Genomic DNA, 144,179 nt, shown 5'->3' on the forward strand with positions numbered 1-144,179 from the left:
ATTTGAGAAACAAAAATTAGAATACCTTTGAGTGAGGTTAGGTTTTGATTTCAGCAGAGCTTTAGATCACCATAAGGTTCAATTTTGAATGAGGGAGAGCATGTATTTATAGCTGAGCTTGATGCCAAGTGATGCAATACTCGTGTGCATGATCATTGGGTCCTCCATGCATGGGCCTGTATAGGCGCATGTGAGGTCCAAACTTGAGTGGAAATGCAAGCTGATATCACAATAAGTTGAATTGGACGTGTAATTGGCGTGGTACTTGCTTGCATATGAAGATTCAAAGTGAATTGCATAATTGGACCTAAACATTCACCTCTTTGAAAGTCCCACATGGAAAATCTAAACATGGTCATGTGAGTAATGGTAGGAAAGGTATTGACATAAAGAACAAAATCTATGTTGGGCAAAAATCCATCTGGAGTTTGGAAATTTGTGAAAACTGAGTTTGAAGTTTGAGGTACAAAACATGTCTTTGGAAAATTTGCCAAAAATGATCAACTTCAAGCCCTTCTGTTTCAATTATGCAAGCCTCAAATGGAAACACCTCCAACATAAACGTTTTTATATCTTTTCAAGATGATCAATTTAGACTCAAATTTTGCATCATTTGGAATTTTAATGAGAAAGTTATGGGAACTTGAAGTTGGACATTTTTCACATTCAATGGTTTTGGTCCAAAGTGACCTATAATATTTTGTATTATCCCATGTGTTTATTTTAGGATTATGAAACTTTTTCCAACATAACATTTGAAGTAGACTTCTTAATATTTCCAATTAAATTGGTATCACCTCAAAATCATAAAAAATAAGGAAGTTAGGTCTTTGGGAAGTTGACCCAACATTAGGGTTTCAGTCAAAATGGCCTATAATGTTTTGAAATGAATGATGACCTTCCATGTTTTAAATGGATTTTTGATGAACATGACAGTTGTTCATATGGTTCTTAAGAACATTGTTTCTCTTGGGGTCATCTTCATTTGACAAACACATCAAAAGTTGGGTCTCAGGGATTCTCAGTTTAGTTAGATGACTTGACTAGTCAACTTTTCAAGGCCAAACTTCAAATCTTGATGAATGAATGATTAAGGATACTCACATAAGCTCATATATGAATAAAATAATGAATTAAAGAACTTACCTAGATTGAATTTGATCATAGGTTGAGTTTGCTTCATGATCAAGGCACAATTAATGCACAGTTGAATTAGGGTTTCCTTGGGAAACAATCCTTAAGCCCTTTGGTTTATCTTGATTAAATTGGAAAATTGAGACACTTGGGAGACATATATGATGATTGGGAGCTTTGTGGACCATTGTCGTGCTTGCTTTCATTTTCATCTAGCCACTTCATTGAGCTTAGGAGCCTCCTAGGAGCAGGGGATCTCATGGTTACTTGAGCTTCAAAACAAAAGAGGTTAGTGACATATTTTTGTGCTTTTGGTTAGTAAACAAAATAAGAAAAGAAATAATATACAATTCAAACATGCTTGGTGGTCTCAAACTAACTCACACAAGTCCCAACCCAAGGGTAAATGAGCCACACATGCTATGATCCTTGAGGCAATGTAATGAACAAATGATATGATGCTATGAGGGATCTTAGGGTCAAAATTAGGGTCTTATAGATGCCCCTATTTAAGGTCATTCTAGCTGGAGATATGAAGGTTAAAATCTTCGTCTCGACGGGGTATAATGGGCTTAAATAATAACAAAGAGACGAATTTTGGTCCCTAAGAGACCTCATGATGCAGATGTATGCATGCAAAAGTTAATACTTTGTGGGGAAATGTGACCACAAAGGAAAAAGAAATCAGAGAGAGACCGAAAATCCACAAGAGTAGCATACTCACTAGGGAGACAGGGATTCTGGGGAAAATAGGGCAAAAATGCGTGAGTAGGTCACGACTTGAAAACTTGCTGGGAGACACGAAGGGATTCCATGAAAATAAATCAATGGAAAGACTCGAGCTGACGCAAAGATGCATGTATTGGGGAATATGCCAATACAACAAACTATCCACAAAGGATACTTCGGATAAAAATCCGGACTCAGATGGGGAAATCCATAAAGGACTCAGCCGAGGAAGACAACGAGATATTACCGGTTATTGGGTAATAACTCAAAGAGAGACATGTTATCCAAAACACCGATATAAGGGTGAGAGAACAACACGCTCAGAGAGAAAGAATATCTAAGACCAATATAAGGGTGAGAGACATCAATCATCTGAAACGTCTGAGGATGACCTAAAAAGGCATATCTCAACTCAGGAAAATTTGACTCCACAGGGGACAAAAAGTCATAATAGGGAGTAGAAGGAATGAACACCAGGGATACTGGTTACTGGGCATATAATAGGTGACCAACCAGGCGTGAATTGGGAACATATCCAAGACACTCATCATCCGAAAGGAGGGCTGGAAAAGCAGACTCGATTCATAGGATGGGTATTCGATTCGACAAGGAAATACGAATCTTACTCGACTGGGGAAGAAAAAGACTTCGACTGAAGAGCGCATGCGATATATTATCTATTACCGTCAGAACGTAGATAACACACTCGCATGAAAGATTATCCACAACCGGTTACTGGGTTAATAAAGGATAAATCATCCAAAAAAGAAAGGACATCGGGATACCGGTTACTAGGTATAAAATGATGACCAATCAAAGGGAGAAACAATCATTACCAAACAAAGACGTAAATGAAAGATGACTCGCGGGGAATACATTGCTTAACAAGAGCAATCATCCAGGACATATATCACCGATTACTGGGTGAAATACTCAAAACGAAGGAATATCCATATCGAATATTGGATAAGGATAACCAACAAAGAGGGAATTACATCTACCGGTTACTGGGTACAAAATCACGGAAATAGGACTTACAACTACCAATTACTGGGTAGAAGGCCACAAAAATAGGACTTACAACTACCGGTTACTGGGTTGAAGGCCACGGAAATAGGACTTACAACTACCGGTTACTGGGTAGAAGGCCACGGAAATAGGACTTACAACTACCAGTTACTGGGTAGAAGGCCACATAAATAGGACTTACAACTACCGGATATTGGGTAGAAGGCCACGAAATCCACTGGGGATAAGATGGACAATTACTGGTTACTAAGCAATTGAACAACTAAACCACAAGGAACTGCTAGGGAAAAACAAGAAAGGAGTCAATCTAGGAACAAACTAGGGAGACACAATGAAACAGTACTCAACCCAATGAGGATATAACTCAGGGGAGTAATTCCATCCCAATACATAATTAGGGAGGAAACTGAAACAATAATCACCCACGAGGACATAACTCAGTGGGGGAATGATAAAGGAAAGATAGACACTTTATGCCTATGGGGGATGACTCTATATGGCGAGATCAGACACAAACATCTGCTTGGGGGGAGAATATTTCACCAATAGCAGTATATAACAAGAAAAGATATATGGAAAAGTATGCAATATGAATATCTGAATGCTATAATTATGCATGTATATGCATGATTTATGTATGATTAATGCTGACAGACAGACATATCTAACACAAACAGGTCCGAGAACCAATGGACGAACATCCGGTATAACATCTCAAAAGAGAAAAGCCAGGCCCATAGGAGAAACCAAATCTGGTGGGGAGCATCAAATACCAAGAGACACCAATTGCCGCTGGGGACAAAAACCACTGCTGGGGATAGGTAAAGTCTCATCCGGGGGAACATGTAGAGATATCAATAAGATCTATCATAGAAAAACTATATTGGGGATCTTATCAGGGGAAGATGTGAGACTACATGGGGAAGAATCAACAACCAGGTATGTGCTGTTGAACAGACAAAAGACCCATCGTAGAGGAAACTCTACTGAGGAGCTCAACCCGGATAAGATACGTTGTAGAAGAAACTCTACCGGGGAACCTATCAAGGAATGATATGAAATTCTGTGGGGAACAACCGCCAAACAGAAATTCCAACAATCAAAACACTTCCTCTCATCTGCTGGAGAGACATCTCTACTAAGGGGAGAGAGAACCAACTGCTCCGCTGGGGAAGGACACAACATCTTCACCACCAGCTCAACTTGGAGGAAACTTTCCAATAAGGAGGAGAAAACAAATTAACAGGCTCTGATCAGGCGATCTCCACTGGGGATAGACTGTAGGCGATCCAACTGGGGATAGTCTGCTGTGAGCAACCTTGCTAGGGATGAGTTGTAAGCCAACCTACTGGGGATAATCACTAGTACTTCCGGAGGAACCGTCATGGCTAAAGGGAAACAGAAATGAATCTTACATCAACCCGTGCCATGCTAGGGATGAAAAGGGGAACAAACCCTTCACCAACTTCTATAGGCAATTACCACGGAAGATATATCTGAAAGATAGCTTTGTAAGGAACACATGCTCACTTTTGCTGAGGACTTCTACTCATGCTGGGAATTCCTGCTCACTGGGGAAAGACAATCTTCCTCTTGAATAGATAGCATATCCATTTTTATCAATCTATAAGGGATTTTAGGCCAGTCTACACAAGGGATGACAGTCATATAATTGATAAAACACAAATGCCAGACTCAGACTCTCTGGGGATCTGAGGATGTTTAATTCTTTCTGCGCTCGCTGAGAGAGAACCTGAAAGATGATGAAGAGGATACAAACATGCCAAAATGTATGAACAAATGTCTTACCCTTTGGGAGATCGTACTATCCTTGGGAGAGCACTAAAGACATTCCATTTATCCTTTCAGTCATTGTGAATGCTCACTTTGTTAAAAAAAATAGTGTAAAAACTTTATTTGTGTAAAACAATGATATTTATCAATCAAAACATGCAAATATTTGTTAAGCAGAAACAAATAAGAGTGCAAAGAATTGTATAAAGGCTCAAATTTATTTGATGGAATGGTTGTCCGCAAAGGGCGAGACTCCATGGATCTTTACAAATTTGAAATTGGCAATATATATTGGAAAAAGGCTACATTGAATATAATGACCATTTCTCTACCAACTCTGAATCCAAGACATTTGAAGCTTCAGTTGACGATGACTGAGCGAGAATCTTTGACAGATGACACTTGAAGAACAAAGTCTTGTCAGGATACAGTTACTTGCCAAATCCCTAATTTTTGCCTAGATTTCTCCAGGGTGAGGTACTCAATCTAGCGGGATATATATTCATTTTTTCATGTCTCTAACTTTTTCCTGGACCGCCCTTTCGGGTTTTCAATCCACCGAGATGCTCATTTTTGCATAAGTCGCCCTTTCGGGTTTTCAACTTAGCGAGCTATTCTGTTTTTATTTTTAGGCGAAGTATTTCTTGACTGCATCTGAATTCACAGGACGAGTGAAATCCTCCCCATCCATAGTTGTAAGCAACAAAGCACCACCTGAAAAGGTTCTCTTAACAACATATGGACCTTCATAGTTTGGAGTCCACTTGCCCCTGGAATCGGGCGCGAAAGACAAAACTTTCTTGAGCACGAGGTCACCTTATCGAAACACGCGAGGTTTGACCTTATTATCAAAGGCTTTCTTCATCCTTTGCTGATATAACTGACCATGACACATGGCAGTTAATCTCTTCTCCTCTATCAGGTTCAACTGGTCATACCGACTCTAAACCCATTCAGCCTCAGTCAACTTGGCTTCCATCAATACTCTCATTGATGGGATCTCAACCTCCACGGGGAGCAAAACCTCCATGCCATTAACAAGAGAGAACGAGGTTTCTCCTGTTGAAGTGCGGACTGACGTACGATAACCATACAAAGCAAATGGCAACATCTTATGCCAGTCTTTGTATGTAACAACTATCTTCTGGATAATCTTTTTGATGTTCTTGTTAGAAACTTCAACAACCCCATTCATCTTGGGTCTATAGGGAGAATAATTATGATGTGTAATCTTGAACTCGCTACATAGCTCTTTCATCATCTTGTTGTTCAAGTTAGATCCATTATCAGTAATGATCTTGTCTAGCACACCATATCGGCATATGAGTTGATTCTTGATAAACTTCACAACCACCTGTCTGGTCACATTCGCATATGACGTTGCTTCAACCCACTTGGTGAAGTAATCAATTGCTACGAGAATAAAACGGTGACCGTTTGACGCCTTTGGCTCTATCATGCCAATCATGTCAATTCCCCATATGGAAAAAGGCCATGGTGAGGAAATAACATTCAGAAGTGTCGGGGGAATATGAATCTTATCCGCATAAATCTGACACTTGTGGCATTTCTTCACATATTTGTAGCAGTCAGACTCTATTGTCAGCCAATAGTAGCCTGCTCTCAACATCTTCTTTGCCATGGCATGTCCATTGGAATGAGTACCAAATGAACCCTCATGGACTTCAGTCATTAACAAGTCTGCTTCATGTCTATCCACACATCTGAGCAGAACCATGTCAAAATTCCTCTTATAAAGCACATCGCCATTGAGGTAGAAACTTCCAGATAATCTCCTCAAGGTCTTCTTATCTTTAACAGATGCCCCAGGCGGGTAAATCTGACTTTGGAGAAAACATTTGATATCATAATACCATGGCTTATCATCTTTCACTTCTTCAACTGCAAACACGTGAGTTGGTCTATCCAAGCGTATCATAGTGATATTGGGGACTTCATTCCAATATTTCACCACAATCATTGAAGCAAGCGTAGAAAGAGCATCTGCCATCCGATTCTCATCTCGAGGAATATGATGGAAGTCAACCTTAGTAAAGAAAGTTGAAATCCTCCTCGCAGAATCTCTATATGGGATGAGGCCAGGCTGATTCGTCTCCCATTCACCGCTAATCTGATTTACAACAAGGGCCGAATCACCATAAACATCAAGATGTTTGATCCTAAGATCAATACACTCTTCCAAACCCATAATACAGGCCTATACTCCGCCATATTATTCGTGCATTTGAAAGTTAACCTTGCTGTAAAAGGAAAATGTGTGCCCTGAGGAGTAATAATCACTGCCCCAATATCATTTCCATATTGATTAACAACACCATCGAATACCATACCCCATCGGGAACCAGGCTCTGGCCCTTCATCGAGCGTAGGCTCATCGCAATCTGGTATACTCGTTATGTTTTTGACAACTTTTTCAGTTGCATTTTGATCCGTCTAAGCATTTCAACCGATCAAAAATTATTTCAAAATTAAAAAAAACGCTGTATTTTTTCAATAAGTTTATTTCACACTGATCATTTTAGTGTGTCCGATTTAATTTTTCGGGAAAATTTGTGTCCTACTTTTATTCATTCTTAGTCGTTTTATTTTTCTTCTTTCGTTAAGTTAACCGGGATAATTAAATAGAAATTTTTGTGTTCTTATTTTATTTTTATCACATAAATTTTAAATTGTGAGTTTTATTTGATTTATTTGATTTAATTGATTTAACTTGTTTTAAATTTATTAAATCATTTAGAAGAGGCATTGTAGGTATTTTAAATTTAAGTATGCTTCTTTGATTTAAATATGAACCGTCCATTCAAATTTAATCAAAGGATCACATGCATTATCCGAATTTTATCTTATTAACCAAATATAAACTAACATTTTATTTTATTTAGTTAATTAATAAAATTAGAAAAAATAAAATATCTCCTTGGTCCAATTACTGAGCTCCATGTGGCACTCTTATCTCATTTTATATTTGGCTAAAATAAAAGGTTATTCCCAAATGCACACACCACACACGTCGCCCCCTTCCATTCCCAACGGTATTGTTGATGACAACTCACAATAGTACTCCCTCTCTCCAAGAGGACAGCTGGCGAAAAAAAAAGAGGAGAAAATAAATTGATTAATAGTTGGTGTGAAGGGAGGAGAAAGGGACCGCTCCCACCAATCAAAAAGGACACGCGTCCCCCACCTCCAAGAACTCTCTCTCAACGGTACAAAAAAAAGGAAGAAAAGAAACAAAAAAAACTGTCACTAAAGAATCCACCATCCTCTAATAACCTTTTTTCCTGGGTGGGACACTTGAGAGAGATTCTTTTGTCTTCACCCATTCCAACAACAACCTCTCGCATAGCATTAAAAAAAAAGAAAACAGAAATCTACCTATACTCATCATCTCCCTACTACACATGTTATCTCCTCGATTTTTGCCTTCATGTTACTGAGAAAACCCAATCCATTTTCTCTTCACCACCACATCATCACTTCCACCGACGCATAACCCCCTTCAACTCTTTCCGCGTCTCCATCACCTCTTCTTCTTCCGACCGCGACCCAAACAACCTCACTCCACCACCACATCTCCAATCGTCGCCCTACCACAAGCTCCGAATGACACAACCCCTCACACAAACTCGTTGCAACATTGACAAACCACCGGTGAGAAACTACCCATCCCTCATCAACACCGACAATAACAAAACAACTTCCGTCGTCTTCTGCCGTTCTTCCTCCTCAACAACAACGACCCACACGCCGACGAATCCAAATAGCAACCACCATGTGATTCACCGAAAAACACCTCACATTACCACATCAACTTCGTCGGCGAAGCCAAACCACCACCGCCGCTCACCATATCACCCTCCATCTTCAATCACGAATTCCACTTTGCCGCTAAACAAATGTTACCGCCTAACACCATACTTCTCCGATCTGTTTCAACAATCGCCACCAGATTTCGCCCTTCTCCGTGCTAAACTACTTCCAAGCCATAAGTTACCGACTAGACGCTTGTCTAATTAACTGAATGGCAAGGTGAAGTTTCCAAGGTTCGTGCAGTTATATTGATAAAAAGAACCAACAGTAAGAATAGGGTTGAAAAGCATGATCGAGAACAAGGTCTAGGTCTCCAATTCTGGGATTGATGTCGTCGGAAATAAAAAAGGGTGGCGACGTTTACAGGTTCTGAAGCAGGTTCACTAGCAATGAACGATTTCATCTGCGAGAAGCTTGCGCTATGTATTCCATTCACCATCATAATAAATTGGTATTGATTTTGGGATTTATTGAATATCTGTTATGTTGACTTGTTGTTTATTATTGCATAAAGTTAGTACAAATATGCTATTCTTCTGTTGAATATCTGTCAAAAAGAAAACATTTATTTGCTATGCTGAATTTAGAATGAGGAAAGTTTAATGTAAAATTGGTTTACACCTCATTGATTATTCTTATGTTTGTATGATATTTGTAAATAATATTGATTCAATTCTTCTGCTGATTTTATTATTATTATAAATAATGTATAAAATATTATAGATTGTATTGATGTTATAATTATTGTAAATAATGTCATTGAATATTTAATTGAATTCAATCTGCGGAATCGGCAATTTTATGCCATTATTCCACCAAAATACAATATATTAATAGAACACTTCACTGAGTTATGATTTTGCGAATGCCATTAACCATGTTGGCGTTTCGCACAAACCGATTTTGAACACACCGATTCAATTCGATTATTTTACCTTCAATATTGTCACTTATTTCCTTTTAAAATTAATTAATTAAAGTTTTGATTAAATTAAGATAATTTTGTTAACTAATTTTAATTATCTTAATTATTTGATTATATTAATTCTTAAACAATTAATTTTGATAATTGATTTTAATTACCCTAATTAGAAGACTTAATTGAATTTTAATCAATTAATTTTGTTAATTAAAAAACAGACCGATTTATTTCACCATCATCTTCCATTTCATAATACAAGCCTGATTCACTCCATTTTATCATTAATCCAAAACCATTTCAAATCACAAATAAATCGCATAATCCTCGATTCAATATCGAGTCCCCATTTTCCAAATTTGTGTAAGTCGATCGCTTTTAGCATCGCCATCAACCTCACATAGCTTACTCTTGGGCTTTCTTACAATGCTATTCGGTTATTAAATAATCGATTAGATGATTGATTCACTAAATATAATTTAATTCATCAACAAATACAAATTTAAAACCTCGATCCAATATCGAGTATTTTTATTCAAATTAATTAAAATACCTAATCACAGTTAAATACCATTTCATTTAGAAATGAAAAGGGGGATGGTTTTGAGCCTTTAACTCCTCTTTTCGATTATTTGAATATGAGTTCTCTTACTCAATTAGTCAAATAATTGTCATTTCTATCCGCATAAACATAATTAAAACGAATCATTTTTGTAAAAGAAATGAAAAGGGAGATGGTTTTGAGCCTTCAACTCCTCTCCTCGATTGTTAGACAATTGTCATTCCTTTATAAACTTCTAAACCCGATGAAATCAGTCATTCTCATAATAAATTATACGAAAAGGGAGATGGTTTTGAGCCTTTGATTCCTCTCCTCAAATGCTTGGGTATGAGTTGTCTTACTCAGCTATTCGAGTACTTGTCGTTTATCTAAAATACATCAACCATACATAAACCTATTTTCATAATCACTCAGATGAAAAAGAAAGTGGTCTAGAGTCTTCTATTCCCTTTCCGACTATTAGGATACAAGTTGTCTTACTCGAATATCTGAGTATTCATCATCCATTCAAAATACCTTGACTATTATCAAATCCTTCCACAATTAAGGATAAAAAGGGAGATGGTCTAGAGCCTTCGAATCCACTCCTCGACTATTAGGATATGAGTTTCCTTACTCGACTATCCGAGTAATCATCATCCGACAAAACATCTCAACACATCAAATATATCCCTTTCTTCGCCCTTGTGCGACTGAATCCAATCCAATAAAACATTCAACATATTAAATCCAACTTGTCACCCGCGTGTGACCAAAACTCTTTTCAGAAAGAACACTGCCGAGAGTAGACAAGCCAACATTTAGCCTTTAGAACGCGATCTAAACAGTTGTTCACTAAAAGACACCAACAATAGTAGTTCCCCGAACTACGAATGCTCTGATTTCCTTATTGCACCATAAGGATACGTAGGCAGGATATTGCTAGATCTTCGCGAGCACACTAATAAAAAACCTTCCTTTTCCCCATTATGAGGTTTCCATCCATCTCTATATTCAATCTTTATTCATTTAAAGAAAACAAATAACATTCAGCTAACATTTAAACCGCCAATTAAACTAAAAGGTTCTTGTTTAGTACAACGGACGTGAGGGGTGCTAATACCTTCCCCTTACGTAATTGATTCCCGAACCCGAATATGGTTGCGGCGACCATTATTTTAGTTTTTAAAGGTTTTATCGATATTTTCCTAATCCTTTATTGGGATAAATAAAGTTCGGTGGCGACTCTGTTCGAACTAAATGTTTTCCGCGACCATTACGGGGAATCGTATTTTTCGAGATGCGACAGATGGTGACTCTGCTGGGGACATATTATTCCAAGCAAGAGAGAGTCAAGCCTAACTTAGTTCAATATCCATTTGAATGTTAACCTTGGTTGTTTGTTATCTTTATTTTGTTATTATTGTTCTTTTGTAGTTACTATTTTATTGATTGATTCTTGTTTTGCTATTGAGCCTATCTGGTTATTGGTACTTTGTGAGATAAGCTCTTTACCCGAGTCTGAGAAAAACCATAGGATTAAGATGGTGGTTGTGTAGTGGAGGCCCACAAGGAGCCTTCCTTATTGAGACGATGCGAAGACCCCACCTAGAGTAGATTCTCTTGAGATATTATTGTCCGACGAGTCTTCGTCACGACGATGTTATTTTCAAGTTGGATCAATGACTCTAGGGACCTTTTAACCCACTCTATTTGAAGGTTATGTAGTATTAACCTACAAAGTTTCAGACTTATTGGATTAATACGAAAGCCCCAATCATATGAGATCCCTTAGGCGTATTACTATCTTACAATAATATTTCCAACCTCGATCTATGACTCTGAGAACCTTGTTAGAACCTTGGACTCGAGAGTTGTGTAGTAGAATCCCCAAGGAGCCTTACTTGTTGGGACAATACAAAGACCTCATCTAGACGAGATCATATGAGGTTACTACTGTCCGATGAGTCTTCGTCACGACAGTGACGTTCTTAAGAAGGATCCATGACTCTGGTAACCTATCAACTGTAAAGCCTACCCCCGGGGTTCCTTTAATAAGAGATACCATTTATCTACCGGTTATTCCTATTAACCTAAGAATACATTGAACCTGTGATCCTAAACATGTCACTACATTCATACACATATCATTGCATCCGCATTCATCATGCATTGCATATCTGTTTTCCACAAAAAAAATATATACAAAAAACTCATCCATCCTTCGTCCGTAACCTGCAGTTGATTTCTCGACACTCATATCGAACTTGAAGTAGCTCTTGAAAGACCATGGATCCATTGGAGCAAAGTCATGTTGCATTAAGAGGAGATATTGACTCGATGAAAAACCAGATAGACCAACTTGTTAAGGCTATGATAGCTTTAGCAAAGATTGAGGATAACATTCCGCAGAATGCAGTTGTTGAGAATGTTATTCCACCTCCAGTAAATGATCCTACCCAGCCCCCGCATATAAGAATCCTAGTTGATAACTCTGTAGTACAAGAGCGTCACATTGTTCGAGATGAGGTTTCCTCATATCATGATGGTGTTGAGTATCACAGCTTTGCATTCTCCATGCCAAATTCACAAGGGACAAGCCTGGTGGTTAATACTGAACAACCACAAGATGATGAGATTGCTAAAAGATGTCACGTGCTAGAGAAAAGACTTGAGGCTATAGAAGGACAAAATACTGTTGAATTGAGTGCCTTAGACATGTGTTTGGTACCTGGCCTAGTTATACCCACAGAATTCAAGGTACCCGAATTTGAGAAGTACAAAGGGGATAACTGTCCAAAGCACCCTTTGGTAATGTGTTGCCGAAAAATGACTTCTTATGCCCACAATGATAAGCTAATGATTCATTGTTTTCAAGATAGTTTGACTGGGGCATCATTGAGCTAGTACATGAAGTTAGAAAGGAATCACATTCAATCATGGTTGGACCTAACTAACGCCTTTTTGAAGCAGTACAAATATAATTTGGACATGGCTCCCGATCGCATGCAGTTGAGAGCCTTATCTCAGGAAAGCAACGAATCCTTCAGAGGGTATGCCTAAAGATGGAGAGAGTTAGCAGCTCACGTTGAACCACCACTCTTAGAGAAAGAGTTAATGGACTCACTCAAAGATACCTTACAAAGTCGTTACTTCAAAAGGATGATTAGTAGTGCAACATTATACTTCTCTCACTTGGTGTCAATTGGAGAACGCATCGAGCATGGCCTTAAAAGTGGAAAAATCCAATGCACCTCGAGTATCTAGAGCATTGAGAATGAATCTATTACCAATTCCCAAGAGGAAGAAGAGGATGAAGTTAATGCAGCATGGGAAGCTCCGCAAGCTCCATATCAGACACCATTCTCTCGAAAGGATTAGTATCATCCTATAAATCAAATATCTCGTCAACATCCATAGCAGATTACATGTCAACAATATTACCAGCGGCAGAACGCTCCACATCAGCAGCGTTATCACACCCGACTAAGGTCAAGAAAGCCGGAGAGGCACATTGATCCTCTTCCAATGCCATACAATCAAGTACTTCCATATTTGATCAAGAGAGGACTGATAATGCAAATGAGCTAAATCCAGTAAACCCTCCATATCCACCATGGGCATTCAACTGAAGACTGTAAGGTGCTCAAGAGTAAGGTACAAACCTTGCTTGATTCCAAGATGTTTTCCTTTGCGCCTCGAGGCCTTCACATCAACAATACTTCTCCGCCTAGCAATACGGGTCCATCAGTCCATGTTATGGAAGAGATTTCAGAGAATAGGTCTGAAGATGATTATTATACTAGTCTCGATGAGCAAAACGACCAACTCTAAAGAAAGTTGGCCCAACAGTGAACCATGCACGAAAGAGCTTCCTTTGCACTGGCAACCACTTGGATATTTCTAGCATTTCATTTGTACTCTTGTTTGCACGTTAAAGTACTTATTTGCTTTCCAGTATTGTTGATTTCCTTTAATGGCAATATTAATGAAATAATTATGCATGTTTTGAACGAATCCTTTCGTATTCACTCATATTTTCCATTTATATTGAAAAAAAACAAAAAATATTTCTCCCATTAACTTATCAAATTGTTATTTTAGCAAAGATTGAAGGGAGGATGACGAAAATGAAATACTCATAATTGCTAATAGTATGCTTTCGGATAAATCCTGCTGATGATGTACATGCATTATTTAAAATCCCCAAACACTGGAGAGATAAGGAGTTAATCCCTAGTCAACCACTTCGAGCCTAGAAGTAGAAGATTCTTTCGGATTTACAAACCCTTATGTTTAACCTAGGGCAGGGTAGTGTTCAGTTAATCTGACTACGCATTCAAATTACAAGATGAAATATCCCGTCTGTGGATCAACTACATGCCATTCTTCGCACACATCCTGAAGTGTCGAAGGAACCTTGAAAAGTTCAAAAGTTATGTTGGTTGTTCTTCAATGACCAATGACTTGGAAGTCACAAATTTCCAACAAAATCAATCAAAGAAAGAGCCCGCTAAGTCAAACACCCACAAAGGCGACTTAGGCAAAAATTAGGGGCAGTCCCGATGGACTAAAGCTTCAAAAAAGCGGTCCAGGCAAAAGTTAGGGACCAAAACAAAAATCAAAAGAGGTCATGAAAACCCTCAACAAAAGAAAAACGAGATTCGGTGACCACCATACCAAAATCAAAGGGGCACCGACATAAAAAAAATTAGGCGACTGCCATTTCAAGCGAATCTTGAATCCTCATCTTTACACCGTCCGACTCTTTTACGAGTGTGTGTTGAATTAACTAAACGTAGGATTGGATATCATCATGAAGAAGGAGTGGGTTAAAACAAAATTTGAGCCTTACATCTTTTGTTTCAATAACCATGAACCAAGGCACGTTACAAACCTCAAAATACCTAATTGAAGTAGGGTTTATTCTGAAAGCACACTACGTCAAGGTTGCGTAAACTGACTCCTAGATATTTGCTAACCTCCTGTATTGGCATCATATTCTTGTTGTATCATTCACACACTAGCTAAATCAGCATTGCGTTTGAACTAATGGTTCATTCGTCACACATTATCACATCATTTCAATAAATGATTTTTCAAAACCTGCATGAATATCGCATTAAAATTACCATTGATTAAATAAACAATTTTAACTGCGAGTCAGTACTTGACATCAAGGAAATTCCAACAATAAGGAACAATCAGAGGGACTTGAACATTCATTGGTGCTGACCCGAATCAAGACCACTTCCTAACCCTATGGATCAGGGGCATGGAATCCATTGACTATGATAACCTAAGAGCTGGCCAGGCTGAAACAAATCTCCAAGCATCAGTTGATCAAGGAGGCAAATAATTTCAAAATATTCAGTTCATCTGGGCAAGTCGTTCAAAAGCTCAACTTGGGGAAAACTATTGAAAGACTCATACATTGGGGAAAATTTGGTTCAGGCCATGGTATGATCGTTCACATGGGTTTCCTTTAAAAGGAGAATTCCTTCAAAGACCCTATAGGTCGGGGCTGGCAAGTTTCAAAGAGCCTTGGGGCAGAGCAAGAGCACAATCATCATGCATTGATTACGTCGCTACCTTCATTAAATCATTTGCAGTCCATTAGGACACATCAAGAAAAGAAGTTAAGTTTCTCTCAAGAACAAACATGCAGCTTATCAGCAAAGGATCAAACTTGGGGCACCAAGAGCATCCATATTTATCCTCCAATCATCACACCTTCAAAAGATTGAGTGTCGAGAAGTCGAAATCTTTTACCAACCAAAAGTCCAATCCGTATTGGCAATTACCAAAAAAACCAAAGTCCAATCCCTATTGGCATATAAAAAAAAACCAAAGCCCAATCCATATTGGCCACCAATGAAAGTCCACTTTGCTGGCATCTACATAAACCCAAATCCAATCAACATTGGTACCCAGAAAGTCTCACCTTCAAAAAGGAAGATCAATCCAAAAATAGACCTCTTGCATTACCACATGCACTGCATACAATAAACACACATGACTTTCCTGCCAAATCAGGAAGTTGCATATCAAAAAAAGCTCTCTCATAAGAACTAGAAATTCCCTTTAACATGCATCATATGCATACATAAAATATATAATTCCTTTTCCACCAACCCTTTGGTGATGCCACTCCATAGTGAAGTTTCTTTCTGTCAACCCTTTGACAATGATACTACATATATAATTCCTTTTCCACCAACCCTTTGGTGATGCCACTCCATAGTGAAGTTTCTTTTCGTTAACCCTTTGACGATGAGAAATTTATTTTCCACCAACCCTTTGGTGATGTCATTCCATAGTGAAGCCCTTTCCATCAACCCCCTGATGATGACAACCTTTCCGTCAACCCTTTGACGATGACAAAATTTCTTTCTGTCAACCCTTTGACGATGACAAATTCTTTTCCATCAACCCTCTGATGATGATAATCTTTTTCGTCAATCCTTTGACGATGACAATTACCTTTCCATCAACCCTTTGACGATGACATTTACCTTTCCATCAGCCCTCTGATGATGACATTTTACAACAAATTCTTTTCCATCAACCCTTTGATGATGACAATTACCTTTCCATCAGCCCTCTGATGATGACATTTTACAACAAATTCTTTTCCGTCAACCCCCTGATGATGACAATCTTTTTCATCAACCCTTTGACGATGAAATTTACCTGTCCATCAACTCTTTGATGTCGATATTCCCTATCTTCCATGAACCCTTTGATGATGATATTCCCCAACAATCTCATTGAAAAAATAAAACCCTACAAAAAAAATCCAAGTACCCAGTTGCATTCCCACATGCATCACATGCATCATTTCATGCATAATTTTCCTGCCTAAAGTAGGAAGATTCATCAAACATAATCCTATTAATCATCAATATACCCATGCATAGTACTCCCACAAAATGGGAATATCATCACAAAATAAAAAAAATCACTCACATTCCTACATGCACATCCTAAATATCTCCAGCAATTGCATACTTGTATACATCTCATGCATCATTACACACACATGTGCTTCCATCCAAAATGAAGCATCATACAGAAAAAAACATAACGTAATCCAAGATTCACGGTCAATCATATGTACCCCAGACTTTCCTCATTTAGTTCAATGGAGTTATTACCCTGCATGCGCTTGTGGAATTATTTCCCAGCAAGTCATTCCTCAAACTTTATGATTGATAATGATATTCCCCAAGATCTTTGTTATCATTACTCCCCAAGCAGAGGTTTCCCTAAAAAGTCTCTTATGAGCTTTTCCTCTGCAGAGCATTTTTAGTAAATCTCCTTCAAAAGGAGTCTGCTCTGAACTTTTCCCCCAACAGATGAACGTTTGAGATACTGCTTCATTTATCTAAAGAATCTCATTTATCTGTTTGAGATACTACTTCATTTATCTGAAGAATCTCATTTATCTGGTTGAGATACTGCTTCATTTATCTAAAGAATCTCATTTATCTGTTTGAGATACTACTTCATTTATCTGAAGAATCTCATTTATCTATTTGAGATACTGCCGCATTTATCTGAAGAATCTCATTTATCTGTTTGAGATACTACTTCATTTATCTGAAGAATCTCATTTATCTGTTTGAGATACTGCTTCATTTATCTGAAGAATCTCATTTATCTGTTTGAGATACTGCTTCATTTATCTGAAGAATCTCACTTATCTGTTTGAGATACTACTTCATTTATCTGAAGAATCTCCCTTCTCTGTTTGAGAAACTGCTTCATTTATCTGAAGAATCTCATTTATCCATTTGAGATGTTGCTTCACTAGTTTGAAAAGTCTCATTCGTTTTTAGAGATATTGCTCTAGTATCCTCAGAGAATCTCGTGCGTTTAAATCAAGACACTGCTTTGTTAATGCTCAGAAAATCTCAGGAACAGTTGAGGTATCATTCCATTGTTGGAATATCTCGATTGTGACATCCAAGATACTATTTTGATAATTCCCAAAGAGTCTTGATTGTTTCATTTTACCTTCTAATAAACTTCTCTTACCGTATTTCTCACTGCATTTTCTTTTTGCATTTCTTCCTTGCATTTCAAAGGACAAAATTTGGGTCTTTTCATATTTAATTATCTTCCACCACGAATGTACGAAGACTGCTGTCATTCTTACTTTCTGGTTCAAGGTAATTAAATATGGGCAATTGTCATACCCCAATTTTGTCCGGGCCATTTTAAATTTTTATAAATTCGATTTTAATTTCAATTTGCATCAGTTGTATAGCATAACATGCATTGCATCGTGAATAATACCTAAAATATTAGTTGAAATAAACTTTCGAAAATACAGACAAATCGGTTAAATCAATTTTCATGTACGTACAAAATCAACGGATAAAGAGTTTCGAAATCAAGCTTGCAGACATCAGTATTATTAATCTACGGTTCACGTAGTTTAATCTGGTATGCTCGTTATATTTTTGATGATTTTTTCAGTTGCATTTTGATCCGTCTGAGTGTTTCAATCGGGCAAAAAATATTTCAAAATTAAAAGAAACGCTGTATTCTTTCAATAAGTTTATTTCACACTGATCATTTTAGTGTGTCTGATTTAATTTTTTGGGCAAGTTTGTGTCCGACTTTTATTCATTCTTAGTCGTTTTATTTGTATTCTTTCATTAAATTAACCGGGATAATTAAATATAAATTTTTTGTTCTTATTTTATTTTTATCACATTCATTTTAAATTGTGAGTTTTATTTGATTTAATTGATTTAGCTTGTTTTAAATTCATTAAATCATTTAGAAGAGGAACTGTAGGAATTTTAAATTTAAGTATGCTTCTTTGATTTAAATCTGAATCATCGATTCAAATTTAATCAAAGGATCACATGCATTATCCTCATTTTCTCTTATTAACAAATTATAAACTAACATTTTATTTTATTTAGTTAATAAATAAAGTTAGAAAAAATAAACTGTCTCCTTGGTCAAATTACTGAGCTCCATGTGGCACTCTTATCTCATTTTATATTTGGCTAAAATAAAAGGTTATTCCCCAATGCACACATCACACACGTCGCCCCCTTCCATTCCCAACGGTATTGTTGATGACAACTCACAATAGTACTCCCTCTCTCCAAGAGGACAACTGGCAAAAAAACAAAAAAAGGAGAAAATAAATTGATTAACAGCTGGTGTGAAGGGAGGAGAAAGGGACCGCTCCCACCAATCTAAAAGGACACGCGTCCCCCACCTCCAAGAACTCTCTCTCAACGGTTCCAAAAAAAAAGTGTCACTGAAGAATCCACCATCCACTAATAACCTTTTTTCCTGGTTGGGACACTTGAGAGAGATTCTTTTGTCTTCACCCATTCCTACAACAACCTCTGGCATAACATAAAAAGAAAATAAAAAGGAAATCTACCTATACTCATCATCTCCCTACTACATATGTTATCTCCCTGATTTTTTCCTTCACGTTATAGAGAAAACCCAATCCATTTTCTCTTCACCACCACATCACCACTTCCACCGTCGCACAACCCCCTTCAACTTTGTCCGTGTCTCCATCACCTCTTCTTCTTCCGACCGTGGCCCAAACAACCTCACTCCACCACCACATCTCGAATCGCCTCCCTTCCACAAGCTCCGACTGACACAAGCTCTCACACAAACTCATCGCAACATCGCCGAACCACCGGTGAGAAACTACTCATCCCTCATCAACGCCGACAACAACAAAACAACTTCCGTCGTCTTCCGCCGTTCTTCCTCCTCAACAACAACGACCCACACGCCGGCGAATCCAAATAATAACCACCGTGTGATTCACCGAAAAACAACTCACATCACCACATCAAATTTGCCGGCGAAGCCAAACCATCACCGCCGCTCACCATATCACCCTCCATCTTCAATCACGAATTCCACTTTGCCGGTAAACAAACGATACCGCCTAACACCGTACTTCTCCGATCTGTTTCAACTATCGCCACCAGATTTCTCCCTTTGCCGCGCTAAACTACTTCCAAGCCATAAGTTACCGACTAGACGCTTATCTAATTAACCGAATGGCAAGGTGAAGTTTCCAAGGTTCGTGCGATTTTAGTGATAAAAAGAACCAACGGTAAGAATAGGGTTGAAAAGCATGATCGAGAACAAGGTCTAGGTCTCCAATTCTGGGATTGATGTCGTCGGAAATAAAAAAGGGTGGCGACGTTTACAGGTTCTGAAGCAGGTTCACTAGCAATGAACGATTTCATCTGCGAGAAGTTTGCGCTAAGTATTCCATTCACCATCATAATAAATTGGTATTGATTTTGGGATTATTGGAATATCTGTTATGCTGACTTGTTGTTTATTATTGTATAAAGTTAGTACAAATATGCTATTCTTCTGTTGAATTTGAATAAGCTCCATGTTATGTTTTCTTTTGATTTTCTTTTATCTTACCATCAGTGTACAACTTATTAGTGTATGTTGTTTGATTATATTGTTCATTTAAAAGTTATCACCAAATATTGAATAATTCTAAAAGGATTGCAGGGGGACGTTTGTGTATTAAGTTTGGTCTCCCTAAGTATCCATGGGTCATTGTTTCATAGAGAATTGGTAGATTTCAAAAAGAAAACATTTGTTTGCTATGCTGAATTTAGAATGATGGTGTATCATTTTTGGTTTTGATGTTCTGTTGAGGAAAGTTTAATGTAAAATTGGTTTACACCTCATTGATTATTCTTATGTTTGTACGATATTTGTAAAGAATATTAATTCAATTCTTCTGTTGATTTTATTATTATTATAAATAATGTATAAAATAATATAGATTATATTTTTGCTATAATTATTGTAAATAATGTCATTGTATTTTTAATTGAATTCAATCTGCGGAATCGGCAATTTTATGCCATTATTCCACCAAATACAATATATTAATTGAACACTTCACTGAGTTATGATTTTGCGAATGACATTAACCATGTTGTCATTTCGCACAAACCGATTTTGAACACACCGATTCAATTCGATTATTTTACCTTCAATATTGTCACTTATTTCCTTTTAAAATTAATTAATTAAAATATTTGATTAAATTAAGATAATTTTGTTAACTAATTTTAATTAACTTAATTATTTGATTATATTAATTCTTAATCAAATAATTTTGATAATTGATTTTAACTACCTTAATTAGATGACTTAATTGAATTTTAATCAATTAATTTTGTTAATTAAAAAATGGACAAATTTATTTCACCATCATCTTCCATTTCATAACACAAGCCTGCTTTCACTCCATTTTATCATTAATCCAAAACCACTTCAAATCACAAATAAATCGCATAATCCTCGATTCAACATCGAGTCGCCATTTTCCATATTTGTGTAAGTCGATCGCTTTTAGCATCGCCATCAACCTCACATAGCTTACTCTTGGGCTTTCTTACAATGAGACCTATTTGGTTATTAAATAATCAATTAGATGATTGATTCACTAAATATAATTTAATTCATCAACAAATACAAATTAAAAACCTCGATCCAATATCGAGTATTTTTATTCAAATTAATTAAAATACCTAATCACAGTTAAATACCATTTCATTTAGAAATGAAAAGGGGGATGGTTTTGAGCCTTCAACTCCTCTCCTCGATTATTTGAATACAAGTTTTCTTACTCGGTTAGTCAAATAATTTTCATTTCTATCCTCCTAAACATAATTAAAACAAATGATTTTTTTAATAAGAAATGAAAAGGGAGATGGTTTTGAGCCTTCAACTCCTCTCCTCGATTGTTTGAAACGAGTTTTCTTACTCGGTTAGTTAGACAATTGTCATTCCTTTATAAAATTCTAAACCCGATTAAATAAGTCATTCTCATAATAAACTATACGAAAAGGGAGATGGTCTTGAGCCTTCGATTCCTCTCCTCAAACACTTGGACATGAGTTGTCATACTCAGCCATTTGAGTACTTATCGTTTATCTAAAATACGTCAACCATACATAAACCTATTTTCATAATCACTCAGATGAAAAAGAAAGTGGTCTAGAGTCTTCTATTCCTTTTCTAACTATTAGGATATGAGTTATCTTACTCGAATATCCGAGTATTCGTCATCCATTCAAAACACCTTGACTATTATCAAATCCTTTTGCAATTAAGGATGGGAAGGGAGATGGTCTAGAGCCTTCGATTCCTCTCCTCGTCTATTAGGATATAAGTTTCCTTACTCGACTATCCGAGTAATCGTCATCCGACAAAACATCTCAACACATCAAATATATATCCCTTTCTTCGCGCTCGTGCGATTGAAACCAATCCAACAAAACATTCAACATATTAAATCTAACTTGTCACCCGCCTGTAACCAAAACTCTTTTCAGAAAGAACACTGTTTAATCCCTTATAACGTGCATAAAAAACTAGTGCTTAAGCCTCCGGCGAGAGTAGACAAGCCAACGTTTAGCCTTTAGAACTTGATCTAAACAGTTGTTCACTAAAAGACACCAACAAATCGTAGTTCCCCGAACTAAGAATGCTCTGATTTTCTTATTGCACCATAAGGATACATAGGCAGAAGATTGCTAGATCTTTGCGAGCACACTAATAAAAAACCTCCCTTTTCCCTCTTATGAGGTTTCCATCAATCTCTATTTTCAATCTTTATTCATTTGAAGAAAACAAATAACATTCAACTAATATTCAAACCGCAAATTAAACTAAAAGGTTCCCGTTGAGTACAACGGATGTGAGGGGTGCTAATACCTTCCCCTTGGGTAATCGACTCCCAAACCCGAATATGGTTGCGACGACCATTATTCTAGTTTTCAAAGGTTTTATCGATGTTTTACTATTCCTTTATTGGGATAAATAAAGTTCAGTGGTGACTTTGTTCGAACTAATTTTTTTCCGCGACCATCGTGAGAAATCGTATTTTTCGAGATGCAACACATAGCTATGTTCATATCTCACGTAACAGCCACATGCGAACCTATCTTTAAGCTCCTCCGAAAGGATCAAGCCATTGAGTAGAACGATAACTGTCAAAGAGACTTTGAGAGGATAAAACAGTATCTACAAGAACCATCTATCTTGGAGCCTCTAGTGCCAGGGAGACCTCTTATCGTGTACTTAACAGTTCTGAAATACTAGATGGGATTTGTACTTGGTCAGTATGACGAATCAGGTAGAAAAGAGCATGTCATCTACTACCTAAGCAAGAAGTTCACCAAATATGAAGCGAAGTACTCATTTCTAGAGAAGACTTATTGTGCCCTTGCCTAGGCTTCCATACGTTTGAGGCAGTACATGTTGACTCATACTATGTTGCTGATCTCCAAAATGGATCCGATCAAGTACATATTCGATAAGCCTTCTCACACCGGAAGAGTTGCCAGTTGGAAAATGGTTTTGACTAAATATGAAATTCAAAATGTCATCTAGAATTCCATCAAAGGCAGTGTGCTCTCTGACTATTTGGCACATCAACTTGTGGAAGATTACCAACCTATGAGGTTTGATTTTCCCAATGAAGATATTTTGTTCATAAGAGATTGCAATATTCCTAGCTCTGAGGAAGGACTTGAACCAGGATCGTGATGGATGCTCGTGTTCGACGGTGCTTCCAATGTACAAGGTCACGAAATAGGTGCAATAATCACTTCACCAACAAGCTTTCATCTTATGTTTACCGCAAGATTATGCTTCAAATGCACCAACAATATGAAAGAGTACGAATCATGCATCTTAGGTATAGAAGCAACTATTGATTTAAGGATTAAAATCCTTGAGGTATATGGGGACTCAGCTCTCGTCATCAGTCAAGTCAGAGGAGACTAGGAAACCTGTAAGCACAAGTTGATTCCTTACAAAGAACACATCATCAAATTGATTCCCTACTTTGATGAAATAACTTTTTATCACATCGCGAGCAAAGAGAATCAATTAGCACACACTCTTTCCACCTTAGCATCCATGTTCAAGGTCAAGTGGAAGAATGAAGCTCCTTCTATCCATATTGAGCACTTGGATGAGCCTGAATACTGCCTAGCAACTGAGGAAGAGTCAAATGGAAACCCTTGGTGTACAACCCTAAGATCCCTTATAATTTGTATCATTTTCATAACATCAAGGTCATCAAATACTTTTGGTATATCCTTATGCTTTGCTAACCCCACAAAAATACAAAAAAATATAAGCCTTGCTTTGCTTTGTTTGCAAGTTAGGGTTTTGGCATCAAGAAGTTCAAGGGATGGATGAATCAAGGCTTAGTGTGATCATAAATATCTTAAGATGATCAAAAGTCTCCCTCCATAAAAAATTAAAGTTTGTACTCACCTCAATTCAAGTTCATCAAGCCGCAATTCATCTGGTACTCCAAATTAAGGTTTTTGGTCAAAGTCAGCTTAATGATGACTCTTTGACCAAATCATGATACTATAGCTTAAGGAATGATCCAAGGTACCCATATGTGTCCTCTTAACTCACTCATATGATTCAAATGGCTCAAGAAGTAAGGTTCATGAACAAATGAAAGTTTAGAGTTCAATTGATGAAAAGTCAACATATGCCTAAAGTCAAAGCTTGAATTTTGAGATTTTTGGTCAACTAGGGGGTCTTCAAGTCAAGTATCGTGAAAATATGATCAATGAAGTCATTTGATCAAGTTTAATCAAGAAAATCAAGATTGTAGCGGGAAATTCATGATCATCAAGCTATTGACAAGCTAGAGATCAATTAACAAGAGTCGCCACCGCGCTTTTATTGTTTCCAAGGGAAAAGGGAAAAAGTACGAATAAAACCCAATTAGTAAGAAGTTTTCAAATAAAAACTAATAAAAATCAGAGATCACAGGTAAGGGGGTTGGTTACACAGAGGGAAGGTGTTAGCACCCAAAGTGTCCTAGGTACTCCTAGGAAGCCCTTTTTGTGTGCATATGTATTTTGTACAAAGTGATGTTTACAAACAATAGAATGGGGGGATGAGAAAAGAATTTATTAATTATATTTTTTGTGTTTTACAAGACCTTCGGTCTTGTTCCTACGTACCAACATTTAAATGAGGGATCAAAACCTCGTAGTTCGTGCTAGAAATTTCAAAATGAGTGTGTTGGTTTTAACAAAATTTAAGTTTGAAAGGCACAAAGGTCTGAAAATGGTTTGAATGAGTTTGTTCTTTTTGGCTTTTTGAAAGTTTAAGTCAATTATAGTTAAGTTTATTTACAAGTTTGATTTAAGAAAATAAGTTTGAAAATGCAATGGCATAAGTCCAAAGTTTCTATCTTTTGCAAAAGTGGTCTAAGTTTAGAACAAAAGTAGTTCACACAAAGAAGGTTTTGAAAATGGAGGGAGAGATTTTGAAATTAAATAAATGGGGAGAAGATGAAGAGACTACCCATATGCACAAAAATTTAAAAGTTTAAAGTTGAAAAGATCTGACCAAATGGGAGCAATCCAATAGACCAGTATGTCAATAGAAACCCAGAATTCCCTTGGACTTTTAGAATCAAGCAACACACAAATGTACAATTATATCAATCTTGAAGAGCAAAGGCATCAAATAAATATGGCCTCATCCAAGCTTATCCACTTCATGATCTTCTTCAAGATAGCCTATGTAGCAGATGAATTCCACAAGTCACAGTTTCAACATAACAGCTTAACAATGATCAATGTAGCAGATAAACTAGAGAGATCTTGAATGATGTATCAGATGAATTCAAATTGCAAGTACTTGGTTCTTCAACAAATTGGAATTGGCCAAGTCCATTAGCAAAGGGATGTGGCCTAAATTCTAGGTTCAATTTTAGGGTTTTTTGTTATTATTAAGTGTATTCATGGTCAAGGACCAAATAAGCAAACAAGGTATACACAAACAAAATAATATCACACAATATGGTCCAAATGGACAAAGGGAAAATTACATTAACATAAACAATTAGAATGATATGTATAATGGCAAATGATATAAAGTGCTAAAAGTAAATTGCATTAAAAGTAAAGACTTGAAATTAAAAGTTAATGGTTAGTGAGTTAGTAGTTCGTTTTGTTTTGCTTTTTGATTTCAAGACATTCTTTGGAGAACACTCAACCCACTTGCCACAAGCATGGATTCTTGAACCAAAACATCTTCCAAAGGAAGGAAAGAAGGCCAAGTTTCCACACAATATCATGGAAGGGGGGAGACTTACAATCTCACTAACTAGAATGCTTATGCCTTTTGTGTCACAAATTTAGAACTATGTTAAGCAATCATAATTGGACTTATGTAGAAGTAACAACTATTTGAGACCGGACAATAGACTTTTGGTGTTAATGCATGTTGGACACGTAGTATTATGAACTATGCTCATTAAACATACCACACATAAAAATATGCAAAGGTGTGGCTTAATCTCATCCATACTCATGTTAATCTTTCAATCAACAAGCATTAGGACTTTGAGATATCATTGGCCAATTGAAATGAATGGATGAAGAAGGGGAATTAGATGAAGAGGGAAAGGGATGAATGAGATCACAAATTGGTCAAAGGAGGACTTTTACCAAATTAATATTATTCATTCATTTTGGGAGATGGAATGTACATTCCATAAATCCCCTAAATCCAATAATATTAACTTGACAAAGTCAAATCAACCTTGACCAAGGCCCAACAACAAATGAAAAACTCAATTAAGTCAATCCAAATGGTCAACACAATTAAAATGACATTTATTCAATTAAAAATAATAAAATAATGCATTAAATTCAAATATGTTTTGTCTAAATCCTAAAATATCATCAAAACACCAAATAATGGCCATGAGATTTATCATAGGTCAAACAAGGTCAAAGGACCTTGGAGAAAAAATTTCATAACTTTTGGACACTTAAAAATATTTTTAAACAATTAAAAACAAATGAAAAATCAATTAATTCATGAAAAATCAATTAATTCATGAAAAATCAATTAATTCGTGAAAAATATTAATAATGATCCAAAAAATAATTTTAATTCAGAATATGAAAGAGAAAAATGTTTGAAATTTTTTGGTGAAAGTCCCATATTTTTTGGATCAATATTAAATTTAATAGGAATTATTGACGAAAATGGAATTAAAATGAAATTTCAGAAATTCAAAAATACGTAGACCATCAGATCTCCCTCATTAATTGAGGTGGCAGATCTGATGATCCAAAATGTGCGTTCCATGTGTTCCCTAGTCAACAGCGCTGTAACATGAGTAATCACAAGACGCGGCTAAGATTAAAACGTGGAACATGGATCACACGGTTCAGACTCAAGACACATCATCACCGGAGCCAGAGCTCCGGTTGTCTTCTCCGGTGAGCTTCACCGGACTGGTCAACATGAACCATCACCAAAATTCAAAACAGGGACATGATTTTAAAGAGAAAACATGACTGAGCACTAATATCACCTCCAATTCATCCAATTCCAACTATATTGAGAGATATGTGGAATTTAAAAATGAGGTTCATGATCTGAGTTGCTTGGATTTGGCCTCAAAGCAACTCAATCTTCTTGCCTACATTGGTAGGACTTCAGACAACTCAAGAATCAATGGAATTGAACAAGAATTAGGAGAATCAAAGAGTTTAAAATTTATGCAAATTACCTTCGATGGAGGTCTGAGCTTGCTAGATCTTGATCTGAATCGTGCTTGGCTTCATTTCAATTGCCTACAGAAGAGGAATGGAAAGGCTTAGAATCAATGGACTCCTGGAGATTTGAATTCCAAAACAGTGGAGATTCAACCTCAAATTCAAATGAATTTATCAGGGTTATCCTCTTAGAATGAAGGGTTTTCAATGGGGAATCAAAGCTGGTGCAATGTGTCTGTGATTTCTGAGCAAATGCAGCTGTATATATAGCCAAATCCATGTGATATTTGCACACTCTTTTCAATTTCCAATTTTGGCAAAATGGTGAAAGCATGGTGCATGGGCGCGCATAGGCCCATGGAATGATGGTTTGAAAGTCCAAATAAATTATCCGGTGCATTTTCACTTGAAGATTGATCCATGCCAAATGATATCAGCCTGTTTAAGCCATGCGATGCCTATGCATTTCTCATCCAAAATGCATGAATATTAGCTCTATGGAAACGTGAGATCAAGAGGAACAAGTTTGACGTTGAACAGTTTTTCATTTGGAGCTTGGAACATGGAGATATTTGAGTTGGAAGTTTGGAAAAATTTGACATATAATTTTTTTTCTAAGTGTCAAGCCATATGTCTCATTATTCCACCTTGCTTAACTTTTTATAGGAGCTTCAAATGAGAAAGGTGTCTTCATCAAAGTTTCAGCTATCTCAAATACCTTCAAAATGGTCACCAATTTCATGTCATTTGGATTTGAAATGATAGAGTTATGCATTTTTGAAGTTTGGAAAAATCACTTGATCAATGGTATAGGTCCAAAGTGACCTATAATGTAGCCTCATATCACATGTTCAAAGAAGTTGAATTAGATCCCACTCCAAACATAAAAGTTGAAGTAGGCACATTGAATTTGATTGTGCAACTTGGAAATCTTTCATCTCATAAAAATTGAGAAAGTTATGGCCTTGGGAAGTTGACTTTCAAATTAGGGTTTAGACAAAATGACCTATAATGTTTCAACATAGAAAATGATTTTCCAAGCAAAACTAGCTCTAGGTCCCAACATGAAAGTTGTTTGGAATGTCGTTTAGAGTATGTTTTTTGCTGGAAATCTTTTCATATGGTGAAAATGGTAGGAGATAGGGTCTAGGGAGACCCAGTTTTGATCAGATGAATTCATCTGGCCAACCACCATCAACCAACTTGCTAACTTCCAATTCTCTTGACTTTCTTGGCTCATGGTAGATCATATATGCATAATATGATGAACTTTGAAGTATCCCTTGAGAAATTTGATCAATTGGTGAGATAGCTTGTTGGAGAAGTTACTCAAGATACCCAGTCAAACTAGGGTTTCCAAGGCAAATCACCCTCAAACTCTTGAAGCAAACTTGATCAATATAACATGTAGTGAACATTGGGACTTATATATGATGCTCATAACCATTATTGGATTAATTCTTGGTTGTGCTCTTTGTTCTTGAGGGTCTCAAACCCTATATGTGATCAATGAATCAAGGAGATCATTCCCCTACCTACAAAAGAGTTAGATAGATACAAAGACATATTTTTGGTATTTTGGTTAGTGGAATGATAATGTACAAGTATGATATAATCACAAAGTGCTTGGTGATCTCTCCTAAAACAAACCTAATGAAAGAGGGGTAAGGAGGATGCCAAGGTATGATCCCAATGCTAATGCTTATGATGAAGTTGCATGAAGGATCTTAGGGTCAAAATTAGGGTCTTACAACTGCCCCTATTTAAGGACATTCTAATTGAGGAGGTGAAGGTTAAAATCTTCGGCTCGACTCAGTAGAATGGGCTTAAGTAACAACATAAAGAAACAAATTTTGGTCCCTAAGAGACCTCATGATGCAAATGATATGAATCCAAAAGTAAATGCTCTGTGGGGAAATATTGCGACAAAGGAAAAGAAATCAGAGAGACCGAAAGTCCGCAGGAGCGTAATGCATTCTATAAGGAAAAAACTCACTGGGGAGAAAAAGACTCTAGGGGATAAAGGAGTTATGCGCAGGCCAGGCTACGACTTAAAACTACTAGGGGACTTGAGGAAATCCATACAAAATGGAAAGACTCATCCAGGGAAACAAACAACATCTGTAGGGGATATGAATAAGTCAGGATAAAACTGAAATACTAGAATCGTACAGGGAAAAGCGATTTCACTAAGGAAATGCGCACTCAGCTCAACTGGGGATGAAATAAACTTCAACACAGAAGGAGCAAAAATCTATTACCTACTACCTGTAACTGGGTAAGGAGATAATAAAGATCTGACAGAGAGAACATCCGTCACCGGTTAAGATGAACATATCAAGGATGACTCGCTAAGGAAAAGCCAGGAGGAATATTCATTACCGGTTACTGGGTAAGAATAGCCTTGCTTGGAAAAACTGCAGAAAATAGGATTTACAACTACCAGTTACTGGGAAGAAGACCAAAGGGTGAGAGTATCTGTCATGGGTTAAGATGAACATATCAAGGATAATCTCGACAGGGAAGAAAATCCGTCATCAGTTAAGATGATCATATCAAGGATAGACTTGCCTGGGGCTGTCAAGAAGGATACCCGTCATCGGTTAGGATGAACATATCAAGGATATACCAACTGAACAAAAAAAAAGGGAATTAGATCTATCAAAAACTGGATAGAAAACCGTCGAAGATAAAAATCCGTCACCGGTTAGGATGAACATATCAAGGATTAACTCTACGAGGGGACAAAGTAGGATTTACAACTATCGGTTACTGGGTAGAAGACCAAATAAAAGAGAAAATCCGTCACTGGTTAAAGTGAACATATCAAGGATAGACTCTGAAAAGGGGAATAAAAATAAGGATTACATCTATCAGTTACTGGATAGAATACCAACAAAGAGAAAATCCATCACTAGTTAAAATGAACATATCAAGGATTGACTCTGCACAGGAAAAAGTAGGATTTACGACTACCAGTTAATGGGTAGAAAACCAACATAGAGAAGAAAACCCGTCATCAATTAAGATTAACATATCAAGGATTAACTCTATGAAGAAACAAAAATAGGAATTACTACTACCTTTTTACTGGGTAGAATACCAAAGAAGAGAATATCCATCACCGGTTAAAGTGAACATATCAAGGATAGACTCCACGGGGGAAGAAAAGATATTCGTCATCGGTTAGGATGAGCATATCAAGGATATACTTTTCAAAGAAAGATCCCTTAGGGATACTGCTGAGGAGAAAAAGGGTACTTTTGCTGGGTATTGGGCAAGAAGTAACAAACCACAAACTAAGAAGAATATTAACAGTTACTGGGTAATAGACTCTTAGGGAACCAAAGTATCTATCTAGGTAAGAGCTAGAAAGAACAATCAATCAAGACTCAACCCAATGAGGACATAACTCAAGGGGAGTAATTCCATCCAGAAAATTTGCCGGAGAGGAAACTGAAATAACAATCGTCCACGAGGAAACAAACTCAGTGGGGAAACAAAGAAAGGTTAAAGTCTTTTCTGCTTAGGGGCTGACACTCTACAATTGAAGGAGGACAGATGCCAAATCTGGTATGGGGATAAAGTACCGCCGTAACAGAGAATAAAAATCTCAAACAAATCAAATATGAAGATGCAGGATATGCAGATCATGAATTTATATGAACGTATATGTATATTTATATATGATGATTATGCTGACAAAACGATCACAAAGGATACATAGGTGTCACAAAGAAATTGAACCACCGGTTCAATCCTCGGTCAATCCATAAAATCATGGAGACAAAATGCTGGAGAACAGAGAGATCAACATCCCAAAGGCCCGAACCTGGCCGGGGAAAGAGATCTTCTAAGGAAAAAACATCCAAACCGTAGGGAATTTTAGGTCAACACCATAAAATGGGAGACAAACCTACTGGGGAAGAATAAAAAAGATGCTCAAAAACCAGGAGGAAACTCTTACTGGGAGCAAAGATGTGAAGATTGGTGGAGACACCAAAGCGATCTACCGGGGAGAGATCAAACATCTTCTGGTGACGATCTACCTGCTGAGGAAAAACGAACTCCGCTGGGAAGGCCGAAACTCTGTTGGAGATGGAGAACGAAACTCCACTGGGATGTACAAACATCTTGGCGACTTCACTGGAAAACAATACGCCACAGAGTATATGAATCAACCAAAGTCAGCTGGGGAAAAAGAAAAAAGCTCCACTGGGGGATCAAACACTCCATCGGGGAATTGAATCCGCTAGCTGGGGACAACAACACTCTACTGAGGAAATATGTCAACGCTGATGACTAGAGATATCCTAAGAGTTACTTCTTGGGGGAACCTTAGATGCTTCGCACTTAAGAACTTGCTTCTTATTGAAATGCTGTTGATATTCTTTTTACTTGCTTTGGAAAAGTTCTTGCTTTTATATATTTAAGAAAACTCGATTTTGATTTTAAAAATTTAATTTCAAAATGATCATAATAAAATTTAAAACTATTGGCTGAAGTAAATAAGAATAGAAAGAATTGGTTAAAAGCTCAACTTTATTTAATGGAATGGTAGTCTGTAAATGACAAGACTCCATAGATTTTTACAAAGTTGAAAATGGTAATTTATATTGGAAAAGGGTTACATTGAATACAAATGATCCTTAATCCTTCTACCAAATCTTGATATCCACTGTGCTTTTGACCGCTGCTGAAGATGAACCAACGTCAACCCTTGTGCTCAAACAAGTCTTCAAAATCACTGAAGATCAGCAGGATGCAATTACTTGCCATAATCCCTAATTTTTGCATAAGTTGCCCCAAGGTGGGGTACTCAACTTATCGGGAAATTCTTTTCTGTTTTTATGTCTCTAATTTTTTCCTGGATCGCCCTTTCGGGTTTTCAATTCACCGAGACGCTCATTTTTGCCTAAGCCGCCCTTTCAGGTTTTCAACTTAGCGAGCTGTTCTTTTTTTTAGGCGAAGTATTTCTTGACTGCATCTGCATTCAAAGGACGAGTGAACTCTTCACCATCCATAGTTGTAAGAATTAATGCACCACCCGAAAAGGCTCTCTTGACAACATATGGGCCTTCATAATTGGGAGTCCATTTTTCTCTGGAATCTTGCTTGAACGATAAAATCTTCTTGAGCACAAGGTCACCTTCTCTGAACACATGAGGTTTGAACTTCTTATCAAAAGCTTTCTTCATTCTCTGCTAATATAACTGACCATGACACATGGCAGTTAATCTCTTTTCTTCAATTAAATTTAACTGGTCAAAACTGGTCTGAACCATTCAGCTTCAGTCAACTTGGCTTCCATGAGCACACGCAACGAAGAAATCTTGACCTCTACGGGGAGCACTACTTCCATACCATAAACAAGAGAGAAAGGGGTTGCCCCTGTTAAAGTGCGGACGGATGTACGATACCCATGCAAAGCAAATGGGAGCATCTCATGCCAATCCTTATAAGTGACAACCATCTTCTGGATAATCTTCTTGATGTTCTTGTTCGCAGCTTCAACAGCCCCATTCATCTTGGGTCTATAGGGAGAAGAATTATGATGTGCAATCTTGATGTCTTTGCAAAGAGCTTCCACCATATTGTTATTCAAGTTCGATCCATTATCAGTAATGATCTTACTTGGCACACCATAACGACATATGATCTGATTCTTGATAAACCTTACAACAACTTTCTTGGTCACATTTGCATATGATGCCGCTTCAACCCATTTTGTGATGTAGTCAATTGCCACTAAAATGAAACGATGTCCATTCGAAGCTTTGGGCTCAATCATCCCAATCATATCAATTCCCCAATTCGGAGGAACATGAATCTTATAAGCATAAATTTGACACTTGGGGCATTTCTTCACAAATTTGCAACAGTCAGATTCCATCGTCAGCCAATAGTAACCTGCTCGCAACATCTTCTTCGCCATTGCATGTCCATTGGAATGAGTACCAAAGGAACCTTCATGCACTTCGGTCATCAACAAGTCTACTTCGTGTCTATCCACGCATCTAAGCAAAACCATGTCGAAGTTTCTCTTGTACAGTATATCACCATTCAAGTAGAAATTACCGGCTAATCTTCTCAAAGTCTTCTTATCTTTCAAAGATGCCCCGTGCGGGTAGATATGACTTTGGAGGAAATATTTGATGTCGTAATACCACGGCTTCTCGTCTTTAATCTCTTCAACAACAAACACATGAGCTGCTCTATCAAGACGTATCACCGATAAATTGGGAACTTCATTCCAATATTTCACTACAATCATTGATGCCAACGTTGCAAGAGCATTTGCCATCCGATTCTCATCTCGAGGGATATGATGAAATTCAACCTTTGTAAAGAAAGTTGAAATCCTCCTCGCATAATCTCTATATGGTACTAAACTGGATTGATTTGTCTCCCCTTCTCCTTTGATTTGATTCTGAGATTCATGGCCTCTTCAAGCCCCATAATGCAAGCTTCATATTCTGCCATGTTGTTTGTACACTTGAAAGTCAATCTAGCTGTAAATGGTAGATGCGTGCCTTGAGGAGTGATGATCACTGCCCCAATGCCATTTCCATATTGATTAACAACTCCATCAAACACCATGTCCCAACAGGAACCAGGTTCTGGCCCTTCTTCAAGCAATGGTTCATCACAATCTTTCATTTCAAGTATAAAATCTCTTCATCTGGAAAATCATACTTGGTGCCGCTCTCAAGTGGTACATGAACTTATATAGTGATCATATCCGTACATTCAATGATTTAGGTGAAGCTTTCATCAGGAAGTACAATGTCGACATGGCGCCAAACAGAGATCAACTTCGAGCTATGTCCCAAAGAGACAAGGAAACTTTCAAGGGATATGCAAAAAGATGGCGCGAGTTTGCCACCCAGTTTTGTGCTCCTCTCGAAGAAAGCGAAATAACTAAGATCTAATTGAAGACTCTAAGTTCTTTCTACTATGAATAAATTATACTGAAGGCAGCAAGTGACTTCACTAACATGGTGAATATGGGGATGCGTCTCGAAGAAGGTGCCCGTGAGGGACGATTGGTTAAAGAAGGTGGTTCATCTAGCGGCGTCAGAAAGTTCGGAGTTGGGTTCCCTAAGAATAAAGATCAAGATGTCAGTGTGGTGGTACACAGAAGACCAAGGCAGAGATATCAACAAAAAAATATTGCAGCAGTAGCTCCAACCTACACCCCACATTTCTTACAGCCATCTCAATCGCAAGTCCAATAACGACAACAACAACCACAATTTACATAACAACAACCTCAATACATCCAACAAAATACCCCACAACCACAACAACGACCTTAGAAACATGCCCGTTCATAATACCATAATAATCAAGTTCAAAGAAGGCCGCAATTTGATCTGATACCTATGACTTACACATAATTATCCGCATCTTTGGTCTACAATAAACAAATTCAAACTAGACCTCCTTCCCCTGTTCCAGAGAAACTTCTGTAGTGTTACAAAGCTGACCAGTTTTACGCTTACCACCAAGGGGCAATCAAAGACAATCTAGAAGACTGTTATAGATTGAGTCTAACATCCAGAGGTTGATCAAAAGTGGAATTCTGTCTTTCAGACATGTTAATCCAAATGTATAAGTCAATCCACTACCTCAACATGGAGAAGCTTATATCAACATGGTGGAAGGTTGTTCTGGTACTTTTAGAGTTGGATGATCTGATTGAGATGCACCTTAAGTTGGGTGAGCTCATCTATATGACGCCACACAACTATGCGGCTTGCGGACTTTGTCGTACAACTCTTCGTAATTGTCGCGTTGTAAGGGAGGATTTACAAAGAGAAATAGACAACGAGTTTATCCGAGTCGATAGAATCCGGAACCTCAATCAAGTCAATATGGTTGAGGGATGTCAGGGTAATTACAAAATTTACGATGTGAGATTTATGATAGGATCTTTGGTTGAGATGCACAAAATTTTATTTCGGCTCGCTTTGGTTCCATCACATGATTATACCACCTGTGGGGTTTGTTCAATAAACCCACATGCATGTTCCCTTGTACGATAGGATATCCAAGGAATGTTGGACGCAAGAATTATCACTGTTGTCCATCCCATAAATCTCGAGAACAATGTCAATGTTATAAGCCCTCAATTCAACGTTCACGAACCCTTGGAGATCATGTTCGATGGTCGCAACTCTGCAAAGTCACCTTTGGTTATCTACTTACCAGGCCAAATTTCGTACCAATCCAACAAAAAGCCGTACCCTACAAGTACCAGGCTACCATGATCAGAGATGGAAAGGAGGTTCCTTTACCCTTTATGCCTTCCGTCGTTAACATTTCCGATGTAAGTGGGGTCACAAGAAGCGGGCGTGTGTTCACTTTGGTACCTCCAATAAATGTTGAAGCTTCAGTTGGGAAGAAAAAGAAAGTTGAGGCGTTGACTGTGAGCAATAAACCTGATGTTGTATAAGAGTCCAGTAGAGCTAATATCAATTCAGAATTCAATGGGGTTTTGAGATTGATCAAGAAGAGATAATACAAAATTATGGATCAGCTCCTACAAACCCCTTCCAAAATATCTGTTTTATCACTGCTGATGAGTTCTGAGGCTCATAGGGAGGCTCTACAAAAGGTGCTCGAGCAAGCTTATGTCGACCATGATGTAACGATTGACCAATTTGATAGCGCCGTCACCAACATAACTTCTTGCAACAATTTGAGTTCCAGTCATGAAGAACTCCCAGTAGAAGGCAAAGATCACAACATGACTTTGCATATTTCCATGCATTGCCTTTCTGATTCTCTATCCGGTGTATTGGTGGACACAGGTTCTTCACTCAATGTCATGCCAAAATTAACTTTGTCTAGATTGAATTTTCAAGGAGCTCCTATGAGATCTAGTGGAGTTATTGTCAAAGCTTTTGACGGCTCCATAAAGACTATCATCGGTGAAGTGGACCTCTCCATGACCATTGGCCCACATACCTTTCAAATCACCTTTCAAGTGATGGATATCCATGCTTATTAGAGTTGTTTCTTGGGTCGCCCTTGGATCCATGAGGCAATGACTGTCACTTCAACTCTTCACCAGAGGCTCAAGTTTGTAAGAAAGGGGAAGCTAGTCACAGTATGCGGGGAAGAAGTTTAAGTGGTGAGTCACCTATCGTATTTTTCTTTCATAGATGTCGAGGAAGGGGTTGAAACCCAGTTTCAAACTCTATCTAATTGTTCCTTCAATGATGCACGACAGTTAGTCAAAGATGGTTCAATGAGTGGATGAGGACAAGTTGTGAGTCTCCCCCCCAAAAAAATCGTGAAGTCCTTGGCTTCTCACCTACATCTTTAAAGTTTGCTCAACAAGATGCGGGTCTCCTTCCTATTCAAGAAACTTTCTGAAGTGGAGGATTCATTAACCCTACTCTACCTGAAATAAATGTCGTCATTGAAGAAGACCCCGAAGAGGATGCACAAAGCTTCATGACACGTTGGATGGTCTGCTAAAATTGGATAGTTGTTGATGTTTCTACAATTATTCATGTTTCTAAGTAATGTTTTATTGTTATTTCAAAAATTCCTTTCGGCTTTCCCAAGACGAAAGGGTATTTTGTTGGGCTTTGTTTCAAGTTTCCATTATCATTAATAAAATTGTTCATTTTGTCTTCCATTTTGTTTCACTTTTTGCCTTTCGAAAAATGGTAACCTAAACCAAACAAACAAAAATCTCTTTCAATATCTGCATGCAAATTCCGTTATTTTTATCCTAAAAAAGCAAGCATAAATCATGTGTGCAGATTAATCAATGTCACACCCATTGAGAGCAATGACCATATGCCCTCTCCCAACTTTGATTTCCCTGTATTTGAGGTTGAAGAAGAAAGTGGTAAACAGATTCCAGATGAGATCTCCCGGCTACTTGAGCAAGAAGAAAAGACCATTCATCCTGACAAAGAGCCAATGAAGTGATTAACTTGGGTTCCGAAGAAGATAGAAAGGAGGTCAAGATTGGGGCATCGCTTGTCCCGGATGTCAAGGAGATAATGATAGATCTTATCAAAGAATATACATATGTGTTTGCTTGGTCTTATCAGGACATGCCAGGTCTTGATACTGATATTGTGGGGCATCATTTGCTGTTTAAATCAAAATGTCTGCCGGTCAAACAGAAATTAAGAAGAACACACCCATACATGGCTCTCAAGATCAAAGAAGAGGTTCAAAAGAAGATTGATGCCGATTTTGTTATTACATATGAGTATCCTTAATGGTTGGCCAACATAGTGCCTATTCCAAAGAAAGATGGTAAAGTTCGAATCTGTGTTGACTATAGAGATTTGAATAAGGCCAGTCCATAGGATGATTTCCTTTTACCTCTAAATTCAAAGTCTTTTCTTTCATAGATGGATTCTCTAGTTATTATCAAATTAGAATGGTCCTTAAAGATAGGGAGAAAACATCATTTATTACACCTTGGGGAATATTTTGCTATAGAGTGATGCTTTTCGGTTTAAAGAATGCTGGTGCAACCTATCAACGATCCATGACAATGCTCTTTCATGACATGATGCACAAAGAAACTGAGGTGTATGTGGGCGACATGATTGCTAAGTCCAAGACTGAAGAAGAGCATGTTGAGTATTTATAAAGCTGTTTCAACGTCTGAGAAAGTACAAACTCCGTTTGAACCCAAACAAATGTACTTTCGGTGTCCGTTCATGAAAGCTACTAGGCTTCATCGTTAGTCAGCAAGGTATTAAGGTGGACCCTGACAAAGTCACAAACATTCAAGAAATGCCTGCACCAATAATAGAGAAACAAGTCATAGGATTCCTCGGACGTTTGAATTACATCTCTGAATTTATATCTCACATGACTGCTACTTGTGGGCCAATTTTCAAACTTCTTCGCAAAGATCAAGGTTGTGTGTGGACTGAAGACTTCCAGAAAGCTTTTGATATTATCAAGGAGTACCTGCTGGAGCCTTCTATTCTGATTCCTCCAGTGGAGGGAAGACATTTGATTATGTATTTAACTAGATTAGAAGATTCCTGGGTTGTGTGGTGGGTCAACAAGATAAAACTAGAAGAAAGAAGCATGCTATTTACTATTTGAGTAAGAAATTCACAGATTGTGAGTCTCGACACTCTATGCTCGAAAAGACTTATTGTGCTTTAGCTTGGGCTGCTCGCCGTCTCCTACAATATATGCTCAATCATACCACTTGAATGATCTTTAAAATGGATCCAATCAAGTACATATTTGAAAAGCCTACTTTAACTAGAAGAATTACTCGTTGGTAGATGTTATTGTTAGAATACGATATTGAGTACCATACCCAGAAGGCAATAAAAGGAAGTATCTTGGCTGACCATTTAGCTCACCAGCCAGTTGACGACTATCAATCCATTCAACTTGACTTCCCCGATGAAGATGTAATGTACTTAAAAGCGAAAGGTTGTGATGAACCATTGCCGAGTGAAGGCCCAGATCCATGATCCCATTTGGGTTTGATATTTGATTGAGCTATTAATGCTTATGGAAACGGAATTGGGGCAGTCATTGTCACATCTCAAGGTTCTCATATTCCATTTACCACAAGATTAACATTCACTTGTACGAACAATGTGGTAGAATATGAAGCATGCATTATGGGCCTTAAAGAGGTTATCAACTTGAGAATCAAAACTCTTGATGTATATGGAGATTCAACTTTGGTGATTAATCAGATCAAAGGAGAATGGGAAACTCGTTAACCTGGTTTGATTCCTTACAAAGATTATGCGAGGAAGATGTCAACGTTTTTCAACCAAATTGAATTTTATCATATACCTCATGAGGAGAATCAGATAACAGATGCTTGTGAAACTTTATCCTCCATGATTTCTGTGAGCCGATGGAATGATATGCCCACAATAGATGTTATGTGCCTTGACAGACCTGTTCATGCATTCGCTGTAGAAGAGGTCATTGATGACAAATCATGGTATCATGATATTAAATGCTTTATTCAAAGACAAGAGTACCCACCTGGGGCATCAAACAAATATAAGGAGACTCTTAGAAGGTTGGATGGTACCTTCTTTCTGAATGAAGACGTGTTGTACAAGAAAAACTTTGACATGGTCTTGCTCAGATACGTGGATAGACACGAAGCAAACATGCTGATGACAGAAGTTCATGAAGGATCCTTTGGTATCCATGCCAACGGACATGCAATGGCTAGAAGGATGTTAAGGGCAGGTTACTATTGGCTAACAATGGAATCTGACTACTACAAATATATGAAGAAGTGTCATAAATGTCAGGTTTATGCTGATAAGATTCATGTGCCTCCAACTCTTCTCAACATTGTCTCCTCTCCTTGGCCTTTATCTATGTGGGGAATTGACATGATTGGTACGATAGAACCCAAAGCTTCGAACAAACATCATTTCATTCTAGTGGCCATTGATTAGTTTACCAAGTGGGTCGAAGTTGCATCGTACACCAACGTGACCAAGCAAGTGGTGGTCCGATTTATCAAGAATCAACTAATCTGCTGTTATGGTGTTCCAAGTAAGATCATTACTGATAATGGATCAAATTTTAACAACAAGATGATGAAATAAATGTGCCTGCAATTCAATATTAAACACCATAACTCATCTCCTTACAGGCCCAAGATGAAAGAGGTTGTGGAAGCTGCGAATAAGAACATAAAGAAGATTATACAGAAAATGGTTGTGACTTACAAGGACTAGAATGGGATGCTCCATTTTTCTCGACATGGGTATCGTACTTCCGTCCACACTTAAATTAGGGCAACCCCTTTCTCTCTTGTATATGGCATGGAAGCAGTGCTCCTCGTGGAGGTGGAGATCCCGTCAATGAGGGTCTTGATGGAAGCAAAATTGTCTGAGGCTAAATGGTGTTAGAGTAGATTTGATCAGTTGAATTTAATTAAAGAAGAGAGGATGACAACTTTATGCCATGGTAAATTGTATCAAAAAAGGATGAAGAAAGCTTTTAATAAAAAGGTTCAACCCCATGTGTTCAGAGAAGGCAACTTCTTGCTCAAGAAGATCTTGTCTTTCATTACTGATTCTAGGGGAAAGTGGACTCCTAATTATGAAGGACCATATGTTATTAAGAGAGCTTTCTTTGGTGGTTCTTTAATCCTTACAATTATGGATGGTGAGGAGCTCCCTCGTCCTATGATGCTGATGCAGTTAAGAAATACTTCTCCTAAAAATATAAAAGAACAACTCGCTAAGTTGAAAACCCGAAAGGGCATCTTAGGCAAAAAAGAGCGTCTCGGTGGGACCAAAACCCGAAATGGTGGTCCAGGAAAAAGTTAGAGACTTAAACAGAAAATGATTATCCCGATAGATTGACACCCGCGAGGGGAAATATAGGCAAAAGTTAGGGATTATGGAAAGTAACTGCATTAGGCCAGACTTGATCAACTTAAAGCAGCCTCACCTATCAGAGTTTTCTCAATCAAGATCCTCTCACCAGAAGCTTGAACATAATGGATTTCAAAGTTGATAGGGAGAATCGTGGCCATTGCATTTTAATGTAGCATTTTCTTGTATTTACCATTTTTCATCTTTATAAATGATCTGTAGAGTCCCGCGATTTGTAGACTACCATTCCTTCAATAAAATTCGAGACTTTATCCATTTGTTTGCAACTCTTATTTTACTTCCTTCTTGCAAATGACGTTTTGATAAGAAAATTCTTGAAGCAAAAAGTTTAAAATATTTTTTTCTTGCTTTTAGGAGAGTGCGTTTTTTAATTTATGAACACAATAAGGAATGTCAACAGTAATCCCATAAAAGGTTGGATCCTGATCTGTGAAGCTCAGTGCTTTCTTAATAATGTCTTTATTATCCCCAATGGAATTGTAGCAATGGATGATGCTTACTTCTTTAGGAGACCTTCTCTCCATTTGGCACTATTATGTTAGTATCCCCAGAGAAGATTGAGCTTAAAGGCAAACTTCACTCCATTGATGACTTCTTGTTTTATCTCCAGTGAGGTTTCCATCCTGTTGAGATGAGTCGAGTGTTCATTTTTGCTGAGATGTTTATTTCATCTCCGGTTCCTTTATTATTGCCTGATTTGTCAACATAAACATAACACGCATTCACGCATGCATATACATAATGTATAATTAAACTCATAATTCATATCCATATTGTATCCCATCTGTTGCTTTACATAACTTGGCTACATTTATCCCCAAAGTGATATGTATATTTCCTCTCTTCAGTAGAGTCGCCGACCTTAAGCAGAAAGTGTATACCCTTTCTAAATCCCCACTGAGTTTATTCCTCGTGGAAGATTTTGCTTTAACTCTCCTTTCCATACTTGGATAGGATAAATCCTAGTTTGTGATCATTCCTCACTGAGAAGAGTCTTGTTTGACTACCCCTCTCCAGTTTATTCCTGGATTGAACATGATCTCTGACAGGTCTGGTATTGAATCTCTCTAGGCTGTAAAAACCTAGATTGATGGTACATTTATTTTGTACCTCCAAATACTTCGATCCCCTGTGAAAAACTTATTTGTGGTTCCCCATCAAAAACAAATTTGTTTCCCCAACAACGTTCTTGTAACACTCCCTTTGGAATCCCTACCTAAAAACAAGTGGCAATCTCTTTATTTGAGTAGCTTGATTTGATCCCGAATTTCGTTTTGAATGACGAATGGTAGTCTCCTTTCCGAGAAGTTTGTCTCTTCCTAGTGAAGTTAGCACATATCAACTTCCTTATTCTTCCATCAAATGGTTATCTATCCGAAAAATTCCCGTCAGAGAAGTTTGTTTTTACCCTTTTCAAGTGGAATACTTGATTAAAGAAGAGACAAAGACTCATTTGTGGCATACAACCCGAATAGTTCCTTGAAGTTTATTTACCCTTTTCAAGTGGAAGACTTGATTAAATAAGAAATTGAAACCCATTAGTGGCATACAACTCGAAATCGTGTGGAAATTCATTCGACAACAAGTGGTGGTCTCTTTATTTGAGAAGCTTGTTTCATTTTGGATGACAAATGGAAGTGTTTTCTGAGAAGTTTGCATATCCCTGGTGAGGTCCTTTAACCAAATGGTTATCTCTCCGAAAAATTCCAATCAGAGAAGTTTGTTGGAGCTCTTTCACCCTTTTCAAGTGGAATACTTGATTGAAGAAGAAATTGAGACCCATTTGTGGCATACAACCCGAATCATGGTTGAAGTTTATCCAACGACAAATGGCAGTCGCTTCTCTGATAAGTTTTCTGTTCTCCAGTCGAAGTTTATCAAAATATCAATTACTCTTCCGTCAAATGGATATCTCTCCGGAAAGATCCCGTTAGCGAAGTTTGTCGAAAAGTACCACTTTTGCTTTATCTTCCCCGAGGTGAAGTTAACTACGGCTAATGGAAATTTCCTCAATAAGTCCATTATCAAAAATCACCCTCTTATCAAATGACTATCTCTTCGGAAAATTCTCGCTAGAAAAGTTTGACGAGATTCCTTTTAGATGATGCTATTTTCTCTTTACTTGAGAAGTTTGTTTTGAAGATCCCCGATGGAGTCATTGGTTCCCATCTCCCATTTAGTGATCACCCTTTTCTCAAATGAAAGTCTATTAAAGAATAATCTGGATCCTTTTTCCAAGACTAGAAGTTAGTTCTCCTTCAATTATCAGAACTTACATTCTTGTTCCCCGTTGGAGTGTTAATTTTACCTCCAGTAATTTAACCATTTTCCCTATTTTGTCAGCCTTTGGTGCAATTCCCCGGTGTTAGTCCCTCTTCTCTCTGCTTGGTTTCTCCAACGGTAGTGTGTCTCTTGTGGCATCATTTCCCACGAAATTTAGAGTCTTGCATTCGCATCATATCATAAGCATCATTGCGGTATCTTAAGGTAAAATATTATGCATTTTAATATTTAAGTCTCTCCAATCTCGTCGAGACGAAGATTTCAACCTTCATATCTCCGGATGGAAGAAACTTAAATATGGGCAACTGTAATACCCTAATTTTCACTCCTAAGATCCCTTATCATTTGTATCATTTGCATAACATCAAGGTCATCAAATGCTTTTGTGTATATCCTTATGCTTTGCTAACCCCATAAAAATACAAAAATATATATGCCTTGCTTTGCTTTGTTTGCAAGTTAGGGTTTTGGCATCAAGAAGTTCAAGGGATGGATCAATCAAGGATTAGTGTGATCATAAATATCTCAAGGTGATAAGGAGTTTCCCTCCATTAAAAATAAAAGTTTGTACTTGTAGCGGTAAATTCATGACCATTAAACTATGGATAAACTTAACTTCATTAAAACCAGAGTTGCCACTGTGCTTTTTGTCGCATTACGCGAAAAACCGGTGGAGAAAACGAAACAACAGAGCCGCCACCGTGCGTTATTTATCCCAAGAGAGGGAAAGGAAACGCTCGAAGTAAACCTGGAAAAAGACATGGTCTCGCGACCAAATAAATGGGATCGGGAGTCGGTTATGCGAAGGGAAGGTATTATCACCCCTACGCATCTGTCGTACTCGACGGGATCCACGCACAAAAGGAAGGATAAAGGTTGCTAAAACTGCTCAAACAAACACACTGGCTGAAAAGAGACACAGGAAAACAAGAGAAACTAACTCGGCAGGATATCGCATCCTGGGCCTACGTAGTCTGTCAGGCACAGACATCAGAGTCGACGTAGTTCGGGACAGGGGGAAACGTGCTCGCTAGGATGTCGCATCCTATGCATACGTATCTTCTCGGACTAAAGAAGAATCAGAGCACTCGTAGCTCAGCTAACGCACGCCAAACAAAACCACACAGGAAACCGACTGCCAATCGCTGGACTTACGTCAGACTCCACACACACAGGCAAACATGGAAACCGAATGCCAATCGCTGGACATACATCAGACTCCGAACCAACAAACATACACACAGGAAACCGACTGCCAATCGCTGGACTTATGTCAGACTCCAACAAAGAAACTGGAAACCGAATGCCAATCGCTGGACTTACATCAGACTCCAACCAGAAAAGGAGAAACAACTCACACAAACAAAACAAAAGGGCGCCCGGAGAGATCAGCTCATCTCCTGGCTACGTACCTCATCTGGTATGAGGATCAGGGCGACGTAGTTCCCCTATGCAGGGACAAAGGACTAGCCTAACCAGAGACTGGGAGATGACATACTAGAAGGGAGACTAACTCGAGCCTAATAGTTATCATGCAAATTCACCATGGTCCTAGGTCAAGGTTTCTCTCTAACTTGCACAGGGAGCAAGCTAAACCTAAACAGCACAAGCAAAGCAAACAATCACACAAATAGCACACACTATATACAAACAAAGTGGGCTCACACAAGGTTAGGCTGTGAAACACAAGCCAACTGGAATCGGGTGTAGTTAGCTCTTAACCCTAACATTGAGAGTTAGGGTGAAGCAGATAAAATGGGAATGGAGGGGTGTGCCTCACAGCTCTTATCCCTGGCCTGGGAGAGCTTGACTCAAATAGAAGGTGTGGGAGTTCAGAAAGCAGGAACTCTTCTATCCACATGACTGACTCAACAAGGATCTTGGGTTAATATCCACAATGCATCAACATGTAATGTGAGAAAAGGGATGACACACTGAATAGCAGGAGATGGATTACACATCTCTTTTATCTGCCAATTGCCTTATCAAAGGACTTTTCCTGCTTGGCACAAAGATAAACAATCACAAGCATTGCCTCTTAAGGAGGACTTCAGACAGGTGCCTGCCCAAGTAACAGGACAGGTCTTCCAGACTACATGAAGTCAGAGAACTTATACCTCAATGCTTAAGCTATCAAGCAAAGCAAAAGCAAGTTCACAATGAACTAAAGCAACTAATGTACCTGAAAACAATCCAACTCAATCAGTATTCAACTCAAAAAGTCAAACAGAATAGTCAACAGTCATACAGTCAACAATAGTCAAACAAACAAAGCAACAAGGTGCAAGGCACAAGCTCAACTCAAATGAGCTAAATCACCTACAAAACAACTCAATGTTAATCAACATCAACCAAATAGGCAACTCAAGCCAATGAATCAATTCCTCAAGGTCATATGCTTCTTGTCCTGAAAACAAAGCTCAAACATAAGCACAAACCACTAGGACAAGGCCTAGGGTCAAAGTGGGAGAAATAATTCAAAACAGAACATGAAAATTGGCAAGAATCAAGCTCAATCAATTAGGAACATCATCCAAAAGGTCTCATGTCAATAACATCAACCAACATCATCCAAACAGAACATTGAAGCAACAGAATGAACAAATGCATATTAATTCAAAAATGATTCAATAAATGCCACGAAAAATCATGGCTAAACAGCACACATCACATGATCAACATACCAAAAATCAAGGCATTTGGACAAGTAAAAGCATGGTAATCAAATTCATCAAGTCATGGTAAGCACAAACAAGCTCAAATAAGACCACAATTGGTACATCAACTTCACACAAGCCTAAAACAGAATTGACAAATGATAAATGCCTCAAACCAAAGCCACAATAAACTTCAAAGTGTATAGAATCAATGTGCAAAATTTCAAATCCATATGATACATAACCAGCATTTCACAAATACTTGAAGTTCATGACTATCCAAAAGTCCACAAATGGTCATCCAGCAAGAAAAATACCAAACAAATCAGAAACCAATCCAAAAATTCCATAAAACTTCATGCTCAATCCTAACATCCAGAAGAAGCATGATGCCAAAAATCACATCAATTGGCATTTAATTGGCATGACAAATAAAATCAACAAGTTGAGCAAGCAATGGTGTGACACACATTGTCACACCTACCTTAACCAGATCATAACTAAACAACCAGAAATGAGAAAAATGCAAACTCTATACCAAAATGTCAATTAGGATATCTATTTTGAGCTTGTAAAGTTTCAAGAGCATTGGATAAAATCTCATCATTTCATGAAGAAAATCGCAAGCAAGGTACAAGATAGCACACATGTGAACAATCCCTAAGCCAAATTAAAATCCAACGTGCACAAATTCTGGAAAAATAGCCATAAAAAACTAGAAATCATGAGGAACAACATGCAAAAATTTCCAGGTCATTTGGATCATTATTCATGGAGTTATGAATTTTTGAATGATTCGAAAAATAAAAAACCATGAAAGGAGCATATAGATGAACATGGATGAAAGAAGGAAAAAATGCAAAAGGCCAATCATGGAAAAGCCACAGCCAAGACTCGAACCGTGTCGAAATTCAAAACAAGCGCGTTTATAAGTGAAACGCGCCGTTTCACTAAATACATGTGGCAGGGGGAATCAACTAGAGCCAATTGTAGCACCTCAAATTTGCACCTATCATTGTACATACATTTTCATATTAGGTCATAGCATATCATGGTCCATTGCATAGCATTGCATTGCCCCTTTTGCCTCAAGTGCAAGCCAATTAAAAAATTAGGTCAAACTGATCAGGAAATCAGTCAACCAAGCAAGCAAGCACAATTCTCAAGGAGCCAAGGCCCTAGGGTTTGTCCAAAAAGTTCACATGACTTGGGGATCCATTTGAAGTGTTAAAGTCAAGGGTTGAAGGCTCAGAGGTCATCAGTTCATACACAGACAGTCAAAAACCCTAGATAGTCAATAGTCAGTCAAAGCAGTAGATGGTGGCCATTCTTGTGGAATTTGGGCACCATGATCAATAATCAAGAGTTCATACAACTTGGGACACCATTTGGAGTCAAGGTCTCAAGGAATTAGGGTTTGGAAGTCATCAGTCAATGCACAATCAGTCAGAAACCCTAAAAGTCAACTGTTGGTCAACTGTCCATTTAATCAGTGATTTGATGATTGGAATTGGTTTGTGAGAGCTCATTCATGGCCAAATAGTCCTCATACATCATGCCAAACACCATCATGGAAGAATTTGAAGCCAGATCAAAATTTCCCAAAATAGAAACTGGGCCTGAAACTGAAACCTGCCATAAATGGAAAGTCTTGATCCTCAAACTTACATCATGATACAAGCCTCAAATGAATTTTTGCCCAACATGAAAGTTGAAGATCTTGTTCTCCCGTTTCCAAAAAGTCCAAGAACTCTCAATTCCCATGTGTGGTTGGCAAGTTATGATCGAATCGATTTCAGAAATTCTTGAACTTCAAAGGGCCATATCTCCCAAACCGTTTGGCCAATTTTGGTGGGGTTTTTTCCTACAAGTCACATTTGATCCCCTCTTTCCAAAAATATAAATTTCATGAGCCAAAACTTCACCAATCAAAATGGCATTTTTTGACCTATCTCATTTAAATGCAAGTTTGACCAAGAGTTGACTTTTTGATATAAACTTTTTTTCAACATTTGGCCAATTGGGAAAGCTCAGAAATGTCATTTTAAGTGTGTTTGCAAAGTCAAAATGTGCAGTACATAAGGCCATTGCTTGGTTGCTTGAATTGTAAGAAAGGTACAATTTCACCCATGCTCTCCATGCCTACATTTGAACCATGCCTTGGTACCTTCAAACAGAAATTGGCAAGTCATTTTTCTGTCATTTGAAGCCTCATCTGCAGCCTAAAATTAACAGCAAGACAAGAAGCCATTCCTTGCTTGCTTAAATTTTGGAAAGGACAAATGCTACCATACTTCCAACCATAACTTGTACTGTCCATGGCAGATTTTTATCCACCATTTTGCTGTCAAGGACAATAGCATTAACAGTAGCAGCATACCACAATCACCTTCACTTTTTCTCCAACCATGCTTTTATCTTGCTTGGCACACTTTTCTGTCAAAAACCTGGCCAAACCACAAAGGAGAGAGGACAGCAAAATTTCAAAACCAACACATTTTCTGTCAAAAAAACAAGAGCAGCATTCACACACAGAATTTCACTCTCTCTCAAAATCATCATTACTTGCATTTCACAAGGGCTGTCAAAAAACAGAAAAAACCAGAAGAACTTCTAAACAACAGCCTTGTCCATCATTACAAAACTTGTCCAACCTAACCAGAACAACACACTACAGAACTTCACTCATTTTTCATTAAGACATCATCTTGGCATTTTTACACAAAAGTTGTCAAAAAGAACAGGCAGTACAAGACAGCATGGGTTATGTTGGTTTTCCTGTCATGTGAAATACGACTAGGGGCAAAAACCAGTAGAAATTGAGGGACGCGAAACAAAACCACATCTGGGCCTTTTGCAAGTTCAGTCCAAAAAAACACAAAAGATCAAGCTTGGCCTTGCCAAAATTAACTTCACATCCATGGACCTCACTTGCATTTACCAAAAGAAACCTGTCAAAACAGAAAAGAACCAAACTTGAGCCTTGCATTTGTGTGTCCAAACCCTGCAGCAACCTAGCTACCTTCATTTGCCACACTGTCAAATCCTGCAGCATCAAAAAGCCAACATCTAACAGCAAGAAAAACTTGGTTGTGCTCTCATTCACAAAACACTTCACTTTTGGCCATTTTCAAATTTCTGTCCAAAACACCAATGAACCTAGCCTGGCCTTGCATTGATGCTTCACCATCCATTCCTCATTTTGAAACCAGTGCTGCAGCCACAACACAGCAGAAAAACCTTGTGCTAAAGACCACATCTTGGCATTTCAAATTTTCTGTCAAGAAAACTTCCAAGAGGAACCAGACCTGGCCTTGACTCGAGGCAATATGTTCCACATTTTCTGTCATGCCACAAACACTTAGCAGCCATCAACCTGTCCAAGAACTTCCAAAACCAAGCCTTGCACTATATTTGGACCATCCATTCATCATCACCAACCCTGCCATGGTAAACCAACAGCAGACATAACAGACTTCATACATGCTAAAAACTCATCTTTCGTGCCTTCATGATTTTCTGTCCAAATATTGGCAAAAAGACAAAACCTGGCCTTGGCTTGAGGCAATGTTTTCCACCATTTCCTGTCATAAAAAACCAGTAAGAGCAGCAACATCCAACAGCAGGAGAACAAAAGCTGGCTTGGCTTGAGGCAATTTGTTCCAGCATTTTCTGTCATAGCAGACACACAAACCAACATAACATAACAAACCATTTTCATTCATCATGTGTATGCATTTCTTTTTTCTGTCCAAAAGACCAAAGTTACAAAACTCCAAACCACATTAGCAACTCCTAACAGCAGGTTCTATACTGCATTTTCTGTCATTGAAAAAATCTCATTAACAGCCACCACATCAAAAACCAACCAAGCTTCATGGATTCACACTCATTCTAAAAATGACCTTGCTCAAAAAACACTAAGGAAACAAACCTGGCCTTGGCTTGAGGCAATATTTCCCTTACCATTTTTCTGTCAAAACCAAACCAGAATGAGCAACCATAACCAACAGTCCAATCATTGAAATTCACTCACTCCAAAAACCTCACTTTGGTACCTTTGCAAGAAACCAGTCCAAACACCAAAACACCAAACTCTGCCTTACCACAAGGCTGTACCAAATAGCAGGTTGGTATTCATCCTATTTTTCTGTCATGCACTGCACACAAGACTTCACTCACCTTGCCATTTTGCATTTCAAACTTTCTGTCCAAACCTCCAAAGAACACAAACCCTGGCCATTGCTTTTCACCACCATTTCATCATTTTGAAACCATCAAACACATCTTGACAGTAAAAAAAAAACCAACTTCTCATTCATCTTCTAAAAACTCACTTTGGCACTCTTGCCAAAAAGGCTGTCCAAAGGCTTCCAAAAAAGACTAAACCTTGCCTGGCTGGATACAGTATTTTATCAGCATTTTCTATCACTTGTAGACACAACTAGCATCCATCAAAACTCATTGGCATACTGAAACTCACTCATCCTAAGAAACCTCACCTTTGTGCATTTCTCAAACAACAGTCCAAAACTTCCAAAGGGGTTGAACTTTGCCTTGCTTAAACATCATCCAAACACCTTTCTAAGCTCATTACAATCACTTTTTCACAACTGGAAGCAACTCTTCCAAATGTTGTTTTAAAGGGACATCTTCCATGGCAATCCAAGTTTGAGCTCATTCCAAGCATCCACAAGCCAAAGCTCTTCAACCAATCAACACTTGGAAGGCTTTGCTTCATCTGTCTCACCATTAAAAGGCCAAAACCACACTGTTTCTCATTCTGCTTCAAAAATAGGTATGGATTCGACCTCCCTCTTTTGTCAAATTGGTATATGCTTTCAAAAGGTCTTTCTATGCTGGTTGTCATGATGCTTTTACTTTTTGAAATGGTTGCTTATTCATGAAGATATATCATTTTGAAGTTTGGTGTTAAGATTTGTTTTTGGTCGATTCATGAGCATGTTGGTGTTTTAATGGAAATCAATGAGGGATTCATGCTTGTCATTGTTTGCTGATCATTTCCATATATTCAATTTTGATTTTTGGGCAAGTTTGTGAAATCATGATTTGGGGATGGTGATGAACAGTAAAACCCTAATCCCAATTTGCCCAGATTTTCCCCATTTTCGTGCTTGCATGGTTTCATTTCACCAACCAATAGAAATATTTCATTTGCCTGGCTTAAACGGTGTCGTTTCAATTAGTGGACTCAAATATTACCAAAATGCCATTCTTTCAATATTAATTCATTTAATTTCATCATTTTATTTCATTTAATCACTCAAACTTCCAAAATTCATAACTTGCCCAATTTTGATCCAATTTGAATGAGATTTTTTGTGTTGTGTTCATCATGATCTCTACTTTTTTATCATTATTTTTCCAGAATTTTTGGATGAGTAGTTTTTAAATGGCCTTAGGGTTTGTGACATGTGACCAAATTTTGTACACTTTGCCAAAACATTTGTGAAATGATGAGAATGTATCCAATGGCTCCCAAATTTTTTGTGCTAAAATTAGACACACTCATGGTGATTTTGGTATAAAGTTTGTAAATTTATCATTTGTGGTTTGTGAGTTATGATTTTTTGAATTAGGGTGTGACAATTTGTGTCACACCATTGATGACCAACTTCATGATTTTCATTTCTATGCTTCTTGACCTCCAAATGGATTGAAATTTTGCATGAGCCTACTCTTGTATGTATAGTTGACTTGTGAATTTTCTTGGATTTAATTGAACTATTTTCCATTTGTTTGAGATTTTCCTTCCCTGCCTAGACAAATGTTGCCCTTGTGTGACACATGTTCCCATTTCATTTGTGAAATTCTCATACTTTATTAGATGGACATGAAATTTTGCATGAGATAACTAGACATCCTCATCTTTGCCATGGTTTTGATCCCACTCATTTATCATACACCATTCTTGACTTATGATTTTTCTAAGTTGATGCATGTTTGGTTGACTTCCTTAAGCATGTTCAAAATTGCTTTGACTTTCTGATTTTCATTGACTGCCTTCCACTTGTCCAAATGAGATGAAATTTGACATGCTTACCATGCTATGTGTTAGGTTTGATCATGATTTATTTGGTGATTTTTGGAAAATGTTTAGATTGCTTTTGATGCAAGTCATTCTGTTGACTTTTGTGTGCTTTCCTTTGCCTTACTTTGACTTCAAATGTTCATGAAATGATCATAGTGCATGATTTGAATGTGAGCCCAATTGTGTTTGCTTCCTAATTGTTTGACCTTGACTTTGGTTGACTTTTACCTGCTGCTTTGACTTTTTCTTCCATCCTTGACCCTAGGCTAGCCCTAGTGGTCTTTTGTGCTTACTATTGAGTTCCTGTTTCAGGTTAAGCACCATTGCCATGGAGATCATACAAATGTGATTGGATTTTGGTTTACATATGAACTAACCTTTGTTTTGTAGATGGTTTGACTCATGTGTTTGAGTCTTGCTTTGCACAGTTGACCTTCTGTGGTTGACTGCTTATCCATTACTTTTGGTTTTAACTGTTTAATTGCATACTGATTTGTTTGGTTTTTTTCAGGTACCCTTTAGTTGCTTTTTGCTTGCTTTGCTTTTTAGCAATTGCTTTGAGGTATAAATCTTTCTTCTTCATGTAGTCTGGAGACCCGGTCTGTTATTTGACCGGGCAAACTGTCTGAAGTCCTCCTTAAGAGGCGATGCCTGTGTTTGTTTAAAATTGTCCCAAGCAGGAAAAGTCCTTCAAGTAAGGCAATTGGTGGAAGGTAGGGATAAGCAATCTATCCCCCACCATTCAGTGTGTCATCTGCTTTGCTCACACCACTGTGTTGATGCATTTCAGATACAAACCCAAGATCTTGTACAACTGTACAGTTGAGTCAGTTCTAAATGTGTAGAAGGGTTCCCACTTTCTGAACCCACACATTCTTGTCTTGAGCTCTCCTAGACCAGGGATAAGAGCTGTGAGGTCTCATCCTCCCTTCATCCTTTCATCTGCTTCACCTTAGCCCCTCAATGGCAAGGTTAAGAGCAACACTCACCCCATTCCAGAGGTTTGTTTGTTGAGGTTGATATGACCCCTTGACTAAAACCTAACCCTTGTTTGAGCCACTTGTTTGTTTATAGCGTGTGCTTCCTGTGCAAGATAGGATTGTTTGACTTGCTTCCTGTGCAAGTTAGGATTAGTTTAGACTTGCTTCCTGTGCAAGTTAGGTTTTGCTTGGCTTGCCTCCTGTGCAAGTTAAGTGTGTGTGGCTTGCTTCCTGTGTGAGCCATACCTAGGATAGGTTGGCCCTTGTGCCATTTAGCTAGAAACCATAACTTAGGGTTGATTTTGCATGACAACATCTAGGCTCGAGTCGTAGTCTCCCTAGAGTTGTGTCTCCCTCTGTTATCTGGTTAGGCTAGATCCTTTATCCCTGCGTAGGGGAACTACATCGCCCTGATCTTCATACCAGATGAAGTATGTAGGCAGGAGATTGAGCTGATCTCTCCGGGCGCCCTTGTTTCTTTTTGTGTGTGTTGTCTGACAGTTGCTAGGCTCGAGTGCCTGACTCCTTAGCAATTTGTTGTCTGTTTGTTTGAGTGTGTGCTTGACAGTTATAGGCTCGAGTCCCCGACTCCCTATTAACTTGTTGTGTTGTTGTGTGCTTGGAAGCTGATGTAAGTCCATCGAGTGGCAGTTAGGTTCCAGTGTGCGTGTGTTTGGTTCGGATGCTGATGTAAGCCCAGCTATTGGCATTCAGGCTCCACGTTTGCCTCTTTGCGTGTGTTTGGTTCGGATGCTGATGTAAGCCCAACTATTGGCATTCAGGCTCCACGTTTGCCTCTTTGCGTGTGTTTTAGGTTCGGATGCTGACATAAGTCCAGTGATTGGCAGTCGGGCTCCACGTTTGCCTGTGTCTCGTTTGTTTGTGTGCGTGTCAGCCGAGCTACGAATGCTCTGATTCTTCTCTCGTCCGAGAAGATACGTATGCATAGGATGCAATGTCCTAGCGAGCATGTGTTGTTTCCCCAGTCCGAACTACTTCGACTCTGATGTCTATGCCTGATAGACTAAGTAGGCCCAGGATGCGACATCCTGCCGAGTCAGTTTCAGTCAGTTTCTTTTGTCTCTTTCAGCCTGTGTAGATGAGTGTGTGAGCAGTGTTTAGCAACCAATATTCCTTCCTTTTGTGCGTGGATCCCGTAGAGTACTACGGATGCGTAGGGGTGCTAATACCTTCCCTTCGCATAACCGACTCCCGAACCCATTCTCTTTGGTCGCGAGACCATGTTCTTTCCTAGGTTTACTTCGAGCGTTTCCTTTCCCTCTTTTGGGATAAATAACGCACGGTGGCGGCTCTGTTGTTTCATTCTTTTCCCGCCGGTTTTTCGCGCGATGCGACAGCTGGCGACTCTGCTGGGGACCTAGAGAAGTTGACCTATGCTGGTCCATCTTCCCTGAGCGAGTCTATCCTAGCGCTCTCTAGGTTAGGGTTTTGGTTGCTTTGTGCTGCTTTTTTTATTGCATTCATTGTATATATGTGCATTTATGGCTTGCATTTATTATTTGCATTAATGTTTGCATTTCATTCATATTCATCTGCTGTGCTGTCTGTGTTTCTCTGTTTGGGGTGGGAGTTACTTGAGGTAAAAGGTCCAATACCCAGACCATGAGTGAAAATCTAGGAAACCTAGGAATAGAGTGATTCATGGGAAGCGGGTGGTATGGCGCCACTTAGCGGAACATTGATATCACGAGCAGTTCAGACCCTGGTGGGATATTATCGGTGCATACATCGGGTGTGCACAGGATGATATTCTGCGAAAGGTTATTTATGCTGCGTTTCTCTCAGCTTTACCCTGGCCTAGACTACGCCCGTGAGTGGGAAGGGTTATTCATTACAGGTACCGTTGGTGACTTTGGTTCTGTTGGTGACTCTAGTTCAGACAACAGTGTGATCAGTTTGACCGTAAGTTGGATTTATGTTCTGATCTTGACTGAAGCTTCGACCTAGTCAGAGTTTGCACAACCAGCCAGTCCAGTCTGCATCATGTGCATCATAGCATATTTATTTTTCAAAAGAAACGCAATGAAAAAAAATCAGAAAAAAAAATCAAAAAAAAGAAAATTTTCAAGGAACTCAAAGGAGTTTATTTGCAAAAATTTCAAAACATGAAAAAACCGGGAAAATTTTTTCACCTGATATATCTGAGGAGATATTCTCATATATGATCAAAATGCTAAATATTTCAAAGTTTGCAAATAAAACCCTCGAATTCCTTTGAAATAAAAACAAGCATATGCATAAACACTTCATGCATCATTCGCATCAGCAGGTTCTGTTCCGGTCTCCTGTCCTGTGGTCTGACCCTGCGATCTTCATTTATTTTGAAGACGCACTTTGCCGGTATTATACCAGAGCCATCTCTGCCAGATTGATGGATCATCCTGAGCAAGAGAATTGTGAACTCAGAGAGATATTTGCCAGACTTTGTACTGTTGATGGATTTATTCCTGGTTAACCGATCCCGGGCTGGCATTGGCTACTATTCTGGGGCATGCAATGAGCAAGGTCTGTTCAAGAGTGGAGGATTCATCCATGACGATCAACTTGAAGAAAAGGATGCTGCTATCTTGGAAGAGGACGCAGGGGATTTGGACAATTTCACCATTCCTGGTGGTGTCTGCCACAATTGGGTCACTTTGGGCTTTCCTACAGTTGTTCATAAGTCAGAGTAATAATCACTTTGTTTAAAAACCCTTCTCCCATGCCAAAAGGAGAAGTGATGACATTGTTGGCAACATTTTGTGCAATGATATTTTCATTCAAATAAATTCATGTTAAACATTTGTTTTTCCTTTTGTTTTCCCTTTTCGCTTTTTGCATGAAGTTGGTGATCACAAAAAACCTTTAAAAAACAAGAATAAAAGCAATCTTTTCATCTGCATAACGATTGTCTTGTTTGTTTTTCAAAAAGCTTTTCATCTCTAAATCTTTATGCAGGTTGTTTCTCAAACCCATTGAACATAATGATCGGACGTCATCTCCCAATTTTGAATTCCCTGTATTCGAAGCGGACGAAGATGATGTTGAAGGGATTCCTGACGAGATTTCCCGACTTCTTGAGCAAGAAAAGAAGATCACACTCAGCTGCATCTCAAGAATCAGCAGAACGGCCAACTGGGGCATTAATAAAAAAAAAAGAAAGAAAAAAAAATCAATCAAAAAAGAAAAAGAAAGAGGAGGGTGCAAAATCAAAAGAAATCAAAAGAAAGAAAAAGAAAGGAAAGAAATAAAAGAAAATAGCACCCTCAAAGTCCCAAGTTGGCTGATGCTGAATTCGATCAAAAAGAAGAGATCAACTGCCATGTGTCATGGTCAGTCATATTAGCAGAGAGTGAAAAAGCATTCGACAAGAAGGTCAAGGCTCGTGTGTTCCGAGGGACCTTGTGCTCAAGAAAGTCTTGTCTTTCGTGCCCGATTCCAGGGGCAAGTGGACTCCAAGCTAAGAACGTCCATACGTTTTCAAGAGAGCCTCTTCAGGCAATGTTTTGACACTTACAACAACGGAGAAGTTCACTCGTCCTGTGAATTCCAGATGCAGTCAAGAAATACTTCGCCTAAAACAAAACAAAAAAAAGTAAAAGCTCGCTAAGTCGAACACCCCAAAGGGCGACTTAGGCAAAAAGGAGCGTCTCGGTGGATTGAAAACCCGAAAGGGCGATCCAGGCAAAAGTTAGAGACATTGAAAAAAAAAGGGAATTTGCATCCCGCTAGATTGATCACCTCACACTGGGGCAATCTAGGCAAAAATTAGGGATTTGGCAAGTAACTGCATCTTGACAAGACTGTGCTCTGTATCTGTCATCCGTCAGGGATTCTCGATTCATCGTTGACTGAAGCTTTGAATACATCGAAAATTCAGAATGGTAGAGGAAAGGTCATTACGTTCAATGTAGCCCTCTCCAATATACATCACCGATTTCAAACTTGTACAGATCTACGGAGTCTCGCCCTTTGCAGACTACCATTCCATCACATCAATTTGAGCTTTTATCCAATTATTTGCACTCTTATTTGTTTCAACTCAACAAACGTTTTGCATGTTTTAATTGATAAAGTATCATTGTTTTTCAAAATAAACAAATTTTTCACAAAAACTGTTCTTAAACAAAGCGAACGTTCACAATGATGGAAGGATACTTAGGAGACCCACAGTGCTCTCCCAAGGGTGGTATGATTACCAACAGATAAGACAATTGTTCGTATCTCGAGCATGACTGTATCTTTGTCCTGCAGAACCTCGTATGGTCTCTCCTCAGTGAATTTGCTCAGTGCAGTGTTGGTTGAAGTTGTTTATCTTCATGTTCCCGGCAGTACAACATTCTTCCTCCAGGTCCCTGTTAGCCCTATTGTGGGGCATCTCCAATATAGGTTTGTTTGAGCCCTACCGTGGGACATTCCCAGCAAGGTTGCTGTTGAAATATTTTTGTGGGGCAGTTCCCCAAGCAGAGTGTTTGCTGAAGACGTTAGCGTTCCTCTCTCCAGCAGAGCAGTCTTCTCCTCTCCCCAGCAGGCCTATGCTTGCAGATTTCCCCAGTTGAGAATCCCCGCTGAGCGCCTGACAGTTATTTTCCTCGGGAGCACCCCAGTGGAGTTTATCTGTAGACCGTTGGTATGTCCCCCAACAATTGGTTTTGTGATGCTATCATCTCCAGTACGGCCGTGAGTGCTTATCCCAAGCAGGTTTGGGGAATTCATCTCCAGTATGATATGACGTGCTATCATCCTCGACAGAGTTGTTACTCTCGCCACTATGGTTGTTCTCTCCACAAGGATTATTCTCCTCAGCAGAATGGTGTGGTTTTTCCTCAGCAAGTTCCCCGAGTGGAGCGGGTCTCATGAAATACATCTCCAGCAGTGATTCTCCTACATATGGATTGGTTGGGTCGTCCCTAATGAAGTAGCATTTATTTCTCCAGCAGAGTTCATCCTACCAGTGGATTGGACGGGTTTCTGTAATAGACTGATATCTGTATCCCCGGCGGAGTTGTGACTGTTTTCCAAGTCTGAAGTTGTCTTCACAGCGGAGGTTGTGTTGATGGTTTTTCCCCAGCAAGGTTTGTCTTTCCCCATGCAGAATGGAAGTTGACATGGTTATAGGATCCCCAGCACAGTTCCTGGAAGTTCCCCGGTGTTGTCTCTGAAGGAGACGTGTGTTTATGCATTCATCATTTAGATAAGCATAAGCATATCGCATCATTAGTACATAGCATTTCCATAATCATGGAGCATTGTGTAAAGCAAGAAAAAAAACTCATGCATCAACATAGCAAGCATATCCATTAGCCCTAGGCCGTGGTGACCAGCCGAGATTGGGTTGTTGGAAAGAGTTTAGCATCACGCCACTGGATCGGCTTCAAAATCGGGTTCATCAGCATGGTTGAGAGGTTGGTGTTTTCCCAACGAGTGACTCCTCAGTCGAGTGGGTATCCCCAGCAATGTTACTCCCCAATTGTTAGCGCCTTGCCAGCTTGGGTCTTTAAGCAAATATGGGTGTGTCTGATCTCTCCATGTAGAGTCTACCCCTTAAGCAGAAAGTGTCAATCTTTTCCTGCCATTTCCCCACTGAGATACATCCTCGTGGATGACGGTTGCTTCCGTTCCCTCCCTAATGGGATGGGTTTTCCCTATTGAGTTCTTTCCTCATTAGGATGAGTCTTGATTCAGTCTGCCTTTTTGGATCAATCCTAAATTGGCTTCTTGTTGACTATCTCTTGTGCTGCCCTGGGGCATAAATGAATAGTCGCTCACTTACCGGCACTCATTCATTTCATCCTCAGCGGAGTTTGTTGTTGGCTTCTACCTACTAACCGGTAGTTGTAAGTCCTATCTTTGTGGTTTTCTACCCACTAGCTGGTAGTTGTAAAATCCCACATTCTCCCCTTGGCGGAGTTAACCCTTTGTGCTTATCCCGATGATGACTAGTTACTTTTCTGTGGTTTTCTGCCTACAAACCGGTAGATGTAATCCCCTCTTTGTGGTATTAATGGTCTTGTCCCCTTTGGATACTTGCTTTGATCAAGCAGTATTGTCCCCATTGGGTCTTCACTTTCTTTTTGGATACTTGCTCCGAGCAAGCAGCTTTATCCTCTTTTGATTGGTCATCTTTTGCATACCTAGTCTGGTACCCAGATGCCTTTCTTTTCGGTCGATTATTCATTTAACAACCTACAACCCGGTTATGGATAATCTTCCATGCGAGTGTATTATCTACGTTTTGACGGCTTTAGATAATATGTCTCATGTTTTTCCGGTATTCAGACCGAAGGAGTTTCCGACGATCAGGTCGATGTACTCATGGCACAAGGCCAATTTTCCGGTATTCAGACCGAAGGAGTTTCCGACGATCAGGTCGATGTACTCATGGCACAAGGCCAATTTTCCGGTATTCAGACCGAAGGAGTTTCCGACGATCAGGTCGATGTACTCATGGCACAAGGCCAATTTTCCGGTATTCAGACCGAAGGAGTTTCCGACGATCAGGTCGATGTACTCATGGCACAAGGCCAATTTTCCGGTATTCAGACCGAAGGAGTTTCCGACGATCAGGTCGATGTACTCATGGCACAAGGCCAATTTTCCGGTATTCAGACCGAAGAAGTATTCTCCTCTCCGTTGGTGTCGATAAACGTCGAGTTTTTCCCGATCATCCGTTGATGATTTGGTTGTGTCCTCCTTCCCAAGTGAAGTATTCTCCTCTCCGTTGGTGTCGATAAACGTCGAGTTTTTTCCCAATCATCCGTTGATGATTTGGTTGTGTTCACTCTCCCCAGTAGGGTTTCCTCCTCTCCGTTGGTGTCGATAAACGTCGAGTTTTTCCTAGTTATCCGATGATGTCTAGTTGTACCCCTCTCCATGCAGAGTTACCTCTCCGTTGGTTTCGATAAACGTCGAGTTTTTCCCGATCATCCGTTGATGATTTGTTTGTGTCCTTCTTCCCTAGTGAAGTATTCTCCTCTCCGTTGGTGTCGATAAACGTCGAGTTTTTCCTAGACATCCGATGATGTCTAGTTGTACCTGTCCCCACGTGGATTTACCTCTCCGTTGGTTTCGATAAACGATGAGTTTTTCCCAGTCGTCCGTTGACGTCTGGTTGTGTTTCTCTTATTCCCATTCATCTGTAAATGTCTGGTCAATCTTTTTGGTGTCTGTAAACATCATCTTTCGATGTCTGTAAACGTCGAGTATTCCCATTCATCTGTAAATGTCTGGTCAATCTTTTTGGTGTCTGTAAACATCATCTTTCGATGTCTGTAAACGTCGAGTATTCCCATTCTTCTGTAAATGTCTGGTCAATCTTTTTGGTGTCTGTAAACATCATCTTCCGATGTCTGTAAACGTCGAGTTTTCTCCCATTCATCCGTTGATGTCTGGTCGAGTCCTCCCAGTCATTCATTAATGTCTGGTTACCTCTCCGTTGGTTTCGATAAACGTCGAGTTTTTCCTGGTCGTCCCCAGTTGGTTACCTCTCCGTTGGTTTCGATAAACGTCGAGTTTTTCCTGGTCGTCCCCAGTTGGTTACCTCTCCGTTGGTCTTGGTAAACGTTGAGTTTTTCCCATTTCGTCCGTTGACGTATGGTTGTATTCCTCCCAGTCATTCATTAATGTCTGGTTACCTCTCCGTTGGTTTCGATAAACGTCGAGTTTTTCCTGGTCGTCCCCAGTTGGTTACCTCTCCGTTGGTTTCGATAAACGTCGAGTTTTTCCTGGTCGTCCCCAGTTGGTTACCTCTCCGTTGGTCTTGGTAAACGTCGAGTTTTTCCCATTTCGTCCGTTGACGTATGGTTGTATCCCTTCCGGTCATTCATTAATGTCTGGTTACCTCTCCGTTGGTTTCGATAAACGTCGAGTTTTTCCTGGTCGTCCCCAGTTGGTTACCTCTCCGTTGGTCTTGGTAAACGTCGAGTTTTTCCCATTTCGTCCGTTGACGTATGGTTGTATCCCTTCCGGTCATTCATTAATGTCTGGTTACCTCTCCGTTGGTCTTGGTAAACGTCGAGTTTTTCCTAGTTGTCCGTTGGCATCTAGTTGTGATTTCTTTTCCCATACATCGTCGTTGCGATGTCTGGATGTGGCTGTACCCTTTGAAAACAAAACCAAAAAAAATATATACCCAGTAATAAATATCAAATCCCAGTGGACGTTTCCATTGGTGGATCCCAGTATTGTGCAAATTCTACGGTTCTTGGTATTCAATCCCTGTTTACCCTGAAAGTCTGACAGCCGTTGCTCTCATCCATTCGGGTTCCCAGCTGATTGAATAGGGGCAGCTGTAGCACCTCAAATTTGCACCTATCATTGTACATACATTTTCATATTAGGTCATAGCATATCATGGTCCATTGCATAGCATTGCATTGCCCCTTTTGCCTCAAGTGCAAGCCAATTAAAAAATTAGGTCAAACTGATCAGGAAATCAGTCAACCAAGCAAGCAAGCACAATTCTCAAGGAGCCAAGGCCCTAGGGTTTGTCCAAAAAGTTCACATGACTTGGTGATCCATTTGAAGTGTTAAAGTCAAGGGTTGAAGGCTCAGAGGTCATCAGTTCATACACAGACAGTCAAAAACCCTAGACAGTCAATAGTCAGTCAAAGCAGTAGATGGTGGCCATTCTTGTGGAATTTGGGCACCATGATCAATAATCAAGAGTTCATACAACTTGGGACACCATTTGGAGTCAAGGTCTCAAGGAATTAGGGTTTGGAAGTCATCAGTCAATGCACAATCAGTCAGAAACCCTAAAAGTCAACTGTTGGTCAACTGTCCATTTAATCAGTGATTTGATGATTGGAATTGGTTTGTGAGAGCTCATTCATGGCCAAATAGTCCTCATACATCATGCCAAACACCATCATGGAAGAATTTGAAGCCAGATCAAAATTTCCCAAAATAGAAACTGGGCCTGAAACTGAAACCTGCCATAAATGGAAAGTCTTGATCCTCAAACTTACATCATGATACAAGCCTCAAATGAATTTTTGCCCAACATGAAAGTTGAAGATCTTGTTCTCCCGTTTCCAAAAAGTCCAAGAACTCTCAATTCCCATGTGTGGTTGGCAAGTTATGATCGAATCGATTTCAGAAATTCTTGAACTTCAAAGGGCCATATCTCCCAAACCGTTTGGCCAATTTTGGTGGGGTTTTTTCCTACAAGTCACATTTGATCCCCTCTTTCCAAAAATATAAATTTCATGAGCCAAAACTTCACCAATCAAAATGGCATTTTTTGACCTATCTCATTTAAATGCAAGTTTGACCAAGAGTTGACTTTTTGATATAAACTTTTTTTCAACATTTGGCCAATTGGGAAAGCTCAGAAATGTCATTTTAAGTGTGTTTGCAAAGTCAAAATGTGCAGTACATAAGGCCATTGCTTGGTTGCTTGAATTGTAAGAAAGGTACAATTTCACCCATGCTCTCCATGCCTACATTTGAACCATGCCTTGGTACCTTCAAACAGAAATTGGCAAGTCATTTTTCTGTCATTTGAAGCCTCATCTGCAGCCTAAAATTAACAGCAAGACAAGAAGCCATTCCTTGCTTGCTTAAATTTTGGAAAGGACAAATGCTACCATACTTCCAACCATAACTTGTACTGTCCATGGCAGATTTTTATCCACCATTTTGCTGTCAAGGACAATAGCATTAACAGTAGCAGCATACCACAATCACCTTCACTTTTTCTCCAACCATGCTTTTATCTTGCTTGGCACACTTTTCTGTCAAAAACCTGGCCAAACCACAAAGGAGAGAGGACAGCAAAATTTCAAAACCAACACATTTTCTGTCAAAAAAACAAGAGCAGCATTCACACACAGAATTTCACTCTCTCTCAAAATCATCATTACTTGCATTTCACAAGGGCTGTCAAAAAATAGAAAAAACCAGAAGAACTTCTAAACAACAGCCTTGTCCATCATTACAAAACTTGTCCAACCTAACCAGAACAACACACTACAGAACTTCACTCATTTTTCATTAAGACATCATCTTGGCATTTTTACACAAAAGCTGTCAAAAAGAACAGGCAGTACAAGACAGCATGGGTTATGTTGGTTTTCCTGTCATGTGAAATACGACTAGGGGCAAAAACCAGTAGAAATTGAGGGACGCGAAACAAAACCACATCTGGGCCTTTTGCAAGTTCAGTCCAAAAAAACACAAAAGATCAAGCTTGGCCTTGCCAAAATTAACTTCACATCCATGGACCTCACTTGCATTTACCAAAAGAAACCTGTCAAAACAGAAAAGAACCAAACTTGAGCCTTGCATTTGTGTGTCCAAACCCTGCAGCAACCTAGCTACCTTCATTTGCCACACTGTCAAATCCTGCAGCATCAAAAAGCCAACATCTAACAGCAAGAAAAACTTGGTTGTGCTCTCATTCACAAAACACTTCACTTTTGGCCATTTTCAAATTTCTGTCCAAAACACCAATGAACCTAGCCTGGCCTTGCATTGATGCTTCACCATCCATTCCTCATTTTGAAACCAGTGCTGCAGCCACAACACAGCAGAAAAACCTTGTGCTAAAGACCACATCTTGGCATTTCAAATTTTCTGTCAAGAAAACTTCCAAGAGGAACCAGACCTGGCCTTGACTCGAGGCAATATGTTCCACATTTTCTGTCATGCCACAAACACTTAGCAGCCATCAACCTGTCCAAGAACTTCCAAAACCAAGCCTTGCACTATATTTGGACCATCCATTCATCATCACCAACCCTGCCATGGTAAACCAACAGCAGACATAACAGACTTCATACATGCTAAAAACTCATCTTTCGTGCCTTCATGATTTTCTGTCCAAATATTGGCAAAAAGACAAAACCTGGCCTTGGCTTGAGGCAATGTTTTCCACCATTTCCTGTCATAAAAAACCAGTAAGAGCAGCAACATCCAACAGCAGGAGAACAAAAGCTGGCTTGGCTTGAGGCAATTTGTTCCATCATTTTCTGTCATAGCAGACACACAAACCAACATAACATAACAAACCATTTTCATTCATCATGTGTATGCATTTCTTTTTTCTGTCCAAAAGACCAAAGTTACAAAACTCCAAACCACATTAGCAACTCCTAACAGCAGGTTCTATACTGCATTTTCTGTCATTGAAAAAATCTCATTAACAGCCACCACATCAAAAACCAACCAAGCTTCATGGATTCACACTCATTCTAAAAATGACCTTGCTCAAAAAACACTAAGGAAACAAACCTGGCCTTGGCTTGAGGCAATATTTCCCTTACCATTTTTCTGTCAAAACCAAACCAGAATGAGCAACCATAACCAACAGTCCAATCATTGAAATTCACTCACTCCAAAAACCTCACTTTGGTACCTTTGCAAGAAACCAGTCCAAACACCAAAACACCAAACTCTGCCTTACCACAAGGCTGTACCAAATAGCAGGTTGGTATTCATCCTATTTTTCTGTCATGCACTGCACACAAGACTTCACTCACCTTGCCATTTTGCATTTCAAACTTTCTGTCCAAACCTCCAAAGAACACAAACCCTGGCCATTGCTTTTCACCACCATTTCATCATTTTGAAACCATCAAACACATCTTGACAGTAAAAAAAAAACCAACTTCTCATTCATCTTCTAAAAACTCACTTTGGCACTCTTGCCAAAAAGGCTGTCCAAAGGCTTCCAAAAAAGACTAAACCTTGCCTGGCTGGATACAGTATTTTATCAGCATTTTCTATCACTTGTAGACACAACTAGCATCCATCAAAACTCATTGGCATACTGAAACTCACTCATCCTAAGAAACCTCACCTTTGTGCATTTCTCAAACAACAGTCCAAAACTTCCAAAGGGGTTGAACTTTGCCTTGCTTAAACATCATCCAAACACCTTTCTAAGCTCATTACAATCACTTTTTCACAACTGGAAGCAACTCTTCCAAATGCTGTTTTAAAGGGACATCTTCCATGGCAATCCAAGTTTGAGCTCATTCCAAGCATCCACAAGCCAAAGCTCTTCAACCAATCAACACTTGGAAGGCTTTGCTTCATCTGTCTCACCATTAAAAGGCCAAAACCACACTGTTTCTCATTCTGCTTCAAAAATAGGTATGGATTCGACCTCCCTCTTTTGTCAAATTGGTATATGCTTTCAAAAGGTCTTTCTATGCTGGTTGTCATGATGCTTTTACTTTTTGAAATGGTTGCTTATTCATGAAGATATATCATTTTGAAGTTTGGTGTTAAGATTTGTTTTTGGTCGATTCATGAGCATGTTGGTGTTTTAATGGAAATCAATGAGGGATTCATGCTTGTCATTGTTTGCTGATCATTTCCATATATTCAATTTTGATTTTTGGGCAAGTTTGTGAAATCATGATTTGGGGATGGTGATGAACAGTAAAACCCTAATCCCAATTTGCCCAGATTTTCCCCATTTTCGTGCTTGCATGGTTTCATTTCACCAACCAATAGAAATATTTCATTTGCCTGGCTTAAACGGTGTCGTTTCAATTAGTGGACTCAAATATTACCAAAATGCCATTCTTTCAATATTAATTCATTTAATTTCATCATTTTATTTCATTTAATCACTCAAACTTCCAAAATTCATAACTTGCCCAATTTTGATCCAATTTGAATGAGATTTTTTGTGTTGTGTTCATCATGATCTCTACTTTTTTATCATTATTTTTCCAGAATTTTTGGATGAGTAGTTTTTAAATGGCCTTAGGGTTTGTGACATGTGACCAAATTTTGTACACTTTGCCAAAACATTTGTGAAATGATGAGAATGTATCCAATGGCTCCCAAATTTTTTGTGCTAAAATTAGACACACTCATGGTGATTTTGGTATAAAGTTTGTAAATTTATCATTTGTGGTTTGTGAGTTATGATTTTTTGAATTAGGGTGTGACAATTTGTGTCACACCATTGATGACCAACTTCATGATTTTCATTTCTATGCTTCTTGACCTCCAAATGGATTGAAAGTTTGCATGAGCCTACTCTTGTATGTATAGTTGACTTGTGAATTTTCTTGGATTTAATTGAACTATTTTCCATTTGTTTGAGATTTTCCTTCCCTGCCTAGACAAATGTTGCCCTTGTGTGACACATGTTCCCATTTCATTTGTGAAATTCTCATACTTTATTAGATGGACATGAAATTTTGCATGAGATAACTAGACATCCTCATCTTTGCCATGGTTTTGATCCCACTCATTTATCATACACCATTCTTGACTTATGATTTTTCTAAGTTGATGCATGTTTGGTTGACTTCCTTAAGCATGTTCAAAATTGCTTTGACTTTCTGATTTTCATTGACTGCCTTCCACTTGTCCAAATGAGATGAAATTTGACATGCTTACCATGCTATGTGTTAGGTTTGATCATGATTTATTTGGTGATTTTTGGAAAATGTTTAGATTGCTTTTGATGCAAGTCATTCTGTTGACTTTTGTGTGCTTTCCTTTGCCTTACTTTGACTTCAAATGTTCATGAAATGATCATAGTGCATGATTTGAATGTGAGCCCAATTGTGTTTGCTTCCTAATTGTTTGACCTTGACTTTGGTTGACTTTTACCTGCTGCTTTGACTTTTTCTTCCATCCTTGACCCTAGGCTAGCCCTAGTGGTCTTTTGTGCTTACTATTGAGTTCCTGTTTCAGGTTAAGCACCATTGCCATGGAGATCATACAAATGTGATTGGATTTTGGTTTACATATGAACTAACCTTTGTTTTGTAGATGGTTTGACTCATGTGTTTGAGTCTTGCTTTGCACAGTTGACCTTCTGTGGTTGACTGCTTATCCATTACTTTTGGTTTTAACTGTTTAATTGCATACTGATTTGTTTGGTTTTTTTCAGGTACCCTTTAGTTGCTTTTTGCTTGCTTTGCTTTTTAGCAATTGCTTTGAGGTATAAATCTTTCTTCTTCATGTAGTCTGGAGACCCGGTCTGTTATTTGACCGGGCAAACTGTCTGAAGTCCTCCTTAAGAGGCGATGCCTGTGTTTGTTTAAAATTGTCCCAAGCAGGAAAAGTCCTTCAAGTAAGGCAATTGGTGGAAGGTAGGGATAAGCAATCTATCCCCCACCATTCAGTGTGTCATCTGCTTTGCTCACACCACTGTGTTGATGCATTTCAGATACAAACCCAAGATCTTGTACAACTGTACAGTTGAGTCAGTTCTAAATGTGTAGAAGGGTTCCCACTTTCTGAACCCACACATTCTTGTCTTGAGCTCTCCTAGACCAGGGATAAGAGCTGTGAGGTCTCATCCTCCCTTCATCCTTTCATCTGCTTCACCTTAGCCCCTCAATGGCAAGGTTAAGAGCAACACTCACCCCATTCCAGAGGTTTGTTTGTTGAGGTTGATATGACCCCTTGACTAAAACCTAACCCTTGTTTGAGCCACTTGTTTGTGTATAGCGTGTGCTTCCTGTGCAAGATAGGATTGTTTGACTTGCTTCCTGTGCAAGTTAGGATTAGTTTAGACTTGCTTCCTGTGCAAGTTAGGTTTTGCTTGGCTTGCCTCCTGTGCAAGTTAAGTGTGTGTGGCTTGCTTCCTGTGTGAGCCATACCTAGGATAGGTTGGCCCTTGTGCCATTTAGCTAGAAACCATAACTTAGGGTTGATTTTGCATGACAACATCTAGGCTCGAGTCGTAGTCTCCCTAGAGTTGTGTCTCCCTCTGTTATCTGGTTAGGCTAGATCCTTTATCCCTGCGTAGGGGAACTACATCGCCCTGATCTTCATACCAGATGAAGTATGTAGGCAGGAGATTGAGCTGATCTCTCCGGGCGCCCTTGTTTCTTTTTGTGTGTGTTGTCTGACAGTTGCTAGGCTCGAGTGCCTGACTCCTTAGCAATTTGTTGTCTGTTTGTTTGAGTGTGTGCTTGACAGTTATAGGCTCGAGTCCCCGACTCCCTATTAACTTGTTGTGTTGTTGTGTGCTTGGAAGCTGATGTAAGTCCATCGAGTGGCAGTTAGGTTCCAGTGTGCGTGTGTTTGGTTCGGATGCTGATGTAAGCCCAGCTATTGGCATTCAGGCTCCACGTTTGCCTCTTTGCGTGTGTTTGGTTCGGATGCTGATGTAAGCCCAACTATTGGCATTCAGGCTCCACGTTTGCCTCTTTGCGTGTGTTTTAGGTTCGGATGCTGACATAAGTCCAGTGATTGGCAGTCGGGCTCCACGTTTGCCTGTGTCTCGTTTGTTTGTGTGCGTGTCAGCCGAGCTACGAATGCTCTGATTCTTCTCTCGTCCGAGAAGATACGTATGCATAGGATGCAATGTCCTAGCGAGCATGTGTTGTTTCCCCAGTCCGAACTACTTCGACTCTGATGTCTATGCCTGATAGACTAAGTAGGCCCAGGATGCGACATCCTGCCGAGTCAGTTTCAGTCAGTTTCTTTTGTCTCTTTCAGCCTGTGTAGATGAGTGTGTGAGCAGTGTTTAGCAACCAATATTCCTTCCTTTTGTGCGTGGATCCCGTAGAGTACTACGGATGCGTAGGGGTGCTAATACCTTCCCTTCGCATAACCGACTCCCGAACCCATTCTCTTTGGTCGCGAGACCATGTTCTTTCCTAGGTTTACTTCGAGCGTTTCCTTTCCCTCTTTTGGGATAAATAACGCACGGTGGCGGCTCTGTTGTTTCATTCTTTTCCCGCCGGTTTTTCGCGCGATGCGACACCAATCATCACGCCAAGCTGTATACACGTGGACCACTACATGGTCAATAACACTGAATCGCATGCAAGCAAGGCCAGGCACGAATCAAACACGGTTTCTGGACAGAAATCCTAAGTGTTCTTCATGTTCTTCAAAATTTCCAGGTCAAGAACAATTATGCACAGAAATTCAAAACCAATACACCATTGCACTCGTCTTTCAACATACATTAACATGCTAGGCTTGGATTTTGCTAAATCATATTATATCAAAAGATTCGCATGCAAGAACATTCATGTGCCAAACTTAGATCTACCATAACTTGCTCATTTCTTAATGAAAATCCACGATACAAAGCTCAGTGCAATCATTGATGAAAGATCTACAACATGCATATCACAATTTCAAGAATTAGAGCACGCGATTTCTAACCTTATTGAAGCTACAGAACTGAATTTGATGGATCTAGGCTTAGCAATGCAGAAACAGATGATCCTAAGCTCTCATATGATTGAAAGGATGAAGAATTAGTGCTCAATCGCGCTTGATACTGCTCAAATCTTCAACTGCCATTGATGAGTATATGCTTCAACAGTCCTCAATTCTACATGAAAACCTTGAAACCTTGCTTCAATCCAGCTCAATTATGATTGTGGATGATGATTCAATCGAGGAAATAGTAATAGGTATGAAGAAAATTGAAGAAAAAGTTTGAGAGCAAAGTGGAAAAAAGTTTCAGATCTTGAAATTATGAGCTGCTAATCCCATTTCTGTTATGATTATGCTATATATATGTTCTGTTAATGATGCTCTTAATCACAATTAGCCAAATGCAAGTGGATTAAGTGAAATGAAGGTGTGATGCCAATTTTGCAGATTCACCTCATGTGCATGAAATGGATGCTACAGTGCATGATTTTTGTACTAATTCACTTGCAAAACCTGTTTTGAGCCAAATGCACATGATTGGAAGTGAAAACAATGCATAGTTTTTGAATTTGGAATTTCCTTCCAAAATTCAAATGAAAAATCCAAATTTTTTGTAATGAAAATGCATGGTATGTGATGCATGTTTTGGATAGTTCATTTCAAAACAAGAATGTTACAAAAAGAACCACTTCAATTGGCCTTATGGTTCAAAAGTTATGCACTTGTGAAGTTCAAATTGACTTGGCAATGATTGATCCATATCTTTTCAACCATACATGAGAAATTCATGTTCTTGGACTTTTTGGAAAGGTGAGAGCAAGATCTTAAACTTTCATGTTGGACAATATTTCATTTTAAGCTTTCTTGGTCATGTAATCTTGAGGAGAAGACCTTTCCATTTTTGGCAATTTCAAATTACAGGTCACTTACTATTTTTGGAAACTTTTCATCTGACCTCAAATTCTTCAATGTTGATGTTTGAAATGTCAAATGAGACTTGTATGGACATGAATTAGGCCTCTCTAACCATCTCCCACCTTCAAATCCATGGTTGAATGCACAGTTGACTTTGGTTGACTTTTTAGGGTTTCAGATGAATTGCATCTTGACTGATGACCTCTGAGCATCCAACCTTTGGCCAAACCACTTCAAAATGATGCCTAAGTCATATGAACTCCTTGAACCAACGCTAGGGCTTTGCTTCCATAGGAAATGCACTTGCTTGCTTGCACAACTGAATCTCCTGACCAGTCTTGATTGATGACTGATGACTTGGCAATGGACAATGCAATGCTATGCAGTGGACAATGCAATGCTAATGACCTAAAAATGAAGATGTATGTACAAAATGGGAGGTGCAAATTTGAGGTGCTACAGTTGCCCCTATTCAATCAACTGGGAACCCGAATGGCTGAGAGCAATGGCGGTCAGACTTTTAGGGTAAACAGAGATTGAATACCAAAGAACCGTAGAAATTTGCACAACTGCGGGGATCCAACAGTAACCTCAACTGAATCTGATGTTTATTACTGGGGATTTTGTTTTTTGCTCTCTCAAAGGTACAACCACATCCAGACATCGAAAGACGACGAATGGGAATAGAAATCACAACTAGACGTCAACGGACGACCAGGAAAAACTCAACGTTTATCGAAACCAACGGAGAGGTAACAGACATCAACGGATGACTGCGAGGGAAAATACATCTAGATGTCAACGGAGAACTAGGAAAAACTCGACGTTTATTGAAACCAACGGAGAGGTGACTCTACTAGGGACGACCAGGAAAAACTCGACGTTTACCAAAACCAACGGAGAGGTGACCAGACATCAACGGATGAATGGGAAGACTCGACCAGACGTCAACGGACGAACAGGAGAAGCTCGACGTTTATCGACACCAACGGAGAAGGAGAAGCTCGACGTTTATTGACACCAACGGAGAGGGAGAAACTCGACGTTTATCGACACCAACGGAGAAAGGTGACCCTACTGGGGAAGAGAGAAAAACATCTAGATGTCAACGGACAACTAGGAAAAACTCGACGTTTATCGAAACCAACGGAGAGGTAACTCTACTGTGGACGACAAGGAAAAACTCGACGTTTACCGAAACCAACAGAGAGGTAAGCAGACATCAACGGATGAATGGGAAGACTCGACCAGACGTCAACGGACGAACGGGAGAAGCTCGACGTTTATCGACTCCAACGGAGAAGGAGAAGCTCGACGTTTATCGACACCAACAGAGAAGGAGAAGCTCGACTTTTATCGACACCAACGGAGAAAGGTGACCCTACTGGGGAAGAGAGAAAAACATCTAGATGTCAACGGATAACTAGGGAAAACTCGACGTTTATCGAAACCAACGGAGAGGTAACTCTACTGTGGACGACAAGGAAAAACTCGACGTTTACCGAAACCAACGGAGAGGTAACCAGACATCAACGGATGAATGGGAAGACTCGACCAGACGTCAACAGACGAACGGGAGAAGCTCGACGTTTATCGACACCAACGGAGAAGGAGAAGCTCGACGTTTATCGACACCAACGGAGAAGGAGATCAGATAGGACGTTTACCGACGACTCTACTGGGGAACTCTGACTGGGGATCGACCAGACATTAATGAATGACTGGGGGAATAGGATATACAATCAGACGTCAACGGACAAATGAGAAAAACTCAACGTTTATCGAAACCAACGGAGAGGTGACTCTGAGGGGAAGGGTACAACCATACGTCAACGGACGAATAGGAAAAAACTCAACGTTTATCGAAACCAACGGAAAGGTGACCCTTATGGAGGGAGGAAATATGAATCAACCAAACGTCAACGAACGCATAGGGAAAAACTCAACGTTTATCGACACCAACGAAGAGGAAAAGCCTGGGGAATCAACAGACATTAACAAATGATCTGTAGGGAATATGCAACTATACGTCAACGGACGAATAGGAAAAACTCGATGTTTATCGAAACCAACGGAGAGGTGACTCTTATTGGGGATAATTAAACTAGACGCCCACGGACGAATAGAAAAAACTCATCGTTTATCGACACCAACAGAGAGGTGACCCCGGGGAGGATTAAGGGTATTACAAACATCGAAAGATGATGTTTACCGACATCAAAAGAAGACCAGACATCAACGGATGACTGTGCGAGACTCGATGTTTACCGACACCGAAAGAATGGTGTTGACCGACACCAAAGAAAGAACACACGCGGGTGCTGACATGACACTGACCGTTATCACAAAAGGACATCTACATATGTCGAGGCAAGGCTGACCACTTGCTGGAGATCCCACTGGGGAGAAACAAGCTTTCCGTTCGCAGACGGGTGAGGAAATAAACCTCTCCGGGGAACATCAATCCTGAATGCTGTCAGGAGCAACTGTAGCAAATGTTGAACCACGATCCGCCTCTGCCGGGGATATGGTCTGATCCAACACATGAATGCATATGTTTGAATTTTTCTATGGCGTAATGCTCCATATTGAATGGAAATGCTACGCATTTTTGAGAATGCAATGTTTACTATATGCCGAATGCAAAATGATGAACTCCGCTGGGGAGCCAAACTGATCAGATACTCCGACTCTGTAGGGAGACTCTGCTTGAGGAATACTCTGCGGGGAGAGCACCGATTTCTCACTCGTGCTGGAGAAATAACACTGTTGCTGGGGAAAGGATAAACTCCACTGGGGACATCCTTCATAGGACCCAATCCACTCGGGGACTCCGCTTGGGGAAACAATCAATACAACTCCGCTGGGGAATAAACAAGGCGACTGCGCTGAGGAACCATCAATACGACTCCACTAGGGGAAAAATAAGGCGACTTTACTGGGGACGACCCAACCAATCCACAAGCAGGATAAACTCTGCTGGAGATAATCTTCACCGAACCGGATCCACTTGGGGAACTTGCTGAGGAAAGTCATCAACACAAACCTCTGCTCGGGAGATCTGCTAGGGAAAGCAACTCTGTTGGGGATAACACACCACTCTGCTGAGGAGGAGCATAACTCTGGTGGGGAAAGTAATATACCAGACCATGCCGGAGAAAGACATCCACAACCCTGCTGGGGATAAGCGCTCAAGACCATGTTGGGGATAGCAATACCTCAAACCAGAGCTCCACTGATACATCTGTTGGGGATACCACATCCTTCCAACTCAGTAGGGATCTCAATTGGGGAAATATTCGCTGGGGAATAAACCCACTTCCAGGCCTGCTGGGGATAGGAAAATCTTAGATCTGCTGGGGATAGAAGGCACTATCCAGAGGCGTCTATGCAGGGGAGAATAGCATACTTGCTTGGGAAATATCTGTTGTGGAATCGTCTTCACGGATGACAACCTGCAAAACAGCACAACATATAGGCCCCAGGGAGTTGCATGGACAAGATACGCTCAAGTGTCCTCAACATTCAAAATGATTTTCAAATGTTTTATCTTTCAGCACGTTATTGTTTAGCCTTCATGTTTTTATATGCAATGCTTATCAAAAATTCAGACGTTTTTGCAAACAAAACAGTAAAATAAAAACAAGAGCTTTTTATCTGAATAACGACTTTTATTGATTGAAAATGGGCCTGAAAAGGCGAATACATTGGGAAGCAATTCCTAGAAAGAGGTAATTGCACACAAAAGGAAAAATCTATCCTAATGGCAATGTGAACACGGCATCCACTATTTCCCAATTCTGTTATAACTCACAGATCATCAGTTTTCCTCCCAAATCCCTTGCTTTCTGAGAAGAATGACTGGACCGATCACATCTTTCGAGATGGCAGACGATGAAGCGCGATGAAGTACAAATAACTCAGACTGTAGTCTTTGCTTTAATCCCTCTTTTGCCTGGATCTCCCTTTCAGGTTTTCAATCCACCGGGATACCCATTTTTGCCTAAGCCGCCCTTGCAGGTTTTTGACTTACCGGGTGTACAAATTCTTTTCATTTTTATCCCTAAGTTTTGCCCGAACATTTTCTTTCTGTTTTTTGGTTCGCCGGGATGCCCTTTTTTGCCTGGACTATTTTATTCTTTTTGTCCAGCGGGTCAATTTATGCGAAGTATTTTTTGACTACATCTGAGTTAACAGGGGATGGAAAATCTTCACCATCCATAGTTGTAAGCATCAAGGCTCCATCGGAGAAAACCTTCTTCACAACATATGGACCTTCGTAATTAGGAGTCCACTTGCCCCTGTTATCTGTACCGGGAGGAAGGATCCTCTTCAAAACTAGATCACCAGTTTGATAGCTCCGAGGATGCACTTTCTGATCAAAGGCTCTCTTCATCCTTCTCTGATACAACTGCCCATGGCATACAGTTGCAAGCCGTCTCTCTTCGATAAGGCTTAACTCGTTAAACCTTGTCCGAATCCACTCAGCTTCATCCAGCTTGACATCTAACAAAACCTTCAGAGAAGGGATCTCCACTTCAACAGGTAGGAATGCTTCCATACCATACACAAGGGAGTACGGGGTTGCCCCGGTCGACGTACGTACTGAAGTACGGTACCCATGCAAAGCGAAAGGCAGCATCTCATGCCAATCCTTGTACGTTACGACCATCTTCTGCACAATCTTCTTAATGTTCTTGTTTGCTGCCTCTACAGAACCATTCATCTTTGGTCTGTAAGGAGAAGAATTGTGATGTTCGATCTTGAAATCTTTACAAAGCTCTTTCATCATCTTGTTATTGAGATTCGAACCATTTTCAGTGATGATTTTCTCAGGAACCCCATAACGACAGATGATTTCTTTCTTGATGAACCGGGCAACCACTTGTTTGGTAACATTAGCATAGGAAGCTGCTTCCACCCATTTGGTGAAGTAATCAATCGCGACCAGGATGAAGCGATGTCCATTAGAAGCAGTAGGCTCAATCTTCCCTATCATATCAATGCCCCACATGGCGAACGGCCAAGGCGAGTTCATGACATTCAGAGGGCTTGGTGGTACATGCACCTTATCAACATAGATTTGACACTTATGGCACTTCCGAGCATACTTGAAACAATCGGATTCCATAGTCATCCAGTAATAACCGGCTCTCAACAATTTCTTCGACATTGCATGACCACCAGCATGGGTACCAAACGAACCTTCATGCACTTCCTGCATCAACATGTATGCTTCGTGTCTATCCACGCATCTGAGCAAGACCATGTCAAAGTTTCTCTTGTACAGCACATCATCCTGATTCAGATAAAAGCTTCCAGCTAGCCTTCTCAGGGTTTTCTTATCATTCTTCGACGCACCTTCAGGATACTCCCGGCCCTTGAGGAAGTTTTTGATATCATAGTACCACGGCTTCTCATCAACAACAGACTCGGCTGCAAACACATACGCAGGCCTCTCGAGTCGATTTACCGCAACATGTGGTACATGATTCCACCAATGAACTTTGATCATAGAAGATAAAGTAGCCAAGGCATCAGCCATCTGATTCTCATCCCGGGGGACATGATACAACTTCACTGTCTTGAAGAATGTTAGTATTCTTCTGGTGTAATCTCTGTAAGGAATCAAATGCGGCTGGTTCGTATTCCAATCTCCATTGACCTGATTGATCACTAGAGCGGAATCTCCATAAATGTCAAGCGTTTTGATCCTCAAATCAATGGCTTCTTCTATCCCCATGATACAAGCCTCATACTCAGCTTCATTGTTGGTGACGTCAAAAGTCAATCTGGCAGAGAAAGGTATATGAGCACCTTTAGGGTTGATCAACACTGCACCAACACCGTTACCATTCACATTCACAGCCTCATCGAACATCAATGTCCACTTGTCGTCAGGATCCAGTCCTTCCTCGACAAGAGGCTCTTCACAATCTTTCATCTTAAGATACATGATGTCTTCATCAGAGAATTCAAACATCATCGGCTGATAGTCATCAATCGGTTGCTCGGCGAGATAGTCTGACAAAACACTACCTTTGATGGCCTTCTGAGACGTGTACTGGATATCATATTCTGTTAAAATCATCTGCCAACGGGAAACACGTCCGGTGAGAGCCGGCTTCTCAAAGATGTACTTTACTGGATCCATCTTAGAAATCAACAAGGTAGTATGGTTCAACATATACTGCCTCAGTCGGCGAGCAGCCCAGGCCAAAGCACAACAAGTTTTCTCAAGCTGTGAATATTTGATTTCACAGTCGGTAAACTTTTTGCTAAGGTAGTATATGGCATGCTCTTTTCGACCAGACTCATCATGCTGTCCCAATACACACCCCATCGAATTCTCAGTCACTGATAGGTACATTATCAGCGGTCTCCCAGGAACTGGAGGAATAAGGATTTGAGGTTTCTGTAAATACTCTTTTATCTTGTCAAAAGCTTTTTGACAATCATCATTCCACCTGATGGCCTGATTCTTTCTGAGCAATTTGAATATCGGTTCACACGTGGCAGTTAGGTGAGATACGAACCTTGCAATATAGTTCAATCTCCCTAAAAACCCACAAACCTGCTTTTCTGTTTTCGGTTCAGGCATTTCTTGAATAACTTTGACTTTTGCTGGATCAACCTCAATCCCTTTCTCACTGACAATGAAGCCTAACAGCTTCCCGGATCGCACTCCAAACGTACACTTGTTTGGATTCAGCCTCAGTTTGAACTTTCTCAATCTGTCAAACAACTTCTGCAAATTAACCAGGTGCTCCTCTTCTGTCTGCGACTTCACAATCATATCATCCACGTACACTTCAATCTCTTTGTGCATCATGTCATGAAAGAGAGTCGTCATAGCCCTCTGATAGGTAGCGCCGGCATTCTTCAGCCCAAATGGCATCACCTTATAGCAGAACGTGCCCCAAGGTGTAATGAATGTCATCTTTTCCATGTCTTCTGGCGCCATCTTAATCTGATTATAGCCCGAGAAACCATCCATGAAAGAGAAAACCGAGGATTGAGCCGTGTTATCCACCAATACATCAATGTGAGGTAATGGTAAATCATCTTTCGGACTCGCTCTATTCAGATCCCGGTAATCGACACACATTCTGACTTTGCCATCCTTCTTCGGCACGGGAACGATGTTGGCCACCCACGGGGGATAAGTCGTTACTGACAAGAAACCAGCATCGAACCGTTTCTGAACCTCTTCCTTGATCTTCACTGCCATATCAGGACTTGTTCTACGAAGCTTCTGCTTGACTGAAGGACAATCTTCTCTGAGAGGTAGCCTATGCACCACAATGTCGGTATCCAACCCAGGCATATCTTGATAAGACCAGGCGAATATCTCCACATACTCTCTCAGCATCTCAATCAACCGGCTCTTGACCTCTGTCTTCAAAGCAACCCCGATCTTGATATCTCTTCTAGCATCCTCAGTACCAAGATTCACAATCTCCAACTCCTCCTGATGAGGTTGGATGACCCTTTCCTCTTGTTTCAACAATCTGACCAATTCTTTCGGGAGTTCACAGTCTTCCTCACTCTCCTCTTCAGCTTGGTAGTTGGGATTGTCGAAATCATACTGAGCCATAACAAAACTATTCATAGTGGATGCCATAAGACCACTTCTGCATGTTTAATGCTTTGTTTTAGAACAAAGAGTTCAAGAAAGTCACAAAAACAAAAACATTGCCATTTTTATTATTTTTGAAAAAATGAAAAACAAAAATGGAAAGACAGGGATCACAAAATTGTTTGCAAAACGTCCTTTATTAATGATAATCATCGAAAACATGCTGAGGCCCTACGATGAACCACTACGTCTTAGGCAGAACGTAGGGTTTTGTGCAGAATGAAAAAACAAAAGAAAATTACTCTGTTTGAAGAGTAACTTGGACCACATCTTCTGCTGTCCAGTTGTTGATCATCTCCCCTGGTGCACGCGGGCGAACCCAGTTGTCGAGATCACAATCACTGTCACCATCTTCACTGCCAACCGCAAAGACGTCACTGTGATTCATCAACCCAACGCTGGTAAAGGTACTCGGACCTGCTTGTACACCCTGCTCCGCCTGCAAGGGTTGATAGCCAATTCCAAACTTATCCTCTTTGATAGGAAAATCCACCATCTTGCCCCAGCCTTCAGCCTTTCCAGAGTCGACAACCTCCTTAGCCTGCTTATAAGACGCAATCGAGGCACCCGACTTCTTCTGATCAGCAAACGCCACCCTCTCAAGAGCAACAGTCTCGAATGCCTGGCATAAGGTTTCGTGGATCTCGCAATCCACCTCTACATATTTGAAAGAGGATAGGTGACTCACCAGAATATCTTCTTCGCCACACACGGTCACAATCTGACCGTTCCAGACATACTTGAGCTTTTGGTGGAGAGTTGACGAAACTGCCCCTGCTGCATGAATCCACGGACGCCCCAACAAACAACTGTATGCGGGCTGAATGTCCATAACATAGAAGATGATGTCAAACACCTCCGGACCTATCTTCACTGGCAAGGTAACTTCACCAAAAACAGAACGTTTGGATCCGTCGAATGCACGAACAATCAGGTCACTCGGAGTAAGCACAACCCCTTCAACCGATATCTTCTTCAGAATTTGCTTGGGCAACACATTCAGCGACGAGCCAGTGTCTACCAACACGTGAGATAACACAACCCCCTTGCATTCTATGGTGATATGCAAGGCCTTATTATGATTACGTCCCTCAAGCGTCAAGTCTAGGTCAGTGAATCCCAAACCATGCCTGGTGCTCACGTTGGCAATCACACCTTCCAGTTGGTTGACGGAAATCTCTTGAGGTACATACGCCATATTCAGCATCTTCAATAAGGCGTTACGGTGTGCCTCAGAGCACGGCAGCAAAGACAGAATTGAAATCTTGGACGGAGTCTGATTAAGTTGATCTACAATCTTGTAGTCACTCTTCTTGATAATTTTCATGAACTCCTCCACGTCCTTCTCGAACGAACCCTCAGGCACCTCCTTCTGAGCAGGTTCTTCATCAACGACAGCCTGTTTGCCTTTAGCCTTGGCGAGAGCCTCGGCATTATTATCTCTTAAAGGTTATGGAACAAACAGACGTCCACTGCGAGTAAAACCTCCTGGTCCACCGACATTGTCCACAACGGGACTCACCACCACAGGAGTTCTACTGCGCACACCAATAGTCACAGGCGCTTGATTAACCGGCCTCGTCTGATTCTCAGCCCTCCGATTACTGCGATACGCGTTATCATATCTCCACGGCACAGCTCTACTATCAACAACCCTTCTGACTGGCGCAACAATGGTAGTTGGATTGCTGGCGGTTACAGGTGCAGAGATGGTAACAGGACTACCACTTGTTGTAGGCGCACTAACCCTCTGACCACGTCCTTGAGACGGTTTGAAGTAGATAGTGACAGTTGACACTGACCCACGATCTCTATCAGCCCGACTGAATTGCAAACAGCCCTCGTCCATCAAACCCTGGATACCGGCCCTTAACTGACCACAACCATTTTCAGATTCAGCACAATCAACACAGTTCTGATCACAACCCGGGTAGACACCCCCATTCAGCAAACGGCCCTTTACAACTGACAGAGAAGTCTGAACATCTTCAACACTGACCACAAGATTTTCAGCTTCTGCCCCTTCGATATTGTTCACTCTGTGAGCACCATGCGGCGGCATAGGGTTATTTACAACATTCGGTACAGGAGCAAAATTGATAGTTTTGGCATCAATCAGGTCCTGGACTTTATGATGAAAAGCCCTGTAATTCTCAGTGTGGTGCCCCGACGCACCAGAGTGAAAGTCACAATGCACGTTGGCATCATACCCAGGTGGTATTTTTGTCAATGGCGCCATAGTCCTCAACTCGACAAACCCTAGTCTGAGAAACTCAGGCAGCAACTCAGCATAGGTCATTGGCAGTGGGTCGAAACATCGATCAGGCATCCTCTGCCTCGGCTGATACGGACGTTGTTGTTGTTGTTGTTGTTGTTGCGGTTGTTGAACCCTCTGTTGTTGCGGTTGTTGACGTTGTTGAGGTGCCGGAATTGTCACTGCAGCAACCTGGCGGTACTGATTTCTGCGGTGTTGAACAACATTCGTTTCACTCTCTCTCCGACGAGGTGCCCCAGCAAACGGTTTCTTGGACGACGAGGACCCAACATCTTGAATCTTACCGGCTTTAATCAGACTCTCTGTCCTCTCTCCGCAGATAACCACATCTGAAAAGCTACCGAATGGGCAGCTTCCCATCCGGTCCATAAAAACACCCTGAAGAGTACCAATGAACATATCAGTTAATTCCCTCTCCAGCATAGGGGGTTGTACTCTAGCAGCCAGTTCACGCCACCTCTAGGCGTACTCCTTGAAGCTCTCTCCGGATTTCTGACAAAGACTCTGCAGCTGAGTCCGGCTAGGCGCCATGTCCATGTTTTGTTTATATTGCCTCAAGAAGGCCTCACCCAGATCCCTCCAGCAGCGGATAGAATCTCTCTTCAGTTCCATGTACCAGTCCAAGGAAGCCCTAGATAAGCTGTCCTGGAAAAAATACATCCACATCTTCTCATCATCGATGTAAGCAGAGATCTTCCGATAATAAGCCTGCACGTGGGTGCGAGGGCAAGAAGTACCATTATACTTGTCAAATGAGGGTGCTTTGAATTTGTAAGGGATCCTTAACCCTTCTACTAGACCCATATTGGTCACATCGAAACCCAAGGAATTCTGACATTCCATGGCTCTTATCTTCTCAGCAAGGGCATCAACTTTACGGTCCCTCTCCTCCACTCTTCCGACCATTTCATCATCTTCACTCAGCAGCGTGAACATGTCCTCTTGTCTATCAACAATCGGAGCCGGATGACGGACTGGAGCCTGGGTAGCTCTAACATTGACAGTCTTTGCAGCAAGAGGCTGTCCGTTGATTCTGATCCCCCTTAACTCATCACCCACAGCGTAGTCATTGGCGGGAGCAGCAACATTAACATTATCATGAACTGGGATGCCCACCGGCGACGCTCGGTTGGACTGCGGAACCACGGTCTCTTGTCTCTGAACCAGGGCTCGAAGTTCTTCTTGACCTTGCGCAACCCCTTGCATCATCGTCATAAACTGGGCCATGTTTGCCCTCATCTCAGCCAACTCCGTCTGAACTTGATCCATACTTCTCTGTTGATTGAGTCTGGTTGAATAACGATGCGGTCTTCGATCAGCTATCCTGCCTGACACAGGAACCAGAGTGAGAAGTCGCGAACAAGAGCACCTGTTATGCAAGATGATATGAGTATGATGCTAATGCATATGATGCACATGATATGTTCATTTCTCAGGCATTCAAAGAGCCTGATTCATCTTCGAAAGATGGCAACCTGCAGCAAGAACAGCACAGAAGCACAGGATAGCATACACAAGAGCAATGAGTACAGAGTGAAACCAACAACCTCATCTATAGATAAGAGCAACAGGGTCATACAACAAAGTCAACAAAGATCCAGAGTAAACCAAAGTACAACAATGAATCCCACCCAACAAGCCTGGGGGTGATACTCAACATACACATCAAATATACAAGCTAAGACAAACGACTTCCAGGAATGAGCGTCTTCAAGTAGTGACACTGGTCTATCAACAGGTCACACTCTGAAAATTCTGGCAAGGGAGTAATCTTCTCCTTCAAATGTCTTCTGAGCTCTACAACTTCTCCTCCAAGTTGGTCCTCTGATGCATGTCTCAAGTCAACTTCCTTCTTCAACTGGATATCTTTGTCTCTGAGTCGCTTCTCCAATTCTCTGATTTTCTTCTGATAGGTGGCTTCAACTCTCTGCAATCTCAAACACTCTCGGTGCTCTGCATTCAGCAAGTTCTCCATCTCTTCATAAGATCTCTTCTTGCTCCTTACTCCACCCACATCTACGCTTTGGATGTCTCTGAGTTGATGAGACAAGTTCACCCTATCAACTTTGGCTTGGTACAACTCCATATGGGCATCTTGCTCTTTCTCTTTCAACCTCCGATTCTCCATCAGGGCTTGTTTGTATTGCTCAGCAGGTACATTCTCAGCGAGGATCAAAGGTGGTTGCACTTGCAAAGGATTCATCCTATCATAGGGCAACAACAAAGTTTCCACTCTCTTCTTGACCCACTCAGTGTAGTCAGGCATAGCAATGGCAAACTTCTTCCCTAAGACAGCTCCATCTTGGACACCTATAGACTTCCAAGCTCTTCCTACTCGCTCCAAGCTAACAGGGTCACTTCGCTTCTCAAAATATACACTCTCAGCTATCTCAGCATCAAGTGGTCTTCCATTCATCATGAACCCCAACTGGCGAAGAGAAAGAACCGGGTTGTAACTGATGCAACCCTTAGTCCCTACAAGTGGCACATTCCGGAATTCTCCACAACTCATAATAACATCACGCACATCCATCCGGTAAGATTGCCATCTGATATCATATGAAGTAAGAGACACAACCCTCTGAGTCCACCTATGAGTGCTCTGAGCATCCACAAAAGGTCCACTGACTGGCAGGAGAGCCAAGAACCATCTGAGCAAAAGTGGCAGGCAACATCTGATAGCTCCACCCTTACCATACCTAATGTGGATAGCATAGTAAGTGTCCGCTAACAGAGTAGGAACTGGATTTCCTCCAATGAAGATAATGACTGCAGCATAGTCCACAAAGTTGGGCATACTCGGGAACAAGACAATCCCATAGATCATAACAGCTAACTGAGCATGAAAAGCTTCCCAATTCCCCTTCTCTGCTTCTTCTCTGGAAATCCTCAACAGAAACTTCAAAGGCAGACCCACGACATCCCCACTAGACCTCCAATTATCACTGACTTCCTTGATACCCAAATGAAGAGCTCTGGCAACAATTCTGAAATCAACCTCCTTAGGCACGTCTAAGAAAAGAACCTGATACCGGATCGGAACATTCAACAGAATGGAGTACTCCTCAAGAGTAGGCGCCAACTGATAATCCTGAAAGGTGAAGCAACGAAGCTCTGGGTCGTAGAACTAAAGAACAGTCTGCAACGGCACTGAATCAACTACCATCTTCAACAGTGTCAGGATATCTCCATACTGATCAACAAACCCCTTCTGATTACCACTGGTCACAAGGTTACTCAACTCTATCAGAGACGTCAAAGGCTCACGGTGAAAGCTATAGGAATAAGTCTTCCGCTTCAACTCTGGGACTGTTGCCATCTCTATCAGTGAATAGACTCTGGAATGTACCTGAGAAATAATATGCATGCAGGGATTAGTTTTTTTTTCTTTTTCTTTTTTTTCAATTCTTTTTCATTGCGTATCTTTTGAAAATAAACATGCTATGATGCAAATGATGCAGACAAGACTGGCAGGCGATGCATCTCGGAACACAGGATCGAAGCTTCGGCTTGAACTCGGAACCACAATTCATCTGAAACCCAAAGTCATCTGATAAACTGTCATCTGAACCCAATCTGAGGAACCAAGTCACCAACAGGATCACAAGTCACCAACAAGTCACCGACAAGTCACCAACTGTACCTGTAATAATGATCATTCCCTCCCCACTCACGGGTGTCATCTAGGCCAGGGTAAGGTCGAGAGAAACGCAGCATAAATAACCTTTCACAGAATATCATCATATACACACCCGAAGTATGTAACGATAATATCCCATAAGGGTCTGAACTGCTCGTGATGTCAATGTTCCGCTAAGTGGCGCATACCACCCGCTTCCCATGAATCACTCTATTCTTAGGTTTCCTAGATTTCACTCATAGCCTGGGTATTGGGCCTTTTACCTCGAGTAACTCCCACCCCAACAGAGAGAACACAACACAGCCAGCACAGATGAATATGAATGAATGCAAACATTAGTGCACACATAAATGCAAACAATAAATAAATGAATGCAATAAATAACAACAGAAAACAACAACCACAACCCTAACCTAGAGAACGCTAGGAGAGACTCGCTTAGGGAAGATGGACCAGCAAGAGGTCAACTTCGGTATATCCCCAGCAGAGTCGCCAGCTGTCGCATTACGCGAAAAACCGGCGGAGAAAACGAAACAACAGAGTCGCCACCGTGCGTTATTTATCCCAAGAGAGGAAAAGGAAACGCTCGAAGTAAACCTGGAAAAAGACATGGTCTCGTGACCAAAGAAATGGGATCGGGAGTCGGTTATGCGAAGGGAAGGTATTAGCACCCCTACGCATCCGTCGTACTCGACGGGATCCACGCACAAAAGGAAGGATAAAGGTTGCTAAAACTGCTCAAACAAACACACTGGCTGAAAAGAGACACGGGAAAACAAGAGAAACTAACTCGGCAGGATATCGCATCCTGGGCCTACGTAGTCTGTCAGGCACAGACATCAGAGTCGACGTAGTTCGGGACAGGGGGAAACGTGCTCGCTAGGATGTCGCATCCTATGCATACGTATCTTCTCGGACTAAAGAAGAATCAGAGCACTCGTAGCTCAGCTAACGCACGCCAAACAAAACCACACAGGAAACCGACTGCCAATCGCTAGACTTACGTCAGACTCCACACACACAGGAAAACATGGAAACCGAATGCCAATCGCTGGACTTACATCAGACTCCGAACCAAGAAACATACACACAGGAAACCGACTGCCAATCGCTGGACTTATGTCAGACTCCAACAAAGAAACTGGAAACCGAATGCCAATCGCTGGACTTACATCGGACTCCAACCAGAAAAGGAGAAACAACTCACACAAACAAAACAAAAGGGCGCCCGGAGAGATCAACTCATCTCCTACCTACGTACCTCATCTGGTATGAGGATCAGGGCGACGTAGTTCCCCTACACAGGGACAAAGGACTAGCCTAACCAGAGACTGGGAGATGACATACTAGAAGGGAGACTAACTCGAGCCTAATAGTTATCATGCAAATTCACCATGGTCCTAGGTCAAGGATTCTCTCTAACTTGCACAGGGAGCAAGCTAAACCTAAACAGCACAAGCAAAGCAAACAATCAAACAAATAGCACACACTATATACAAACAAAGTGGGCTCACACAAGGTTAGGTTGTGAAACACAAGCCAACTGGAATCGGGTGTAGTTAGCTCTTAACCCTAACATTGAGAGTTAGGGTGAAGCAGATGAAATGGGAATGGAGGGGTGTGCCTCACAGCTCTTATCCCTGGCCTGGGAGAGCTTGACTCAAGTAGAAGGTGTGGGAGTTCAGAAAGCAGGAACTCTTCTATCCACATGACTGACTCAACAAGGATCTTGGGTTAATATCCACAATGCATCAACATGTAATGTGAGCAAAGGGATGACACACTGAATAACAGGAGATGGATTACACATCTCTTTTATCTGCCAATTGCCTTATCAAAGGACTTTTCCTTCTTGGCACAAAGATAAACAATCACAAGCATTGCCTCTTAAGGAGGACTTCAGACAGGTGCCTGCCCAAGTAACAGGACAGGTCTTCCAGACTACATGAAGTCAGAGAACTTATACCTCCATGCTTAAGCTATCAAGCAAAGCAAAAGCAAGTTCACAATGAACTAAAGCAACTAATGTACCTGAAAACAATCCAACTCAATCAGTATTCAACTCAAAAAGTCAAACAGAATAGTCAACAGTCATACAGTCAACAATAGTCAAACAAACAAAGCAACAAGGTGCAAGGCACAAGCTCAATCACCTACAAAACAACTCAATGTTAATCAACATCAACTAAATAGGCAACTCAAGCCAATGAATCAATTCCTCAAGGTCATATGCTTCTTGTCCTGAGAACAAAGCTCAAACATAAGCACAAACCACTAGGACAAGGCCTAGGGTCAAAGTGGGAGAAATAATTCAAAACAGAACATGAAAATTGACAAGAATCAAGCTCAATCAATTAGGAACATCATCCAAAAGGTCTCATGTCAATAACATCAAACAATTTCGTTTCACAAAGCAATCATGGCAAAGCATGCAAGTTCAAAGCTCATTGAAGCAACAGAATGAACAAATGCATATTAATTCAAAAATGATTCAATAAATGCCAAGAATAATCATGGCTAAATAGAACACATCACATGATCAACATACAAAAAATCAAGGCATTTGGACAAGTAGAAGCATGGTAATCAAATTCATCAAGTCATGGTAAGCACAAACAAGCTCAAATAAGACTACAATTGGTACATCAACTTCACACAAGCCTAAAACAGAATTGACAAATGATAAATGCCTAAAACCAAAGCCACAATAAACTTCAAAGTGTCTAGAATCAATGTGCAAAATTTCAAATCCATATGATACATAACCAGCATTTCACAAATCATTGAAGTTCATGACTATCCAAAAGTCCACAAATGGTCATCCAGCAAGAAAAATACCAAACAAATCAGAAACCAATCCAAAAATTCCACAAAACTTCATGATCAATCCTAACATCCAGAAGAAGCATCATGCAAAATATCACATCAATTGGCATTTAATTGGCATGGCAAATAAAATCAACAAGTTGATCAAGCAATGGTGTGACACACATTGTCACACCTACCTTAACCAGATCATGACTCAACAACCAGAAATGAGAAAAATGCAAACTCTATACCAAAATATCAATTAGGATGTCTATCTTAAGCATGCAAAGTTTCAAGAGCATTGGATAAAATCTCATCATTTCATGAAGCAAATGGCAAGCAAGGTACAAGATAGCACACATGTGAACAATCCCTAAGCCAAATTAAAATCCAACCGTGCACAAATTCTGGAAAAATAGCCATAAAAAACTAGAAATCATGAGGAACAACATGCAAAAATTCCCAGGTTATTTGGATCATTATTCATGGAGTTATGAATTTTTGAATGATTGGAAAAATAAAAAACCATGAAAGGAGCATATAGATGAACATGGATGAAAGAAGGAAAAAATGCAAAAGGCCAATCATGGAAAAGCCACAGCCAAGACTCGAACCGTGTCGAAATTCAAAACGAGTGCGTTTATAAGTGAAACGCGCCATTTCACTAAATACATGTGGCAGGGGGAATCAACTAGAGCCAATCATCACGCCACGCTGTATACACGTGGACCACTACATGGTCAATAACACTGAAACGCATGCAAGCAAGGCCAGGCACGGATCAAACACGGTTTCTGGACAGAAACCCTAAGTGTTCTTCATGTTCTTCAAAATTTCCAGGTCAAGAACAATTATGCACAGAAATTCAAAACCAATACACCATTGCACTCGTCTTTCAACATACATTAACATGCTAGGCTTGGATTTTGCTAAATCAAATTATATCAAAAGATTCGCATGCAAGAACATTCATGTGCCAAACTTAGATCTACCATAACTTGCTCATTTCTTAATGAAAATCCACGATACAAAGCTCAGTGCAATCATTGATGAAAGATCTACAACATGCATATCACAATTTCAAGAATTAGAGCACGCGATTTCTAACCTTATTGAAGCTACATAACTGAATTTGATGGATCTAGGCTTGGCAATGCAGAAACAGACGATCCTAAGCTCTCATATGATTGAAAGGATGAAGAATTAGTGCTCAATCGCGTTGATACTGCTCAAATCTTCAACTGCTATTGATGAGTATATGCTTCAACAGTCCTCAATTCTGCATGAAAACCTTGAAACCTTGCTTCAATCCAGCTCAATTATGATTGTGGATGATGACTCAATCGAGGAAATAACAATAGGTATGAAGAAAATTGAAGAAAAAGTTTGAGAGCAAAGTGGAAAAAAGTTTCAGATCTGGAAGTTAGGAGCTGTTAATCCCATTCCTGTTATGATTATGCTATATATATGTTCTGTTAATGATGCTCTTAATCACAATTAGCCAAATGCAAGTGGATTAAGTGAAATGAAGGTGTGATGCCAATTTTGCAAATTCACCTCATGTGCATGAAATGGATGCTACAGTGCACGATTTTTGTACTAATTCACTTGCAAAACCTGTTTCGAGCCAAATGCACATGATTGGAAGTGAAAACAATGCATAGTTTTTGAATTTGGAATTTCCTTCCAAAATTCAAATGAAAAATCCAAAAATTTTGTAATGAAAATGCATGGTATGTGATGCATGTTTTGGATAGTTCATGTCAAAACTAGAATGTTACAAAAAGAACCACTTCAATTGGCCTTATGGTTCAAAAGTTATGCACTTGTGAAGTTCAAATTGACTTGGCAATGATTGATCCATATCTTTTCAACCATACATGAGAAATTCATGTTGTTGGACTTTTTGGAAAGGTGAGAGCAAGATCTTCAACTTTCATGTTGGACAAAATTTCATTTGAAGCTTTCTTGGTCATGTAATCTTGAGGAGAAAACCTTTCCATTTTTGGCAATTTCAAATTACAGGTCACTTACTATTTTTGGAAACTTTTCATCTGACCTCAAATTCTTCAATGTTGATGTTTCAAATGTCAAATGAGACTTGTATGGACATGAATGAGGCCTCTCTAACCATCTCCCACCTTCAAATCCATGGTTGAATGCACAGTTGACTTTGGTTGACTTTCTAGGGTTTCAGATGAATTGCATCTTGACTGATGACCTCTGAGCATCCAACCTTTGGCCAAACCACTTCAAAATGATCCCTAAGTCATATGAACTCCTTGAACCAACCCTAGGGCTTTGCTTCCATAGGAAATGCACTTGCTTGCTTGCACAACTGAATCTCCTGACCAGTCTTGACTGATGACTGATGACTTAGCAATGGACAATGCGATGCTATGCAGTGGACAATGCAATGCTAATGACCTAAAAATGAAAATGTATGTACAAAATGGGAGGTGCCAATTTGAGGTGCTACACTTTTATTGTTTCCAAAGGAAAAGGAAAAAGTACGAACAAAATCCAAAGATAAGAAGTTTTCAAATCAAAACTAATAAAATTCCAGAGATTACAGGTAAGGGGGTTTGTTACACAGAGGGAAGGTGTTAACACACAAAGTGTCCTAGGTACTCCTAGGGAGCCATTTTTTATGTGTGTATGTGTTTTGGTATAATATGATGTTTGCAATAAATAGAGTGTGGGGATGAGAAAAGAATTCATTAATTATATTTTTGGGTTTGACAAGACCTTCGGACTTGTGCCTATGTACCAACATAAAATGAGTGAATTGCTTTTAACAAAATGATCAAAACCTCATAGTTCGTGGTATCAATTTCAAAGTGAGTGAATTGCTTTTAAAAAATTTTAAATTTAAAAGGAGGCACAAAGGGCCTAAAAGAGTTTGAATGAATGTTAGTTCTTTTTGTCTTTTGAAATTTTAAGTCAATATGGTTAAGTTCATTTACAAGTTTGATTTAAGAAAAAAGTTTCAAAATGCAATGGCATAAGGCCAAAGTTTCTAATTTGCAATAAAGTCTAAGTTTAGAAATCACAAGCAAAGAAGATTTTAAAAAGAAGATTTTAAAAATGATATGTAAAATGGAAAATGAAATGATAAATGACTTGAATTTAAAGTACATAAAGTAAATGACTTGAAATTAAGAGCAATAATAATAAAAGTTAGTCAAATTGTTAGTTGGTTAGATCTTAGTGAAGTCTTGCTTTTCAATTGTTTAAGTCATTCTTTGGAGAACACTCAACCCTCTATTCACAAGCATGGATCCTTGAACCAAGCCATCTTCCAAAGGAAGAAAAAAGGCCAAGTTTCCACACAATACCATGAAAGAGGGAGACTTACAATCTCACTTACTAGAATTCTATGCCTTTTGGGTCAAAATTTAGCGCTATGTTAAGCAATCGTAATTGGACTTATGTAGAAGTCACAACTATCTGAGGCCAGACAATAAATTTTTTGGTGTTAATACATGTTAGAGATATGGTATAATGAACCATACTCCTAAATCATACCACACACAAAAGAAAAAAATGATCAAAGGATGAACCTAATCTCATCCATACTTGTATTGGTTCATCTAACATGAAGTTTTGATGAACCAATTAGCCTTATGATATTGAAACTTCATTGGTCAATGAGAGGAATGGGATAGAATGGGATTGAAGATGAAGAGGGAGGGGAATTTATACAAACACAAATTGATTATGGGAGGGCTTTTACCAAATTAAAATCATTCATTGATTTTGGGATATGAAATATACATTTCATCAATCCCCTAAATCTAATGATTTTAATCCAACAAAAGTTAAATCAACCTTTACCAAGGCCCAAACACATAGTCAAACTTCACAAGTCAATAAAAATGCATTTAAATTAAATTAAAATGCATTTAAATTAAATCATGTTTGATCAAAAACTAAAACCTCTTCAAAACACCAAATAAATGGCCAAGAGATTTATCATAGGTCAAATAAGGTCAAAGGACCTTGGACAAAAAATTTCATAATTTTTGAAAAGTCAGAAGTATTTTTATCCAATTAAAAATATGCATAAAAACAATTAATTCATGAAAAATGTCAAAATTAATCCAAAAAAAAAAATTTAATTCAGAAAATGAAAGAGGAAAATATTTGGAATTTTTTGGTGAAAGTCCCATATTTTTTGGATTAAAAATGAAATTAATATGAATTAATTAAAAATAAGCAATCAAGTGAAATATTCAGAAATTCAAAAAAAGGAGAGCCATCTGATCTCCCTGATTAATTTAGGTGGCAGATCAGATGGATGGAAATGTGTGTTCCACATGTGCTTCAGCCAACTATCCCACACATGTGGTAACCAAAAGCAACACACGAGATTAGAACAATTCAGTTAGATCCTATGGTTGAGATGCATGACAACACATCACCGGAGCTAGGGCTCCGGTCTTCTTCTCCAGTGGACCTCACCGGACTGGTCAACCATCAACCATCACCAAAGTTAAAAAGCAAGACATGGATTTAAAGAAGAAATGCTCAGGAGCTCGAACCTGACCTCAATTTTGTCCAATTCCAAGTATATAAAAAGATACAGGGATTTAAATTTTGAGGATCATGAACTGAGTTGCTTCGATTTGACCTCAAAGCAACTCAATCTTCTTGCCTACATTGATAGGATTTCAAACAACCAAAAATCAACAAGAATGATGGACAATTGAGGGACAATCGAAGACATGAAATTTCTGAAAAATCACCTTCAATGGAGCTTCAAATTGGCACGATCTTGCTTTTAATTATGCCTTTCCTTGCTTCAGATGCTTGATGGAATTGAAATGGATCAAGGAGAGGGATGGACTCTTGGAGTTTCAATCTCAAAACAGATGGAAAATTAAAACTTGATATTCAAAGAAAATCCTCAAGTTTATCCTTCAATGGTTAGGGTTTATGGTTGCAGGTTCAAAGTTTGGGCATGAGGTCCTTAATTCTGAGCAATGAGGGTCTTATTCATAGGCCATGAGATTGATTTTCACACACTTCCAATTTTGGAAAAATTTGAAATTCTCCCTTTCATGGATGCATGGGTGTGCACTAGGCCCATGAGATGATGTGATCTGATGCAAAATTCAATGTGCATCATGCTGAAATCATGTTAGAAATCCATGCAAATGTGTATGAAAAATGGAAGTTGAAATTATCCAAATGGTCCTTTAACTTACATTCATGCGCAACTCCCTCATACTTTGGCCAAATGAGATGATTTTGGACTTTTTGGAAATGTATGTTCAAGGGGAACAACTTTCATGTTGAACATGTTTTCATTTAAAGCTTGTATCATGATGAATTTTGAGGTGTAAGTTCGGGAAATCAAACATATTTGAAAATTTTCTAAGTCTCAAGTCAAATGTTCACTTCTTCTATCTTGAATAAATTTTTCTATGGACTTCAAATGAGAAACGTCCCTTCATCAAAGTTCTATCTCTTTCAAACCTATTAAATTTTGTCACAAATTTGTCCTCATTTGGATTTGGCATGAAGGAGTTATGCATTTTAGAAGTTAAGGAAAATCACTTGTTCAATGGTATTGGCCCAAAATGACCTATAATCTTTCCTCTTGGCACATGCATTTGCAAGTTGAACTTGCCCTTCCTCCACACATAAAAGTTTAAGTAGACATATTTTATTTGATCATGAAATTTTAATGGATTTCATATCATAAAAATTGAGCAAGTTATGGTCTTGGGATGTTGACCTCCAAACTAGGGTTTAGACAAATTGACCTATAATCTTTCACCATAAAAAATGACATTCCAAGAAAAAATAGCTCTAGACCTCAACTTGAAAGTTGTTTGGAATGCCATTAGAGTAACTTTTTTCTTGGAATCATTTTCATATGACAAACATTGTAGGAGATAGGGTTTAGGGAACCCCAGTTTTGACCAGTTGACTTTCTCTGGTCAAACACCATGAACCAACTTGCTAGCTTGACATTCTCTTGACTTTTGGGACTCATGGAGGATCATATATGCATAATATGATGTAATGTGAAGTATAACTTAAAATATTTGATCAATTATTGAAGAAACTTGTTGAAGAAGTCACACAAGATACTCAGATGAATTACGGTTTCCAAGGAAAACGAACTCCAAATTCTTTGTGATTTCTTGATAAAAATAACATGTGAAGAACATGGGGATCCATATATGATAATTAGAGCCAATGTCAACCATTTCTTGATTTATATCCTTGCATTGAGGGTCTCAAACCCTAGATATAAGCTTGATAGAGCATAGGTGAGCACACACACAACCTACAAAAGCAACAACTATATATATTGACATATTTTTGGTGTTTTGGTTAGTAAATAATAAAAAATGAAGTATGATACCATCAAATGTGCTAGGTGATCTCTCCCAATGCAAACCCAATGAATGAGGGGTAAGGAGGATGCCAAGTTGTGATCCTAATGCTAATGCATATGATGAGATAACATGAGGGGTCTTAGGGTCAAAATTGGGGTCTTAAAGCTGCCCTTATTTAAGGACGTTCTAGCTGAGGAGATGAAGGTTAAAATCTTCATATCGACTTAGTAGAATGGACTTAAATAATAACATATAGAAACAAATTTTGGTCCCTAAGAGACCTCATGATGCATATGATATGAATGTTAAAATAATCTCTATGGGGAAAATGTTGCCACAAAGGAAAAGAATCTAGAGAGACTGAAAGTCCACAAGAGTATAATGCATTCCGTCAGGAAAACTCACTGGGGAGACAAAGACTTTGGAGGATAAAATGTTGTGCGTAGGCCAGGCCACGACTTAAAACCGTTGGGTACACGAGAATTTCCATGAAAATAAATTACTGGAAAGACTCAGCCGGGGATAAAAGGGAAAATTTGCAGGGGAAATAGGTAAATCAGAACAAAAGATGAAATGCCTGAACCAAAAAGGAAATGGCGATTTCACTGAGGAAATACACACTCGAACTCAACTGGGGAAGAAAAGATCTTCGGCACAGGAGTAACAAAAGTATATTATCCACTATCGATTACTGGGTAAGGAGATAACATAATCTGACAGAGAGGAAATCCATTATCCGTTAGGGTAAACATATCAAGGATGACTCGCTGAGGGTAACAAGAGATGTATTCATTACCAATTACTGGGTAAGAATAACCAGCTGGGGAAAAGCCAAATAGGGTTTACAACTACCGGTTACAGGGTAGAAGACCTCAAGAAAGATAATACCGGTCACTGGTTAAAGTGAACATATCAAGGATAGACTCAAAAGGAAGAATATCCATCATTAGTTAAGATGAACATATCAAGGATAGACTACCGGGAAAAGTAGGAATTACATCTATCAATTACTAGATAGAATACTGAAAAGAGAATATTCGTCATCGGTTAAGATGAACATATCAAGGATAGACTCCGAGGGGAGAAATAAGAATTATATCTATCAGTTACTGGATAGAAAACCAAAAAGAGAATATTTGTCACCGGTTAAGATGAACATATCGAGGATAAACTCCGCAAAGGGGAAGTAGGATTTACCACTATCGGTTACTGGGCAGAAGGCCGTAAAGAGGAGGAAACCCGTCATCGGTTAGGATGAACATAACAAGGATTAGCCCTCTAGGGAATGCAATAGGGATTACAACTACCTTTTTACTGGGCAGAAAACCAGAACGAGAACATCCGTCATCGGTTAATATGAACATATCGAGGATAGACTCAAAAGGGAAAGAATATATGTCATCGGTTAGGATGAACATATCAAGGATAGACTTCATGGGAAAACGTGAAAACTAATCCGCTGGGGAGAAATAAAAGGAAGTAGATTACTTTTACTGGGTGTTGGGAAAAAGTACAGTACATACAAATCGAGAAGAATATTTTTAGTTATTGGGTAATAGACTCTCGGGGGACAAAAAATGTCTATCTAGGTAAGAGCTAGAAAGAAAAGGTCAATCAAAGACTCAACCCAATGAGGATGTAACTCAGGAGGAATGGTTCTATCCAAACAATCAACTGGGGAGGAATTTGAAATAATAATCATCCACGAGGAAATAACTCGGTGGGGAATGAGAAAGGTTAAATTCTTTCTACTTAATGGGTTGACACTCTACAATTTAAAGAGGACAGACACACCGAATCTGCGTGGGGAAAAAGGATACCACCATAGCAGAGGATCAAAAACAGGATGAATCACAAAAATGCAATAATAATGCAAATGATGAAATCTATGAATGTATATGCATGTGTATATATGATGATTATGCTGACAAAACAATCATGAAGGATAAGAATGTCACTGATATGAATCATTGATACCACACTCCGCCAATCTCAACAGGAGGGAAGCAACAATTGGAGAAAGAGATGAATCGTGAATCATTCTTCTCAAAGGCTCGACCCTGGCTAGGGGAAAGAGGACAAATTTGTCGGGGATCTGCGTCATCAACTCTGCAGAGAATTTTAGGTCAACACCATATCAAATGGAAGACATCCTTGCAGAGGACCAGAAATATTGCTCAAGAATCAATGCTAACAAGGATCAGGCATAAATTCTACTGACGACTTGAGGGGAGTAACAATCTATGCTGAATCTATGCAAACCGCTGAGACAACATGCTTACAACTCGAGGGAGGCAATCACAAACTTGGCTGAGGAAACCAACAAAACTCGGTTGGAGATGTTGAGTTTCCGTTCGGAAAGATATGACCAAACCAGCTGCTTGGGGACAACTAACCATGTTTTTCTATTTAGAACTTAACTTTTCTCAGACTGTTGTTGATATTCCTTAAATAAAATCGATGGCTCTTAAAAAGTTGCTTTTATTATTTAAGAAAAACATGATTTTAATTTTTTTAAATTCAATTTCAAAATGGTTATCATAAAATTTAATTCTATTTAGCTGAAATAAATAAGATTAGAAACAATTGGATAAAAACCTCAACTTTATTTAATAAAATGGTAGTCTGTAAATGACAAGACTCCATAGATCTTTACAAAAGTTGAAAATGGTAATTTACATGGAAAAGGGCTACATTAAATACAATGATCACTAATCCTTCTACCAACTTTGATATCCAATGTGCTCTTGGCTTCGGTTGAAGGTGACAAATCAGACCCAATGACGTGCTCAAGAATGTCTTCAAAATTGAAGATCAACAGGATGCAATTACTTTCCATAATCCCTAATTTTTGCATAAATTTCCCCAAGGTGGGGCACTCAATTTATCGGGATATATTTTCTGTTTTATGTCTCTAACTTTTGCCTGGATCGCCCTTTCGGGTTTTCAATCCACTGAGACGCTCATTTTTGCCTAAGCCGCCCTTTCGGGTTTTCAACTTAGCGAACTGTTCTTTTCTTTTTAGGAAAAGTATTTCTTGACTGCATCGGTATTCACAGGACGTGTGAACTCTTCACCATCCATAGTTGTAAGAATCAAAGCATCGCTTGAAAAGGCTCTCTTCACAACATATGTGCCTTCATAATTAGGAGTCCATTTGTCCATAGCATCTGGTTTGAAAGATAAAATCTTCTTGAGCACAAGGTCACCTTCTCTGAACACACGAGGTCTGACCTTCTTATCAAAAACTTTCTTCATTCTCTACTGATATAACTGACCATGACACATGGCAGTCAACCTCTTCTCTTCAATTAAATTCAGCTGGCCATACCTGGTCTGACACTATTCAGCTACTGTCAACTTGGCTTCCATCAAGACACGCAATGATGGGATCTCAACCTCTACTGGGAGTATGACTTCCATACCATAAACAAGTGAGAAATGGGTTTCCCCTATTGAAGTGCAGATGGATGTACGATACCCGTGCAAAGCAAATTGGAGCATCTCATGCCAATCCTTGTACGTTACAACCATCTTCTGAATGATCTTTTTCATATTCTTGTTTGTAGCTTCAACAACCCCTTTCATATTAGGTCTTTAGGGAGAAGAATTATGATGTGCAATATTGAAGTCTTTACAAAAATCTTCCACCATATTATTCATCAAGTTCGACCCATTATCAGTAATGATCTTACTTGGCACACCATAACGACGTATAATATGATTCTTGATAAACCTCACAACAACTTTCTTTGTTACATTCGCATATGATGCCGCTTCAAACCACTTTGTGAAGTAGTCAATAGCCACCAAAATTAAACGATGTCCGTTTGAAGGTTTGGGCTCAATCATGCCAATCATATCAATTTCCCACATGGAGAAGGGAAATGGGGAGGAAATTACATTCAATAGTGTCGAAGGAAGATGAATCTTATCTATATATATTTGACACTAGGGGCATTTCTTCACAAACTTGCAACAATCAGATTCCATTGTCAGCCAATAATAACCTACTCTCAACATCTTCTTAGCCATAGCATGTCCATTGGAATGAGTACCAAAGGAACCTTCATGGAATTCGGTCATCAATAAGTATGCTTCGTGTCTATCCACATATCTAAGCAGAACCATATCGAAGTTTCTCTTGTACAACACATCACCATTCAGGTAGAAGTTGCCAGCTGATCTTCTAAAAATCTTCTTATCTTTCAAAGATACCCCAGGCGAGTAAATATGACTTTGGAGGAAACACTTGATGTCAAAATACCACGGTTTTTCATCTTTGATCTCTTCAACAGCAAACACATGAGTTGGACTATCAAGACGCATCACAGTCAAATTGGGAACTTCATTCCAAAACTTTACACAATCATTGAAGCCAATTTTGCAAGAGCATCCGCCATCCGGTTTTCATCTCGAGGGATATGATGAAACTCAACCTTTGTAAAGAAAGTTGAAATCCTCTTTGCATAATCTCTATATGGTATCAAACCAGGTTGATTCGTCTCCCATTCACCTTTAATTTGATTCACAACCAAAGCCGAAACTCCATAGACGTTAAGATATTTGATTCTGAGATCAATGGCCTCTTTAAGCCCCATAATGCAAGCTTCATACTCAGCCATATTATTTGTACACTTGAAAGTTAATCTAGCTGTAAACGGAAAATGCGTGCCTTGAGGAGTAATAATCACTGCCCCAATACCATTACCATATTGATTAACAGCTCCATCAAATACCATGCCCTAACGGGAACCAGGTTCTGGCCCTTCTTCAAGCAATGGTTCCTCATAATCTTTCATTTTCAAGTACAAGATCTCTTCGTCAGGAAAATCATACTGTACTGACTGGTAATCTTCAATCGGTTGGTGGGCCAAATGGTCAGCCAAGACACTACCCTTAATCGCTTTTTGAGATCGGTATTCAATATCATACTCCGATAACAACATCTGCCAACAGACAATTCTCCTAGTTAAAGCAGGCTTCTCGAAAATATACTTGATTGGATCCATTTTGGATATCAACCAAGTGGTATGATTCAACATATACTGACGCAGACGCTTAGCAGCCCGGGCCAATGCGCAATAAGTCTTTTCAAGCATGGAATACCAAGTCTGACAGTCAGTGAACTTCTTACTGAGGTAGTAAATTGCATATTCTTTCTTTCTAGTTTCATCTTGCTGACCAAGAACATAACCTATACTCTCATCAAGTACAGTCAAATACATGATCAACGACCTTCCTTCAACAGGTGGAGACAGAATCATAGGCTCAAGAAGATACTCTTTGATACTGTCAAAAGCTTTATGGTAATCTTCTGTCCAATCACAAGACTGATCTTTCCGAAAAAGCTTGAATATAGGCGCACATGTGGCATTCATATGCGATATGCGAGTTTTAATGCGAAAAGTAAATAAGAGATTAAACAAAATTATGAAAGCGGCCAGATTGTATTTTATAATCCCCTATTTCTATATTGTTGATGTTTGGTGCCTTGTATGAATGATCTTATCACTATAACCCCACAACAAATTAACAAAGCCGTTAAAATCTATCCCTTACAAAATAACACACTGGACACAACTCGGATCTTTATATTCCCAGTCCTCCAGCATAAACAGGGTTAGGCGATGCACATACCGTTAATTCCATATGTTACTATTCGGGGTCTCCTATTCATATTCAACCAGCGTAAGTACAAAAACATCCCTAGGTCCAACACATAGGCTAAGGGTCACTATTCCCTATGTTCCCAAAATCAATTTAAAAGAGTATCTCACATAAAAAGCATTAAGAAAAATAAGCAATTGAATGACATTATAGATAAAAAGGTTCATACAAAGTCAAATCAACATATTACCCAAAAATATTGAAATAAGTTCATCATAACACAACCTAACTTAGAGGAGCTTAGTTACTCATAACCTAGAGGAGATATAATTCAAGCGGCCGATAAAACCTCCGACTTGCTTCTCAGTTTTGGGCGTAAGCATCTCTTGTATTATTTTTACCTTGGCAGGATCAACTTCAATACCCTTCTCGCTAACAATAAAGCCCAATAACTTACCAGAACAAACACCAAAAGTACACTTATCGGGATTCAAGCGGAGTTTGTACTTCCTCAAACGCTGGAATAGCTTAAACAAATGTTCAATTTGCTCTTCTTCATCACTGGATTTAACAATCATATCATCAACATAAACTTCGATATCCTTATGCATCATATCATGAAAAAGAGTGGTCATTACTCTCTCGTATGTTGCACCAACATTCTTTAAACCAAAAGGCATCACTCTATAACAGAATGTTCCCCAAGGTGTAATGAATATGGTCTTCTCCATATCTTCGGGTGCCATTTTGATCTGATTATAACCGGAAAATCCGTCCATAAACGAAAAGACTTTGAATTTAGTTGTATTGTCTACCAACATGTCAATGTGTGGCAGAGGGAAATCATCTTTCGGACTAGATTTGTTCAAATCTCTATAATCAACACACATACGGACTTTTCCATCCTTATTCATAACAGGCACAATATTGGCCACCCACTGCAGATATTCAGCAGTAACAAGGAAACCGACATCGATCTGCTTTTGCAGTTCTTCTTTGATCTTCACTGCCATATCAGGATGAGTCCTTCTCAACTTCCGCTTGACTGGCGGGCATTCTGGCTTCAATGGCAATCTATGCTCTACAATCTCAGAATCTAAATCAGGCATGTCTTGATAGGACCAAGCAAACACATCTGAAAACTCTCGAAGAAGATCAATCAACCCCTTCTTAACCTCTGGACACAGTTGAGACCCAATCTTGACATCCTTCACATCATCTTTGGATCCCAAGTTGACTAACTCAATCTGCTCTTCAAATGGCTGAATGGCTTTTTCCTCGTGCTCAAGTAGACGAGACGATTCATCAGAAACTTCTTCATCACTTTCTTCCTCAGCCTCAAACACAGGGAATTCAAAGTTTGAAGAAGGAGTAGGATCATTGTATTCAATGGGTTTAGAAACCAACATGCATAATGATTTGATATTTTTATTTTAGAGAAGTGAATTGTGACCAAATACTATGCAGATGGACAATTCATTATTTATTTAATCATGTTTTATATGATTACCATTTTCAGAAAAGCAAAAAGTAAAAAATAAAACATCATAGATGTGGATGAATAGAATTGCATTTTATTGATGATAAAATTGAAAAATGCCCAACAATGTCCACTTCTCCCTTAGGCATAGGAGAAGGGTTTTCTCAAAAATTATGAAAACAAAGCGGTGGACAATGACAAGAATATCAACAGCAACCCAATTGTTGCAAGCCTTTCCATGCGTCACAAAATTGGCGCAGTCTTCATCTTCATCACCCTCGATCACAACAATTGAATTTTATTCATTACCATGGATGAACCCTCTTCTACGGAAACTCGGTTGCATATCTTCAGCTTTAACATTAGACAACCCTTGCTGGAATCCCAAACCGGCTCTATTCTTGTTCTCGGTGACCTCTACCATACGACCCCACTGATCAGTACTACCATCTTCAATAATTTTCTCCGCATCTTGGAAAGAGGACATGATGCCCCAACTTTCTTCACTTCAGAAATAGATAGAGCTTGGAACGGAGTTCCAACCTCCTCTCCAGCTTCAACATATGAGAAGGACGACAAATGGCTTACCAAAAACACTTTCTCTCCACCCACAAGGATAAGCTTTCCATTCTTCACAAATTTCAGTTTTTGATGCAGGGTAGATGTCACAGCTCCAGCCTCATAGATCTATGGCCTTCCCCACAAGCAGCTATTGGTCGGGTGGATATCCATTACTTAAAAAGTAATATGAAAATCACTCGGACCTATCTTCATTGGAAGGTCCACTTCTCCTATGATAGTCTTGCGAGAACCATCAAATGTCTTGACAATCATGCCGCTATACCTCATCAGTGCGCATTGATAGGATAATTTGGACAGATTTGATTTGGGGAGTACATTCAAATAAGAACTGGTATCAAGCAACACATTTGACAATGCATTCTCCTTATAGTTCATCGATATATGTAGTGCCAAATTGTGATTTCTACCTTCCTCAGGAAGTTCTTCATTACAAAAGTTCAAGTTGTTGCAGGAAGTGATGTTAGCCACTATATGGTCAAATTGATCTACAATTACATCATTCTCGACGTAAGCTTGCTCCAACACTCTTTGCAGGGCTTCTCTGTACGCTTCAGAATTCATGAGCAGAGACAACACTGAAATTTTCGAAGGAGTTTGAAGCAGCTGCTCCACCATGTTAAATTCAATGTTCTTAATTAATCTTAGTACCTTATCATCATCATTAGGCTTCATTTTTATGAATTCACCAGACTGACACATTGGAGCCCTAACTGTGTTCACTGCAGGTACCTCAACCTTCTTACCGACTACATCCTCTTCTACATCCTTCGAAAAGACCGAACTAAACACACGACCACTACGGGTCACCTTCGCAATATCGACAATGTTTTCAACTGAATTGGTCATAGGCAACAGAACCTCTTGACCATTCTCTAACATGGTAGCATTATATTGGTAAGGAACAACTCTATCGGATGCATACGGAACGGGGCCCGCTAACCCTATCAATAATGGCGATACCGATATGTTGATGATGTTGCTACTGCTACTGTCAAATTGAATCACTACCCGCTCATGGGTCTTAAACACTGGTACTATAACATTCACATCATCGATATCCCTCAACTATTGAATCTGGATTACATTCTCATCCATCAACTTCTGGATATCTCTCTTGACATTGAACACCCACGGGGGTTTATACTGCAAATTGCACAACCATCATGGTCGTGCTCACAATCACTGATGGTACACAGGGTCTTATGCATCTCTACTAAGGACCGACGAATACGTCGCACATCTAACACTCAGAAACTTCATGGACAACCATCTACCATATTAATAGAGGAATTAGCATGAGCAGGGAATGGGTTAGCTTTTAGATTCGGCGCACGGTCCTCGAAGGACACCATCCCACTTTTCACTAGCTTCTGGACCTCATACTTCAGTGGGTAACAATTTTCGATATCATGATTGGGAGCTCCTTGATGAAAGGTGCAACAGAGTTCTGGCTTATACCACCATGGAAGTGGTTCTGGAATTTGCAGCGGATTCTTTGGTTGGAGTAGGTTCTTGCGAACCAAAGATGGATATAGTTCGACATATGACATAGGAATAGGGTCGAAAGAGACCTTCTTCTTCTCAAAATTCTGTTGTTATTGTTGTTGATTATTGGTGTTGTTATTGTAGTTGTTGGTTCTTTGTTGCGGCTGTTGTTGACATTGTTGTTGAACTGACATTGATTGATTGTTTGAAAATACTGGAATAACGGATGAAACTTGGTGATGACGCTGACGCGGTTGCGGAATTCTTTTGATATGAGACCTCCTCTGCCTGCCTACTGATACTGCATAGGTTTCTCCTTCCTTCTTTCTGGCAAAACTACTTCCATACGTCTTGCTTGATGACACCTCTTCTTTAGACAGACGTCCCTCTCGAACTCCTTCTTCCAACCTCATCCCCATGTTTACCATTTCGGTAAAATCACTGGGGGCACTAGCAATCATGCGCTCGTAATAAAACGAACTCAAGGTCTTGAGGAAAATCTTGGTCATCTCTTTTTCTTCCAACGGAGGATTGATCTGAGCAGCAAGCTCTCTCCACCTCTAGGCATACTCTTTGAACATCTCCTTGTCCTTCTAAGACATAGACCTTAGCTGGTCTCTATCAGGCGCCATGTCCATATTGTATTTATACTGCTTCACAAAAGCTTCACCCAAATCATTAAATGTGCGAACACTTACACTATCTAGCCCCATGTACCACCTCAAAGTGGCACCAGTCAGACTGTCTTGGAAGTAGTGAATTAATAATTGATCATTATCAGTTTGTGTTGACATTTTCCTATAATACATGATAAGATGGCTAAGTGGACAAGTATTTCCTTTATACTTTTCAAAGTCAGGAACTTTTAACTTCATCGGGATCTTGACATTCAACACTAAGCAAAGTTCAACAACACTCTTACCGAACAAGTCTTCAAATCCTTTCGCAGCTTAAGGAACTGATCCTTCATCTCGTCTATCTTTTCATAAACATCGGGGCCCTCTAATGGCTTAGAATGATAGATGGTGTCCTTAACACGAGGCATAGTGTGAATAACTGGGGGCGGAACGGACATGACCGGGCTAGATGCCGACATAGAAGCAAATGTGGGTGCAAACCCTTCAGGCATGAAATTCGGTGGCATTTCCTACGGGAATCCGGCAGGCATAGTCGGACCAGATTGAGTAGCAGCAATGGGCACGGTCGAAGTAGCAACCTCTGAGATGACAGTCCTCTGAGGAAGAGGAGTTGCAGGAGTTGGAGAAGACTGATTCTGAGCAGCTATAACAGACTCCATCATAGTAGTTAGACGAGAAATCTCATCTTTTAACTCTCGGTTCTCTTGTTCCAAATGTTCCATGATTCTCGGTTGATTGGCGTGAGTGTTGTATCAGTGAGTCAGCTTCGCTGAAGCACAAAAGAATAACCGATAAGACATTTGGAGAAAAAAACCTGCTATGCAAATGATGCATGAAATGCAATGTTTTGTTTATTTTTGTTTTCAAGGAACATACTATTTTACTTGCAAATATATAGTAATAATAATTGTAACAATCTGATTGACCATAAAATCTCTTTTATTCATATAATTTTGGAAGGATTACACTAATTACAATTTTAGAAACCAAAATACAAATACAAGAGAAAAGGAAACTAATCATCCTAAGGATCCCCTAAAAACAGTGTCAGATGATCTAACTACTCAAGGACAAGCTGGTCAACAATCTTCTTCCAAGCACCGGAAGGCTGAGGCATACTAGAGGATGATGGACCCTCTGGCTCTCTCTGTCTCTTCACTACTCGATCTTCAAGAAGCTCAATAAGTGCATCTTTGTCGTTAGACTCAAGCTGCAACTCCTCATGCTTTCGTCTCAAAGCATGGAACCGCTCTTCCCACATATCCCTCTCTTGTTTCATCTTGGCAAATGCGTCTTCCAACTCCTCTGTATCTTGGTTAGGGAGAGTTAATGGCTCAACCACAACCATAGACACAGGTCTCTCACAAGTATATGGCATATTCAACTCCAAAGCTCTCTTCTTCACCCAAGTAGTGTAAGCTTCCAAGGCTACACAGCTGCGCGGACCAAGCTCGGATCTTCCTTTCCTATGCACATTATGCCAGGCATGTATCATCTTCTGCTTCAAATGTTGGGGATCTTTACCCTCTTGATAGGAAAGACCTTCTAACAAAGTGTTATTAGGTTTGTCTCTCAAGGGGAACCCAAGTTGACGACGAGCCAAGGCAGGGTTGTAGTTGATTCCTCCTTGTGTACCAATGAGAGGCACATTAGAGAAATCACCACAACTGTCAATAATATCCAAAACAGGTGTAGACATAAAGTGAGAGACATAAGTATCTGAGACCACCGTAGACATTGTTTGTTCTCCATAAAAGCAGGCGTCTGAGGAAAGTGCTAAATAAACCACTTGTACGGAAGAGGAACACAACATACAATAGTCCCACTACCTTTAGAATTCCTCAAATGCAAAGAGAAGTACACATCACCACACAGAATAGGCATATGATTCCCAATCAAGAAGATTCTAATGGCGTTAACATCAACAAAACCGGTAATGTTAGGGAACAAATCCAAACCATAGATGAGCAACACAAGATAGCTTCAAAAGCATCCACACTACCGGCTTGAGCAAAGACAATAACTTTCCCAATAAGGAACTCCGAAGTCAACCCAAACATTCCTCCTTTCTTCACCCAATGAGCCTCAATCTCAGACTTCTTCAGATGAAGAGCTTCAACTATAATATGAGATTTAGGAATCTTCTCCAACCACTAAAAGGTATCTTGTCATAAACGGGTATTCCTAAGAGGTGGGCATACTCCTCTAATGTAAGCACGAGCTGAAAATAGGGAAAAGTGAAGCAACGGTAGAGAGGATCATAAAACTGAACCAACACACTCAGAAGTCCTTCAACCACATCAGTAGACCATACAAATAGACGCTTCCCATGATGTTGCTTGAAGTCCAAGGGATCTAATACAAAAGATGACAGCTTCCTTAGTTCTTTCAAGTCGGGACATCTGAAACTGTACTTCTTAGTCTTCCTTCGTCCATAATCCATGGTCTAAAAATATTTGCAAATAAAACCTCAGTTCCTTGAAGTTGATTTTCATGTGATGAATGTTATGATGCGCATGAATGCATGAATGCAACAATCACAAATAAGGGATCACACACAAAGCAAACAAACAAAGGTCAAGGGATGAATCAAGTCATCGTCAAGATCAATCATCCATTTTGGTGGGTTATAGTTTTCACCTTATCAACACCCAAATTCCATTGATATTTACAAGACTTGATTGGATCAACCAATAATCAAGGGTTCGTTGTGAGTCACGAGCATGGAGTCGGGTTAAGAACCATCCCAAAGGAGTGTACTAAGGATAAAACTTGTAGATCATGTTCTAAAAAGTCCCTAGAGTCTTAATTCCATCCATCAAATATTATAGGTTAGGATGACTGACTCATCAACCCATAATATTCTCAAGAGAAAGTCGTCTGAGTGTAGTATCATGTAACAACTGTTATCAAGTCTACACTTAAACAGTCTCCGCACTACGTCCTAAATAGGCCAAGTTGGGTCAAATGTTCTATGATCCTCAGCTTCTCAGACCCAAAATCAGAGAAAGTAATGCCTAACCATAAATAACTTGTGTGACATCAATAGCTCTAAATGGGTCTCCACTGAGTAGATGGATCTCAAGCTAACTTGTTAAGGACTACACCACATAAGTCGAACATGACTATACCATCCTCATATCTTAATTGCACTCAAGTTCGAGTTAGAACTTATCTCACCACTCAGAGATCTCCAAGCACAACAAGTAGATCATATCACACCAACAAATATACAAGCATCAAATATAAAAATATATACGCACATAAAAAATTAGGCTAAACCCACTGAGGACTACTCCCCAGCAGAGTCGCCCCTTAATTTCTGTAGCGGTAAATTCATGACCATTAAGCTATGGATAAACTTAACGTCAATAAAACCAGAGTCGCCACCGCGCTTTTATTGTTTCCAAAGGAAAAGGAAAAAGTATGAATAAAACCCAAAGATAAGAAGTTTTCAAATCAAAACTAATAAAATTCCAGAGATTACAGGTAAGGGGGTTGGTTACACAGAGGGAAGGTGTTAGCACCCAAAGTGTCCTAGGTACTCCTAGGGAGCCCTTTTTTTATGTGTGTATGTGTTTTGGTATAATATGATGTTTGCAATAAATAGAGTGTGGGGATGAGAAAAGAATTCATTAATTATATTTTTGTGTTTGACAAGACCTTCAGACTTGTGCCTACGTACCAACATAAAAATGAGGGATCAAAACCTCGTAGTTCGTGGTATCAATTTCAAAGTGAGTGAATTGCTTTTAACAAAATTTCAATTTAAAAGGAGGCACAAAGGGCCTAAAAGAGTTTGAATGAGTTTTAGTTCTTTTTGTATTTTGAAATTTTAAGTCAATATGGTTAGGTTCATTTACAAGTTTGATTTAAGAAAAGAGTTTCAAAATGCAATGGCATAAGGCCAAAGTTTCTAATTTTCAATAAAGTCTAAGTTTAGAAATCACAAGCAAAGAAGATTTTAAAAAGGGGTGAAAGATTTGAAATTTAAGAGAATGGGAGGAGATGAAGAGACTAACCCTAAGCAAAAATTAAAAGTTAAGAGATGAAAAAATCTGACCAATGGGATGTAATCCAATAGACAAGAACTTTTAATTTTTACTTAGGCTTAGTCTCTTCATGAAGAGGAAGGCATAAAATAAAGATAGCCACACCCAAGCAAGCAACTTCACAGTCTCCTTCTCATTCTTCCCATGTATTAGATGACATACTCCTTGATTGGCTCAGAATAAGGCATTAGGCATAGGTTCAAAGTGACATTTTCATCAAGACCATGTGGCAAATGAATTCATGTGGATCCCAATACTTGCATCAGATGAAAGCTCAAATCACAATAACTTGGTCTCAGAAATGTTGGCATTGGCCAAGTCCTTTTGCATAAGGAATGCTGCCTAATTCTAAGTCCAAAGCTCATATCAAATCCAACATTCCACACAAACATTTTTTAGGGTTTTTGTTGTTTATTAAGTATCTTAAGGTCCTAAGACCACAAACACAAACAAGGTACACAAACGAATATATACAATCACAATATATGGCTCAAGTGAGAGATGTAAAAATGGCATAAACATAAACAAGTTAAATCATATGTAAAATGGAAAATGAAATGATAAATGACTTGAATTTTAAGTACATAAAGTAAATGACTTGAAATTAAGAGCAATAATAATAAAAGTTAGTCAAATTTTTAGTTGGTTACATAAAGTAAACATAAACAAGTTTTTCTTTTCAATTGTTTAAGTCATTCTTTGGAGAATACTCAACCCTATATTCACAAGCATGGATCCTTGAACCAAGACATCTTCCAAAGGAAGGAAAAAAGGCCAAGTTTCCACACAATACAATGAAAGGAGAGAGACTTACAATCTTACTTACTAGAATGCTATGCCTTTTTGGGTCAAAATTTAACGCTATGTTAAGCAATCGTAATTGGACTTATGTAGAAGTCACAACTATCTGAGGTCGGGCAATAAAGTTTTTGGTGTTAATGCATGTTAGAGATATGGTATAATGAACCATACTCTTAAAACATACCACACATAAAAAGAAGAAAATGATCAAAGGGTGGACCTAATCTCATCCATACTTGTATTGGTTCATCTAATATGAAGTTATTGATGAACCAATTAGCCTTAGGACATTGAGACTTCATTGGTCAATGAAAGGAATGGGATAGAATGGGATTGAAGATGAAGAGGGAGGGGAAAATGATACAGACACAAATTGATCATGGGAGGCCTTTTACCAAATTAAAATCATTCATTCATTTTGGGATATGAAATGTACATTTCATCAATCCCCTAAATCTAATGATTTTAATCCAACAAAAGTTAAATCTACCTTGACCAAGGCCCAAACACATAGTCAAACTTCACAAGTCAATAAAAATGGCTCAACATAATTTCTACAAAATTAATCAATTAAAAATCAAATTAAAATTCATTTAAAGTAAATTATGTTTGATCAAAAACCTAAAACCTCTTCAAAACACTAAATAAATGGCCAAGAGATTTATCATAGGTCAAATAAGGTCAAAGGACCTTGGACAAAAAATTTCAAAATTTTTGAAAAGTCAGAAGTATTTTTTAAAAATTAAAAATATGCACAAAAACAATTAATTCATGAAAAATGTCAAAATTAATCCAAAAAATAATTTTAATTCAGAAAATGAATTAGGAAAATATTTCATTTTTTTTTTGTGAAAGTCCAATATTTTTTGGATTAAAAATGAAACTAATATGAAATAATTAAAAATAAGCAATTAAATGAAATATTCAGAAATTCAAAAAAAGGAGAGCCAAATGATCTCACTCATTAATTGAGGTGGCAAATCAGATGGATGGAAACACACGTTCCACCTGCGTTTCAGTCAACTATCCCACACACGTGGTAATCAAAAGCAACACACGAGATTAGAACAATTCAGTTGGATCCTATGGCTGAGATGCATGACAAGACATCACCTGAGCTAGGGCTCCGGTCTTCTCCGGTGGACCTCACCAGGCTGGTCCATCACCAACCATCACCAAAATGAAAAAGTAAGACATGGATTTAAAGAAAAAATGCCCAGGAGCTCGAATCTGGCCTCAATGTTGTCCAATTCCAAGTATATAAAAAGATACAGGGATTTGAATTTTGAGGACCATGAACTGATTTGATTCGATTTGACCTCAAAGCAACTCAATCTTCTTGCCTATATTGATAGGAATTCATACAACCAAAAATCAACCAGAATGGTGGAGAATTTAGGGAGAATCGAAGAGGTGAAAATTCTGAAAAATCACCTTCAATGGAGCTTCAGATTGGAACGATCTTGATTTCAATTATATCGGGCCTTGCTTCAGATGCTTGATGGAAGTGAAATTAATCAAGGAGGGGGGATGGACTCTTGAAGTTTCAATCTCAAAATAGATGGAGAATTGAAACTCGATTTTCAAAGAAAATCCTGAAGTTTATCCTTCAATGGTGTGGGTTTATGGTTGCAGGTTCAAAGGTTGGGCATGAGGTCCTTAATTCTGAGCAATGAGGGTCTTATTTATAGGCCATGAGATTTATTTTCACACACTTCCAATTTTGGCAAAATTTGAAATTCTCCCTTGCATGGATGCATGGGTGAGCACTAGGCCCATGAGATGATGTGATCTGATCCAAAATTCAATGTGCATCATGCTGAAAGCATGTTAGAATTCATGCAAATGTGTATGAAAAATGGAAGTTGAAATTATCCAAATGGTCCTTTAACTTACACCCATGCGCAACTCCCTCAAACTTTGGCCAAATGAGATGATTTTGGACTTTTTGGAAAGGTGAGTTCAAGGGGAACAACTTTCATGTTGAAAACTTTTTCATTTGAATCTTGGATCGTGATCAATTTTGAGGTGTAATTTTGGGAAATCAAACATATTTGAAACTTTTCTAAGTCCCAAGTCAAATGTTCACTTCTTCCACCTTGAATAGCTTTTTTTATGGACTTCAAATGAGAAAAGTTCCTTAATAAAAGTTGTAGCAATTTCAAACCACTTCAATTTGGTCACAAATTTGGCCTCATTTGGATTTGGCATGAAGGAGTTATTCATTTTAGAAGTTGAGGAAAATCACTTGTTCAATGGTATTGGCCCAAAATGACCTATAATCTTTCCTCTTGGAACGTGCATTTGCAAGTAGAATTTGCACTTCCTCCAAACATCAAATTTGAATTAGACATCTTGAATTTTATCATGAAATTTTAATGGCTTTAATCTCATAAAAAATGAGAAAGTTATGGTGTTGGGAAGTTGACCTCCAATCTAGGGTTCATACAAAATAACCTATAATCGTCACCATGAAAAATGACATTCCAAGAAAAACTAGCTCTAGACTTCAACATATAATTTGTTTGGAATGCCATTTAGAGTTACATTTATCTTGGAGTAATTTTCATATATGACAAAAATTGTAGGATATAGGGTCTATGGAACCCTAGTTTTGACCAGTCGACTTTCTCTGGTCAACCACCATGAACCAACTTGCTAGCTTGACATTCTCTTGACTTTTAGGACTCATGGAGGATCATATATGCATAATATGATTTAATGTGAAGTGTACCTTAAAATATTTGATCAATTGTTAAAGAAACTTGTTGAAGAAGTCACACAAGATACCCAGATGAATTAGGGTTTCAAGGAAAACCAACTCCAATCTCTTGGTGATTTCTTGATCAAAATAACATGTGATGAACATGGGGATCCATATATGATAATTAGAGCCAATGTTAACCATTTATTGATTGATCTCCTTGCATTGAGGGTCTCAAACCATAGATATAAGCTTGATAGAGTATTGGTGAGCACACACACTACCTACAAAAGCAACAAACTATATGTATTGACATATTTTTGGTATTTTGGTTAGTAAATAATAAAAAATGAAGTATGATACATCAAATGTGCTTGGTGATCTCTCCCAATGTAAACCCAATGAATGAGGGGTAAGGAGGATGCCAAGTTGTGATCCCAATGCTAATGCATATGATGAGATAGCATGAGGGGTCTTAGGGTTAATATTGGGGTCTTACAACACTCACCTCAATTCAAGTTCATCAAGCCATAATTCATCTAGTACTCCAAATTAGGGTTTTTGGTCAAAGTCAGCTTAATTATGATTCTTTGACCAAAGCATGATCCTATGGCTTGAGGCATGATCCAAGGTCCCCAAATGTGTCCTCTTAACCCACTCATATGATTTAAATGTCTCAAGAGGTAAGGTTCATGAACATATGGAAGTTTAGAGCTTAATTGATGAAAAGTCAATAGATGCCTAAAGTCAAAGCTTGACTTTTGAGTTTTTTGGTCAACTAGGGGGTCTTCAAGTCAAGGATCATGAAAATATGATAAATGAAGTCACTTGATCAAGTTTAATCAAGAAAATCAAGATTACTTGCAAAAGGGGCAAAGATGGAGAATTTAAATTTTTTACTAAGTCCCTATAAATCTTGTCCAAGTACCCAACTTTCCAAGGCCATAACTTATTATCCAAGCCACCATTTTATTTACTCTAATGATAAAATTAAAAGTTTTGCTTCATACTTCAACTTTGTCCTGGTGATGAAACCCCAAGAATGCATGACTGAGAAGATATGTGGTCATGAAGTGGAGGATTTATTTGCTTTTCAAGTGTTGAAACACTTTGTAAAATTTTTAGCATGCTGACCTAGTCAAGTCACCAACATTATGCCAATTTTTCACCAAGAGTTTCCCATACTTGAGCTAAGAGAATCAAATTTGGGAAAATGGTATCATGAAGTGGTTCATAGGTCGAATTACAAGCCAATTTGCATTGCAAATCCAAAAAATCCACAAGATCTCCAAGTACATGTCCTTCTTGCTTCTAAATCTCACTCTAATCAGAAGAAATCACAAGCTTTAAGCCATTATCCAAGAAGCTAAACCATTACACAATGAATTATTCCATTTTGCATAAAGATCACACTTCCATTCATGTAAAGTAGCTTTAATCCAATAAGAAGTACCATTGATCTACCAAATGTCTTTTTTTTATTCATACCAACTATAAACCTCAAGTCAACTCCTACGCTCCAGAAAAAGCTCAACAAAACACTCCATGTACTCCATGGTTTTCCCATGCTTCCCACTTGGTGATTTGTGCAAGAACCAACCAAGCAAGCAAACCAATACAGGCCACGATTATTTTATGATATCTGAAGCATCCTAAACCCTCAAGGATCACTATAAATAGAGGATAAAGCATCAGCTATCCCTACACTAAGCTTACCAAGCAAAACTCCATTTTTACAAGATTTTGACCTTAACCTCCATTTCTCTCATTTGGCTCGAGCATTCTGCAAACCAAAGAGTCCAACCATCTCCTGGGAACTCATAGACATTGTGAGAGACATTAAACAACAACTGGAAGTGGTATTGAAGAGGAATTAGACCTTGATCCAATAGGTATATTCTCGCACTTCGAAACTCACTATACATGCATCATTTCCATGTGATTTTTGAAGCAAACATGTAGCTTTTATTATGTTAAGGTTGATCATTAACTCACATTCCATTTATCTTGCTGTTTATTTGAATTTAAGTTGCATGAAACCTAAAGTTTAAGTTCTGGTTTTGGCCTTTGTGCATCTTCATCTTTGAGTATTAGCTAAAATCTATCGTGCCATTGTGTTCCTTACATTTTTCTAAACAACTTTGATCTTTATTTCATGAAAAATGGTTGAGAAATGAGAGAGATATGTTTGTTAGAAAATCTGGAAAAAAAATGAAAGGAAAAACGAAAAAAGAATGAAAATCGTGAGGTTGATGATGATGCTGAGTTGGCATTGAAAAAGTCAAAGGAAATGTGTTATATAATATATATAATTTCTTGCTTTTTAATGAACAGATGTATCTCCACCCCAGTGGTAGAAGTGCGCATCTTAAGTCACTTGTAACGAAAAGGTATGGGATTCGAATCCCACTTGCCCCAGCCTTTGGTTTTTATTTTTCAAGCAGCGCATGGAACCCTAAGGACGTGGGTTCGAACCTAGCCAGTGTAATGTTTATTTTTTCTCACTTGTTAAATGTTCATTTTTCTTCATAATTTCAAAAATCCATAACTTCATGATCCTTTAACCTTTTTGACCCATTCTTTTCGCCATGGGTTCATGAGAATGTCTATTTTATTATGATACCAAAGAAATCCAAAAAATATTATTTATTTCATGACTTTTTGTTTGATGGAAAACATGTGCTTTTAAGTGTTTTTCTAAGGATCCTAATTGATTCCTTTGTTTATCTCTTGGTTGTTCTTGATGTTGAAAACTTATATGATCACAGGACACTCTTTTAAATGTTGATTGTTATCCTTAACATGTTTAAAATTGATTATTTCCATACCATATCTAATTGTTTCACCTTGAAAACATGTTAGGAAATGATTAGAGTTTCCACTTGCTTGTTTTTTTTATTCATGCCATGATTAGGGTTTAGGTCTAAACTTGTCCCTAACATGTTATTGCCTCTTGTGTGACTTGTATGCATAGTGATCCACTTAGGGTTTAATTTGTCCACATCATGTTCATATGATCCATGTGTTGAATGTCTTTTTGTCACAACTTTGCTTGACAACCATATATCTTGATTATGATACTTGTCTTATATGGTTTGATACCCTTGTGTTGAATAATGTACACTTGTTTAAATCATGTCTTGTAATTCTATCCTAAATTGTGATGTTATATCCATATCTTGTGATTGTTTATCATTTCATTCAAGTGTTTCCTTCATAAACTTCCAAAATGATTGAATATGCATCTCATACTTGTTCATGTACTATCTTTTGTGATATTATGTGAACCTTTGTCATCATACCTCAAAAACATGCAAGTAGCTTGTTCATGTCTTTCCAATATTTGTGTCTTTATGCATCAATCCAAGGGAAATGATCTTATGTTGACTTCTTAGTCATATACTGTTTGTTTGTTTGTTGACTTTATTTTTCCATTCATGCATCTATCTTAAACCTTTTTGAACTAAAACACCCACATAAACCTTGACTTACCTTTAGTCAATGGACTTCTAAATGACAGTTGAAAATACTTTAGTACACATGAAATATTTCAAACACAAACCTTGACTTAATTTTAGTCAATGAATCTTCAATTACAAATGCTTTAGTACACATGAAGCATCTCAACTCAAACTTTGACTTACCTTTAGTTAAGTAACACTTTCCAAAACATTTCTTACCCCTTTTTTCTCCCCATTCAAAAATGCAAACAACTTTTAGAAAACATAGATAAAATCAAAAGGTTCTTGTAGAGTACAACAGATGTTTAGGATGTTAATACATTCCCTTTGCATAACCAACTCCCATACCTTCGATCTCTACTTGCTTTGCTTCTAGTTTTTACTATTTTCTATGCATGTTTGCTTTGGGTTTATTTTGAATCTTTTCCCCTTCCCTTGGAAAAATAAAAGTTCGGTGGTGATATCAATATTTTGCGAGTCAAGTTAATCCAATAGCCTGGTCTCTGATTCTCACCACGACACTTGGTTCCATGATATCAAGACGTATCTTGAAAAAAAAGTGTATCCTGAAAATGCATCTACCACAGTCAAGAAGGCCCTGAGAAAGATCTTAACCAAGTTCTTCTAAAGTGGAGATGTGCTTTACAAGCGGAGTTATGATTTGGTCCTACTCAGATGCGTGGATAGACCAGAAGCAAACTGTGCATGAAAGTTACTTTGGAACATATTCTAGTGGGCACTCGATGTCCAGGAAAATTATCAGAGTAGGATACTATTGGTTGACAATGGAAGTTGATTGTTTCTGTCATGTGCAAACGTGTCATAAGTGCCAAATTTATGTTGACATAATACACGTGCCTCAAGTTCCTTTGAATGTCATCTCATATCCTTGGCCTTTTTCTATGTGGGGCATTGATGTGATCGGACGTATTGAACCAACTACTTCGAATGAGAATTGGTTCATCCTGGTAGCTATTAACTACCTTACCAAGTGGATAGCAGCTGCATCGTATGCAAACGCCACCAAACAAGTGGTTGCCCGCTTTATGAAAAGAGAAATCATCTATCGTTATGGGATTCCAAAAAAATCATTATCGATATTGGTTCGAATCTTAATAACAAGATGATGGAAGAGTTATGTAAAAGATTTAAGATTAAACATCATAACTCATTGCCATATCGTCTGAAGATGAATGGTACTGTTAAAGCAACAAACAAGAACATAAAGAAAATTGTTCAGAAAATGGTGAAGATTATAAGGATTGGCATGATATGTTACCTTTTTCTTGGCACAAATATCTCACTTCGGTACAAACCTCAATTGGGGAAATCCCCTTCTCTCTGGTGTATGCTATGGAAGCAGTGCTCCCTATCGAAGTAGAGATTCCCTCCTTAAGAATTTTGACAGATGTCAAACTTGATGAGGATGAATGGATTCAAAAAAGGATCGATCAACTAAACCTTATCGAAGAAAAGCGTCTGGCATCCCTATGTCACGGTCAACTTTATCAGAAGCGATTAAAGAGGGCCTTTGAAAAGAAAATTTGTCCTCGAAATCTCCAAGTCGGATACCTGGTACTGAAGAAGATTTTACCGATTCACACAGATGCATGGGGCAAGTGGACCCCTAACTATGAAGTCACATACGTTGTGAGAAAGTTTTTCTCTGAAGGAGACTTGATCCTCTCAACTATGGACGACAAATATCTTGCATCACCCGTGCATGTAGGCGCAGTCAGAAAATATTATGCCTAAATTCGACCCGCTAAGTTGACACCCTAAGGGGCAACTTAGGCAAAAATGGGCATCCCGGTGGACCACAAAAAGAAAAGGTCCAGGGAAAAATTAGGGATATAAATCAAAAGATCAAAAACCCATTAAGTTTACACCCTGAGGGGCAACTTAGGAAAAAAAGGGTATCCCGCTAGACTGAAAACCCGAAAGAGAGGTTTAGGTAAAAGGGTATCAATTTCAGTTTACCTACTCAGCTTAAGCATGGGGAATCCAAACACCCAAACCAAGTTCATCCTCCAGCAATATAAAGAAACTAGGATGTCGGGAAGTAATGTTAGGCACATCCCCTACCCAGTGAACCAGGAGCCTTGTAACCGAAGCGAATTTCCCTCGGTGTCCATCATACCATACCTAAACTTGGGGCACCTGCAGATCCCTAAGCCATTGCATAAACCTGTCACGCATAATTCATATCATACTACTCATGCATATCATCCGACATGGCATGAAGCTCTCTAACAAGAAAGAAGCACTCTCAAAACTCTATTGGCATATCTTCAAGAGCATTTCCATTGGCAAACCTCTCCTAAGCCCAATTCATGTCTGGTGAGCCTTTAAATCCCAGTTTCTGTCTGGCAAACCCTCTTCGATGAAAGCCTAGTTGTACCTGCTGTTGTACCACAAAATTTACCCTCTTCTTTTTTTGGACCATAGTTGGCTTATGTTTTATCATCATGTACATTCATGCATATCATTGGTTCTATGGTTATGAGATCAAGGTATCTCTCTTGTGACCTTCTCAAAGCTTTAGAAGGGAGAGTAGTGACAATCAATACAAGGAGGGTGGAATATCCTCAACCCCATGATCATTCAAGCTACAAGGGTTTCCTCATGCCCTAAGACATCTCAAATGGTCCATTACTTCATCATTTAAATGAGAATTGCAAGAAAATGGAAGTGGATCACACTCTCCTATCTCTTGATCCCTGTGCTAGAAGTGTTGATTATATCAGTATGTGGCATACTCATGGACCAATTTTGGATCATATTCATCCTATTATCATACAAGACATCATTGTTCCAAAGTTTTTCCACTTTCCCTAGAAGAATCAAGGTTTTGAAGATGTGCACTTCTATATTGTTATTGTTGACTGAAATCAGAGTTTGTAATAAAATCAATTTATTTCTGACTTTTTGAGCAATACTTGATTCCATGGTATTTTATGTGTCCCTAAGTATCTATGTGTAGAAGATTGTCCATTAATTCCATTCATAAGAGGTTCAATTGTTCAAATGATTATTGGTTTGATTCAATTGGGGAAAAGTCAACTAGGCAGGTTAAAAAGTCAAAATTTGATTTTTTGGTCAATATTGTGTTCCTCGAGTCAAATTTGGTGTATGTGTGAAATTTGATCAAGAAAAATCAAGATATTCATCAAAAATCAAGAATTGTGGAAAGTTGCTTAAATTGGAAATTAAGGTTTTGAAACTTACTATTTTTGGCAAGTTTTGTGTTAATGAACAACTACTTTCATGGCCTTTGTTCTCTATGATAAAGACTTCAAATCAAGTTGACCTTAACATGAATTTTGTTCCTCTTTCCCCAAGCTTAAAGGAGGTACCAGGATTGAAGCATTTGGATCATGATATCTCAAGATATGGTCGGTGAAAGTGGGGTGTTTCAAATTCATTCATTGGAAGCCAGGATTCCCAAGCACGTTCGTGGAAGTTTTTTAGGATCTTAAGGGCTCCATCTCAATTTGTTTCTAACATCAAAGGAGGCTTAGTATGGTGTTGTGCTCCTTTTTTCTATCATTGGTTTCGAAGCTATCTCCCTTGCAAAGCAGCGTTGGCAGAGAACAAGGAAACCTAAAAGTGGTCCAAGAGATTGATGGGACTTACTTCCAATGACTTGGTGTGGTATAATTTAAGGTTTGATAGGATGGAAAGGTCTGAGGTGATTGTGAGTTGTGGATAATTTCCTAATGTGCCACTCATGGGCGTTAGGGGAGGTATAAACTACAATCCTGTGTTGTCTCAAAGACAATTGGGCTATGATTTGAAAGGACCTCCAGAGGATAAAAGTATACAAGAATCTTTGTTCTACAATATGACTGGTGATTTTGAGATCATGAAGAAGGCTACTAAGTCCTGGAGGCACATTTTGTGTAAAGGAAAAGAATTCTTTGGAAAGAAAGATTGTGTTGCTTATCCTTCTTATACAAACTGGATGAAAGAGAGAGTTCAAACTGTCTTGCTGCCTTTTCCGATGAAGAAGCCATTGTATCCTCAAGAGCCAGATTACCTTGATTTTGTGCCTAGAGAATACTTCAATCATACTTTTCTTTTGAACAAGAAGTTGAAGCAGGAGAAAGAAGGGTTTAACATGCAAGTTTTTAGCTTTAGGCAAGAAAAGATGGATTTGGCTCATAACTTATAGAAAGAGATGAATTGCTTGGTGAGTATGGTCTAGCTGTGGATGGAAGAGTCGGAAAGAAGACTAAATTCGACAGAATTAGAGGGGATACTTCTACAATTATTGAAGAACAAAAGAGAGATATTGAAGAAGTTGAAGAAGAAATCAAGCAAAAGCATAGAGAACATGAATCACTTAAAGTCTCCAAAGCCAAGATGGAGAGGAAGTACAAACACAAGATTAAAAGACTAGAGAAACAACTCCAAGATGAGAATGTTTAATTCGAAGAAGAAAATACCCATAAATTCAGCTCAAAGGAAGCCACATTCATTTGGAGAAAGCTGTGGAGGAGATTGCAACCTCAAAACTTAGTTGAAAGAAAGAGATGACACTCCCTTCCAAATCCAACTCCCAGAATGCAATGAATGTGAGAAGTTGATTGACCAATGTCGATACTTGGATGGTATGATTTTTCGAAAAGATGTGGTTATCCGAAGCCTTGTCCAGAAACGCAATCAGGAAGAAATAGAGAAGTTGTTTGAAGAGTTCAAAGTTTGGAGCCTGAAGTAGCTCAAGAGCGGAGGACCTTTGACCTATGTGGATTGGAAAAAATTAAATTTTGTCTTCTTGTTTTTCATGTATTGGCCACCATCAGGATTGTTGATGGGGTATTTTGATTTTCACTTTTGTTTTGATTATCTATTTATTTCTCTTATAAGAACTATTTATGTTACTCTGGTTTGTTAATGAATTAGATGTTTAGTCTATCCAGTGTTCATTGTCTATCTTCTATTACCTTTCGCATATATAACTTGAATCACAATTTTAGAACCCTTGAAATACACAAACAGGTCATTTCATGCATTGCATTCATTCATGCATTCATATGGCATTCATAACAGGTTTTCTGGTCGGACTTCTCTTATTGACTTTGCTCTTCTTAGGAGAGATTGCAAATCCAGTCATTCACCGTTACACCACAAGAAGCAAACAAATACGTCAAAATGGATCAAATTCAGGCTAACATTGAAAAAATGAGGAACTAAATGGATGCTAGGATGACACAGTTTGTGGAGGCATTACCCATGTGACTTGTAATCAGGAAGAATTCGGGGCTCTTATAAATAGACCTCGTGCGGAATATGAATGACCTGAGTTGATATTCGAAGATGTTTCTATTGGGAAACATCGTCCCAATGTTGCTTTGAATTTTGCTAGGCCAAATTTTAATGATCAATATGCTAATGGTTATCATGCTCATAACAAGAGTCTGCATGAAAATTTCCCACCACCTCCACCACCACTGTACAATAATGGAGGACCACATCTCATTGTTAGGGACATGCAGGGGCATCCCAATGTAAGGGGAAACCCTCAAATGTAAGAATTGGAAATGGATCGTAACGTAGATATGTATTCAATGCATAACAATGACATAAGTGCTCATGCTGATGATAAAAACTGTCGTCTGTTAGAAGAAAGATTTAAAGTATCAGAGGGACAAGGTGTTTTAGGGATGGACATTACTGACCTGGGACTGGTGCCATGGGTAAGGGTTCCACCTAAGTTCAAGGTTTCTGTCTTTGACAAGTATACTGGTACAACTTGTCCAAAGACACATGTCAGAGCTTATTATCACAAGATGTCTGCTTACTCTAAAGATGAGAGGTTGTTAATGCATTTTTTCCAGGATAGCCTAGCTGGGGCATCTTTGGAATGGTATATGCATCTGGAAATAACATACATCAAAAACTGGAGGGACTTGGTGGAGGCATTTGTGAAACACTACCAATACAATATTGACATGGCACCAAATAGGACCCAATTACAAAGTCTGACTCAGGGGCCGAATGAATCATTTAAGGAATACGCTCAGAAATGGCATGAACTAGTTGATAGAGTTCAACCTCCATTGATGGAGAGAGATCTGGTTGACATGTTCATGAGTACCTTGCAAGGTCCTTACTATGATAGAATGGTAATGGCTAGAGACAGAATTGAAGTTGGTCTCAAGATGGGTAAAATACAGTAAGCAACTACTGGTAGTTCGACAAGTGGAGTTAGTAAGAAGCCGTTCAGTGGTTACCCTAAGAAGAATAAGGGTGAATCAAGCGCTGATTATACTCAGAGAGGAAGAGGTAGACAATAATACCAACACCACTATCAACATCAACAACATTATCAAAATTAACATCACCATCCTCCTCAGCAACAACAACCACAATACCAACAGCAAAAACAACAGCAAACCGCCCCTCGTCGCAATTACAATCAGCCAAGATAAACCAGAATCGAGAAAGTGTTTGATCCACTCCCGATGACTTATTCTCAAGTGCTCCAACATTTATTACAATTGAATTTAGTTAGTTTGAGGGGCATGTCACCTCCTCCTGAGGGCTCCCTGCAGGTTATAATCCTAATGCTCGTTGCGAATTTCATTCTGGTGGTATAGGTCACGATATGGAGAATTGTTGGTCCCTTAAGTACAAAGTGCAAGAATTATTGGATTCCAAGGCCATTCAGTTCACCCCGGATAATGGACCTAATGTTATTCAAAATCCGATGCCAGCTCATGGCGGACCTACTGTTAATATGGTGGATAAGGGTGAGAGTTTGAAATTAATCATGGATGTAAGCCTGTTGTCTACTCCTTTGCCGTGTGTTAAGAGTTACCTGATCCAAAATGGTGTTTTCCCTGGGTGTTCCCTAGAGTGTTGTGAATTCCAGAATCATCCCGAGGGATGTGTTAGCCTAAAGATTGGGATCCATAATTTAATCAATGAAGGTATTCTATAGTGTGATAAGATCGTAAAAGATGAGAAAGTTGAAGAGAAGAAGGTGGCAGTAATTTCCATTCCATATACTCCTGTAAGTATTCCGGCGCCTACTAGGCCTACTCCTTTGACACTTATGTTTCCTGGCCCTATCCCTTACTCCAACGAGAATGTTGTACCTTGGCATTATAGGTAAGATATTTCTTACCATGGAGTGAAGCAAGAAGGGAGGCTTTCCGAAGACAAACCAAGTGAAGACACAAGTTTGAATGTTGACAACTTTGCCGATACATGAAGAATTACCAGACGTGGTAGTGTATATTCTCCATAAAGCGTCTAAGATAGTGTTGATACCTTGGCAAGAGCCAAGGGTAAACAAGTGGTATAATTTAGGATCCATACAAGTTAATTCTCCGAATGTAGTACTTGTGACTTCTTCGTCTCAAGAAGTTGAAGAGTTATTGAGATTAATCAGAAAAAGTGACTACAAAGTGATAGATCATCTAAGCTAGACGCCGCCTAAAATTTCAATATTGTCCTTGTTGTTATGTTACGGAGCTCACAGGAATGCCTTGATGAAATTATTAATTTCTGGTTTTGTGCTGCAAAACATCACTGTCAACCAGCTAGAAGGGGTTGTGGCCAATATTTTATCTGATAATAGTTTTGGTTTTATAGACTTTGATCTTCCTCTAGAAGGACACAATCATAACAAAGCCTTGCACATTTCTATGGAATGCAAAGGAATTACATTATCCCGTGTGTTGGTGGACACCGGATCATCCTTGAATGTGCTGCCTAAGTCTGCCCTAATGAAGATTGATTATGCAGGAGTTGAATTGTGCCCCAACGACTTGATAGTCCGAGCTTTTGATGGGTCTCGAAGAGCTGCTTTTGGTGAAGTAGACCTACCTGTCAAAATTGGACCCCAATTTTTTGGTGCGACATTTTCATCATGGGCATACAACCGACATACTGTTGTTTGCTAGGATGCCCGTGGATTCATGGAGCATGTGCTGTAACGTCTATATTGCATCAGAAAATGAAATTCCCAAGTGGTAATAAGATTGTTACTGTGTGTGGCGAGGAAGAGTATATGGTGAGTCATTTGACATCTCTCCGGTATGTAGAAGTTGAAGGGGAAGTACATGAAACTTCGTTTCAGGCATTTGAGGCAGTTCAAATGATCAAACCCCTCGTTCTGAGGATAGGAGGCCTGCAGTTTCCATGTCTTCATTAAAGGATGCCAGAGAAGTGGTCGAGAAGGGTCACCCCGAAGGTTGGGGTCGTGTGTTAGATCTTTCTTTGAAATTTGACAAATTAGGCCTCGATTTCAGTAAGTCCCAACAAGATGTAGCTCTTGAAGCTCCAAAAGTTCTCACTCCTGTGAGATTTACAAGTGCTAGATTTATCAATAATGATTAGGCCAATGCTGTCGATGATGATGATAGTGATTACGACATCAACAACTTGATCCGGCCAAGTGTTCCAGGTGAAGAACTCCGCAATTGGACTACAAAGGATGTCACCCAAGTCATGCTCAATCAGGAGTAATTTTTCTTTTGTTTTCTTTTATCATGCAATAATTCATGCGCTCTGCCCAAGGCGTAGTGAATCATGTAGGGTCACGTTGTTTCATTTGCAATTTTTAATCATAAAATAAAGGACGTTTTCGCATTCAAATCTTTCGATCTTTGTCTTTATTTTTTACTTTTATCTTCCCTTTTAAAAATGGCAATATTTTCTTTTCACCATACACTTCCTAAAAAGTATAAAAAAATCATCAATGCAGATCTACGTCCACCTCGGACCCCATTGTTAAAGATTCTGCTATCGCTCATTATGACTTTGACAATCCGATCTACCAAGCCGAAGAAGAAGGTGATGAAGATTGTGAACTCCTTGAATAGTTGATAAGATTATTAAGAAAGAGGAAAAGGTCATCCAACCGCACCAAGAAGACATTGAGGTTGTGAATATGGGAACTGAGGACGACGTGAAAGAGGTTAGAGTAGGGTCTTCTTTGGAAGAAAGTGTGAAGACAAGGTTGATAGACATGCTGCGAGAATTTATTGACATATTTGCTTGGTCCTATCAGGACATGCCTGAGCTAGATACAAATATTGTGGTGCATAGGCTACCTTTGAAAGAAAAGTGTTCACCTGTTAAGCAGAAGCTTCAAAGAACACGTCCTGATATGTCTAAAAAGATCAAAGATGAAGTGCAAAAGCAATTTGATGCAGGTTTTCTGGAAGTTACTTCTTATCCTCCGTGGGTAGCTAACATTGTTCCAGTGCCTAAAAAAATGGTAAGGTACGAATGTGTGTTGATTACCGTGATTTGAACAGAGCAAGTCCTAAGGATGATTTTCCGCTCCCTCACATTGATGTATTGGTTGACAACACCATGCAATTCTCGGTTTTTTCGTTTATGGACGGTTTCTACGGTTATAATCAAATTAAAATGGCTCCAGAAGACATGGAAAAGATCACGTTTATTACGCCTTGGGGAAAATTTTGTTACAAAGTTATACCTTTTGATTTGAAGAACGTAGGGGCATTTTACCAGCATGCAATGGTAACGCTAGTCCATGACATGATCCATAAAGAGATTGAGTGCTACGTGGATGATATGATTGCGAAATCCCATATAGAGGAACAATATTTAATCAACTTGCAGAAATTGTTTGAAAGATTGAGGAATTTCAGGCTAAGGCTAAATCCCAACAGGTGTACTTTTGGAGTAAGGTCTGGTAAATTACTTGGCTTTTTGATTAGTGAAAGAGGAATTGAGGTTGATCCTGCAAAGATAAAAGCGATTCGAGAGATGCCTGAGCCAAGAAGTGAAAAAGAAGTGCGGGGTTTCTTAGGAAGGTTGAATTACATTGCTAGGTTTATCACCAACCTGATAGCTACATGTGAACCAATATTCATATTTTTGAGAAAGGATAAGGCAGTAGTGTGGAACGATAATTGTAAAAAAAGCATTCGAGAAGATAAAAGAGTACTTGCAAGAACCTCTAATTCTGATGCCTCCAACAAAGGGTAGACCCTTGATCATGTATCTCAATGTCCTCGACGAGTCGATGGGATGTGTATTAGGCCAACATGACGAGTCTGGCCGAAAAGAGCACGTAATATACTACCAGAGCAAAAAGTTTACCAACTGTGAAATCAAATATTCACTTCTTGAGAAACCTTGATGTGCTCTAGCGTGGGTTGCTCGCCGGCTAAGACAGTACATGTTGACCCACACTACTATGTTGATTTCGAAGATGGACCCGTTCAAATATATTTTTGAGAAGCCTGCTCTCACAAGGAGGGTTGTCCGTTGGCAAATGATTTTAATAGAATATGATATCCAGTATACGACTTAGAAAGCCATTAAGAGTAGTATAATTACTGACTACCTCGCTCATCAGCCTGTGGAAGATTACCAGCCGATGAAGTTCGAGTTTCCCGATGATGACGTGTTGTTTCTCAACGAATATTACAACCGACCGGACCCAAATAAATGCCCAGAACTAGGATGGCGATGGACGCTCGTGTTCGTAAGTGCTTCAAATGCTTTAGGAAATAGTGTGGGAGCTGTCATTACTTCTCCCACGAATAGCATGGCTGAATAAAAAGCTTGCATCTATGGAATTGAAGCTGCTATTGATTTGAGAATCAAGATCTTGAGGTATATGGAGATTATGCCCTAGTCATTAGCCAAACTAATGGAGATTGGGAGAATTGGCATCCAAATTTAATTCCATATCGAGAGCATGTGATGAAGTTGATTCCATACGTTGAAGAGATCACATTCAACCATATTCCAAGAGAAGAGAATCATTTGGCAGACGCGCTGGCCACTCTAGCATCGATGTTCAAAGTCAAATGGGCAAATGAAACCCCCTCCATCAGCATTATGAGGTTGGATGAGCCAGTTTTTTGTTATAATAATGAAAAAGTTCGAGATGATAAGCTTTGGTTTTATGATATTAAGAGATACTTAGAGAAACAAGAATACCTGGAGAATGTGAGTATCCCTGACAAGAAAACATTAAGGAAACTGTTTGCCCGATTTTTCTTAAGTTGTGACATGTTGTATAAGAGGAATCATGACTCTGTTCTGCTGAGATGCATGGATAGACACGAAGCAGACAAAAATATTCAAGAAATTCATGAGGGTTAGTTTGGAACACACTCAAGTGGTCATGCCATGGCGAAAAGGATTTTGAGAGCAGGCTATTATTGGATGACTATGGAAACTGATTGCCACCTTCATGCCAGATCATGTCATAAATTCCAAATCTATGCTGATAAAGTGCATGTTGCTCCTGTGCATTTGAATGTTCTGACTTCTCCATGGCCCTTCGCAATGTGGGGTATCGGTATGATCAGACATATTGAGCCTACCGCTTTAAATGGACATCGCTTCATCCTAGTAGCTATTGATTACTTCACCAAATAGGTGGAAGATGCTTCCTACGCCAACGTAACTAAGAAGTTGGTTGCTCGCTTTATCAAGGACAATATCATTTTTCGTTATGGGATCCCCGAGAAGATCATAACAGACAATGAGTCCAATCTCAACAACAAGATGACGATAGAGTTGTGCAAGAGTTTCAAGATTCAACGTCATGATTCCTCTCCTTACCGCCCGAAGATGAATGCAGTGGTGGAGGCATCCAATAAAAACATAAAGAAGATAGTGCAATAGATGGTAGTAACCTACAAGGACTAGCATGAGATGTTGCCATTCACTCTGCACAGTTACCGAACTTTGGTATGTACCTCAACTTGGGCAACTCCGTTTTCGTTGGTTTATGGCATGGAGGTAGTGTTGCCTATCGAAGTTGAATTCCCTTCCTTAAGATTGATGACAGATGTAAAACTCGACGAGGCCGAGTGGGTGCAAAATAGATTTGATCAGTTAAACCTTATTGAAGAGAAAAGAATGGCTGCTATCTGCCATGGGCAACTATATCAAAAGCGAATGAAGAAAGCGTTTGATTGAAGAGTTCGTCCTCAGAGTTACCAAGCTGGTGACCTTGTTTTGAAAAGAATTATTCTTCCTTAGTCTGATCCCAGGGGCAAGTGGACTCCAAATTATGAAGGGCCATATGCGATAAGAAAAATTTTCTCTGGCGGAGCCATGATGCTCTCTACTATGGATGGTGAGGATTTTCAACTCCCTGTGAATGCAGACGTAATAAAAAATACTTCGCATAATAAGGACCTGCTAAGTCGATGGCTTAGGCAAAAAAATGGGCATCCCGGCGAACCAAAAAAATGAATAAGAAGGTTCGGGAAAAAATTAGGGATAAAAATAAAAAAATATATATTGAGTGCACCCGCTAATTTGAAAACCCGAAAGGGCAACTTAGAAAAAAAAAGGGTATCCCAGTGGATTGAAAACCTAAAAGGGCGATCCAAGAAAAAGTTAGGGATTTAAAGCGAACGACTAGGTCTGGTATTGGATCAATCATACTACTACAGGTGGAAACCCGAACGACTGGAATCAGTTTGAATCATTTTCTTCAGAATACAAAGGGATGAGAGTGTTAAGGTCATAAGGAATTATAGTAGAATCGGAATCTAATGGGAATCCGTTTTTCACATTGCCATTCTTGTAATATTCTTTAGTTTTAGTTTTTGTTGCAATTACCTCTTCCTAGGAATTTCCTCTTAATGTAAAGGGCTATTTACAGGAGAATTCTTAATCAATAAAAGTTTCTTTTCATTCAAAAGTGTGTTCTTTATTTTTCTTTTACCTGTTTTTGTTTGCAAAAACATCCGAATGTTTTATAATCACTGCATTTGGAAATTTTGGGCTTTAAATAATATGATACAAAATACATTTGAATATACTTGTGATTTTATGCGTGGCCGGGTTGGTAGATAAAGTGGTCACGCAATACCTGGGACATTTTGGTTGTGATTTGTGTTGCAAGAAGGATGTTCACTCGCAGATATACGACATGCCAACACGAGAGCAAGAATCAGCAAGAATGAATCTTAATTTTTCTTTGTTTACCCCCAACAGTAATGCCTATTAAGGATTGTATAGTTCCTAGAGAAATGTTTCATCCTTGGTTGAGAATTTCCTCATTTCCCCAGTAGAGTTGCATTGGTGATACTTATTGATCAAGAATTCTCATGTCTCCAACATAAGAATGTTTCTTTCTTGTGCGAAGTTCACCTCATTCCCAATAAGAGCCCGCTGAGTTTACAATTTATTTTTGTGGATCTTCTCCCCGCAGAGGTTTAGATATTTCAGAGATCTGTCTTCAACAGACCTTGTATGGTTTTATCTATTCTCACACAAAAATCATGCATCATTATACCACATCCATAAAATTGCGTAGCATTCCCATTTTACACGGAGCATTACTCCATAGAAAAATTCAAACATGCATCATAAACACAAGCCAATGATGTTTTCCTTGTGTCCCCGGAAAATTAATCAGTACCTTGGTATATCCCCGGTCTCTTTTTTTTCCTTACGAGATTCAGCTGGCTCTTCCGACCAAAATCCAGTTCTATCCTTGTAATCTTTGTTGGTGATCCAGTTCCTTCCTGGCACAACATCTTTTGTCTGCAGACATACCCGTTTAGCTTGGTAGTCTTCGTGATTGTTAAATCTAGTTCTATCCTGGTAATCATTGTTGGTGATCCAGTTCTTTCCTGGCGCAATATCTTCTGTCCGTAGACATACCCGTTTAGCTTGGTAGTCTTCATGATTGTTAAATCCAGTTCTATCCTGGTAATCTTTGTTGGTGATCCAGTTCTTTCCTGGCGCAACATCTTCTGTCTGCAGACATACCCGTTTAGCTTGGTAGTCTTCGTGATTGTTAAATCCAGTTCTATCCTGGTAATCTTTGTTGGTGATTCAGTTCCTTCCTGGCGCAACATCTTCTGTCCGCAGACATACCCATTTAGCTGGGTAGTCTTTATGATTGATTAAATCCATTTCTATCCTGGTACCGTTGTTGATGATCCATTTCTTTCCTGGTGCAATATCTTCTGTTCATAGACGTGCCCGATTAGATTGGCAATCTATGTGCTTAGACATTCTTGCATACTTACACAATAAGGTTCAAACTTGCTTACTGACCTTTTTGCTTCTTTTCCGGAGTGAAAATATTTGGGTTCGTTGGGTATTCAATCCTCTCCCACCTTGAACGTTTGAAAAATGCCGCTTTTTCAACCTCTAAGGTGCAAGAAGATTAAATAGAGGCACCTCTTGTACCCCAAAATTTACCCTATTCTTTTTTTGGACCATAGTTGGCTTATGTTTTATCATCATGTACATTCATGCATATCATTGGTTCTCTGGCTATGAGATAAATGCATCTCTCTTGTGACCTTCTCTAAGCTTTAGAAGGGAGAGCAGTGACCATCAATACAAGGAGGGTGGAATATCCTCAACCTCATTATCATTCATGCTACAAGGGTTTCCTCATGCCCTTAGACATCTCAAATGTTCCATTACTTCATCAGTTAAATGAGAATTGCAAGAAAATGGAAGTGGATCACACTATCCTATCTCTTGATCCCTGAGCTAGAAGTGTTGATTATATCAGTATGTGGCATACTCATGGACCAATTTGGAGCATCTTCATCATATTATCATACAAGACATCATTGCTCCAAAGTTTTTCCACTTTCCCTAGAAGAATCAAGGTTTTGAAGATGTGCACTCTTATATTGTCATTTTTGACTGAAAGCAGGGTTTGTAATAAAATCAGTTTATTTCTGACTTTTTGAGCAAGACTTAATTCCATGGTATTTTATATGTCCCTAAGTATCTATGTGTAGAGGATTGTCCATTAATTCCATTCATAAGAGGTTCAATTGTTCAACTGATTATTGGTTTGATTCAATTGGGGAAAGTCAACTCAGCAGGTTAAAAAGTCCAATTTTGATTTTTTGGTCAATATTGTGTTCCTCAAGTCAAATTTGGTATATGTGTGAAATTTGATCAAGAAAAGTCAAGATATTCATCAAAAATCAAGAATTGTGGAAAGTTGCCTAAATTGGAAATTAGGGTTTTGAAACTTACTATTTTTGGAAAGTTTTGTGTTAATGAACAACTACTTTCATGGCCTTTGTTCTCTATGATCAAGACTCCAAATCAAGTTGACCCTAACATGAATTTTGTTCTCCTTTCCCCAATCTTAAAGGAGGTACCAAGATTGAAGCATTTTGATCATCGTATCTCAAGATATGGTCGGTGAAAGTGGGGTGTTTCAAATTCATTCATCTGTCCCAAGACTTAGAAAATTTCTAAGTGTTCCAGGTCAGGATTCCCACGCACATTCATGGTAGTTTTTTAGGATCTTAAGGGCTCCATCTTAATTTGTTTCCAACGTGAAAGATTTAGTATTAAGTCTCCTATTTCCATTGATTCCAAGAACAATTCGTTTGGATGGTCACAACTCAAGATATCTCCCTCACAAGTCATGACCTTGGTTTAGTTGATTGGGATTTGTACTTAGTGAAATTTTTCTAAGTATTTGGTCATCCCTAACCACCTAATTCATGTCCATTTTTCACAAGGTTACAAGTTTCATTTGGATTCGCCCTCAACATGAAAGTTGTAGGGCATTTTCTCATGTACACTTTTGCATCAAACATTTTCTTATTTTGTAGCTTGAGGAGAAAGTTATGGACATGGCAAGATAGATCCTCAGATTGACCTATAATTGGCACTTTGACATAAAGTTTCAAGCAGCATCTCCGCGCCCATATTTAATGGACTTCAAGGCTTTGTTTTAATTCTCCTCCAACATGATTTTTTTTTTCTCATTGCCCTTTTTACAAAAAGATTTAGTCCATTCCAATTTGGCCAAGGAACCATGGATTTATGATGGCTTGAACACATTTGACCCATAATTTCATTTGCCATGTTTGTCTTTGGTTTTGCGCATGTTACCATCATCTACTCACAGCATATCCATTTCACACATTAATTACACCTCCTTCTTTGCTTCTTTTGGCCAAGCATTATGACACTCCATGCATGCGTACCATGCATCAAAGTTACCAAATAGGGAAAATGTTCCCTTTATCCAAACTTGCTCCATCCATTCTCTCTCTCCCAAGCCACGAGTTCTCCTTCTTTCCCACTCCATTTCAACTCCTTAAAATGACATATAACTCACCTCATTTCCATCAAAAATGCAGGATGCACACCTCACACTCTCTCTCATCCTGATTTTGTCCAAACTTGAAATTCCAACTTTGCCCAAGTATGATGACCCTACTACCCTTACTTAGGGCTCATATAAAAGGTTCATTCATTCTCAAAACCTAGAGAGGACGTTGGTTGGAGGCTCAACAGAGAGAAAAAATATGAACTCTCTCCATTTTTTCTACTTTTCTTCCATTGTTGAAGCTGCTTGAGGGTTTTATCTAGTTCATCATTGCTCCTCATCTTTCTACTGACCTTGTCATCTTCTTTCTCCAAGAGTCCAAGGTGCAATGGACATCCTCCACTAGGTAAGTTTCCCTATTCTTTATTCTTCTTCATACTTAGTCATTCACCATGTTTAGGAGCATGCATATGCATCTAGAAGATCTACTCTTGAGTAGATCATGGATCTAGGCTCACATTTTTACTTACAGCTTTGAAATGAGTTTGCTTAAACATCTTTGGACCTGTGTGTTCTTGCCCTATTTGTCCATGTTCCTTTGTTATTTTTTAAAATCTAAAGATGCTATGTTGTTCTACTAAGTGTGTACTTTAATTTTGATTCAAATTTCTTTAAATTTGGTGGAGAGTTGAGAAAGTTATTTGAGGTAGAAGTGAGCTTGATGGAGTCGGGTTTAGGGCTTGTGGTCTCATTTTCGTGCATGCATGAGGTTGAAGATGAGTAGGTGTCTGCGTGTGATTGGCCATTGCTTATTTTGTCCTTTTGTGTTTTAAAATTAAAGTGACTGGTTGATATTTGTTCCACATGAAGACGTGACATCCCCTACGTTTATGTCATTTTCATTTTTCAGATGGTTGTTTGGATTGGGCCGTGCGCAACCTTTCTTTCCCCACGCCCCTATTTTAGACCCATGAGCGCATTTCACATTGGATTGTGTTCATTTAAAATTTACTTATATACACCCCTTTCCACTTCCTCTTTGTTTTTATTATTTCGTTTTATTTATTTTTATTTAAAATACTTCCCTTGGGCCAAAAATCCTGAATTAATTCATGTTTGACATTTTGAATGTTATTTAATTTTTCATATTTTTAATTTTGATTTTTAATTTATTTTAATATATTTTTTTCATTATATGTGTCTATTTAGGCTAGTTTATTTTGTTGGGGTTTGATTTTTTGATTTTCCCATTTGAGCTTTGACCCAATATTTTATAAACTTGTAGAAACATATATATAGGTCATTTGAGCTTCCAATTTTTCTTTGGTTGTTAATTTTGAGTAAAATTTGACCCTATTTTTGAAGGTAGCTTTGTAATGGTTACTTGTTTGTACTTAGCCTAAATGATCTAATTGTTTGAACATATTTTACACATGATTTTGAGTTCATCTCTAGGACATTTTGTGCTTCTGATTTCACCTTTCTATGAATAATTTTTCATAATTTATCTATGGTTCTAACTATTTTTCTTGAATTATGAGAGGCATGCTTGTTTCTTTGTGTTATATTTTGCATTTAGTTGTTTGTTTTGGATTGCACTTGTGCAACCATTGGGGATCTCTTTCCCATTCTATCTTGACTTCATCATCATCATTTATGAGTCTTAAATTCACCCATGTGAACTATTTTGAGCATCTCCATTTGATGTTTCTTTGCTTACTCATCTTGGGTACTTCCTACTTGCTTTAAGAGGCCCTAGTTGAATTTTGTCTTATGCATTCTATCTTTGAATACCATGAACCTAATGGGTTTTATTCCCTCTTGCCTACACTTAGGTTTTAATTGGTCTTGGAAACCTTATGTCTTACTATTATGATTATTTGAGTGGCACTTCATTACCATCCATCATGCTGATACATTAAGAGCTACATTCTTTTCTTTCTTTACCTAGTTTTGAGTTTGATGGATGGTGAAGCTCTTGGGAGTTTGGGATCCATCCTTGTGTATTTTGATATTGTTCTTATTTCCTTTCTTTATTTATCAATTCCATTTTACATTGTCTTTTTACTTTGGACAAAGGACTCCTTGCTTGGATGATGTCCATCTTTTGACTTTAGTTATGCTTGAACTTTGAGTTTGTGGTTTTGTTGGTACCTTTTGAAGTTTAGAAGTTGTATTTGATTCTTGGAAGAGGATTTTGTTATTTTCCCATGACCCATAAGCATCCCTCTTTCAATCTTTGTTCATCTTGTTGATTTTTGATAAAGGATTCCTTTTATATGATGATATCTTTACTGGTTTATCAAGTTATTTAGCTTTGATGTATGTGTCAAGTTTTGGTGACTTACCTTGTTATTATTGAACCTCATCTTGAGTTAACTTATTGTACAAGTCACAACACCCCTTGATGTCATGTGTGTACCTTCATTATTTGTTTACTTGTTGTTTAGGCTTCTTTGAATTTATGTGATTGGTTGCATATCCTTTTACCTATCTAGAAGCATAGCTTACGAGATTCATTCATAATGTTTGAATTTACTTGTATGTGAGGTTCAATTTTCCATATACTCCTGATTTTTTTGGTTTGATAGTATTTTCCCTTGATTCTATTTCATCTTACCTTGATAGGAGTTTTTTAGCCTTAGAAGCATGACTAGGGTTTTGAATTTGATTATTACCTGTCTTAACTGTAAGACCCCAATTTTGACCCTAAGATCCCTCATGGCATCATAACATTGCATTTGCATTGCCTCAAGGATCTTTAGCATCTTGGTTCCCTTTGCCTTTGAGTGGGACTCCTTGTGATTGGTTTGAGATCACCAAGCATGCTTGAATTATACATCATTGTTTCTCTTACTTTTGTTTACTAACCAAAAGCACAAAAATGTGTCACTAACATCTTTTGTTTGAGGCTTGAGTATCATCCAAGACACTTTGTGGGTTCTATTTAGATGATCAGTCAACACAAGGGAATGGCTTGAGATACTTCCAACATGTTCAAATGGGGTCTATTCGTCAGTCAAAACGTTAATCTTAAAGGAGAAAAAGTTTGTTCATGAGCTGTCATGCTCTCTAGGCGAGCAGAATGGGTCGCCTAGCGAGTCCCAAGAAAAGCCACCAGAATCACCTACGCTCAGAGGAATTTCTTGAAATGTCATGCTCGCTAGGCAAAGCCCACGTGTTTAAAAAAAACGAAAAACTAAAAATAAATAAATAATACTAATAATAAAAAAATAATAATTAAAAAAATTAAAAAAATAAAAAAATAAAATATAACAGAAAAAATCTGGACATGGGCCTCTCTCATTTGAGCCCACAGGTCCACAAAAATCAGGTTATAAATTCAGAGTTTCAGTGAAACAAAAGGCCATTCTATTCCTATTACCCTGGCAGGGAAAAAGTTAGTGAGAGAAGAGCTAACAGAGTTCAGAGCAACCTCCAGAGACTGAAGGGAACTAATCGGGAAAGAACCAATTCCCTCTCATATAAACCATAAGAGTGCTTTGCAAACCCAACTGGGCAATTCAACTTCATTCGATCTCTCCAATCAGGTTTGCCCTTGTCCCCATTACTCTATGCTTTTAATTTGAATACTCTGAATGTATGAGGTATTATGGGTGAATTTGATACCCTTTTGATGCATGTGTTTGACAAGAGGTTTAGGCCTCCTACCCTTGGTTGCTTTTTGTGAGCTTTTTGTGAATTTTAATGGCATGATTCATGTGGTTACATTTTGATTTGGGGGCAACTCTTGATTACCCTATCTTGTTTCTCTAACCTGTTTGTTGAGTTTTGTTTTGTGAGGGCTCATATGACTCTTGCAGAGATGGCTTGCCTGGTGTTCCACTTTATTTGTGGGATACCACCTGGAGGTTTATTCCGATTACCTGTACTGACTCACTTTCTTTGATGGTGCTAGCTTGAGAGATCTCTGGGTTTCTTATCTCTTTAATTGATGTTACTTCGGATCTTTATCCGTACGGTAGATCTCTCGATCCCTTTACTTTTCCCGTATGTTACCGATTTCTTAGGTTTCGTATAGCCTCTCGTGGCATGTCATTTAATGTAGCGCGGTTCCTTCATCTAAGACTGCCTTTTTGCATGAGCATCCCTAAACTCCCAAAACTCATTGATTTTTCTTCTCCTAAGAACACGTTATCTCCTTCTACTACAGGCGAGTAAGTCTCCAAAGGTCGAGCATCCGGTAGATTGCGTAGTAAGTCTCCATAGGTGGTCGAACTACGTTTTGCTCTAATTTTCATCCCAGATGAGATACGTAGGCATAAGACGCGATGTCTTAGCGAGCACACTCCTCTTTAACCCATAGGTAGCTGAGCTACGAAAACTCTGATTCTCAAATTCAGATGAGATACGTATGCAGTGGATGCGACGTCCGTGCGAGTCATTTTCTTTTGACCCTTCTTTTAGTAAGTAGTACATTAGATAAACATACACGTTTTTCTCATCCCTTCAATCATGTTTGCACAAATAAATTTTCAAAATAAAAAAACAAAAACAACAACCTTTGCAACAAATGTGAAAAGGGCTCCCTAGGAGTCCCTATGATGCTTTGGGTGCCTAACACCTTCCCATTGCATAACCAACCCCCTTACCCAGATCTCTGACATTTTTACTAGTTTTTGATTCGATAAAACTTTTAGGTTTTTGTTCGCTTTCTAACCATTCCTTTGGATAAATAGAAGTGCGGTGGCGACTCGACTTGTATGGTTTACCTTGGATTTAGTCAATATCTCTAATGGTAACGAATACCCCGCTACAGAAAAGTGGCGACTCTGCTGGGGACGTGTATTTGCCTAGTTGGTTTTGCCGACTTTTCATATTTGTTGTATTGTATATTTTTCTTTGTTTTGTGACATATTTTTGTGCAATTTGGGATTACTGTATTGTATGTAATGATTGAATTGCTTGATTTTAATTCCTTGTATGCTTGGTGATCTTTGTGAGATGAGTTCTATACCCGAACTCGAGTGCACTTAGGATAGGAGAATGGCATAGTCTTGTTGACTTGTGTGGAGTTATTCCTTAGCAAGTTGACTTGCAAGTCCATTCACTTGGTGGAGGTCATGTTGGGATCAATAATGTCACACAAGTAGTTGTGGTTGGACATTACTTTTTCCAATATAGACCTTAGAAGCCAAGGACCTTAGTTTACCAAACCCATCTTGGCCTGTTCGTAGGATGTAGTGCGAAAGTCGTTCAAGTGTAAGATTTGATACGATTGTTACGCGATACTACACTCATAAGAGTCTCTCTTGAGAATATTTTTGGAATACGAGTAGTGGTTTCTCCGATAATATCCAAAAGATGGGATGATGACTATGGGAACCTTTTGTAGAACATGTTTGGCAGGTTTAAACCTTAGTACACTCCCTTTGGGTGGTTCTTAACCTAAACTCCATGCTCGTGACTTGCAACAAACCTTTGATTCATGGTTGATCCGTTCAAGAATCCTTAATATCAATGGAACTTGGGTATTGATAAGGTGTAAACCATAATCCACCAAAATGGATGATTGAAATTAAGGATAACATGATCCATCCCATGACCTTTGTTTGGTGTGCTTTGCTTGATCCTTGAGTGTGATTTTTTCATTCATGCATTCATGCACCCATTTACATCCATATCATCAATAAATAAGAAAATTTTCAAGGAACTTAAGGGGTTTATTTGCAAAATTTTCAGACATGGAAAGACAAAGAAGGAATGCAAAGAAGTACAGTTTCAGACAACCAGATTTGAAAGAGTTAAGGAATCTGACATCCTATGTATTAGATCCTTTGGGTTTCAAGGCTCGTTTTGGGAAGCTTCTTCCTCTTCTGACTACTCAGGTCGATGAAGGATTGATGAGTGTATTGGTGCAGTTTTATGATCCCTTGTACCGTTGCTTCACGTTTCCGGATTTCCAACTTTAGCCTACCCTTGAGGAGTATGCTTACCTTGTGGGTATACCTATTCTAGACCAGTTGCCATTCACTGGCTTGGAGAGTATTCCTACTTCTCAAGAGATAGCTGACATGTTACACATAGATGAATATCTGGTTAGTGCTCATATGACTACCAAAGGAGGAATTCAAGGTCTCCCTTCTGAGTTCCTCATTCCTCAAGCTACTATGTATGGGAAGGCCATGAGTGAGGACGCCTTTGAGGCCATATTTGTACTTCTCATCTATGGGCTAGTATTATTCCCCAACATCGACAAGTTTGTGGATGTGAACGCTATTAGGATTTTCTATACTCTTAATCCTGTTCCGACTCTGTTGGGCGATACGTACTTCTCTTTGCATATGAGGAATGCAAAGGGTGGTGGCGCCATTGTGTGTTGTTTGCCTCTATTGTATAAGTGGTTTATTTCTCACTTACCTTAGATGGTCGCTTTCAAGGAGAACAAAGGATGTCTATGGTGGTCTACGAGACTTATGTCTCTCACTAATGATGATATCTCTTGGTATAATCGTGTGTATGATGGTGTGCAGATTATCGACTCTTGTGGCGAATTCTCCAATGTACCTCTTCTTGGTACATGTGGTAGGATTAACTACAAATTCTGTTTTGGCACGTCGGCAGCTTGGGTTCCCCTTAAAGGATAAACCCAATAACATTCTGTTAAAGGGTGTATTCTTTCAGGATGGTAAAGATCCCCAAGGCTTGAAAGCTAGGATGGTCCGCGCTTGGCGCAAGATTCATAGGAAAGGAAGGAAAGAGTTGGGTCCTAAGAATTGTGTCGCTTTGGAGCCTTACACTGCTTGGGTTAGGAAGAGAGCTTCTGAGTATCTCATGCCTTACGAGTATCCGAGACCTACACCTATGATTATGGTTGGGCCTTCAACCCTCCCTAATCAAGGAGTAGAGGAGTTGAGAGACGAAGATCGTTCACGTGCCTGGATCCGTGAGCATGAAGAGTTGCTTCAGCAGATTAAGGAGAAGGATGCGTTGATTGAGTTTCTTGAGCATCAGGTTATTGATGACCCTGATGATGTATGGACTTCTCTACTTCCTCGGTCTTCTAAGTTCTGGAAGAGGAGGTATGATCAACTCGCTATAGAGAAGGCCGATATGGAGGCAACCTATGAGAGGGAGGTGAAGAGGCTTCGCGCATCTTATCTTCCTGTGTCCCAAGCTTTAAATGATTGTTTCTAGGGATCCATAAGACGATTATTTTCCTTTTCTCTTGTATATGATTGACGATGCTACACTTCTTTTCCCTGATATTATTTGATGAGATATTTCCATATGTGATAAAATGCTTAATATTTCCAAAATTTGCAAATAAAACTCTAAAGTTCCTTTGAAATAAAAAAACAAATCATATGCACAAGCATTGCATGCATCATATGCATAAGAAGGTTTTGTTTCCGGTCCCTTGCCCTGTGGTCTAACTCTGTGTCCTTCATTTATTTTGAAGACAAGCTGACTCATCGGTACTACACTAGAGCCAACATTTCAAGACTGATGGATCACTTAGAGCAAGAGAACCACGAGCTGAAAGAGGAAGTGGCCAGATTGACTGCCCTAATGGAGTCACTCATGGATTCCCAGAGCCAGTCTTCTCCGACACCTTCAACTCCTCCCCAGAGGATAGTTATCTTCGAGATTGTCTCCTCTACTATGCCCGCTGCGAGTGCACACTTTGTTCCAACAGCCATGCCAACCGGATTCCCATGGGGGATGCCTCCCAATTTCATGCCTGAGGGTACTGTTCCTACCTTTGCTTCTCTGCCGACATCTAGCCCGGTCCTTGCCGTTCCTCCTCCTATCGTGCATACTATGCCCAGGGTAGACGACATCATCTATCATTCTGAGCCGTTTGAGGGTCCAGATGTTTATGAGCAGATGGATGCTATGAACGATCAATTTCTTGAGCTTCACAAGGAATTGAAAACTCTCAGAGGGAATGATCTTTTCGGCAAGTCTGCTGCCGAACTCTACTTGGTTCCAAATGTGAAGATTCCTGTGAAATTCAAGGTCCCTGATTTTGAAAAGTACAAAGGAAATACTTGTCCTCTCAGCCACCTGGTCATGTATGCCAGGAAGATGTCGACTCAAACCGATAATGACCAACGACTCATCCACTACTTTCAGGACAGTCTGTCCGGTGCCGCTTTGCATTGGTACATGGGTTTAGACAGCGCGAACATCAGATCCTTCAACGATCTTGGCGAAGCCTTCGTCAAGCAGTACAAGTACAACGTGGATATGGCTCCCGATAGATAGCAATTGAGAGCCATGTCCCAGAAGGATAAAGAAACATTTAAGGAGTACGCCCAGAGGTGGCGAGAGGTGGCAGCACAGATCGTGCCTCCGCTAGAAGAGAAAGAGATGACTAAGATCTTTTTGAAGACTTTAAGTTCTTTTTATTATGAGCGGATGATTGCTAGCGCTCCTTCTGACTTCACCGAGATGGTGAATATGGGGATGCGTCTAGAAGAAGGGGTCCGTGAAGGACGGTTAACTAGAGAAGAAGGCTCTTCTGCCAAACGTTATGGGGCGTTTGCAAAGAAGAAAGATGGAGAGGCACATGCTGTGATCTCCCATGAGAAACCAAGAAGACCCTCTGTGAGGAGGAAGACTGTGCGTCCCGCCAGTAACCAGCACCAGGTGGCTCATATAGCACTTGTTTTCAGAGACAATCAACAATATCATCAACATAGTAACAATCAGCAACCACATCCGCAATATAGGCAACAACAGCACCGACCGTAGCAGCAGGCCTACCAGCCTCGAAAAAGTAATCAAACCCGCACGAGTTACGAGAGGAAAAGGGTCACCTTCGATCCTATTCCTATGACGTACGTAGAGTTATATCCCTCTTTGATAGAAAGGAAGTTGATTACTCCGAGAGACCCACCGGCTATACCTGTTAACCCCCTGTGGTGGTATAAGCCTGAGTTATATTGTGTTTACCATTCTGGTGCTCCCGGCCATGACGTGGAGAATTGTTACCCTTTGAAGACCAAGGTTCAAGACCTTGTGAGGTGTGGTATTCTATATTTTGAGGACGTAGGCCCTAATGTGAAGAAGAACCCATTGCCCGAACATGGGAAATCTGTCAACAAGGTCCAGGGTTGCCCTGGAAAATACAAGGTCAAATATGTCAGTCATATTCAACAGTCTCTGGTCCAGATGCATCGTTTGTTGTGTGACTACAGTCATTATGAGCATGACCATGATAGATGCCGAGTCTGCTCTGTTAACCGATTGGGTTGTTGCTAGGTGCGCAAGGATGTTCAGGAAATGTTGGACGAAGGAGTCATTGAGATCCTTCAAAACAGGAATGTTGATGAAAATGAGCCTGAGGTCAATGTGATCTCCCCAGTGTTCCGGATACCCGAGCCTGTTATCATCAAGTACAATATTAGCAAGCAGAAGGCTTCTCCCGCTCTGATCATTAATCCTGTTGGTCTTGTGCCTTACTCTTCTGAAAAGGCAGTTCCCTATCGCTACAACGCCGTAGCAGTAGAGAGTGGGAAAGAGGTGTCCTTGCCCTCTTCTTCTGTTGTGAATATTGCCGATGTTAGCGGTTTGACCCGTAGTGGCTGTGTATTTTCAGCACCGCCGAAGCCTCAAACTAATGCTGATTTTGTTGAACGCCCGATCGGGAACGCTGTGAATTCTCCGAATCCGGCACTTGCTGTTAAGCCCTCCTCCATACTGAAAACTCCTACTTCTGTTGGCCCGAGTGGCAATGTGAAAGAAGACTATGATGAGATGCTGAGACTCATCAAAAGGAGCGAGTACAATGTTGTAGACCAACTTCTACAAACGCCATCCAAAATATTTGTGTTATCCTTACTCTTAAATTCATAACCACACCGAGAGGCTCTGCAGAAGGTGTTGGATGTGGCATATGTAGATCACGATGTCACTTTGGAGCAACTCGATAGCATTGTTGCAAACATTACTGCTTGCAACAACCTGAGCTTTTGTGACTCTGATCTCTCTGAGGAGGGAAGAGACCACAACTTGGCTTTACACATATCTATGAATTGCAAAGACGACGCCATGTCCAATGTGCTGGTGGACACTGGGTCATCATTGAATGTATTGTCAAAGTCCACTCTCTCAAAGCTATCATATCAAGGGCCTCCCATGAGGCAGAGTGGAGTAGTTGTGAAGGCTTTCGATGGGTCTCGCAAAACTGTGATTGGGGAAGTTGATCTCCCAATCAAGATCGGACCAAGTGATTTCCAGATTACCTTCCAGGTTATGGACATTCACCCATCATATAGTTGTCTCTTAGGCAGACCATGGATTCACGAGGCAGGCGCCGTGACGTCCACCCTACACCAGAAATTGAAATTTGTGAAAAACAAGAAGCTGGTGGTGGTAGGGGGAGAAAGGGCTCTCCTGGTTAGCCATTTTCCTTCCTTCTCTTATATAGATGCTGAGGTTGAAGTTGGAACTCCTTTCCAAGCTTTATCTATTACTGAGCCTATTAAGAAGAGAACTCCTTCATTTGCTTCCTACAAAGATGCAAAGCTGGCCATTGAGCGTGGTGCAACCACTGGTTTAGGAAAAATGATTGAGTTAGAAGACAACGAGTCCCGGGCTGGCATAGGTTTTTCTTCTGGTACTTTCAACAAGCAAGGGTTATTCAAGAGTGGAGGTTTCATCCACACTGGTCTAGATGAGGAGGCTGCTGCCGTTTTAGAAGAAGATACAAAGGATTCTGGCAATTTCATCATCCCTGGAGGGGTCTGCAACAATTGGGTCGTTGTGGATATTCCAACAGTTGTCCACAAGTCAACGTAATAATCACTTTGTTTAAAAACCCTTCTCCCATGCCAAAAGGAGGAGTGATAACATTGTTGGCAACATAAATACAATGATATTTTCATTCAATAAATTCATGTTAAATGTTTGTTTTTCCCAATTATTTTCCCTTTTTGTTTTTGCATGAAATTGGTGATCACATAAAACCCTAAAAATCAAAATAAAATCAATCTTTTCATCTGCATAATGATTTGCCTTGTTTAAATTATAAAGCTTTTCATATCCAAAATCATTATGCAGGTTGATTTCTAGACCCATTGAACATAATGACCGAACACCATCTCCCAATTTTGAATTCCCTGTATTTGAGGCAGAGGAAGATGATGTGGAAGAGATTCCTGATGAGATCACCCGGCTACTTGAGCATGAAGAGAAGATCATTCAGCCGCATCTTGAGAATCTAGAAACAATCAACTTGGGGTCTGAAGATTGTGTGCGAGAGGTAAAGATTGGGGCACTTCTGGAAGAATCTGTTAAGAAGGGGTTGATTAAGTTTCTACGAGAATATGTTGACGTCTTTTCCTGGTCATATGAAGAAATGCCTGGTCTAGATACTGATATTGTGCAACATTTCCTACCTTTAAAGCCTGAGTGTGTGCTTGTGAAGCAGAAACTCAAAAGAACTCATCCTGATATGGCAGTGAAGATCAAAGAGGAAGTTCAGAAGCAAATTGATACGGGGTTTCTGGTGACTCCTACATATCCTCAATGGGTGGCCAATATTGTACCAGTGCCTAAGAAAGATGGAAAAGTCCGAATGTGTGTGGACTATAGAGACTTGAATAAAGCTAGTCTGAAAGATGATTTTCTGTTACCACATAATGATATGTTGGTAGATAATACAGCTAAAATCAAAGTCTTCTCATTTATGGATGGATTTTCGGGATATAATCAGATTAAAATGGCACCCGAGGATATGGAGAAGACAACATTCATCACACCTTGGGGAACATTTTGTTATCGAGTGATGCCCTTCGGTTTGAAGAACGCCGGAGCCACGTATCAACGAGCTATGACTACCTTGTTCCATGACATGATGCATAAGGAGATTGAGGTGTACGTTGACGATATGATCGCTAAGTCAAGATCGGAGGCTGTACTCCCTGTGGAGGTGGAGATCCCATCAATGAGAGTCATGATGGAAGCCAAGTTGACTGATGCTGAATGGGTTCAGAGTCGTTATGACCAGCTAAACTTGATTGAAGAGAAGAGATTGACTGCCATGTGCCGTGGTCAGTTATATCAGCAGAGAATGAAGAAAGCTTTTGATAAGAAGGTCAAGCCTCGTGTGTTCCGAGAAGGTGACCTTGTGCTCAAGAAAGTCTTGTCTTTCGCGCCCGATTCCAGGGGCAAGTGGACTCCAAACTATGAAGGTCCATATGTTGTTAAGAGAGCCTTTTCAGGCAGTGCTTTGATACTTACAACTATGGATGGGGAGGATTTCACTCGTCCTGTGAATTCAGATGTAGTCAAGAAATACTTCGCCTAAAAAAATAAAAACTGAATAGCTCGCTAAGTTGAAAACCCGAAAGGGCGGCTTAGGCAAAAATGAGCGTCTCAGTGGATTGAAAACCTGAAAGGGCGATCCAGGCAAAAGTTAGAGACATGAAAAACGAATATAGGTATCCCGCTAGATTGAGTACCTCATCCTGGGGCAATCTAGGCAAAAATTAGGAATTTGGCAAGTAACTGCATCCTGACAAGACTTTGTTCTACAACTGTCATCCGTCAGAAATCCTTGCTCATTATCAGCCAAAGCTTCAAATACATCGGATTCATAATTGGTGGAGAAATGGTCATTATGTTCAATGTAGCCCTTTTCCAATATATATCACCAATTTCAAATTTGTAAAGATCTATGGAGTCTTGCCATTCACAGACTACCATTCTATCAAATAAATTTGAGCCTTTTATCCAATTATTGGCACTCTTATCTGTTTCTATTCAACAAATGTTTTGCATGTTTTGATTTAGAAAATATCATTGTTTTAAACGATCAAATTTTTTATAATTTGTTTTTAAACAAAGTGAACATTCACAATGACGAAAGGATACTTAGGAGATCCTCAGTGCTCTCCCAAGGGTGGTACGATCCCCAACAAGGTAAGGTTTTTGTCCATATTCCTGGCATGACTGTATCTCCTCCCTCCGGAACCCCTTGTGGTTTATCCTAACAAGTGGATTGCTTGTTGAGAGTCACCTCTCTTCCCTTCAGCAGAGTAGCAATCTTTCTTCCTCAGCAGCTTGGATCTCTTTGGGCAAGAGCGGTATTTGGTGGTTGATCCCGATAAATCCTTTATCTCCTCGGATAGATTCCCCAGTAAAGTTGTTGGTGTGGTGGACCTTGTCTGTGATAACTCTCGTCCCCAGCTGGAATGATTGATGATTCATCCCTTGCAGATTCATTTACTTCCTGGTATCTCTGATCCCCAGCAGATTGGATACTCCCCGGTGAACTTGGCTTTCTCTCTTGAGATGTAGTACCGGTTGGTTGATTCCTGAACCTGGTTGTGTTAGATATGTCTGTCTGTCAGCATACATCATACATAAACCACGCATATTCATGCATAATTATAACATTCAGATATTCATGTTGCATTCTTTGCCATATATCGTTGTTTGCTGTCTCCTGTTATTTGGTGATATACTTCCCCGAACAGATGTGTGTGTCTGATCTCTCCATATAGAGTCAGCTCCATAAGCAGAAAATGTCTATCCTTTCTTCCATATTCCCCACCGGGTTATATCCTCGTGGATGTTGATTGTTTTTGTTCCTTCCCAATACATATACTGGGATGGTTTTCCCCCATTGAGTTATATCCTCACCGGGACAAGTCTTGATTTGGTGTGCCTATCTAGTTTGATCCTAGATCGGTCTCTTGAGACTCTTTTCCTGTTTCCCCGTGGTAAATGAATAATTGCTCAATAATTAATAATTATTATCCCCGGTGGAGTCTATGTTTCTCTACCCTCATACCTGTAGTTGTAAACCCTATTTCTTCCCTTTTTGCAGAGTAACTATTTTTGCTCATCTTTAATTGGTGACATTTATCTTCATCCAATATTCGGTGATGATATCCCTTCATCTGCTTGGATAATTGCCCTGATTACGCAACTTATCCCCATCGGGTCATCTCTCGTCTACCTTGTTGTTGTTGGTAACGATTGTTTCTCCCCTGAATTGATCATCATTATATACCTAGTTTCGGTATCCCGATGCCTTTTCTTTTCGGTCGATTTATCCTTTATTTACCCAGTAACCGGTTGTGGATAATCGTCCATGCGAGTATATTATGTATGTTCTGACAGTAATAGATAGTATATCTCATGCACTCTCGGGTCTGAAGCCTTTTGTTCTTCCCAGTTGAGTAAGATTCGTATCCCCTTTGTGGAGTCGAATATCCATCCTGTAATCGAGTTTGCTTTTAGCCCTCTTTTGGATGATGAGTGTTTTGGGAATATTCCCCAATTCACGCCTTGGTTGGTCACCTATTATATGCCCAGTAACCGGTATCCCTGGTGTTCCTTCTTCTCTGCTCCCTATTATGACTTTTTGTCCCCTATGGAGTCAGAATCCCTAAGTTGAAGTATACCTTCTAGGTTTTCCTCATACGTTTTGAAGTTTTGATATCACTCACCCTTATACCGGTCTTGGATATTCATCTCTTCCTGAGCATGTTGTATCTCTCACCCTCATACCTGGCGTTCAGATCACATGTCTCCTTGAGCTTATCACCCAGTAACCGGTAATACCTCGTCCCACTGCTTCCCCAGGAGTGTCCTTGTGGACATCCCCAGCGAAGTCCCTTAGTGGATCGTTTGCATCCGGATTTTATCCGAAGTATCCGCTGTGGATAGTGTTTTGCTGTATTGACATATTCCCCAATACATGCATCTTCGA

The sequence above is a fragment of the Lathyrus oleraceus genome, chromosome 7 (genome assembly GCF_024323335.1).
Source record: "Lathyrus oleraceus cultivar Zhongwan6 chromosome 7, CAAS_Psat_ZW6_1.0, whole genome shotgun sequence".
NCBI classification, from domain to species: domain Eukaryota; kingdom Viridiplantae; phylum Streptophyta; class Magnoliopsida; order Fabales; family Fabaceae; genus Lathyrus; species Lathyrus oleraceus.